General features: G+C 39.2%; 5 protein-coding genes across 6 annotated transcripts; 1 reads left to right on the top strand and 4 right to left on the bottom strand.

Annotated features, from left to right (window-relative positions):
* Window positions 1-15038: 15038 nt before the first annotated feature.
* SPA17 (sperm autoantigenic protein 17) lies at window positions 15039-43863 on the bottom strand. 2 transcript variants are annotated; one of them, XM_036743342.1, is made up of 4 exons: window positions 43698-43863; window positions 40353-40450; window positions 31706-31777; window positions 15039-15352 (listed from the first exon to the last, which is right to left on the bottom strand). In XM_036743342.1, the coding sequence occupies exons 1-4, from the start codon at window positions 43849-43851 to the stop codon at window positions 15215-15217; spliced, it is 462 nt and encodes a 153-aa protein (XP_036599237.1). In that variant the 5' UTR covers window positions 43852-43863; the 3' UTR covers window positions 15039-15214. The 2 variants fall into 2 exon arrangements, with proteins under 2 accessions (XP_036599237.1, XP_036599236.1); XM_036743341.1 differs by having other exon boundaries at window positions 15042-15352; window positions 31694-31777.
* Window positions 43864-45170: 1307 nt separating this feature from the next.
* SIAE (sialic acid acetylesterase) lies at window positions 45171-93033 on the top strand. Its single transcript, XM_036743339.1, has 10 exons — window positions 45171-45460; window positions 49826-49987; window positions 67104-67279; window positions 72193-72331; window positions 73564-73747; window positions 74886-74995; window positions 75078-75211; window positions 89381-89535; window positions 90155-90350; window positions 92228-93033. The coding sequence occupies exons 1-10, from the start codon at window positions 45385-45387 to the stop codon at window positions 92444-92446; spliced, it is 1551 nt and encodes a 516-aa protein (XP_036599234.1). The 5' UTR covers window positions 45171-45384; the 3' UTR covers window positions 92447-93033.
* A 984-nt stretch (window positions 93034-94017) lies between these two features.
* Window positions 94018-100204, bottom strand: TBRG1 (transforming growth factor beta regulator 1). Its single transcript, XM_036743340.1, has 9 exons — window positions 99890-100204; window positions 99030-99100; window positions 97279-97511; window positions 96679-96815; window positions 96263-96409; window positions 95603-95700; window positions 95343-95453; window positions 94942-95084; window positions 94018-94366 (listed from the first exon to the last, which is right to left on the bottom strand). Exons 1-9 carry the CDS (start codon window positions 100037-100039, stop codon window positions 94221-94223), a joined length of 1236 nt encoding a protein of 411 aa, XP_036599235.1. The 5' UTR covers window positions 100040-100204; the 3' UTR covers window positions 94018-94220.
* A 3344-nt stretch (window positions 100205-103548) lies between these two features.
* Window positions 103549-109837, bottom strand: PANX3 (pannexin 3). The gene is made up of 4 exons (XM_036742963.1): window positions 109657-109837; window positions 108426-108568; window positions 106417-106631; window positions 103549-104188 (listed from the first exon to the last, which is right to left on the bottom strand). The coding sequence occupies exons 1-4, from the start codon at window positions 109835-109837 to the stop codon at window positions 103549-103551; spliced, it is 1179 nt and encodes a 392-aa protein (XP_036598858.1).
* Window positions 109838-112645: 2808 nt separating this feature from the next.
* LOC118838636 (olfactory receptor 151) lies at window positions 112646-113575 on the bottom strand. Its single transcript, XM_036745982.1, has one exon. It carries the CDS (start codon window positions 113573-113575, stop codon window positions 112646-112648), a length of 930 nt encoding a protein of 309 aa, XP_036601877.1.
* Window positions 113576-136708: the final 23133 nt, after the last annotated feature.

Here is a 136708-nt window from a genome sequence, read left to right as displayed (position 1 = left end):
TTTCTGCTAAGGGCCTCCTTTATCATATATATATAGAGAGAGAACTGAGTCAAATTTATAAGAATACAAGTTATTCCCCAATTGAGAAATGGTTAAAGGATATGAACAGGCAGTTTTCAGATGAAGAAATTGAAGCTATCTATAGTCATATGAAAAAAATGTTCCAAATCACTATTGATTAGAGGAATGCAAATTAAAACAACTCTAAGGTTCCACCCCACACCTATGAGATTGGCTGATGTGACAGAAAAAGGGAAATGACAAATGTTGGAGGGGATGTGGGGAAATTGGGACACTAATGCAGAGTTAATGGAGGTGTAAATTAGTTCAACAATTCTGGAAAGCAATCTGGAACTATGCCTGGAAGACTATAAAACTGTGCATACCGTTTGACCCAGCAACAGCATTACTAGGTCTGCATCTTAAAGAGATAAAAAGGGAGAAGGACCTATGTACAAAAGTATTTATAGCAGCTCTTTTTGTGGTGGCAAATAATTGGAAATTGAGGGGATGCCCATCAATTGGGGAATGGCTAAACAAGCTATGGTACATAATTGTAATGGACTACTATTGTGCTATAAGAAATGACAAGCAAGATGCTTTCAGAAAAAACCTGGGAAGACTTAAATGAACTGATGCAAAGTGAAGTGAGCAAAATGGGAACAGTAACAGCCATATTATAAGATAATCACCTGTGAATGACTTAACTGTTCTCAGCAACACAGTGATCTAACATAATTCCAAAGGATTCATGACAGAAAATGCTATCGCTTCTAGAGAAAAAACTGATGGAGTCTATGCAGATCAAAGCATACTTATAAAACAAACATCTTTTTCTTTCTTTCTTTTTTTGTCTGTGTTTACTTTTTTGTTGTTGTTGTTCAGTCCTTTCAGTTCATGACTAATATTTTGTGACCACAATTGGGGTTTTCTTGGCAAAGATATTGGAGTGGTTTGCCATTTCTTTCTCTAGCTCGTTTTACAGATAGGGAAATTGAGGCAAAGAGGGTTAAGTGACTTGACTAGGGTCACACAGCTAGTAAATATGTAATACGTGTTTTCTTTTACAACATGATTAATATGGAAACATTTTACATGACTGCATATGCATAACCTATATCAAATTGCTTACCTGCTCAATGAGGGGGGAAAGGAAAGAGAGAAAGAGAGAATTTGGAGTTCAAAAAATAAAAAAACCTAATGTTCAAAATTCCTACATGTAATTGGAAAAAATAAACATTAAAAAAATAAAGTCTATTTAATCATCCCCCAAACAAGCATCATATTTAAACTATCCTCTGGAAGAATGCAGGGATTAGCCCAAGTAGAAGCTGTTATCTCACATTTCTTCCATTATACAAACAGCAGAGCCAAGAGGCATAGGTACAACTAGATGAGTGCAAGGAGGATAGCTGAATGAAGTACACCTCTGAAAGGATTGCAGAGCTGTCCTTATGTCAGTTTCCCTGTGGCCTCATTGTGACTATACTTTGTGTTCAATGCCATGGTCATGCCCTTTCTAAGAGCTCCTTGATGGTAAGGACCATATCTTTTAATTCTTGGCTTTCTCTCCACAATCTGTAGTGTAGTTTTCTTTTTTTTCTTTTTATTTAATTTATTTAATATATTTAGTTTTCAGCATTGATTGTCACAAGAGTTTGAATTACAAATTTTCTCCCCATTTCTACCCTCCTGCCCACTCCAAGATGGTGTATATTCTGGTTGCGCCATTCCCCAGGCAGCCCTCCCCTCTGTCACCCCACTCCCCTCCCATCCCCCTTTACATTCTTCTCTTGTAGGGCAAGATAAATTTCTATGCCCCATTTCCTGTGTATCTTATTTCCTAGTTGCATGCAAAACTTTTTTCTTTGTTGTTGTTTTTAAACGTCTGTTTTTAAAACTTTGAGTTCCAAATTCTCTCCCCTCTTCCCTCCCCGCCCACCCTCCCTAAGAAGTCAAGCAATTCAACATAGGCCACATGTGTATCATTATGTAAAACCCTTCCACTATACTCATGTTGTGAAAGATTAACTGTGTTTTGCTCCATCCTAACCTATCCCCCTTTATTGAATTTTCTCCCTTGACCCTGTCCCTTTTTGAAAGTGTTTTTGATTGCCTCCTCCCCCCATCTTCCCTCCCTTATATCGTCCCCCCTTTTTTATCTTCTCCTTCTTTCCTGTGGGGTAAGATACCCAATTGAGTGTGTATGGTATTCCCTCTTCAGGTCAAATCCGATGAGAGCAAGATTTACTCATTCCTCCTCACATGCCCCCTTTTCCCTTCCTAGAGAACCGCTTTTTCTTGCCACTTTTATGCAAGATAATTTACCCCATTCTATCTCTCCCTTTCTCCCTCTCTCAACATATTCCTCTCTTATCCCTTAATTTGATTTTATTTTTTTAGATATCATCCCTTCATATTCAACTCACCCTGTGCCCTCTGTGTGTGTGTGTGTATACATACATACACACACATATATATACACACACCTACATATATACATATGTAGACACACACATATGTATATATATGTATACACACACACATATGTATATTCCTTTCAGCTACTATGATATTGAGGTCTCATGAATTGTACAGATCATCTTTCCATGTAGGAATGTAAACAAAACAGTTCAACTTTAGTAAGTCCCTTATGATTTCTCTTTCTTGTTTACCTTTTTGTGCTTCTCTTGATTCTTGTGTTTTAAAGTCAAATTTTCTATTCAGCTCTGGTCTTTTCACTGAGAAAGCTTGAAAGTCCTCTATTTTATTGAAAATCCATATTTTGCCTTGGAGCATGATACTCAGTTTTGCTGGGTAGGTGATTCTTGGTTTTAATCCTAGCTCCATTGACCTCCGGAATATTGTATTCCAAGCCCTTCGGTCCCTTAATGTGGAAGCTGCCAGATCCTGTGTTATCCTGATTGTTTTTCCACAATATTCAAATTGTTTCTTTCTGGCTGCTTGCAGTATTTTCTCCTTGACCTGGAAACTCTGGAATTTGGCAACAACGTTCCTAGGAGATTTCTTTTTGGGATCATTTCCAGGAGGCGATCGGTGGATTCTTTCAATTTCTATTTTACCCTACCGATCTAGAATATCAGGGCAGTTCTCCTTGATAATTTCTTGAAAGATGATATCTAGGCTCTTTCTTTGATCATGGCTTTCAGGTAGTCCAATAATTTTTAAATTTTCTCTCCTGGATCTATTTTCCAGGTCAGTGGTTTTTCCAATGAGATATTTCACATTGTCTTCCACTTTTTCATTCCTTTGGTTCTGTATTATAATATCTTGATTTCTCATAAAGTCACTAGCTTCCACTTGCTCCAATCTAATTTTTTAAGGTAGTATTTTCTTCAGTGGTCTTTTGGACCTCCTTTTCCATTTGGGTAATTCTGCCTTTCAAGGCATTCTTCTCCTCATTGGCTTTTTGGAGCTCTTTTGCCATTTGAGTTAGTCTATTTTTTAAAGCGTTGTTTTCTTCAACATTTTTTTCAGTATGTTTTTGGGTCTCCTTTAGCAAGTCATTGATTTGTTTTTCATGGTTTTCTCTCATCCTTCTCATTTCTCTTCCCAATTTTTCCTCTACTTCTCTAACTTGCTTTTCCAAATCATTTTTGAGCTCTTCCATGGGCTGAGACGAGTTCATGTTTTTGTTGGAGGTTTTTGTTGTAGGCTCTATGACTTTGTTGACTTCTTCAGGCTGTATGTTTTGGTCTTCTTTGTCACCAAAGAAAGATTCCAAAGTCTGAGACTGAATCTGAGTGTGTTTTTGTTGCCTGGCCATGTTCCCAGCCAACTTACTTGACCCTTGAGTTTTTCGTCAGAGTATGACTGCTTGTAGAGCAAAGAGTACTTTGTTCCGAGCTTGAGGGGATGCGCTGTTGATTTCAGAGCTATTTCTATACAGCCAGCTCTACCACACCAGCACTCCTCCTTCCTCAAGAACCACCAACCCGGAACTGACGCAAATCTTAAGCAGGCTGTGCACTCCTGCTCTGATCTGCCACTTAATTCCTCCCACCAGGTGGGCCTGCGGCCGGAAGTAACTGCAGCTGTAGTTTTATAGCTGCACCTCCTCCGCTGCCCCTGGGGCAGTGGCCGAACAGCAAACTCTGTCCCCCGCAGCTTTTTCCACTAACCTTCTCTGTTGTCTTTGGTGTTTGTGGGTTAAGAAGTCTGGTAACTGCCACAGCTCACTGATTCAGGGTGCTAGGGCCTGTTCCAGCCTGCTGCTGGTCTGGGTGGTCCTGCCACTGCCCATGCTGAGATCCACTCCCCTCTGCTCTGTGTGTGATAGACCTCATCCAGCGACCATCCAGGCTGTCCTGGGCTAGATCCCTGCTTCCCTCTGCTATTTTGTGGGTTCTGCAGTTCTAGAATTTTTTCAGAGCCATTTTTTATAGTTTTTTGGAGGGACCTGGTGGGGAGCTCATGCAAGTCCCTGCTTTTTAGCTGCCATCTTTGCTCCACCCCCGGAAGTCCTGTAGTATAGTTTTCCCAAGTAGCATAGCAAAGAATTACAGGATATCAGATTTGGATGGAACCTAAGATACAACCTAATCCAACTTGTGTCAGAATAAGGCCCTTCTCTACAATATACTTGACGAATAGTTATTCAGATTTTGCTTGAAGAGCTACATGGAGGTCCCAGTACTTCCAAAGGTAGCCCATTACACCCTTGGCTCTCTGTAACTGTTTTCCCTAACATCGTGCCTATTGTTTTCAATAACAAACCCCAAAATCTGGAATAGTTGTAGAAAGAAAGAAATTTCTTTATCTCCAGCATTCTTAGAGAGTTACCGAGGCCAGGATGACATTTTGGGTTCAAATAATCTCTAGTCACATAAAATTAGATTGAAGCAGACTAATAATTAACAAGTCTTCTAAACAATGTCATAAAGCATTTTCCAGATGTCTAAATCTGTTTCTGAAACTTCCACTTACTGCTCCTAGCCTCTGGGAATAAGCAAACATGTCCACATGTCATTTTCTCCAAAACTTGAAGATTGCTATCATGTTCCTTAGTCTTCCCTTATCCAGGCTAAATATCCCTAGATCCTTTGATAGATCCCTATTTAGCATAATCTCAAGGCCCTTCACCATTAAGGTCACCCTCCTCTAGGCTCTCTTTAGCTTATTGATGTTCTAATATTTTGGTTCCAGAACCAATGTGGTTTGATCAGAGTAGGAGAGGACAATAAATTCATTGGCTTTGGATGCTATCATGCACCTTTTAACACTCCAAGATTGCAATAACTTTTTTGTATTTTACTTAGCTTTGTTGTTGTTCAGTTGATCCAGTTGTGTCTAGCTCCTAATGACCCCATGGACCATACTGTCCATGAGGTTTTCTTGGCAAAGATATGGGAGTGATTTTTCATTTCCTTCTCCAGTGGATTAAAGCAAACAGAGGTTAACTGACTTGCCCAGAGTTATATAACTAACTAGTAAGTGTCCAAGGCCAAATTTGAACTCAGATCTTCCTGACTCCAGGCCTAGCCCTCTATCCACTGGGCCACTTAAAATCCATTAAAAGTCTCAGAACTTTTCCAAATGAACGCTGGCTAGCTAGGTCTTCTTCATCTTGTATTTGTTAAGTTGAAGCTTGTAACTCAGATAGGAGACTTTACATTTGGCCTTATTAAACTTCTTATTAGATTTGTCCCAACAGCCTGTTGAGATCTTTCTTTCATGTCATGAAGATATTGTTTTCATCCCGGTTTTAGCTTCACTTCTTTTTTTAAAAATTTTTTTAAAAAAATTTATTTTTCTAAAACAAATATACAATAAGAAAAGAAAAAGAAACATTATAAACTTAAATACAAAATAAGAAAAGAAAAAACATGTCATGTGCACAGCAGAACACAAGAGAGGATTCAAAACACATAGTAATAAATTTCCATTTCAAGAAAGCCTATGTAATAAATACTGCACATTGTATTCTGAGCTATCTATCTTTTCTTTGCTTCCTTGTGAGTTTTCTTTTGTTCTCTGCTGTGCACTTTTTACTTTCTTCTTTTTTCCACCTTCCTCCTCCCTCCAGGCTCTAATTAAACATGGATATATTTATATATAGATATATACATATACCTACATATATAAAAATATACTTTCCCTAACAAATTCTACTCCTGATCTTTGTTTTATGTTTGTGTGTAACTCTTATTTTCTATCCTTCCTGACTCCTCTACTTCACTTCTGCCTGCTATCTTGCTTTCTTATTACTTGACCTACCCCCACTCCAAGGATCTCTCCCTTATCCTCCCATTCCTATAAATCTAAACCCCCTCCTATACCCCCTCAACCTATTTCTTTACCCTCCCCTCTAGAGATCCCTCCCTTATCCTCTCCCCTCTTCCTATCTCCTTAGTGTTTTATTTTTTTTCTGAATTTAGAAGACTTTTATATTCTTCTAGATATATAAGTACAGTTGCCTCTTGAGCCCATTCCCAGTGAAAGTAGGTTACCAGAACTAACAGGCCTTCTCACCAATCTGATTCCTCTGTGTTAGTTTTTCCTCTTGCATCTCATTTGTGTAAGATAATTACTCTTTTAGCTGTTCCTAAACAGTTTTACTTTTAAAAATCATATTATACTCAAGTCTACCCCAATCTTTCTTATAAACTATTAGCTTCACTTTTTAATGGATTTCCAGGAGTGACTGGAATGATCTAAGTCCCAAAATGGCAGCCAAAACGTCACTCTTTTCTCCATTTATTAAAGTAAAAATGATATTTGCCAATATCAAATCTGTTCTAGCCTTTGGTGCCAGTACATCTCCATGTCAATTTTGGACTGATAATGTTTAAAAACATTTCTTCCATCCTTGTCCTAAATATGTGATGGCAAAAACTTTTAACTTTATTTAAAAAATTATTTTTTTTCCAGTTACAACTAAAAACAATTTTTATCATTAAAAAAGTTTTGAGTTCCAAATTCTCTCTCCTTTTCTTCTCCTCTCATTGAGAAGGCAAGCAATTTGATATAGGTTATACATGTGTAGTCATTTAAAACATATTTCTATACTAGCATGATTGCAAATTTTGAAATGTATGTCATGAGATGAAAAAGGTCAGAAAGCTCTGGCCTAGCATGTTCTCACACACCACTTTTTTGATGAATGTTACTAATTGATGGGTAGTTTGGTCATTAGTATTCAAGAAAAGCATGGAAATGACTATTATTTTAGGTAGAGGAGGGGGAACCTGCTTTGTAATTCCCATATTCAAGATCTAACAACAGCGATTTCAAAATAAGGAAGTATTTTGCATTTATTTGATTTTGTTATTTATTACAGATGTATCAGAGAGCTCTAACAACTCAAATTACTTAAAAGCAAGCCCAGTGTACCCTAGACTTCATATCAGGATATGGATAACAGAAGCCTGGTGTAGTGGATAGAAAGCGGATTCTAGGACTTGCCTGTCACATACTAACTGTGTGACCCTGGGCAAGTCACTTAACTTCTCAGTGCCCAGGAAACTGTAGGACAATTACCTTGAAAGAACAGGTGCCGATCTCCATTGATGGAGGGGGTTTCATATACTAAAGAAATCATATACTAATTGAAACAACAATAACAACCAAAACCAAAACAAAATCCAGCATTCTTGTTTCCCAAACAAGTGAAAAAGCTTACCTATACATACTTATTGCATAAAATTTTATCTCTTGGGGCTTTAATTTCATTATCAATAAAAAAGAAAAGTCAACTAGGCAATTTCCAATGTCCCTTCCAATTCTAAAATTTTGTGGGTATAAGAAACACTTTTTTTTCTTGGCTCATCCAAAATAATGTTTAATAGAGTCTCAGTCTGGCATTCAGTCCTGGGCAACACAATAGGACTTAGCCATATCGTTAGGCTGGTAATATATCTCTGGGAATGAAGGCATACCAGCCTTCCTGACCTTTATTTATCCTTTTCTCTGTCCTTACATGACTCCTTGCCCTTAAACTCTCTCTGGTGCTCTTCAAGCCTTAAGAGACCATCATTTGGAAAATGAGTAGAAGAATGTGGTGGGTGGTACAGTATCTTATCTGTTCTAACTCGAAGTAGAGTTACATGGGTAAAAACTAAAATTGCTCTGAGTTCCATTTTTTTTTTGTCTAAAGACCATAGAGTTATTTATTCACTCTCAAACACATTCATTCTCATGTAAAAAAATTCACACATTGGCATATGGTAGTTCATGTGTTTGATTTATTCTATGATCTACCAATCAGACAATGAATAAATATTTATTACTTGCATACTGTATTCCAGCACTGTGCTGAATAAGAGCTGGGGAGACAAACAAGGGCAAAAACAATCTGACTTCAAGACTTACATTCTAATGAAAAAATTATATACATAAAAAAGTACAATAAAAAGCACAGTGAGTAGAGCACCGGCCCTGGAGTCAGGAGGATCTGAGTTCAAATCTGACCTCAGACACTTGACGCATCTAGTAGCTGTGTGACTTTGGGCAAGTCACTTAACCCCAATTGCCCTGCCAAAAAAAGTACATATAAGATACAGAATAGATAGAAGGTAACCTTAGAGAAGGCACTAGCAACTGGAGAGATGAGCAAAGGCCTTCTGCATAAGGTGACTTTTGAGCTGAATCTTTTAGGAAACCAGGACATTCTAAGAGGTAGAAGTGAGAATGTAGAGCATTTCAAGAATGGGGGACCATCAGGGTAAAGGTGATGGGAGATGGAGTGCTGTGTGAGAGAAACAGCAGGTAGGTCAATATGGCTGGCTCAAAGTCACTGTCAGAACTAGCAGCTCAATGACTATCTGTGTCACTTCAGACTGGCGAGGTCTTTGATCTAAACTTAATCCAGACTCCTAGAAGTTCAGATATTAATATATTAAAAAATAAGTTATTATTGATATCTTTTGTTTCTTACATCCTCATAGTTATCTCCAGTATCCTTCCTCTTCCCACTCCCATATAACAAAGAGTATTTTTTAAGAGGAAAACAAATTATCACAACTTATCAATACATTGAAAAAGTCTGAAAACACGTGCAATGTGTACTACCAGTGGACCTCCCACCTTCAAAAGGGTGGATTGGGGATGTCTTCTCATACCTCTTCATTCTAATCAAGCTTGATCTTTATAATTTGGTTACATTAAAGTTATGAGAGTTGTGATTATTTTTGTCTGTCTTTAATATTGTTTTCTTTTTAAGTTATGATTCCTCCTTTTCTACTGTAAATACTGTAAGGGCTCTAAATGTTCCTTCGGTTACTTAACTTATTCTCTTTTAAGGTGGCCTTATTCACAATTGCTCCTTTCCATCCATCCCTAATTCCCTCCTTCTATTCCCTGGGGGTTTTACTTATTAGCTCCTTTATCTTTCTTGCTTTACTTGGTTATTTAACTCTTCCCCACTTTTATTCATCTTAGCCAAATAGATTCCCTTTTCCTCTCCTTCCCTTCAGCTAGTCCTGTTCATTAGTTTGAGAAATTTCATTCTTTGCACCCCTTTTCAGAGAGGGTTTCTCTCATCTCTCTTTATTATCTATCCTCTTTTTCTGTCTTCTCTAGGCTCTCCTTCTCTGATTGATGATCCCTATAATTATATAGTCTCTTTCTATTCTCTGTATTTCTCGTGTATCAGAACTCTCAAGGTATCAGGCTCTCCCCTCTAAACAGTTTCTGCCACTGCCTTGTTCAACTTGCTCCTCAGATTCCTCTTTTCCATTGTGCCTCACTCCCAGAACAAAGCCATTTCTTGCAGATGACATGGCCCTATGTTAGGAACTCCTTTCCCCACATTCTTGATTATGTAGCCCCACACTATTCTATACCCTTCCCTGGTTACCTTCTTTTCTCTATTTGCCTCAAAATCTCCTTCCTGGGGCCATGCCTTCCCACACTCCAGTTCCAGTTGCTTCAAGGAGTGCTAACTCCCCACCCCCACAACGTAGGACAAGTGGTATTTTTCAAGTACCAAATCCCTCAGACCACACCCAGCACAAGGTCCCTGTCTCCCTTCACAAAACATCTTTCTTCAAGCATAGGAGACTTCTTCAGTGGAACACCTTCCACCTAGGAAGGAGCAAGGCCTCCTTCCTTGCCCAATTCTTTTTAATCCTTCCTCCTTCCTCCTCACCCTCCCTTGCAGACTCTTCTCTTATTAGAACCACAGGAATTACCTTCCCCCCATCATGACTAGCTCTTGATTTAACCCACACATATTACACACTCCCCTCAGTCCTCCTGCTCCCCTCCCTCCTTTCATTTGCCCTCCCATTTTGTAATGTCCCACAAAAACAAAACAAAACAAAACAAAAGAAAGCATTGATTCATGTGTAGACAGGGCATCACCAGGTTCTTTCCATAATGTAGAGCATTATTATTGTAGGCTTGCCTCTTCACTGTTACCGCCACCTGACTTCTGCCTTCATTCCTATCTCTGTGTACATTTAGAAAGAAGTCTTTTACTGGTTTCTCTGCTGTTCTCCTGTTGCTGTTGCTGGCCTTGGCTACTGCATTTGTTCACCTGTCTGGGATGCTTGAGCAGTAATTTCTTCAGATCTGATTTTCATCCTAAGAATGTTTCAAATGCCTCTTTATTACTGAATGAGCCTCTTTTTTCATTGGGGTTAAACTTAAGTTTGCAAGTTAACTGGAGCATCCTGAACTTCATTGCTGTGCAGAACATAGTATTCCATTCCCACCTGTGTTTTCTGGTGGGTACAGAATAGTCTTGTGTTATTTGAGTTTCCTTTCCTTTGTATTTAAAAGTCATTCTCCTGCTCACTGGCAGAACTTGTTTCTGAATTAATTATTACATTTAACCACTATGTGTAAGTTTTTAGGCTTAGATTTTGCAATGACCAATGAACACTTTTCAATTGATATTTCATTTTCTATGTTTGGAAGTTCTGGGCAGTTCTCTATAGAATTTCCTGCATTGTGATGTTAAGTTTTTTTGTCCTGTTGTGTTCTGGGAGACCTACGATCCTTAGATTGTCTCTACACATCCTCTCCTCAAGATCATTGTGTTTTGTTTGGATAGGGTGCATATTTTATTTTAATGTTATTTTTTTGCTTCTCTTCTATATTGTCTTATACTTCTTTGTATTTGCATTCCTAATCTGTTGTCCTCTCTTTGGTTTCTTTAGTGAGACTTCCTATTGTAGAGTCCAGTTTTTCTCCTGCCCATTATTTTTTTCTGTATAGGTCATAAATTCTGTACTTATAATTCTCACATCTCTTTTTACCTATTCAGGAACAACATATTGTGGTTTCATGTCCACCTCATATTCCACAGATTCCTCTGTTTCATCAAGTATTGGATCATTTTCCTTTGTTTTGCAGCATTTATTCATAAGATGCCTAATTTACGAGATCTAGAGGCCATATTTCCTTCTGCTGTTAATGTTTTCCCTATTGATTTGTGTGCTTTTATTCCAGGTCTTTTGAGTTTTTTTCCTGAGATCTTCAGTAATTTCAGTCTTTGCCCCCCCCTTATTTTCCCCTATTGCTCACTTTATGACTCTCCTCTGATAATGGGTTCCTTGGAGGCTGGGTCTCAAAGCATCTCAGTCTCCTCCCACACTGGGCAAGTCATAGTTCATGAATTGGCCCCAGCTGGATGCTGAGTTCTTGCCCTCAGGCTTAGTGGGGTGCTGAATAGCCTTTCCCCCTCCCCCACACAGCCCCACCTTATACACATCATGGTCTATTGCTCCCTCTGTTCCTATTCTCTAGCTTAGCACTGGCAGTTCAAAGATCTTCCATGCTGGCTATAGGATTAATTTCTGTAGTTTGGGTCTCTGAGACTCTGGGAACAGTAGGGGATGAGTTTTAGGATTGGGCTGTATTTTAAGTCCAGACACATGTCCTGCTGGTTCTCCTGAAGGGATCTTTTGTAGCACAGACCTTGGCCCACTGTGACATGGGCTATCTGTCTTGGTCCCAACAACCTTCCTTAGCCTGAAGTGCTGCCATCGCCTCAGCTGTCTGTAGTGGGTGTAGTCTGTAGTGATCTTCTGCAGTCTAGAACTGGGATCTCCATGGCACTGGAGGACGGGAGGACTGGGAGATGGGGTTGGGTTTTTTTTTTTGTGAGCCCAAGCCCATGTGGCTGGTCCTTGAGTTGACTAGTGCAGACTTGATGCTGACAGCCTGGGAGGTGAGGGAGGAGTACTGAGTGAACCCAAGGTAGGTATCAGTTTATGGATTTTTTTTGAACCTTCTTTTGTATTCCAGGTGTCCTAAGTCATGGAGACAACTGAAATTGCTTTATCTATGGGGCATAATTTTTGTTTTGGAGAAATGTGAGAGACTGAAGAAATCAGAGAAAAGTCTACTGTTTCATCTTATTGATCACATGACCTACAAATGAGATACTAGAATATTTTCGTTGCGTATCATCTTTTTATGTAGGATGATGATTGGGGAAACCCTTGATTTGTTGAACTGGGATAACTCCCATGCAGTTGGATCCTCAATCTAACTCTTTGCTGAGGAATATAAACCTTGTCGAGGTGACACAGGGAACTTCTAATATTCCCGCAGTGATTGGGTTTGGGTGGTTTTCATCTAAGATGATTGGTGACTGAGAGTCAGTGAGGATAGACTCTTGTTGAGAAACCTCCCTACTCTGGTCTGTAAGAGCATTAGAGATGCTCTCTTTTGACCCTACTTTCTTGGCATAGGGAGAGGATTTCTTTATCCTTCCTTCCTCCATGCCCAATCTCAGTGGCAATGGTGGCTCATAGCACAAGCACACAGCAGCAGAAATATATTTTCTCAAGCAGATATAAGACTATACCTTGAGTGTTAGGCTGCCGCCTTCTGCCTTTTTGTTTCCTTCACTGAGCACTGGTCAGCAACTACTATTCCTGAGAAATGGATGCTTTCTGCTTTAGCAGTTACCTCGCAAAAGTTTGGAGATTTCGGAGAAGAGGGAGGAGGATTTCCTTAATATTCTGGTTTTTAGAGAAGAAATCCACTAACAGGATCTTCCTGTACGTTAAGGACTAAAGAAAGCTATGCTTTCACTGGCCAAGAAATCTAGATGTTGTTAGGACTGTACAGTTCCAGGGTGAGTACAACATATCTGATAATGGTCCTGAAAAAAAACCTTACTTTCTAGGGGGGAGCATAATAAATAAAATAGGCTCTTTGAGATATTTTATATATTTCTTCTTGTGCCTCTGAATCTTCTGGATCTCAGAATATTTTTGGGGGGTGAAGTAAAGGCTATCTCATACTTGATACCTATGTTATACATTGAGTACCTTTCTAAGAAGGGATCCTGTGAACCCTTTTTGATGAAACCCTAGACGTGAACCATATCTAAGTTATGTTCACAGATTTCTTTAGGTTTAATCTGGATAAGGGGCAGAGCTATAGAGAAAATCTGACCATCCTTAAGAGTTAAGCCCCCCAGAAGTCAACATGGTCTGTATGAGCCCAGAGCCCCTGGTTGGGGGTCCCTGAGTTATTTGGCATTTAAAGGAAATATTTATATCCTACATATCAAATGAGATATTTGTAAAAAGCACTTTGCACAATGCCTAGCATATGGTAGATATTATAATAAATGCTTATTTCCTTTCTCTACCTTACGATCTTATATTGCATTAATAGTAGTTAACATTTATAAAGCACTTTAAGGTTTGCAAAATCCTTACAATTATTTCATTTTATTCTCACAATCATCATGGGAGGGAGATACTATTATTATTCCCATTTCACAGATGAGAAAACTGAGGCTGAGAGCAGTTAAGTGACTTGCCCAGGGTCATACAACTAGCTAGTATCTGGAGCTGGATTTGAACTCAGGTCTTTGACTCCAGGTCCAGCACTCTGTCTGCTGTGCCACCTAGCTGCCTATGAGTAGAACCATAGTGTCCAGACCAAGGAAGGTTAGAGCTCCATTTCACTCTTTTCTGATCTAACCACATGTTCCGCATGTCCCATTTAGGAAGGACGTTGACAAACACCTAGAAGGGGGTGGCCCAGAAAGTGAGAAAACTGGAAACCAGGAGATCTGGGGGAGATGATTTAGTGACACGCGGAAGAGGGATTGATTTGTTCTGCTTAGCTGAAGAACCCAAGCTCTCCCTGGGTGGAGGTTGTAGAAAGGCTGATTTTGGACCGATAGAGGGAAAAATTCTCTGACAGCTAGAGCTACCGACAAATAGAATGGGTGCTGGGGAGGGGTGGAGATGGATATGGGACTGTGTCTGCTGTGTGCCATATGATCTCACCACAACCCTGCAAGGTAGGTGCTGTTAGTATCACTGTTTTACAGTTGACTTGCTTAAGGTCATACCCTGGGTTGGGATTTGAACTTAGGCCTTCCTGACTCTAGGCCCAGCACTCTATCCACTGTGCCACCTTGCTGCCTTTACAGGCAGTGAAAGGGAGAGACAGGGAATTCTCTCACAGGATATCTTCAATGACAGGCTGGATGATCAACTGTCATGACTTGTCAGGTATTGTTTAGAGGGGATTCCTGCTCAGGCAGAGTTTGGTTTAAGTGATATCTGAGGTCCTTTTCATGAATTTGTAAAATCTATATATAAGTAAAGAAAAACTTATAGTCAGTTTTATGGGTGGGTGTTAGTCCTATTCCTCAACACTGGTGTTATGAAAGGTTTCTACTATTTTCTCCTTTAATTGGGTGCTGGCTCAGAGATGTGGAACTATCTTTATAACCAGATGAGTTGGGGACATTTCTGTCAACAAATTCTGGGTCACAAGTCAGGCCACTGACTCTGTGTAGTATTGGAGGTAAATTTAGCCCTTAATGTAATCTTGATGGTCAAATTAATTCTTACTGCTTTGTAGAATAAGATACTTGTGGGACAAACTATATTAATCCCAATCCAAAGTAATCTATTGTGTCTGATTTTTCCTGAGAAATGTTAGATCAGAACCCAGGGATGGTAAATGGTGTCTTTAAATCATGACAGGAAAACCATCTAGTTCTCTACCAGATGTAAAATTCATAAACTCTAGGGTCTCTGGGAGGAGAGATTCAGAATAACTACAAATGAGACTTACAGCCTCAAAAAAATCTTAAATTGGCATGTTTAAAGTGGCATGTTTATTAAACTCATGACAGATTCTCACAACAGCAACAAATGTCATTCTGCTACATCAAATTTCCCTTACTAAAGGAAAAAAAAATGATAACCTCACATAGGGTTGATGGACCCGGGCAATTTTTTCCCCCGGCTACCTATGATAAAAACAGTCACTCCATTCCCTGCTCTTCATTGCTACTACTTTCTTTCATTTTCTTCATTTCCTTTCTTGCCTTATGTCCCCGAAATGCTGCCTGGATTTTAACGGCAGCAGCAGCAACCTCTTCTTCATCAGCATTAGCTTCCTCCTTCATTAAAAGAAGAGAATGCAAAGTGTTATGTTAAACATGGATATAAAAGTTAAAACAACTTGAAAGTGCAACAACTGAAGAACTGTTGCCTCCTGGGGGAATTTTTTATGTTGTTTTGTCATTTATGCACCAAATGGAAAATGCCCAAAGAGCAGGCATTTTCTTTTGTAGCTTTTTAATACATCTTTGTGACAAAAATGAATCATTCCTAAGTATTATGTGCATTTTTTCAAAATAGTTCTGAAGTAACACTTTGTTTCTTGAGCAATAATATATTTGGGGAAATAAGCAATGATAATTGAAGCTTGCTATAAGTTTCCGATAGAAGAGTAAACATTTCATTGATTCATATGCAACAATTGTATTTTTAGGATATGAAGTTCTTAATTTGCTAATCAAAAACATAAAACAACCTTTATTTTAAAAATATATTTATTTTATTTCATTTTTTGTTGCATTTTGAGTTCTGAGTTGTCTCCCTCCCTCCTCCCAACCCCACATTAGAGAAGGTCAACATTTGATAGAGATATATACGTGGAATCATACAAACCTTCATATATAAGTTCTTTCTCTAGAGGTGGATAGCACTTTACTTCATTAAATCCTTTATAGCTGATTTGAATATTCAAATTACTCAGAATAGCTTAGTTATTCACAATTACTCTTTAAACAATACCGTTATTACTGTATACAGTGTTCTCTTGGTTCTGCTTGTTTCACTCTGCATTATTTCATGCAAGTCTTTCAATGTTTTTCTAAAATCAACCTGCTCATCATTTCTTAAAGCACGGTGGTATTCCATCACCATCATATACCACAACTTATTCAGCCATTTCCCAATTGATGGACATCTCTTCAATTTCTAGTTCTTTGCTGTCACAAAAAAGCTGCTTTAAAATATTTTAGAACATATATGTTCTTTTTCTTTTTCCCTGATCATCTTGAGAAAAAAGGCCTAATAGTGGTATTGCTGGGTTCAAGGATATACACAGAACTCTGGAAATAATTTCAGATTGCTCTCCAAAATGGCTGGGTCAGTTTACAGTTGCATCAACAGAGTATCAGAGTCCCAATTTTTCCATATCCCCTCCAATATTTGTTGTTTTCTTTTTCTATCATTATAACCAATCTGACAGGTATGAGATGGTACCTCAAAGTTGTTTTAATTTGCATTTCTCTAATCAATAATGATTTAGAGAATTTTTCATATGGCTATATGTAGCTTTGCTTTCTTTTCCTAAAAAGTGCCTGTTCATATCCTTTGACCATTTATCAATGACTCATTCTTGTAAATTTGATTCAATTCTCTCTATATTTGAGATATGAAACCTTTATCCAACAAGCTATAAAATCTCCCCCACCCCTTTTTGCTTTCCTTCTATCTTGGCCACATTGGTTTTTATTTGTACAAACCTTTTAAATAGTATAATTAAAATTGTCCATTTTACATCCTACCATGTCATCTATCTCTTGTTTATTCACAAATTCTTCTCTAATCCATAAATCTGATAGGTAATATGTTCAAAGCTCTTCTAATTTACTTATATTTCCATTTATATCTAGGTCATGAATCCATTTTGACTGTATCTTGATAAATGGTGTAAGATAGTGGTCTATACCTAGTTTCTGTCAGACTTGCTTTCCAGTTTCCGCAGCAATTTTTCTTATCCCAAAAGCTTAGATCTCTTAAAATATTTTATTTTTTCCCAATTACATATGAAAACAATTTTTTAACATTCTTTTTTTTAAAGTTCCAAATTCTATCTCTCCTTCCCTCCCTTCTCCCCTCCTTGAGATGGTAAGCAATCTGATTGCTATAGACTGTACATGTGCAATCATGTAAGACATATTTCTACATCAATCATTTTGAGGAAGAAAACCTTAACTAAAGAAAAAGAAAGTGAAAAATAGTGTGCTTTAAGTATGTATTCAGATGAATCAGTTCTTTCTCGAGGTGGATAGAATTTTTCACGATGAGTCCTTTGGGATTGTTTTGGATCACTGTATTGCTGAGAATAGCTAAGTCATTCACAATTGTTCACTATACAATGTTGCTGTTACTGTGTACAATATTCTTCTGGTTCTGTTCACTTCACTCTGCATCAGTTCATTTAAGGCTTTCCAGGTTTTTCTTAAAAATCATCCTGTTCATCATTTCTCACAGCACAACAACATTCCATTTCAATCATACACCACAACTTGTTCATCCATTCCCCAATTGATGGATATCCTCCATCCACAGATGCTGTAATTTTTTTTTGTACAAATAGGTCCCTTTTCCATCCAAAAACTTAGATTTTGACATTTATAAAAAATTAGGTCACTGCAATCATTTATCACTTTGTACTGTATGCCTATTCTATTCCACTAATTTACCATTTTATTTCTTAGCCAGTACCAGATAGTTTTGATAATTACTGTCTTTATAATACAGTTTAAGATCTGGTACTGCTACAGCTCCTTCCTTTACATTTTTTCATTAATTCTTTTGTTATTCTTGACCTTTCATCCTTCCAAACAAATTTTATAATTTTTTTAGCTCAATAAAATAATTTTTTTGGCAGTTTAATTGGTATGACACCGAGTAAGTAGATTAGTTTAAGTACAAGTGTCATTTTTATTATATTGACTCAGCCCACCCATGCACAATGGACATTTCTCCAATTATTTAAATCTGATTTTATGTGTATAAAAAGTGTTTTATAATTATGTTCACATAGTTTCTTGGTTTGCCTTGGCAGGTATACTTCTCAGGTATTTTATATTGTCTAAGGTTATTTTAAATGAAATTTTTCTTACTATCTCTTCTTGCAGAGCTTTACTTTTGATATATAGAAATGTTGATGATTTATATAGGCTGACTTTATATCCTGTTTTGCTAAAACTATTGATTGTTTCAACCATTTTTTAGTTGAATCTCTAGGATTTTCAATTACATCATCATATCATCTGCAAAAGAGATAGTTTTATTTCCTCACTGTCCATTCTGATTCCTTTAATTTCTTTTTCTTCTCTTATTGCTATTACTAGCATTTCTAGCATCATACTGAATAATAGTGGTGATAATAGGCATCCTTATTTCACTCCTGATCTTACTAGGAAGGCTTCTAGCTTATCCCCATCATAGATAATGCTTGCTAAAGGGTTTTAGATAGATGTTTCTTATAATTTTAAAGAAAAATCCATTTATACTTATTCTTTCAAGTGTTTTTAATAGGAATAAGTGTTGTATTTTGTCAAAAGCTTTTTCTGCATCTATTGATATAATCATATGATTTTTGTTACTTTTGTTATTGATATAATTAGGTTAATAGATTTCCTTACATTGAACCATTCCTGTATTCCTGGTATAAATCTCACTTGGTCACAATATATAATCTTTATAATATATTATTGTTGTCTCCTAGTTAGTATTTCATTTAGGATTTTGTATCAATATTCATTAGTGAAATTGATCTATAATTTTCTCTGTTTTTGCTCTTCCTGGTTTAGGTATCAGCACCAAATTTGTGCTGTAAAAAGAATTTGGTAGGATTCTTTCCTTGCCTATTATTCCAAATAATTTACTTAATACTGGAATTACTTTATCTTTAAATGTTTGGTAGAATTCACTCAAAAGGCAATGACAAATTTATTGCAGGATGGAAATGTTTTTATTTTTTACATTAAAAGACAGAGCATGAAATTTTTAAAAACATTTTCAGTTATCTCTCCAAAAGTAAGTAAAGCTGGAATTTATTTACTTCTGTTGCTTACTACCTGAAGTCACCAAGCAACTCCTGTTATCTGCCTCTACATTGGGACTTTAGATTGAAGGTGAACCAAAGGGTTCTCCGAGAAAAACTTGTTTAAAAATCAGGAAGCATTTGAAAAGTAAAATTTAATGTTTTCTGTGAAGGCTATGATAAGTTAGGGTAAGAAAGAAGAAATTGACTTAGTCTTTGAGTGATTTGAAAGGAAAGAGAAAAACTTACACTGGAGCCCTTCAGAAAATTACAGTCTCGGGGTGGAGCCAAGATGGCGCCTAGAAAGCCGGGACTTGCCTAAACCTCTCCCCCAGGACCCTCCAAACACCTATAAAAATGGCTCTGAACAAATTCTAGAACAGCAGAACCCAAGAAATAGCAGAGGGAAGCAGGGCTCCAGCCCAGGACAGCCTAGATGGTCACTGGGTAAGGTCTATCACGCATGGAGCTGGGAGTGGAGCAGAACAGAACCCAGTGTGGGCCATGCCTGAACCAACCAGACCAGGAGCTGGGCAGAACAGGCCCTAGCGCCCTGAATCAGTGAGCTGTGGCAGTTACCAGACTTCTCAACCCACAAACACCAAAGACAACAGAGAAGGTTAGTGGGAAAAAACTGTGGGGACAGAGTGAAAGGAGTTTGTGGTTTAGCCACCGCCCCAGGGGGCAGAGGAGGTAGGGCAGCTACAGAACTATAGCTGCAGTTGCTTCTGGCCCCAGGCCCACCTGGTGGGAAGTATTAAGTGGTGGATCTCAGCAGGAGAGCAGGAGTGCAGAGCCTGCTCAGATCTGAGTCCGGTCTGGGTTGGCAGTTCTTGGGGGAGGAGCAGCACTGGTGTGGCAGAGCTTGTTGTGTAGAAAAAGCCCTGAAAACAACAGCACAGCCCCTCAAGTTTGGGACAAAGTACTCTATACTCGACAAGCAGTCATACCCCCATGAAAAACTCAAGGGTCAACTGGTTGGCTGGGAACATGGCCAGGGAGTGAAAACAGACTCAGATTCAGGCTCAGACTTTGGAATCTTTCTTGGTGACAAAGAAGACCAAAACATACAGCCAGAAGAAGTCAACAAAGTCAAAGAGCATACATCAAAAGCCTCCAAGAAAAACATGAACTGGTCTCAGGTCATGGAAGAGCTCAAAAAGGATTTAGAAGAGCAAGTTAGAGAAGTAGAGGAAAAATTGGGAAGAGAAATGAGAGTGATGCAAGAAAATCATGAAAAACAAGTCAATGACTTACTAAAGACACCCAAAAAAAAATACTGAGGAAAATAACACCTTAAAAAATAGACTAACCGAAATGGCAAAAGAGCTCCAAAAAGCCAATGAGGAGAAGAATGCCTTGAAAGGCAGAATTACCCAAATGGAAAAGGAGGTCCAAAAGACCACTGAAGAAAATACTACCTTAAAAAATTAGATTGGAGCAAGTGGAAGCTAGTGACTTTATGAGAAATCAAGATCTTATAAAACAGAACCAAAGGAATGAAAAAGTGGAAGACAATGTGAAATATCTCATTGGAAAAACCACTGACCTGGAAAATAGATCCAGGAGAGAAAATTTAAAAATTATTGGAGTACCTGAAAGCCATGATCAAAGAAAGAGCCTAGATATCATCTTTCAAGAAATTATCAAGGAGAACTGCCCTGATATTCTAGATCGGTAGGGTAAAATAGAAATTGAAAGAATCCACCGATCACCTCCTGGAAAAGATCCTAAAAAGAAAACTGCTAGGAACGTTGTTGCCAAATTCCAGAGTTTCCAGATCAAGGAGAAAATACTGCAAGCAGCCAGAAAGAAACAATTTGAGTATTGTGGAAACATAATAAGGATAATACAAGATCTAGCAGCTTCTACATTAAGGGATTGAAGGGCTTGGAATATGATATTCCAGAGGTCAATGGAGTTAGGATTAAAACCAAGAATCAGCTACCCAGCAAAACTGAGTATCATGCTCCAAGGCAAAATATGGACTTTCAATAAAATAGAGGACTTTCAAGCTCTCTCAGTGAAAATACCAGAGCTGAATAGAAAATTTGACTTTCAAACACAAGAATCAAGAGAAGCATGAAAAGGCAAACAAGAAAGAGAAATCATAAGGGACTTATTAAAGTTGAACTGTTTTGTTTACATTCCTACATGGAAAGATGATGTGTATAATTCATGAGACTTCAGTATTAGGGTAGCTGAAGGGAATATACATATATATACATATACATATACATACATACATATATCTAATATACATATACATACATACATATAGATATATATAGATATATATATATATAGATATATAGACAGAGGGCACAGGGTGAGTTGAATATGAAGGGATGGTATCTAAAAAAAATAAAATCAAATTAAGGGATGAGTGGAATATATTGAAAGAGGGAGAAAGGGAGACATAGAATGGGGTAAATTATTTCACATAAAAGTAGCAAGAAAAAGCAGTTCTGTAGGAAGGAAAGAGGGGGAAGGTGAGGGGAAATGAGTGAATCTTGCTCTCATTGGATTTGACCTGAGGAGGGAATAACATACACACTCAATTGGGTATCTTACCCCATGGGAAAGAAGGAGGAAGGAGATAAAAAAGGGAGGACGATAGAAGGGAGGGCAGATAGGGAGAGGAGGTAATCAAAAGAAAGCACTTTCAAAAAGGGACAGGGTGAAGGAAGAAATTTGAACAAAGGGGGATAGGATAGGAAGGAGCAAAATATAGTCGGTCTTTCACAACATGAGTATTGTGGAAGGGTTCTACATAATAATACACACGTGGCCTATGTTGAATTGCTTAACTTCTTGGGGAGGGTGGATAGGGAGGGAAGAGGGGAGAGAATTTGGAACTCAAAGTTTTAAAAGCACACGTTCAAAAAAAAGTTTTTGTATGCAACTAGGAAATAAGGTATACAGGCAATGGGGCATAAAAATCTATCTTGCCCTACAAGTAAGGGAAAAGGCGATGGGGGGAGTGGGGTGACAGAAGGGAGGGCTGCCTGGGGAATGGAGCAATCAGAATGTGTGCCACCTTGGAGTGGGGGGGAGGGTGGAAATGGGGAGAAAATCTGTAATTCAAACTCTTGTGAAAATCAATGCTGAAAACTAAAAATATTAAATAAATAAAAAATAAAAGAGAAAAAAAAAGAAAAAAAGAGAAAATTACAGTCTCCATCAGACACCATCTTTTTTTTAGTAGTGCAATTCCTGTTAGCTCTAATTACTCAAAATTGTGTTTTTAATAAAATCAGATATGCTAAATCAAGAAATTATTATGCTATAAATCAAAGGATACTTCTAATGCAAGTCATTGTTGACTGCTTGACAATGAGGCAAATTTTATTACAGATCATAAAGGATCATAAAGGATAACAATTTGCTTTACTATCAGAGAGTTAGTGAAATTGATACAGTCATTAGGGAAAGCTATATGCTGTATCAAAGCTATAGCAGTATCTTTAAATGTCAAAGGATTTATATGTGTGCTGTTAAAAGGCACTTGTTTAATTTACATTTAATTGAACCAATGTGAAATGTTCACAATTACATCACAACAGTTGTAATCTCACCATCACTCTTCCTTCTTTTTAAAATTTTACTTTATTATTTAATTTTATTTATTTTTCAGATACATTTCAAATTCCTAACTGTCTGTCTCCCTCCCTCCTTTCTGCCCTTCCTTCCAACCTTGCACTAGAGATCACCATTTGACACACATATATAAATGTGTATGTAAAACTATACTATGCATTCTTCTATTTATCAGTTCTTCCTCTGGAGGTGGATAGCATTGTCCTTCATAGGTCCCATGTAGTTGATTTCAGTATTTATAATGCTCAGAATAAATTGGTCATTTCATAGTAATTCATCAAACTGTTATTGTGATAGAATTCATTTGTAAATCTATCTGATACTTTTTTTCTTAGGAAGCCCATTTATGGCCTGTTCAATTTCTTTTTCTAAAATAGGTTTATTTAGATATTCTATTTCCTCTTCGGTTAATCTGGACAGTTTATATTTCTGTAAGTATTTGTAAGTATTCTTACTTGTTAAATTTATTGACATATAATTTGGGCAAAATAACTCCTAATAATTGCTTTAATTTCATCTTCATTCATCATCATTCACCTTTTTTATTTTTGATACTAGTGATTTAATTTTCTTCTTTTTAAAAATTATATAACCAATGGTTTATCTATTTTGTTGGTTTTTTCATAAAACCAAATCCTAGTTTTATTTATTAATGTAATGGTTTTCTTACATTCAGTTTTATTAATTTCACCTCAGGTTTTCCAGTTTGGTGTTTAATTGGTGATTTTTAATTTGATCTTTTTCTAGTTTTTTTTTTAAATTGCATACCCAAATCATTGATCTGTCTTTCTTTATTCTATTGATGTAAACATTTAGAGATATGCATTCACCTTTCATTACTGCTTTTGCTGCATCCCATAAGTTTTGGTATGTTGTCTCATCATCCTCTCTAATAAAATGATTTATTGTTTCTATGATTTATTATTTGATCCACTCATTCTTTAAGATTAGATGATTTAGTCTACAATTTTTATTTGTGTTTACATGGTCCTTTATTAAATGTAATTTTTGTTGCTTTATAATCTAAAAAGGATGCATTTAGTATTTCTGCTTTAGAGTATAAGATTTTTATGCCTGATCAATTTTTGAAAAGGTGCCATGTACTGCTGAAAAAAGATATATTTCTTTCCATTCCCTTTCATTTCTCTCTAAATATCTGTCATATCTATCTTATCTAGGATTCTACTTATTTCCTTGACTTCTTTCTTATTTATTTTTTAGTTAGACTTATCTGAGATGAGGAGATTGATGCCCCCCACTATTTTGGTTTTTCTATCTATTTCTACCTTTAATTCATTTACCTTTCCTTATGGTATATGGATGCTATAGCATTTAGTGCATGTATATTTAGAATTTATATTGCTTCATTATATATGGTAACTTTTAACATAATGTAGTAGTTTCCCTGCTTATTTCTTTTAGTTAAATCTATTTTAGCTTTAACTTTGTCCAACAATCATGATGGCTACCTGTTTTTTTTTTTACATCAGCTGAAGTGTAGTAAGTTGTACTCAAGCCCTTTATTTTTACTCTATGTGTGCCTCTCATTTTAAAATGTTTCTTGTAAAAAACATATTATCAGGTTCTGCTTTGATTCATTTTGCTATTCATTTCCATTTTATGGTTGAGTTCATCCCATTCACGTTCAAATTTATAATTACTAGTTACCTGTAGTAATTATCCCCCCTCCGTGTGTGTGTCTCTTTCTATCTCTGTCTCTCCCTATCCCCCCACCTCAGAAGTCTAATTTACTTCTGACCACTGCCTTCCTACTCTGTATACCCTTCCAAAAGACCCTTCCTTATCCTATCTACTTGCCCTCCTATTTCTCTGTGAGTTAAGACTTTTATACTCAACCAGATGTATATGCTATTGCATCTTTAACCCACTTCCAATGAAAACAAGGTTCCCATGCTGCCCATCCTTCACCCCATCTTCCTATCCCCTGTAAAAGTTCTTCTGTTCATGCCTCTCTTATATGAGATAATTTGTTCCACTTTATCTCTCCTTATCCGATTTTATTTTTTAGGATCATCTCATCATAATAGACTCAAACTCAAGCCCTCCACCTACGTTATACTCTTTTTAGCTACCCTGGTAATTGAGGTAATTAGGACACTAAGTGGTTAAACTGTGGGAACTTAGTGAACTACACTAACTCCATCTTGTGACTCAATTCTGGAGCTAGCTCAGTTTCCTTTCTATTCAATTACAGGTTTACAATTTCTGTCTTGTGAGAAAACTTTATTCAATTATAGGAATTGGGAGAACACCTTATTGTACTGTTAAAACCTAGCCCTGCATGGCTGGGAAACTGGACCACCTCTATCTGACGCTTAATGACCCTCAACCAAGGACCTAGGTTATGTTGATAAGAAACCCAGTCAAATCCAAAGATCGATGCAAGGAGTTTTCTCACAACTGTACATCTCAAGCAACACATATGTCTTATCTGAAGATGGACTCCATAGTAATTAATCAGTTATTGTTGCCATGTTCCTTTGATTGTTTACAGACACTTTGGAGGAATGTGTGGAAAGCGGGACACTCTTTTTCTGAATTCAGGGAGTTGCACCTGTTTGCTCTTCCCCTCCCAACTTGGAAAGTCCCTAATCTTTCATCCAATTAGAAATCAGATTACCTAATGTTGTATTGTTTCTTTAAATTGATTGTTTTTAATGTATAAAAGTCTTCTTCTCTTGTATGCAGGGTCCAGGCCTAAGCTGAGGAGGTCTGGTCCTGGTTTGTTGAGAAATTGGTATGCACTGCTTGATACAACGACATGCTCAGAAGATCAAACTTTTGTTTCCTCAGTCATTTCATCTTTCACTCACCACAAATGATAACATTCTTAAGAGTTACAAATATGGGGGGGCGGAGCCAAGATGGCGGCTGGTAAGCACGGACTAGAGTGAGCTCCGTACCCGAGTCCCTCCAAAAACCTATAAAAATGGCTCTGAACCAATTCTAGAACGGCAGAACCCACAGAACAGCAGAGGGAAGCAGGGCTCCAGCCCAGGACAGCCCGGATGGTCTCTGGGTGAGCTCTATTCCACACGGAGCTGGGAGCTGGGAGCTGGGAGCTGGGAACGGAGTGGAGCAGAGCCCAGCCTGAGCGGCGTGGACGATCCAGACCGGAAGCCGGGCGGAGGGGGCCCTAGCGCCCTGAATACGTGAGCAGTTACCAGACCCCTCGACCCACAAACACCAAAGACTGCGGAGAAGGTTAGTGGGAAAAGCTGCGGGAGTGGAAGGAGTTCGCGGTTCGGCTTCCAGCCCCGGGGGCAGCGGAGGTGGGGCAGCTACAGCTGTTGTTACTTCCGGCTCCAGGCCCACCTGGTGGGGGGAATTAAGTGGCGGATCACAGCAGGGGTGCACAGCCTGCCGAAGATCTGAGCCCAGTCTGGACTGGGGGTCCTTGGGGAAGGAGGAGTGCGGCTCTGACAGAGCTGGCACCTCCCCCCCAAACGTAGAACATAGAACTCTGTAATCTACAAGCAGTCATACCCCACTGAAAAGCTCAAGGGTCAAGTTAGTTGGTTGGGAATATGGCCAGGACGCGAAAACGCGCCCAGATTCAGTCTCAGACTTTGGATTCTTTCTTTGGTGACAAAGAAGACCAAAACATACAGCCTAAAGAAGACAGCAAAGTCATAGAGCCTACAACCAAAGCCTCCAAGAAAAACATGAACTGGCCCCAGACCATAGAAGAACTCAAAAAGGATTTGGAAAAGCAAGTTAGAGAAGTAGAGGAAAAATTGGGAAGAGAAATAAGAAGGATGCGAGAAAACCATGAAAAACAAGTCAATGACTTGCTAAAGGAGACCCAAAAAAATACTGAAAAATACACTGAAGAAAACAACACCTTACAAAATAGACTAACTCAAATGGCAAAAGAGCTCCAAAAAGCCAATGAGGAGAAGAATTCCTTGAAAGGCAGAATTAGCCAAATGGAAAAGGAGGTCCAAAAGACCACTGAAGAAAATACTACTTTAAAAATTAGATTGGAGCAAGTGGAAGCTAGTGACTTTATGAGAAATCAGGATATTATAAAACAGAACCAGAGGAATGAAAAAATGGAAGACAATGTGAAATATCTCCTTGGAAAAACCACTGACCTGGAAAATAGATCCAGGAGAGATAATTTAAAAATTATTGGACTACCTGAAAGCCATGATCAAAAAAGAGCCTAGATACCATCTTTCAGGAAATTATCAAGGAGAACTGCCCTGATATTCTAGAGCCACAGGGCAAAATAGAAATTGAAAGAATCCATCGATCGCCTCCACAAATAGATCCCAAAAAGAAATCTCCTAGGAATATTGTTGCCAAATTCCAGAGCTCCCAGATCAAGGAGAAAATACTGCAAGCAGCCAGAAAGAAACAATTTGAATATTGTGGAAACCCAATCAGAATAACCCAAGACCTGGCAGCTTCTACATTAAGAGATCGAAGGGCGTGGAATGCGATATTCCGGAGGTCAATGGAGCTAGGATTAAAACCTAGAATCACCTACCCAGCAAAACTGAGTATCATGTTCCAAGGCAAAATATGGACTTTCAATAAAATGGAGGACTTTCAAGCTTTCTCAGTGAAAAGACCAGAACTGAATAGAAAATTTGACTTTCAAACACAAGAATCAAGAGAAGCATGAAAAGGTAATCAAGAAACGGAAATTGCAAGGGACTTACTAAAGTTGAACTGTTTTGTTTACATTCCTACATGGAAAGATGATGAGTATGATTCATGAGACCTCAGTATTAGGGTAGTTGAAGGGAATATGCATATATATATGCATATATATATGTTTATGTATATATATAAGTGAATGTGTATGTATGCATGTATCTATGTGTATATGTATGTATGTGTATGTATGTGTATATATATATATATATGTAAAAGAAAGAGAGCAGACACAGGGTGAGTTGAGGATGAAGGGAAGATAGCTAAAAGAAATAAAATGAAATTAAGGGATGAGACAGTAACTTACTGAGAGAGGGAGATAGGGAGAGATAGAATGGGGTGGATTATCTCCCATAAAGGTGGCAAGAGGAAGCAGTTCTAGGAGAGGAGGGGAGTGGGCAGGTGAGGGGTGAATGAATGAACCTTGCTCTCATCAGATTTGGCCTGAGGGGGAATACCATACATACTCAGTTGGGTATCTTACCCCACAGGAAAGAAGAGGGAGGAAGATAAAAAAAAAATAAAAGGCAGGGGGATGATGGAGTGGAGGGCAGATGGGGGTGGAGGTAATCAAAACAAACACTTTGGAAAGGGGACAGGGTCAAGGAAGAAAATTCAATAAAGCGGGATGGGTTGGGAAGGAGCAAAATGTAGTTAGCCTTTCACAACATGAATATTGTGGAAGGGTTATACATAATAATACATGTGTGGCCTAGGTTGAATTGCTCAACTTCTTAGGGAGGGTGGGTGGGAAGGGAAGAGGGAAGGGAATTTGGAACTCAAAGTTTTAAAATCAGATGTTCAAAAACAAAAAAACTTTTTTTATGTATGCAACTAAAAAATAAGATACACAGGCAATGGGGCGTAGAAATTTATCTTGCCCTACAAGAAAGGAAGGGAAAAGGGGATGAGAGGGGAGGGGGGTGATAGAGGGGAGGGCTGACTGGGGAACAGGGCAACCAGAATATACGCCATCTTGGAGTGGGGGGGGAGGGCAGAAATGGGGAGAAAATTTGTAATTCAAACTCTTGTGAAAATCAATGCTGAAAACCAAATATGTTAAATAAATAAATTGCATTAAAAAAAAAAAAAAAAGGGACTAATGCATGAGTAGCCCAGGATGGTAGACTGGAATTGATTAAAAAGAACTTTAAATGCCAAAAAAAAAAAAAAAAAGAGTTACAAATATAATTTTCCCATATAAGTAAACAGTTTAACCATATCAAATCCCTTATGATTAGTCTTTCATGTTTACCTGCCTATGTTTCTCCTGATTCTTATATCTGTAAGTCAAATTTTCCATTCAGTTCTGGTTTTTCCTCAAGAATGTCTGAACGTCTTGAAATTCATTAAATATCTATTTTTTCCCTTGAAAGACTGCATTCTAATCCGGTCTCAGACACTTGCTAGCTGTGTGACCTTGGGCAAGTCACTTAACTCCAATTGCCTTGCCAAAAAAAAAACCCAAAAACCAAACCAAACCAAACAAAACAAAACAAACTAAAGATTGCATTCAGCTTTGCTGGGTAAGTTATTCTTGGTTGCAAATCCAGCTCCTTTGCTCTTTGGAATATCACATTCCATGCCCTCTGGTCTTTCAATATAGAAGCTGCTAAATCTTGTGTTATCCTGACATTAACTCCGCAATATCTGAATTGTTTCTTTTTAGTTGCTTATGATATTTTCTCCTTGACCTGGGAGTCTGAAACTTAGCTATAGGGGCAGCTAAGTGGTGCAGTTGACAGACCACTGGTCCTGGAGTCAGGAGGACCCAAGTTAAAACTGGCCTCAGATACTTGACACTTACTAGCTATGTGACCCTGGGCAAATCATTTAACATTGAATGCATCCTTCCTTTTCCCCCCACCAATTAAAAAAAAGAAGAAACTTAGCTATAATGTTCCTGTCAGTTTTCATTTTGGGATCTTTTTCAGGTGTTGATGAGTGGATTTTTTCAATTTCTATTTTACCCTCTAGTTCTTAAGACTCTTTTTTGGATTATCACTTTCAGGTAGACGAACAATTCATATATTATCTTTCCTTGATCTGTTTTCTAGGATAGTTATTTTTCCAATGAGGCATTTTATGTTCTGTTTTTTCATTTTGATTTTGTTTTATTATTTCTTGATGTCTTATGAAGTTATTAGCTTCCCCTTGACCAATTCTACTTTTAAAAGAGTTATTTTCTTCAGTAAGTTTTCGGATCTTTTTTTCCCAATTAGTTGACTTTCTTTTCATAATTTTCTTGTATTACTCATTTCTTTTCCCATTTCCCCCCTCTACCTCTCTTATTTAGTTTTAAAAAGTCCTTTTAAATCTCTTACAGGGACTCTTTTTGGGCTTATGTCCATTTTACATTTTTCTTTGAAGCTTTATAAGTAGATGTTTTGACTTCATTGTCTTCTGAGTTTGAACCTTGATCATCTCTATCATATAGTAACTATGTCTGGTCAGGTTCTTTTGTGGATGTACTCATTTTTAATGGCCTATTTCTTGGTTATTAACTTTATGTTAAGGTTAGGCTCTGCTGCTGTGGGATAATATATGAGGCTTTATGTTTTTTGTGCTATTGTATTCAGAGGTCTATCTGAGGGGGTCTTTGATTTTTTTGTTCTTCCAATGTACTTATGACCCAAGGCCAAGTGTGGTCACTGGTTTTCTGGCTCATGCCTTGGACTATGAGTCATCTCAAGTACTCCTCTATTCTCTTGAACACCACCAGGGCCCCCAGCACCACAGCCACCACAAATACTCTCACTCCCCGCAGTCTGGAATGTACCACTGTTCTCCTGCGTCCACAAACCTGAGCTTGCCCCTCTGCCCTGGACCCCAAACCAGAACTTATGCTCTTCTGTGACCAGCAGGGCCCCTGGCCCTTTGCCATGGCACTTACCAGTCACATGGGTCAGTCCTCTTTGTGTAACTGGCCCATCGCCTGCCTTAAGTACTAGGAGAAGGCCTGCAGTTTTGCCTTGATCAGTTGCCTGATCCCCATGCCTGACCCTGACACAATTCGTTGGGCTAAAGTTCCCAAAAGCAAAGGTTACCACCTTGACACAATTGCTCCCAGGGCTTGCTACTTGTTGACATGATAGTATCTGCACTTCTCTTTGGGCTAGATCACTACCCTGTAGGTCAGATCTTTCCTAACTTCTTTTCAAGTTATCTTACACTGGACTACTGCTTTATTCTGACTTTTAATTATTTCTGCCACTCTAAAATCCACTTTGAGGCATTATTTTAAGTTTTTTTTTTGGGTAGAGGATTTGGGAGAGCCAAGTAATTTCCTGCCTTATTGCACACACATCTTCCCACAATCCTTTATTGATGCCCTTTAAAGGGAAACTTTCAAAATCCCTAAAAGGTACTGGCCCACTAGGGGCAAAAAAATTAAGCTGAAGTTAGAAATTAGCAAGATCAAAATTACTTTCAGCTTCAGAAAATATGAGGAAGGAGGGAAGTCAAATCATAGAATCTCCTACTTTGAAGGGAGCTCAGAGGTCATATAAACATATCTGATCAGGAAGTCCTTCTACAATATATTGAACAAGTAGCAATGCAGGTTACATTTGAATAATCATAATTACAAGTTACATTTATTGCTTACAAAAAGCTTAGTCACTACCTCCTCACAAGGCAGACCAGTTCATTCCACTCTTGGATGTCTTTGTTTGAAAGTTTTTCCTCCCTTACCCATCCTCAATCCATCTTCCATACTGATAAGAATACTTTTGCTTTTATAATATAACTATTAACAACCTATGATGATTTTCTATTGCCTATTAAACTGAACTCAAACTCTTAATTACGGCCTTTTAGGCCAGAACTTTCTGTAAATAAAACATGAGTAAAACAGGATAAACATAAGCAAGCATAACATAGGTGTGATTGACAATATCTTAATTACATCATCACTGATGCTTAATAATTTGTAAAAGAAAAGTATTCCTCACAACTATAATAGATAATTTTGTTGTCTTGTTCAATCATTTCAGTCATGTCTAACTCTGTGATCCCATTTGGGGTTTTCTTGGCAAAGATACTAGAGTGGTTTGCCATTTCCTTCTCCAGTTTATTTTGCAGATGAGGAAACTGAGGCAAACAAAGTTAAGTGACTTGCCCAGGATCACACAGCTAGGAAGTCTCTGAGGTTATATCTGAATTTAGGAAGATGAGTCTTCCTGACTCCAGGCTTGGAACTTTATTCACTGCGCCACCTAGCTGCCCATAATAGCTAATATAATACACAGGATTAATGTTGGTAATATACTTGGGTAACAATAATACTGTTTGGGGCAAATCCAGAATGACATTAATAATCACCTACCACAAATGATACCTGTGTTTCCTGCTCTTTCACTGTTTCCTGCGATGGTTCTTTTTCAGGTGCACTTTTTTCAGGTGGTGCCTCCTATAGAAAGCAGAGATCAAGTAGGTAAGATCTCAAGTCAAAATGGCCAAAGTTGCTAAAGAATAAAGATCAAAGAAAAATATAAAATGAGTAAAGTCTAGGAAAGCACATTACCTTGACCACAATAGCAGCTTGTTAGATACTTGTTGAACTAAAATGAACTGAGGCAGAAAAGAATGAGTAGGAATGATAAAAATGTGAAATAGGAATAAATAAGCAACACACACATGATAAATCAGTAAAAATTCTTCAATTTCTCATTTTAGAAGACTGTTGTCTGGTTCCAATGAGGAGCTTCTTTTGTAGTACTGGTCACTAAAATGGTACTTTATATCACATACTGATGGCATTATAATAAATCATGCACAAAACGTGAAGTTCTCAAATCTCAGAGAAATACCAACTGAACACCACTGTGTTCTATAAGTGGTATAAGGTGTGTATACGTACATACATACATACATACATACATACATATATATATATATACATACATATATATATATATATGTAGTCCAACTGATATGGTCGACAAAATTTGTGAGTGACAGCTAAATAAAAGACCTTTCACTATAAAGTAATGAAAGAATTTTCTATACACAGAAAAAATGACTACTGTTACTTTCGGATTCTGGGGGGAGACAACTGCATATAGGAGAAAAGGATCTGAGCTGAAGAAGGAAGAGGAGGATAAGTGAAAGTGATTTGGAGGGCTCTGGAATAGTGAAGGAAATTGGGCATAATTTGACATTCTTGGCAGATTTTAGGAGAGCAGTTTTCAAAGGGTTCAGAGAAAGTATAGGTCCCTTGAACTAAACTTCTAAGGAAAAGTCATCCCAGAAGGAATTGGGATGCTGTTAGGAGTCTGGTGATTCGTGACTCCCTGAGCAGGGAACTGATGCATCTATCTGTCAACATGATGACAACAATCGTCTTCCCAGAAATCATTTCCAAGACTTGCCAGGCCAAATGACTATTTCCCACTTCTGGTGATTCATATAAGCACAAACAATTCTGCCACGAGGAATCCAAAAACCCCTAGCATGAAACTGAAGACCTTGGGGCCAGGGCATATGTTTTAATTAGTGCTGCCAATCAGAGGCAAGGACTTTAAAAGACAGTGACAGATATGGAAAGTGATCAATAAACTGATTAAAAAGATGGCATCTGAGAACAGGATGTGGATTTATGGATTACCAATTTAAAACATAGGAGTGGAAACCTTCTGGTCAGAAATGGAACATAATAAAAAAATGATAAAAATATATTTGCCTGAAGTAGACTGTGGTTTTGGTCCAATGCATGTCTAGGAGTGCTTGTGTGTGCCTTTTCTTTTCATCCTCACTCCTACAGAGCTAGAGACAGCCATTTCTGCCCCGCCATCATTAGTAAAATAGGGTTTGTGTGTAGCACTGGGCTGTTGTGACAACTTAAATTATTACTGCTTATCACAGTCTAAAGGCTTATTGTTATTGCTATTGGATATTCTGTACCTTCCGTATCTTTTTTTTACTACATATATAGGTAAGAGTAATAAGTAAAGGGTTAAAATATTACTGGAGATTAATAAAAATAAAATTATTTCCTTCTCTTTTTGTTGTTGCACAGTTGTAAAATAATTAACCTGGATTATAACAGTGGCAAATCATCAGTTAATAAATGGAGAGAACGTATAGAGTGCTGGATTGGGAGTCAGGAAGACCTGAGTTCAAAGCCTACTTCAGGCACTAATTTAGCTGTGTGGTTCTGGGCAAGTTACTTGACCTCTCTTAGCTCAGTTTGTTCATATGTAAAATGGAGATGATAATAAGCCTCTACTTCACAGGGCTGTTGTGAAGATCAAATGAAATAACATGTAAAAGCACTTTGCAAACTTTAAAGCACAGTAATATAAATGCCAGTGATATTATTATTATTATTATTATTATTATTATTAACTATCTTGCGGTGTTTTATTGGTTGTTGTTGCTATTCTTTTCCTTGGTTTTTACTGAGGAAGACATTAGGTTCTCTTCCTACCTTTCTGACTATGTCTTAGACATTCTATCTCTTGCCTTTGTGCTTTTTACAAAATCTGTCTTTCATGTCTGAAATTTTCTCTCACCTCAATTTAGCCTCTTAGAATCCTAGAATCACTAGTACTCTCTTCTTCAGTGCTCAGCTCACATGCTACTTCCATTACAAGACCTTTCCTGATCTGACTACCAATAGGTGTTAGCGCTTCTCCCAGTCACTTCTGAAATACTTTGTATTTGCTTATCTATGTATATGTAAATCCTCATGTTAGCTTCTTGAGGGTGATTTTGCCATTTATTTCCATTACCTAGCACAATTTCTTGCATATAGTAAGAAGCTAATAAATGCTTGTTGAATTAAATTACATTGTAGCTCTCCAATAGCCTGTGCCTCAGGAAGGTTGCAGGCAAAGTGGACCCCAGAAAAGGATATTATGGTCATGCACTTGGGAGATGGTAGGCAGGTGAGACGCATGGGCTTAGTCTCATGAGTCAGCAGAGGATGTGGGAAAAGGGGAAAATAACTTTCCTCTCTAAGTAGTTCTGAACCACAGGGTTGACTTGTCCTTTTCCTGGTACTGTTGCACTCCCCTGAAATGTTTTTGCCCCAGGTTAAAAATTCTTAGTTACGGCTCTTGTCTGAAGTCTAGCAAATCTAATCATAAGGACCTTAAAAGTTGAGAAAGAAGGGGAAGGTAGAAAACAGCCAAAATATATCCATCAAGCTAGGTCCTTAGAAAGAAGTTACCATGTGTCAAGAAGAATAGTAGTAGAGATACCCAGACATTTATAAGATACAAGTAAGGAGTAATAAAACCCATGGTTCAGATGCCTCTACATCTTTGTACTAGAAAGACCAATGGATTGAGGCAAATATAATTTCATACGCTTAATTGAGATGTGGTGGGATGAGATTCATAAGAATGTGGCTCTGGAAGGGTATATCTTACCTCAAAAGAAACATGATGTGTAAAAGGTGGAGAAGGTGGAACAATATTGCATATTAAGAAGATATACTCAAGTGGGGATATCCAAGAATAGAAGAAAGCATGGCAGAATGCACTTGGGTGAGGAAAGGAAGAAGCCATATTGTTTTCAAGGTATACTACAGATCACTTGAACAGAAAGAGGAAATATATAAGGAGTTCAGAAAACAGATTAAAAGCCTGACATGGAGATATGTACTTAGTGGACTCTAAGATCTCTTTCAGCTCTACATCCATTATGCAGATATCTTCCTGAGCTCTCTCTTTACCAAAAGTAGAGGAGCTTAACATTTCTTAATTTACCTTAATGATCATCCTTCAAATGGGTATAGGAAGCAGTGAAGGGGATTTTTCTATTCTGATTCTGATTCTCAGTAATAAGAAGGAACTAACTGATGGGGTGGAAATGATGGGAATTATGGGCTAAGTGAACGTTCCATGATAGAGTTTATGATGGAGGAGAGAAAAGCTGGGCATAATTTGATGTGCACCATAGATTTAGGGAGAGCAGATTTCAAAGCGTTCAGAAAAAAGATAGGTAGGGTTACAGAGACTAAAACTCCACATTAGAAGTCAGCCCAAGAGAAGTTCTGAAAAAATTCTGAGGATACTAAGAGAAACAATTCCAATAAAAAGGAAAAGGTGAAGATGTTCATAGAATAGAAACCGATGTGGATATAAAAGGAAACTCACCAACTAACTTAAATTTTAAAAAGAAAATGTATCAAAGATGAAGGCAATAGTATGTAACAGAGTATGAATACACAAAAGTGTGGCACAATCATATAAGAGTAGTGTAAAAATGCTAGAGCTCATTGTGAGATGATACTGATAAAGAAAGCTAAAGATATAAACATATCTTTATATAGATAGAAAATGGGATAGGAGAATGATAATAATATATGTTATAGATTTTAGGGAAAAGAGGATGGGATGATAACTTCATATATATGGACACACACACACACACAACCCATACACTTCTGTTTTCTTTGTAAGGACAATATATTCCCAGACAGGAGACAAATAGCTCAAACAAAATACATGTGAGGAAATAGTAAGAGAGCACAGAGCTGCCCTTAATGCCTTAATGAGTTCAAGTCATTTGGCCCAGATGAGCTAAATCTTCAGGCACTGAAAGAACTAGCAAATGTGATTACTGAACCATTCTCATTGACCTTTGAAAGACTGTACGGATAGCATAGAATTAGAAATGGATGGGATGCCTATCAATTGGGGAATGGCTGAACACGTTATGGTATATATATGTGATGGAATACTACTGTGCTGTAAGAAATGATGAAGGGGATAGTTTCAGAAAAACCCAGCAAGACTTATATGAACTGACAGAAAGTGAAGTGGGAGAATAATTTACACAGAAATAGCAATACTGTAAAGAAATTAATTGTGAAAGACTTAGTTAACTGTGATCAATACAATGACCCATCACAATTCCAAAGGACTCATAATGAAAAATGCTAGGTCCAGAGAGAGACCTGATGGATTTAGGTTTTGGAATGATGCATATATTTTTTCTCCTGCTTCCCCCAATCCGCCGGAACATGGCTAATAAAAAAATCTGTTTTATGTGATTTTATATTTGTAAATTGGTTTTGAATTTCATGTCTTCTCAATTCATGAAAGGAGTGGGGGGAAGGAGAGAATTTGGAAACTAAAAAAGAAATAAAATTTAATTAAAAAAAAAAGATTGTGGAGAACAGAAGGGGTATTACAAAACTGGAGAAGGGCAAATGTTCTGATTTTTTTGCGTTTTTGTTTTTTGGCAGGGCAATTGGGGTTAAGTGACTTGCCCAAGGTCACACAGCTAGTACCTGTGTCAAGTGTCTGAGGCCTGATTTGAACTCAGGTCCTCCTGACTCCAGGGCCAGTGCTCTAGTTACTGCACCACCTTGCTGCCCCCTCTGATTTCTTTTAAAAAGAGAAGAGAATATAGTGTACAAACTACAAGCCGGTAGTATTGATTATAATATTCCTGGCAAAATTAGATAATGCATGATTAAAGGGAGGGTTGGTAAATATCTAGAAAAGGAAATGCAGACTACAAAGGGCAAGAATAGGTTCATCAAAACACATGTTGCCAGACAAATCCCACTTCCTTTGTCAGGGCTACTAGGTTAGTTGATAAGAAGAATTCTGTAGATAAAAGTGGCCTAGATTTTAAAAAGGCATTTGACAGAATTTCTCCTGTTATATTTGTGAAAAGCATGGGGAGATATGTGCTAGGAGATGATAAGGCTGCATTCAGAACTGGCTGAATGGTATCATTCAATCAATCAACCAACTGAATCAATAATAATGAACGGGGCTAGATCCAAAGAAACGTCCTCAATGGTTCAATGGAAACCTGTCCCTATAGTTGAGCATCTTAGGTATCTGTCCTTTATTGCTACAGTGGTATTTACTGTTTTAATTTGCATACATTACCAAAGATAGGAGGGATGGTTAACAGAATTGATGACAGCATCTAAAAAGATTGTGACAGGCTAGAACACTGGGCTGAATCTAATGAATGAAATCTAATACAGATAAATGTAAAAATCGTATGAATTAAAAAATCAATTTCAGAATTATAAAACAGGGGAGATATGAGCTGGACAGCAGTTCTTTTGAAGATTTTAATAGACTGAAAGCTTAATATTGGTCAACAGTGTGATATGGCAGCCAAAAAAGGTAATACAAGTTTAGGTTGTATGAAGAAAGATAACAGTGTCTAGGACTAGGTGAGTGCTCTCTCTCCTAAAACTACATCTGGGGTGCTGTGTTCAGTTATGGATACCTTATTTTAGGAAGGACAACTATAAGTTAGTAAGTGTCCAAAATAGGGCTGCCCTGCCTGGTTTCAATTCCACAGAACAAAGGTGCCCCTCCCAAGATAAGCTCATCACTTCTTTTTTTTATATAAATTTATTTTTTATTTTTAGTTTACAACACTCAGTTCCACAAGTTTTTGAGTTCCAAATTTTCTCTCCCTCCCTATCCTCCTCCCTTCCCCCCAAGAACACATGTAATCCTATATAGGTTCTACATATACCTTCACATTGAACTCATTTACATAATAGTCCAGTTGTAAAGAAGAATTATAACCAATGGAATGAATCACGAGAAAGAAGAAATGAAACCAAAAAAGAAGGAAAAAAAAAAGGGAGCAAATAGTTTGCCTCAATCTGCATTCAGACTCCATAATTCTTTCTATGGATGTGCATAGCCTTTTCTATCATGAGTCTTTTGGAGCTGTCTTTGAACCTTGCAGTGATGAGAAGAGCCAAGTCTATCAAAGTTAGTCCTTACAGATACCATGTGTCTGTAATCGTGTATAATGATCTCCTGGTTCTTCTCACCTCACGCAGCATCAGTTCATATATGCCTTTACAGGTTATAATGAAGTCCATCTGCTCCTCATTTCTTATAGCACAATAGTATTCCATTACATTCATATACCACAATTTGTTTAGCCATTCCCCAATTGATAGGCACCCTCTTGATTTCCAATTCTTTGCCACCACAAAAAGAGCTGCTATAAATATTTTTGTACATACTGGTCCCTTTCCGTGTGATCTCTTTGGGAATACAGCTCTAGAAGTGATATTGCTGGGTCAAAGGGTATGCACATTTTTATAGCCCTTTGGGCATGGTTCCAAATTGCTTTCCAGAATGGCTGGATCAGTTCACAACTCCACCAACAATGTAACAATGTTCCAATTTTCCCACATCCTCTCCAGCTCTTATCATTTTCCTATTTTGTCATGTTAGCCAATCTGACAGGAGAGATGTGGTACTTAAGAGTTGCTTTGATTTGCATTTCTCTAGTCACTAGTGATTTAGAAGCTCATCACTTCTAAACTCACTACCATACTTCAAACCCATTGACATCATCTTCCTCAGCCTTCTCTCCCCTCTGGTTGGAGGGCAGAGTAGCAAATTCCTCCCAATGCCTTCCTTTATAGAGGGGGCCAGAAAGTAAACTCAACTCATTCTACTTTGCATCTGCTGAGCTGCATGGTTTCAACTCTAGCGAATAAGATGCCTCTGTGCTGGGTATCCCCTGGTGTGTCTTCCCTTTTCCTGCCCCCTTTCATGTACTGTCTCCCCTAACAGAATGTAAACTCCTTGAGAGCAGGGGCTTCTTTTTACTAATGGTATCCTGCTACGTAGTAGACACTTAATAAATGTTATTGGATTGGAAGTGTCCAAAATAGGGCAAACAGCATGGTCCTGCGCCTTCAGATCTTGCTATATGCTAACTAGTAGAAGAAAATAAAGATATTTAGCCTGGGAAAGGGAAAACCTGGTTGGAGCAAGAGGCATGAAAACTGTATTCAAATATTTTAAAGGCTATTCTGTGAAAAAGTGACTAGAGTGCTTCTGGCTGGCAACAGAGGACAGAACTAGGAGAAATGACAGGGAATTACAGAGAAACACACTGAAGCTTGACAGGAGGAAGAACCTTTTAACAAATAAAATTATTCAAAAGTGTACGGGGAATGGAGTGCCACTCACTATTAATCTTTTTTTTAATTTTTTTTTTCACTATTAATCTTTAAGAAAAGGCTGAGGATCACCTGTCAGGCAGGTTGTGAAAGGGATTCTTATTCAGGTATGGATTGGTCTATATTACCTCTGGGGTTTCTTCCACTTTTGACTTAAGATACTTGGAGGGAGGGATGGAGGGAGAGAATGAGTATTTATTAGGTGCCTATTATATGCCAGGCACTGTGTTGAGCCTTTAAAGATATTATCTCCTTTGGTACTTAAAGCCTTCTTTATAATAACAGAAATATTAAGTCATCACTTGATTTTGAAGCCCATTCAACAGACACTTAATGACTCATTGGCCAATTATAAAAAGGCTTTGTATTCAAATGAGGAAGTAGAGATCCTGAAACTACTTGATAACTATAAAGACTTTAAAACAATCCCCACCATTCCTTTTGGATTTTTGCAGACATTTTCCCAAGCTCATTGAGAAAGCTTTCAAAATGCTGAGCTTAGTTTCTCTTTGTGTTCTAATATTTTGCAGGTGCACTGTGGATAGTGGTGAATGGACCACTCATCTCAGATAGATATACTATACTAAGGATACCAGAGTAGCATGTCTAATCCTTGTACGGCCTAATTAATTTCAAATAGAGAAAAATTTTATTCCATTATCTCAGGCTTTGCATCCCTAATACCAGTCTGTGGTCTCAGAATTGGAGAATTCTAAAGCTGGAAAGGATTCTGCAAATCATCTAAACTTTCCATCTTACAGGCGAGGGAACTGTGGTTCAAAGGAGGCTAAGTAACTTGTTTAAAATCACAAAGCCAGTTATGTTCTTATAAGGGATGGGTGTGTGCAAAATATGGAATAAGCAAGGTACATCCATCACCAGAAGGGAGAAAAAACAATAATGCCTCAGTAGCATCATTTCACATGAACACTTGTTGAAGTTGCCAGAAAAAAATCCATTTAAAATATCTCATTTAATGAGATATCTGTGATGCATTTTGTAATTCTTGAGAGAAACTAGTCACATCTATGTAGACTTAGCCAGGAGAGCAGACAGAACCACTGACCTTCGGTTCAGTAGCACCAGGTTGTACCTTGAAAGCATGGTTGTTGTAGAAGCGGTCATCTACCTTAGCCCCCCATTCTGCTGGATCAAAATTGGTTTCTGGGGAAGAAATTAAGAATTACTGTGGGCGTATCCAGATAAACTCAGAATACAGCAAAAGCAAACTCTTTTGACAGTTATTTTACTGCTAGCCAAAAACACATTGGCATAGGGCCTAGTGCAAGAAGTGGTATCTGTTTACAGTAATAATAATAATAGTTAGCATTATATAGTGCTTTAAGGCTTGCAAAGCACTTTTCTTATGTTACCTCTTTTGACCTGAGACAGGTACTACTATTAACCCCACTTTATAGACAAGCAAAATGAGGTGGAGGGGGATTAAGGTGACTTTTCCACAGTCACATAGTTAGTATCTCAGGCAGGATTTGAATACAAGTCTACCTAAGTACAACAAACACACTGGCTACTAACACCACACCTGGCTACCTTATTGTGCCACCTAATATTGTTATGATGGGGAGATAATAATTTTACACACTGGGGGAAAGATGGTGCAGAAGATAAATGAAAAATGAAAAAGAAAGAAGATCAATACAAAGAAATTGATAATTGGGTTAATGCCTAAAGAGGAAGAAGAGGGATGAAGCCTTCCATATTGCTTCAGCTAAAACTTTTATTTAGAGGGAAAGATCCCTAAGATGGCTCATTGGGGATCTTGGTTTTTAATATTACCATTAAATATCTATTAAGTTTCCATAAATTTCTTCTATATGACAGATAAAAATACGGTCCTATAAACCCTTGAGTAATTTATGTTGCAAATTATGATGTAAAAGTTGCTATTATTACATTGGAAATGTCCATGGGAAGCAGTGTTGACATAGTGGGTGGACAGCTGCTCTCAAAGCCAATAAGAGCTGGATTCAAGTCCTGCCTCTTACACATACTGGCTGTATGACTGACTCTGGGCAAATCACCTACTCCCTCAATAATTCCCAGGGAATTCTCTAAGTATTGTCTACACTGGCAGAGGGAATTTCCTCATAGGACACTTTATACCAATGAAATCACAGGGTCAGTACAAAAGACATGCAAAGAAATGGACGTAAGCATACAATATCCTCTAATAAATAACCTCACAACACATAATAACCCTAAAAATACTTTTTTCCAGAGAGATTAGGAACTCCAATTAGGAGTTCCAGTGTAACGTTGCAAGCAGAAAGTTGCGTATAGGAAGAGATGAAAGTAAGGGAGAAAAAAAAAGGAAGGGGCATAGAAAGAAAGTAGTTTAGATTTTGAATCAGTTAAATCTGTTAGATCAGTCATTTTTGATCATTTGGCTCTCCATTTATTTTATTTAGGAGGTTCTCTTTTATCTGGAAAGGACTTATTTCTTTACTCCATTTTAAAAAATAATTTTTTTTCCAAGTTAGTGGAAAGGGCTAGACAATTTATATTTGGTGGACATGGGCTTTTATTAGTCCACTTAAGCCCTATTCTGATGATAGCATGGTGAGGAGGTGACCCTTGGTTGTGAAATTCCATGTCAGTAAAGCATAAGGCTCCAGTCTAACTAAATTCAAAGAGGCATATCACCACAGTGTGTTGGTCACCAGGTGATGATTTCTTTTCAGTCACAGCAACTCATGAAACAGTCTATTAAGGACTAGAGGGGCTGTGATCTGCATCAGTAGAAGCTGGAAGTATTTAAGTAGTATTAGTTGGAAGACTATTACCTAGAGACCATTAATCTAGGATTCCTTTAATTACTGTGATCTGGAAATAATGCCTCAATATTTGTATAATGGAAGGCTAATGAGTTCTAAAATTACAAAATGAATAAAGTTTTTGCATGGCTTTAACTTACAAAATTAATGTTGTATTAACATAATTAAGTTACTGTTCATAATACTTAACATCTTAGCCCCAAGTCTAGGATTTCTCATGTTTTTTTCTCTAGAGAATATATCAAAGTATTTAAAGGCAGTTAAATCTCTATTAGGCCATGACTTAGTCATAATAATTATATGTTGAAATGATCAGTGATGTACAGAAAAAAATGGGCTGGGCAGAGGCTCCTAACAGTGCTGGGAAAGGGCAATAATTTGAACTGTGTTTCGTGTGGGAGGGATGCTACTTGAATTATACCAGTCTCAGAGAAGGTATTCTCTCTTTCTCTTTAAAATGAAGGAGACTCATTTGAAACATCACCTTACCCCAGTGTTGAAGGAGTGTCACTTAACTGGTGTAGCTTAAAAAGAGATCTTATCTCAGTCAGGATTAGGCTATAACTTTTAGCTCCTACCAATCAGTCTGGGGTGGTGGTGGTTGTGGTGGTGGTGTTTGGTTGTTTTCAGTTATAACCAACTCTTTGTAACCCCATTTCTCAGCAAAGATGCTGGAGTGGTGTGCCATTTCCTCCTACACCTTATTTTACAAATGAGCAACTGAGGCAAAGCTACTTAAGGAACTTGCCCAGTCACAGAGCTATTAAGTGTCTGAGACCACAACTGAACTCAGGAAGACGACTCTTCCTGACTTCAGGCCTAGTCCTCTATCCACTTTGCCATCTAGCTGCCTATTTTGATTACTTGCAGTCTTGGGTACATGACCCTATTAACTTAAATGGGTTATGACTCAGAGTATTCTGAAAGTGAAGTGAAATATGTTTGCTTGCCTTTTTTCTCAACTAGTCACTGGCTGAAAAGGCAAATCCCTGTCTCTGGGCAGGAATAAGGCCTTGAGAACATGAGGGAAGGGGCGGGGGCACAATGGGGAATGAAACAACAAAATAGCTACCATTACAGAGCTGGGCAGTTTCCTTTTCAAAGCAATCATTTTTGGTGTGGGACTGTTCAAAATAACCCCGGGAAAGCACAATTACGCACCATTTAATTTAAACGGTGTAGGATTCTCTTTTAAAGAACACTCCATTTTTAAGTGAGAAATATTTAGATATGTTAGGGAGTTCAAGGAATTTCTTTCATGGAGGTTTTTAGTTATAAACTGTTTGAAAACCGAGGAGCAGAATGAATGTGCTGGAAATCCTATCTTGCTAAGTAAGTCCTTGAAAGGCCAATTATGAAGGACAAAAAGAATAGGTTAGAATTAGTAAAATGGAATACAGTAAAACCCATGTAAGAAATACATTTCTTCTATTGGAAGGGCATCTGCCTAAAAGGAACATATTTTTGACTAGTATATCAAATACCAAAAACTTATATTTGAATGTCACCTGTCAAAAAGACTTATCTATAGGTTTCCTTAAGCAAATTTCACTGGAAATCAAATAATTATTCTTTAGCCTAAAAAAAACACTTTAAAAGGCCCATTTAAAGCTTACTCTCTCTTTTTTCTAGTAGGTTTTCAAAATATGCTGCTGCAAAAGCTGGAATATTGTCCGGCTGCTCCCTCAGAATCTCCCGTGTCAGCCCTTCGAGAAGATTCCCAAATCCTTGTGGAATTCGGTAGTGCGTATTGGAGAATGGAATCGACATCTCTTTGGAAGGAACTGCCTATTGTACACAGAGATTATTAAAGAGCACTGACTTTAACCTCCATTTCCAGACTTCATTTGCACAATTAAAATCCTAAAGTAAATGATTTTTGATGGACAAATCGTTCTCTACTTCAACTTTTCTTGAGCACAACCTCAGGCTCATCTATACCTTCAAAGAGTTGCAGGCTTTCCTTGGATAGTAAGATAATACTGCAAAAGAAGACCCATTTAGTGGGTCAAATCCTTAATTTCTACAACAAATATGTGAATGATTTGATGTAAATCGTTTTTAAACTCTGTATTTTAATTTCTTTGGGTCTACATGGGAAAAATCATACCAGATATAACTTTACTTCCAAGAGATGTTTGTGTTAAGGTAAACCAGTAGTTAGGTTAATTAAACATTATGATTATAGAGTGCCCCTCTTCAGGGAAGATGTAGAGATGGTCTTGTCGGCAAATAAAAACCTTTAGGAAAATTTTGCTCAAGAACTCGTACTAATTTAGAGGCCCTTCATATCAAGGCCCGAGTGATGAAAGAGCCTCAAATCCAATCTTTACCTCATCTATTTCTGCACGGGGGGGTCAAGTCACTCTTTAGATGTGCTAAGCTGCCATTCCTGGGGGTGAAACAAAGTCCTTAAATCTCAGAGGTTTTGGAGTTCTTATGTTTGTTGGCTTTGTCTTGGCCAGTTCTCCTCCTACTTTGCAGCAACAGTTTACAACAGCTTTAAGAGAGGGCGAATCGGGTGCTAGAGGGTGGCGAGACCCACTTAAGGTCTTGGTCTCTTAGGCGGGGTTGGACTGGAGAAGGGCAGTCTTAAGGGGAGGGAGGGTCCGGCTTGGGAGGGCTGCGTCCCTGGGGAATGGGAAAGTAGGGTGTGATGAGGGCCCAAGGGAAAGGGGGTGTGGCAGAGGGAAGTTTGGATCACTTTTGAGAGAGTTGGTCTGGGTGAGATCTCGGGCCAGGCCGGGAGATAGGGTATGGGGGCCAGAGGAGTGAGAGGGACGGCCCCTGGACCTACGAGGGGAGCAGGCGGCGACCCCCTCCGGGGCAGGCTTTCTCGAGGGGCTGGGAGTCGCTACTGGGGAGATTTATTCTCGGCGAGCAGGCCCCTTTGGGCGCCAGGGTGTAAGGAACAGTTACGGGGAGCTTGACGAAAAGGGAGAAGGGGAAAGGGGAAAAAGGCGACCAACAGTCGCGGAGACGGAGTAGACGGGCTACCGTCCTTACCTCTCCTTTCTCCGGCTGCCGGTGCCGATGGTTCCGGTTGTTTCTTCTCGTTGCCGGGTAACCGTTTTCTCCACAGATTCCCTGTCTACGGCGGCCGAACAGACCAAAAAACTTAGGTTCGTCCAACTGGCGGAGCCACCAGCCACTTCATGCACTGAGGTTGAAAGAGGCTGGGGTGGGGCTGGGCCCCCGCCCTCATCTAAGCCCCGCCCCAGCCAGCCTCACTGTCTCCGCCCCGAGCCTCACACTGTCCCCGCCCCAAAGCTCTGAGCACCATATCCTGGGTGCCTAGGAACTATGACGGTGACCTCGGCCTTGCGGGCGCTACTATTGTTGCCGCTGCTCTTAGGGGCCTGCGGGGGCGGCGGAGCAGGTGAGGTGGGGGCCGGGCCGGGGCCTGGCCTTGCTCTTCAGCCTGCTGCGGACTCCAGAGGCTGCTCTCTAGGTCCGGCACTCCCCCGAGGCCAGAAGTGTTCCGAAAGCCCTCCCGCAGCCTTGGCCTGAAGGTGCCTGTGAGGACGAGCCTGGGCAGCCGCTTGGGCCCGGGAGAGGGGCTGGCCATCGCAACATTTTCACTTGAGTTTTTCCTTTTTTTTTTTGATAGTAGTGGACCCCTGACCACTGCATTTCAAGGTTTGGTAGTAAATGGGTAAAGCTTTGTCCCCTCCGTTCATCTGGAGTGATTTTGCAAGGCGTCTGGGGAGATGAAGATTTACTAACAAACACAAGCCTGTCTGTCACAAGCTCAGAGCATCCAGGCACACAACGTGACTTTTGGCCCAGATGCAGATATGCACTAGGGACGAGTCCCCTCCTTTTTATGAGTAGGATGGGTACTGAGTCACATCCATGGACAACCCAACCTCTCTGCTTTGGGAACAGTGCAGAGATGGTGGAAAAAGGGCATTCCCCTAATAAAGGGATTGGTTATAATGACTCTACCCCTCTTGTTTTTCTCATCTCAAATAGCAAACTTAGGCCTCTTGTCTTTTGTCTTCATTTTTCTCTCAGTTATCACTGTCATTACATATTACCTTCTCTTATCTTCTCTCATTTATCTTCCCGTTCTTCCTTAGCACAGTTGAAGACACTTAGCCTGTCTTTCTTTCCGCGGCCAACCCCACAAGAAAAGAAAGAAAAAAAAACTTGTAAAAGTTGATAATACTGTAAATGTTGGGGAGGGCTTTATCAAGTATATGCATTTGACAACAATATAAAAAGCCCTATTGTAAGAATGTTGTCATCATATTTCTGCCCAAGTAATCAAGCATCAATCAACAAACATTAATTAGGTACCTGCTGGGTGCCAGGTACTTCTATACTTGCTGGGGATACAACAAATACTCCATACTATCAGGGAACTTACATTCTCTCAGGGAAGACAACATGTAATATGAGTATAGATAGAATAAATGTATATATATACATATATATGCATAAAATGAAGTTGATAAAGACAAGGCAGTTAGGTAGTTGTGGGGCTCAAGATAAACTTTGTATAGAAGGTGGAGCTTGAGCTATGTCTTAAAGGAAGTGAGACTCTCTGATACAGAGGAGAGTAGAAAGAACATTCTACATATGGGAGACAGCTGGTACAAAGGTGGGGACATGGGAGAGTGAATGTTGTGTGAAGATCCCCTGGGGGGGGATTTGGCATTCCTGGACTAACAAGGACAAACAGTCCTGTCACCAACTGTGCATGGGAAAAAAGTGCTTGTTATCTCTTAACCTCATGTGAGATATATGTGTCAAGGATGATGTCAACTTTCTAGGTTAACTGATTATTACAAAGAGCAAAGAAGTCAGCTTGGCTAGATCTTAGAGTCTGAGAAGGAAAGTAATACATAATCTAGAAAGAGGTTGGGGCCAGGTTTTGAAGGGCTTTAAAAGTTAAACCTAGAAGTTTATATTTTATCCTTGATGCAATAGGGAATCACTGGAGTTGATTAAATAGGGGAGAGACATGGTCAGATACGCATTTTACGAAAATGGTTTTGGCAGATGTGTAGAGGATGGATTGGAGTAAGGAGGGATTTAAGACAGACCAATTAATTAGAAGGTCATTACCATAGCATAGGCAAAAAAGTGATGAAGGTCCGAACTAGAGTGGTGACTATGTGAGTAGAGAGAAGGAGAGATGGATTCTCCAGACATGGGGAGGTTGAAATGTCAAGATTTGGTAACTGGCTGTATATGTGGGATGAGAAACAGTGAGGAATCAAAGATAACTCCCAGGTTATCTATGTTATGGTGGTACTTTCAACAGAAAGCAGGGAAAGTTTGATAGAGGAGTAGGTTTGGGGAGAAGCAATAAGTTTTATTTTGGGTATGTTGAGTGTGAAGTGTCCTGGAGGCATCCATTTTAAAATGTCTAATAGACTGTGTGCAGGATTCAGACTCTGGGGAGACACAGGCTGGATATATAGATCTGTGATTCATTTGCATAGAGGTAACAAGAGCCCTATTATGTTGCAAGGTCAGAGGCAATGTGGTGTAATGGATAGAAGGCCAGCTTTGAAGTTCGTTAGGGCATCCTGGGTTCAAGCTCTTCCTCTGACACCAGTTACGAGAACCCTGGGCAAGTCAACTTTTTTCTTTTTTGATAGGGGGAGTCAGGGCAATTGGGGTTAAGTGACTTGCCCAAGGTCACACAGCTAGTGTGTCAAGTGTTTGAGGTTGGATTTGAATTCAGGTCCTCCTGACTCCAGGGCTGGTGCTCTACTTACTGTGCCACCTAGCTGCTCCATAACTAACTTTTTAGTACATCTGGTAATTCTGGATTCTAGGGTGCTGAACAGTCTGGAAAAAAATGTGCAAGGCACTGTGGGATACAAAGGAAGAAAGGCTAGGAATACAAAGAGAAGTTAAAAAAAAAGAAATAACTACGGTAATGTTCAACCAGGTGCCTTTGTCATTGTCAATTTTAGAATCTGAGCTTGAGGACAAGGAATGTTGTCTTCTTTATTTACCTTGGGATATAAAGAGTGTGGTGCCCTTGAGAAAGCAGTGAACTGGAGAAAGTCCTATGACCTGGGTTTCTTTCTTTACCATGTCTTATGGGGTTTGTGACCTCAGGCAAGTCACCTGACTTTTCTGGGCATTTGTCCTTTGTGAAATGTAGATAATCTTTAAAGTTCCCCCTTGCTCTGTGAATTTTATGATTCTCAGATCTATTCCAGAGTTGCACACGATGGTGCTCAAAAAAGTTTGTTGATGATGGATTGAGTTGGAAAGCTCTCCTCTGCCACTCTGTTACAATTTGCTCCCTTTTCTTTGCTGAGGTCCTTCTTTGGGCTTATACACAGCAAGTCTTCTTTTGCATTTCATCTCCCCCAAATTCACTCCTTTTCCCCCCACCTAACTCCTCTGCTCCTGGTTATCATTTCTGTTCAGTATGAAGCACCTACCCAAGACAAGGCCCTCCTACACATATGCCTTACTTTTGGCAAACTGCCTATATGGTTATGCAATCACTGGGATGTTGTAACCCTGTAGGACTAGGTTGGTTCATTATAAATAGGAGAGGTCTTAATGATTGGACTCTTGCTCAGAGTGACTGTCCACTGAGAGTATGTGGGTGACTGCTTTGACTGTGATGCCCTGATAGGTATCATGTAAGGAACTTTGCAAGATTATTTGTAGCTTCTAGAAAGGAAAATTCCCATTAATTGTGATCTCTTCTCCTGTCTATCATTTGTCTTTAGATTACAAAATATCAATCTCTTTATTCTCGCTTAATGATTAGAATGTGACTTAACAATGTACTATTTTTAGCTACATTTTGATGGACATATTACTGAGACAATTTAGATAATAAACTTGTTATTAATAAAACACTTCAATACAGGCTCAGTGTTAAAAATTAGGAACTGTCTTGTTAAAGTAAGTTTTTGTTCCATCTTGTTACTGAATCTCTACGACAGAATTTACATTTTTCAACTGCACTCCTTTTTGTCCTTTTGCCAATACTTTTTCTCTTCTGGCTTCATTTTTGTCATAGTATCTCTATATTTACCATTAAGATAATAAGAGCACCTATATACTTCAGGATAGTCTCTCTGGCAGACATCTATAAATGCTTAGGAGCAATCACTTCAGGACCCCCAGCATGTCAGGAAGTCATAGTGAATTGTTTGTGGAAACTCAGCATTGGTAGAAGGAAGAGCAAACATAGAAAAGAGAAGAACCAGAAGAAAGGAACAAACTGGATAAATGTATACTTCTTTAGTTTGTTAATTCAATAGATATTTATTAAACTTAGAAATTTTGCTTGGTGCTGTGAAGGATTAAAACGAGCTTCCAATTTAGACTCAGTCACTGGGGGTGTCAGAAACCTTAGATAGTGTAGGAGAGATTAGGAGAAGGCAGTGATTCACTTATAAATTCTCATTTGTAAGTATGTAACAGGAGACTGTTAGTGGTAGGCAAAAGAGAGGCAACCTTTCAGAATTGAACCATAGAGAGTAAGGGGGTAAGCAAGATATAAACTGTATGAAATGAAGTGAGGAAGATGCCTGGATGGCAGTGGGCTCTTGAGAATTCAACATTGCTCATCTGCACTTGATTTATAATGTTGACATGTATTCCAGTTAGGCTATTTACTTGTTAGGAGGAATAAGTATGAGACTGTGGGATTAAATATACTGTTGCCATTAGAGGCCTTATATATAAAGACTCTGTGTTGTTTGTCTGCTTATTCAGGTTGTAATATTTCTGATGGAACTATTCTTCCTCCTAGGTGTTAATTTTCATTTTGCTTCCTACATTGGTGATCACATGGTGTTGCAGAAAGAACCAGCTGGAGCTGTGGTCTGGGGTTATGGTAAAGTTGGGGGCATTGTGGTAGTGACTCTGCACCAAGCTCAGGAAACCATCATGAAGAAGATAACTTATGTGAAAGGTAAGGCAACCCCTATTTAATTCAGCATCTGTCCTCTTGTGCCATCTGCTGGATTACCTGAAAATGAATGCTTGAGCTCCATTGCAAGTTGGGCTTTTTGTAGGAACTGGTAGGTGCCAAAGATAGTGCTGGAATTTGTGCTAGAATTTTCCTCAAGGAGCATATACAAATAGAATACACAAGTAGGTTTATGAAGGAAGGGTCAGAAAACTAGAACATAAAGAAACTCACATTAGGTGCTTGGTCAGGTGATCAATTGGGGAGATCATATTGTTAGTGATGCACATGAGGTGGGACAGATGGGGAGGCTGTACCAAGTGACACAGGTTAGATTATGTGGGAATATGGTAGGCCTTAATGCTTGAATGGAGTAGACGTCCTCGGGAGATCATGAGTTTCCTGTCACTGGGGGTGTTAAAGCAGAAGGTGGATAACCATTATGGAGGAGTGTTGTAGAGGACATTCAGCTATTTGATAGACTAGATCAGGAGCTTAAATTGACTCCATGTACGCCGAAGATGTCTGTGAATAGATTTCAAGGAGTCTATAAACTTGAATGAGAAAAAAAATCACATCGTTATTTTCAGTAACCTTTGGTTTTCTATGTATTTTATTTTATGCTTTTAAAAACATTATTCTGAGAGTCTTTAGGCATTACCAGGCTGCCAGAGGACACAAAAAAGTGGAAGAAAACTTGGACTAGATCAACGGTCCTCGAGTGGTCAGTGAACTCATGAGAGTCCCTGAGAACTTTTCAGGGGATCTGTGAGGTTAAAACTATTTTTTTGTAACACTACTAAGGCATTTTAATTTTCAAAACAGTCAATGTTGATAGATATAACCCCCAAAACAAAAGCTCTTCAGAGGGTTCTAATTAATTTTAAGAGTATAAAAGGGTCCTGAGACCAAAAAGTTTGGGAACCTCTCATCTAGGTGAACCCTCCAGTGCTTAGGACTTCATGGTGCTTTGAATATTTAAATGGCATGAAATATAAAATTTTGGAGGTCTGAAAAAAAGAGGATTAGTTATTGTTGATTTAGGACTCTGGTATCTAACTTCAGTAATAGTAACTTATACTTACATAGTGCTTTAAGGTTGCAAAGTGCTTTACATAAATTATCTCATCTGATACAAACACCTCATGAGGTGAGGGCTAGTATTATTCCCATCATATAGAGGTGGAAGCTAAGGTGTAGAAAAATTAATTGACGCCTCTAGGCTACCAGGTGTTAGAAGAAATGTTACTCCTTATATCTGCTGACTCTCCACATCTTTTTTAGTAAATCAAATGCTGAAAGACATGGTATTGTAGTAGATAGTGGGCTGTTTTTAGAGTCAGGATGGCCTAGATTCAAGTTCTGCTTCTGACTTATAGTTGTGAGACCATGGGCAAGTCACCTTACATTTTAGTGCCCCAGGCAACTCTTTAAGGCTATAATAGTTTTTCTTTCTAAACTGTCTGCTTATTTTTTTCCAGTTTACTCCTTTCCATCCTTGTATGCATGGTCAAGGAAAACAGATTCCTACATTGGCCATGTCCATCAATAGACATCTCATTCTAAACTCTCAGTTAATTATTTCTTTGTTATGAGGTGGGTAGCATGCTTCATTAGTGGATCTCTGGAATTGAACCTCTTGTTGATCATTACAATGATCAGAGTTCTTCAGTTTTTGAAGTTGTTTCTCTTTACAGTGTTATTATGTAAATTGTTCTTCTGACTGCTCACTTTACTCTGCCTCAAATTATACAAATTTTCTTAGGTTTCTCTGAAATTGTCTTATTTGTTGTTTCTTAGGAGGCAGCTAAGGGGCTCAGTGGATAGAGCAGTGGGCCTGGAATCAGGAAGATCTGAATTCAAATTTGGCCTCAGATACTTACTAGCTGTGTGACCCTAGGCAAGTCACTTAACCCTGTTTGCCTCAGTTTCCTCATCTGTAAAATGAGCTGGAGAGGGAAATGGTAAACCACTCTAGTGTCTTTACCAAGAAATCCCCAAATGGGGTTACTAAGAGTCAGAACTGAAGTGACTGAACTGGACAACAATAGTATAAATAGTATTCCAGTATATTCATATACCATAATTGATTTGGCTATTCCTCAATTCATGGGCACCCTCTTATTTTCTAGTTCTTTGCCACTACAAAAAAAGCTACTGTAGATATTTCTACACATATGGGTCCTTTTCAAACTCTTTCTTTGATCTCTTTGGGTAATGGGCCTAGTAGTAGTATTGTTGGACTAAAGGATATGTACAATTTAATAACTTTTGTGGCACAGTTCCAAATTGCTTTCTGGGATGGCAATATCACTTCAAAGCTTCATCGTCGTAAGATTATAATAAGTTACAAAGGAATTTCCCATTTGTGTTAGTGGAAGGAGTTTCTATGCCAGGATATTCCCTATATTGATAAAATGACAGGTTTGCACAAAATCAAAAGCAGTCCAAACCCAGGTTCAACCTCTTCTCTAGTTTCTTGATTACACAGATATCGTTTAATGCATTGCTCTATGGGGAGGGCTTGTCTTATTGAGAATCAATTCTTAATCATATTGGGATGCAATGAATGACTAACAGGATACAGGTATATACTATATAATGTTGCCTTGAGCAATGCCATTTCAAAATAATGTCATTAATACATTTATAATCAAACCTCAAATGTACCATGCAGGGTCATGACAATAACTCATTTAGAGAGTATGTTTAGAGCTTTGGAGTTATGAAGCACTTTATATACTCTGTCACATTTGATCTTCACAACAACTCTATGATGTACTTAACGTAAGTATTTTGTAATCCTGAATTTATAGATGAGGAAACTGAGGCTCAGAGGGGTTAGATGACTTGGCCAAATTTACACAGTTAGATGAGTGGCAGAGCCAGGAATTGAACCCAGGTGTTTAGATTCCAAGACTAGTGTCCTTTTCTTTATATCCTGCTGCCTAGTATGCACTTAATAAATGTCAATTTAAAAACAAGGTACAAGGGGTAGTATTTTAAATACAAGAAATGAGTGAATATAAAACTGGATTCTCTTAATGATTATCATCATCATGAATAAGTGTAGTATTCTATGACTGTGCTAAGTTCTGGCATAGTTTGTTTATTGGTTCATTATAAATCTAGGTAAAATACTATACCACATTATAAACTCAAATTTTAAAACAATCCTATATTTTTCTGTTTGAGAGGTTTTTTGCCTTTTATTATATTTTTTCAGATTTTGCATGCATAATGGAGGGGAAATGTGGGATGAGGTGGCAAAAACAAAAGAAATGAGGCATGCATCAGAAAAGAGGTGCTTCTTCCCTCCTCCTTTATATGCATAATAAGTGAAGGTTGGTTGAATTGAATTACACATTTCACTTCTAGCTCCCTTGGCTTCAGTTAGGACTGGTGGTACCCAGGAGCAGGAGCCACTTCCTCCTAATGGGAAACAAGTGACTTAAAGGTTCCTGATGACATTCTCAAGGAGAGATGTCATCAAGAGATGACATTCTGAAGGAGAATGGCTGTTTTTATTAGCTCTTCCACCTCTCCTTTGTAGGAGAGGGAGTACAAGGAAAGAGGCATTGTTTACTTAGTCTTATAAAAATGCTTTAATATGTATCTGTTCCACTCCTTACACAAAGCAAAATAATTAAGGTACTATTTGGGCCAAAGGAACTAGAAATGTTTTCATGGAGTCATGGAGAAGCAAAGGAGATGCCTATTAAAGCAGAAGATGCCACAGGGACTTTTGAAGGGTTAAGAGGCTAACCTCTCTAGTCTAAGTTCTATTCTTTTGGTTAAATTTTGAGACATCCAGTTAGCTTTACTTTGCCTTACTTTTAATACTGCATTAACACTCATTGAGCATGTATGCTTGTGTATATGTGTGTAAGACATAGACTATAAATGGGACTGTGATCATTAGAAACCATATAGTGGCTATTCACGTTTTAGATTTAGCAGAGGGAAAAGAGAAAAGAAGAAGGAATGGTGATAAAATGTTCATCTGAAAAGATATGGTCCATGCAATACAGAAGTCAGTAATATAGAATATTGAGCAGTTGGTTCTGGACAAATTGTATCTGAAAATAGGCCAGGATGGGTCTCATAGACTACTTTTTTGATTTTCATTGGATATATGATTTCATCTATGTCAGTACTCTTTAACTCAAGCATATCCCATCCCATTTATGCCTTTTCTTCTGGTGCAATTCTTTTCCATGTCCTACCATAGATCTTCCATGGAGGGATTCATCTGTTGTGCCATATGGAGCTATCGATACAACACACCTGCTACCCATCTATTATTCTTTAATTCTTTACATTAATCTTCAAAAAGATTATATTTTATTTTTTACAATCAACGAAAGTTTTACTCTCCCACCCCAGTCCCTGTATTGGTAATTAAGGTGGGACTGTTTTCTCTTTTAGAAATGCTAAAGTAATCAAATGCCTTTGATTAAGCCTTACTAGGTGCAAAGCCCCAGGCCCACACCCTTTTGCTAACTAGGTGCTAAGCCCTAGGCTCACACCCTTTTGCTGAGTAGGTGTGAATCCTTCAGGCCCTGAACAGGGTACAAAAACCCAAAGGTTAGCATTTTGTCCCCAGCTCTCACTTATTGGAAGAGTATTGGTATGGAGACTCTGGGTAGCCACTAAGGAGCCCCCTGGCTTTGAAGAAACCCAGATGTTTGGTTTGGGGGCTGTTAGTCACTGGAATAGTGGTGTGGGACTCAGGGCAAGCTGTTGTAACTGGCCCCTGGCTTTGATAACACAGACCCATTGGTTCTTTGGTAACTATGAATTGTGATTTAGTCTGTTCATATTATATATGTTTATAATTTGTTTGTATTTGCTCTGAAGTTCAGGTTGCTGACTTTTCTTCTTGAGCTAAGTGAATGATATTTGTATGTTGGATTAAAGTGAGATTGTTAACCCCTTACAGTTGTTTTCCTTAGTAAATCAGATCAAAGAACCTGTCCTGGCAGCTCTTGTTGCTGGTCTTGTTGGGTCTTACACCCCCATAGCAGCTGCTAGCCAAATTGTTGCTACAGTCTCCCAGGCCAAACTGAAAACTAAAGAAAAACAAACTCCATCACAAACATATAGTCAATCAAAACAAATTTCTACATTGTTATATCAGTAAGGCAAAATTCATGACCTCAGAGAGGACCATAGGCATGCCTGAATGGTTTGGAATCATGAACTGTAAGGAATTCTCTAGGTAGAAGGCAGAAGAAGTATAACATTTATTTAGATTCCAAAGGATCAAATTCAAGGACCAATGCCCCCAATTTGATATTGTGGCAATAATATTCCAAAACCAATAAGCTCACCTCACTGTAGTAACTAGGAGATTATAACAAAATATTATAGTAGGAAACCAAGCCATGCTTGTGTTTCCCCTGGATGTTAGGGCCCTCATATAAGAAGATCACTAATTGTGAGAAACATGGTTTTGGGGATCACTGGACTTCCTAGGCAGGGCCAAAGTCCTGAGGAAGAACCCTATGATAATCCTTAGGGAAGGCTGTACAGACCACAGGACTCCCAGAGGAAGACCAAGTGGTAGCCATCCCTTAATCTGTGGGGATCACAGGACACCCCAAGACAAGATCCAGGAGTAAGCCTGGCGAGCTTCCGCTGCCTGTTGCTTTCCTTCACTTGACCTTAGGAAAATCCATGTGATTTGCCCATTATCACCCAAAGAACTCAAGACCAGAGTGAGCAGAGGAAGGCATTTTATTACGCTTCTTGAGAGAGCGGGTGTAGTGCTCACGGGAACACTCACACTGATACAGCTGCAGGAGCAGGGATAACCATTCCCTCCACTCCTGCTAGAGTCATGGTTAGTTTACAGTCTTTGTTTTTTTACATAGTTTTCCTAGGTTATATAGTTTATATAAATAGGATAAGGATACAGAAGCAAAAGTGAAGTTAATTAGATTTTCCTTGTCTTAGTTTAGGATTAAACTATATTCTTTTACTTCCCCTACTTTCCCTCTTTAACATATGCAAATTATGCGAATCAGTAGGCCTGGATTCTTGACCAAGACCAGACCCTATATAAGCTTGAACAGGTTCAAGTGGGTTTGGCCTCTCTAATTCCCTAGACTGCCTTCTCAAAAAGTATGCACATGCGTACAAGCCTCTGACCTCTCACCTGACTGACCTTGAGGCCTGGTCTCTGCTAAAGCTGGGGTGGGGGATGGCAGGCAAGCACACCTTTAGTTCTGTGGAAACAAAACTCCTCCTCCCATTTCTTACACTCATGAATCCTAACTGTCCACTCAGCACTCTCTCTTTCAGCGCTGCTGCCTCCAAGTTCCTTGATATCTGCAACTCCCTCTTGTGTTCAGCACTCTCTGCTCTTCACACTCTGGATGCTGGCCCTCTGCTTCTGAATCCTGCTGCTCTGCACTTCACTGCTTCCAGCTCTGTTGTGCCAGTTCCACTCTCAGTCCTTAGTCCTCAGTTTCTGCTCCACTCTAAGTTCTGTTCTCTCTTTTTATACAGTCCTAGATGTCATCTGATTGACTAGAATGTCATGTGATTGACTAGAACTCAGGCACAGACCTTTGGCTGTGCTCTTAGCAACTCTGCTTAGGGCCCTGAGGGCTTCACACCTGTCTCAAACTAGCAAACTAGTTTGCTAACTAGCCTGGGGCCTCACTTTTAGTTAATGAAAAGGTGTGGGTCTATCTCTAATCAGACCTCCCTTTGTTGGCCCCACCTGAAGCCCCACCTGAAGCCTATTCAATGGAAAGATCTTTCACTTACTGGTTGGCTTTACAATTGTCCATGTTTTAAAAAAAATTCATTCTGCGTTCTAAATCCTTCACCTTTCCATCAAGAGATGGGTAGCATGCTTTATGATAAGTCTTCTGGAGTCATGGTTGGTTATTACACTAATAAGAGTTCTTCTTCTGAAGTTATTTGCTGTTTCCACAATCCCTCTAGCAGCTTCTGTGGGGATATAAGATCCACCCATAGCCAGCACCCAGAAAGCTGCCAACAGCACAGGTTCTTTTGATCTGCTTAACTAAGGAAAGCAAGGTGAAGGGGTTGACTAGCTTACTTTAATTCAGCACACAAATATCATTCACTTAGTTCAGGGGAAGAGACCAGCACACTGAACTTCAGAGAAAATTACAAACAAATTACAAACATCAACAGACAGACCAAATACAGATTCATAGTTACTAACATCTAAGTTCAGCCCAGGAGCTCAGAACAAGGGCTGGCCCAGAGTCACTCGCCACCACTGCTGTAGGTAGGAGCTCGAAGGAAGAGGAAGCCAACCCCTGGTTTTATATCTTTTTTAAGCGTCAGGGGTGAGTCACACATGTGACTCACCCACATGACCTAGAATCGTCACAAAGAGGTGACTTAAACCCATGTGGTCTAAAAGCCTCTGCTGTCCCAGACATGTAAACTAGGCCCTCCCTGGAGTTAGCCCCACCTTAGTTGCCAATCCACACCCATATAGGTTTTACACCTAATAGGGGTTTGGGCCTGGGGCTTAGCACTTAGTAAGACTCAATGAAATACACTGGATTACTCAAAGCAAACAAAAGCCAAACTCTTCAAGGGCACTTGTTGAACTAAGTGCTAAGGAGCCCATTTTGCTTACCAACACATTTGCTTTTATCATATTACTGTCATTGTATAAATTGTTCTTCTGGTTCTGTCCACTTCACTGTACATCAGTTCATATGAATCTTACCAGGTTTCTCTGAAACCATTCCCTTTATCATTTCTTACAGCACAATAGTTTTCTGTCACATTTATATAACATAATTTGTTCATCCATTCCCAATTTTTGTTTTGCTTAGGACTAATCTCTCTCCTAACCTATCCTTCCTCTAATTATCCTTCTCTTTCTATGTTGAAGGAAATGTTATTTCAGAATCCAATTGTGTTTATATGTATTCTTCCTTCCTTTAATCAGTTCAGATGAAAATGAGGTTGAATTGTCAGCTGCTTTCCCCACTTCCTCCTCCTAGTTTGTACACCCTAATTATGTGAGATAATTTCCCCCAACCTTCCTTTCCTTACCTCTCTTCCTCAGTATATTCTTTCTTTCCCTTCTCTTTCTATTCTTCTCTTAAGATCTTCAAAATATAACAGAACCTAGGCCTTGTGTAATTAGACTCCTTCTATGACCTCTGATAATGATAGGACTCAGAGGGACACATGTATCATCTTCTCATATTTGAATGTAAGCAGTTTATCCTTTGGTTCCTTATCATTGTTCATTCATGTTTACATTTTTTTTCTCTTCACTCCTGTGTTTGAACTTCAGAGTTTCTACACAACTTTGGTCTTTTTGACAGGATACTTGGAAGTCCTCTATTTCTAAAGGTTAATTTTTCCCTTTATAGCATTATACTCAATGTTGCTTCGTAAGTTTTTCTTGGCTATAAGTCCATATCCTTTGCCTTCTGTAATATTGTATTCCAAGGTTTTTCTTCCTGTATAGTGCAGGTGTTAAATTGTGTATGATCCTGACTGTGAGACTCTGTGGTACTTAAATTCTTTCTTTCTGGTTGCTTGTACTATTTTTTCTTCAACCTGGAAGCTTTGGATTTTGGCTATGATGTTCCTAGGAGTTTTCATTTGGAGGTTTATTTTAGGACTGGTGGATCCTTTATATTTTCACTTTGTCCTCTGATTCTAAGTAAGAGACCTGAGCAATTAAAAAAAAAAGATTTCTTGAAATGTGATGTGTAGGCTCTTTTTATGGTCGTGGCATTCAGATTGTCCAGTAATTCTTAATTTTTCCCCCACAATCTATTTTCCAGGTCAGTAGTTTTTTTGTGTGAGACACTTTAACTTTTCTTCTGTATTTTAAATCTTTTGACTTTGTTTTAATACCTCTTGTTGTCTTATGGTGTCATTGGCTTCTCTTTGGTTCTGTCTAATTTTCAGGGAGTTTGTGGTTTGGGCCAAGTTTTGTACCTGTTCTGCCAAACTGTTAGTTAATTCCTTTTCCAATTTTTTTCTTCTATACTTCTCATTTCTTTGCCATTTTTTTATTTTAGCATTCTCACTACATTATAAAAACATTTCTATCTCTTACAAAAAATACAAAACAACCCTTGCTTCATTTCTTCCAGTTCTAGTTGTTTGTGCCCCAGCTGTGTTTTGATCTAAGACATTTCTTGTTTATGTTTTGGATTTATTCTCTTTTTCTGCATTTGTGTCTTGAGTAGCCCTGCCACCATAATAACTCTTTTTAATGGGATTCTTTTATTTGTTTACCTAGTCTTGCAGACTACTTCCTGGCATGGGACTAGATGTTTGTATTGGGCTCTGCCACACTTCTGGAGAGTAGGTATGGGTTGGTCTTGTTGCTGCTTTCTTGGGTGTTGAGTTTTGTGTTATTCCAGAATCTCAGGAATAAGCTGGGGTTCTTCAGGCTTTCAGTACTCTCAGAGTGGTCTGATCTAGGGCAAAGTCTGATTGCTACCCTACCTGGTAAAATCCCTGCAAATCCATGACCTGGGTTTTGGTCAGAACAACTAGAGACTGCTGTTGGACTCAGTCCCTATCAGCCAGCTAGGAATTTATTCTGGTTCAACGTGACAGAACTGCAGGCTCCTCTTTAGTCTTGGATTCCTGCCCCAATTATTCTCTGTAGGCTGGACTAGATACTGGAACTGAGATATTACTCTGCTCTGGGAATTTGAGCCTAACCACTCCTACTTGTTTCTGAGCTTCTTTCTTTTTTCAGTACACTATGAGGGCTCTCATACACAGGACATCCCCCTTATACTCAGTTTCCCTTCTTATTCTGCCCTAGATCTGTACTCATATAATAGGTGAAAATGCTGCCAGTTGGAACGTTTCTCAATCATGGTGTCACAGTATGGGTCTGAGACCTCCTTTCATTCTGCTACATACTCTCCCCTGGGCCTTGGAGTGTTTCATGCTTGGTGTGCTCCAGCTCCAACCCCATTCCCAGTTCAAAAGACCTCTCTGTCTGTCTCTCTCCATCCAACCAGGGTTGGACGAAGGATTCATAGTGACTTTTTCTGTATTAATCCATCAGGCTTGGGCTGGTGCATTTTCTAGATTTGTATGGAGGAGTTTTGTGTATGGGAGCTCAGCTGCATTGCTTCTTGCTACTCCACCACCCTATTATCCTATACTCTTATTACATGACTTACTTGGAGGCTACAAACTATTTATGCCCACCATACATATCTTCATTTCCTTTTGGGTGATTCTTTTGGAATTTTGATTCTTTGGTGATTGTGGTGTTCCATACTTTACAGCCATTTAGTATAACTGGAAGACTCTTGCTATAAAAAATGATGGATTTCTTTCAGGGAGAAGCTTAGGGTCGTTGAAAGTGTCTTATAGTTTCCAAAATGCTAGCCAGCCCAAATTCCTATTTCTATTCAATTCTGGGCCCAGTTCATTATCCACCTGTAGGATCTGTCCATGATATTTAATGAAACAGTTCTATCCATCTATACATATTGTATGGATAATAGGCAATTATCATCTACTTGGATTTTCCTATGTGAAATGTTAGGCTAATTTCCTTTGAGTGATGTAAAACTCAGGAGGTTCAGTAGTATTCCAGGGCTTGATGGGAGCAGCACAAAGTGATCAACAAATTGGACAATCTGGAGGATCTGCTGTCTCTAGGGAACTTCTCATTCTTTTAAACTCTGATGAAAATCCTTCATGATGGTGGCAAAGACCATTGGTGAACATGTGCCCTTTGTGATGGTGATAATCCAAGGATCATTTTATCAGAGTTACCTCTCTTGTTTTCAAGGAATTTTGTATGATCTTAATATATATGCATGCGAGACACTTTGTTAGAGAACCTTCATAGCAAAATTTTGTATTACAGTCAAATGCCTTAAAGTCAACAGAGAACACAGTGATATTTTGTTTACCTTTCAAATAATTGCGTGACTTTAAATAAGATATGGGCTGCTAGATAGTATTTTTTGCAAAAGTTTGCTTGTTTCCTTCTTATATTCTCTTCAATATTTACATAGACATTCTAATAAAGTTTTTGTATAGTTGAGAAAGTAGGCATATAGGTCAGTGTTTATTTATGTCCTCTTGATTACCTTTTTTAAAAGCAGGAACACTATGATTTTTCCCCCATGTATTTGGTTTCTTTATTTCCCTGTTTCAAATACTTTGAGACTGCTGTGTATACTTGGTCTGGTCAGGCTGCTCTTCCTGCACTGTTTTTCCTTAGTTCTCATATTTTCATGGAGGACATCAGGAATTGAGACATTGAGTCCAAATGTGGGAGTTTACTGTTATTGATGAAGTAAATGAATCATCACAGAAATAAATATTGATATTTTCCTGGACTCTAGTCGTTAATCTCAGCTAGGTGGTACGGTGGATAGAATAATGGACCTGAAATCAGGAAGACCTGGGTTCAAATCCTGCTATAGACATTAGCTGTGTGACCCCTGGGCAAGTCATTTAACTTTTCTTTGTTTCAATTCTTCTTTAGTAAAAATGGGGGGAAGGGAGTGGATAACAATAGCATCCTGGGGCTGTTGTGAGGATAAAATGAGATAACATTTGTAAAACAGTTTGTATACCTTAAAGCACTATTATATAAATACTGACTATTATTAATTGCCAGCTGTCTATAGTATATTTGAACTGGATGTCCCTTCTGAAACTCAGCATGTGCAAAACCAGAACTTATTGTTTTTCCTCCCAGACAGATCCTTCTTCTGAATTTCCCTGTCACTCTCAAGGGTATCACCATCTTTATAATCTCCTAGGTTTGCAACCTCAGTGTCATTCTTAGCTCTTCATCGCATATATCCAATTATTTGTCAAGTCTTGTTTCTATTTCCACATTATTGCTCCTGTACATCACCTCATTTTCATTTACAGAACCACCACTTTAGTTGAGGTCCTTATTATCTTTTGCTTGTCCTTTTGCAGTAGCCGCCTTATTAATCTCTTCCAGCTTCAAGGCTCACCATTTTAATTTCTTCTCAACATAGTTGCCAAAGTGGTTTTCCTCAAGTTTAGGTCTTAACATGTCATCTCTCTACTCAGTAAATTCCAGTGGCTATCACTGCTATAGGGTCAGATATGAACTCCAAACTTTGGCATTTAAAGCTCTTCACAATGTGGCTCCAACCTAACTTTCCAGCCTTATTACACACACTTAACTGTACAGTCCTACTGGCCTCCTGGCAATGGTCTACTCACACAAAGCCCAATATTTCATCTCTGTGCCTTTGCACTGGCTGTTCTCCATGCCTAGAATATTCTCCTTCCTTTTCATCTATTGGAATCCCTGGTTTCCTTTTAGACTCAGCTGCTACTTTCTGCCTAATGCCTTTCCTCTTCTTCCCAGCTGCTAGTGTTCCCCTTTATTTATTTTTTTTGTTCTGTATATATCTATATATGTGCATGTGATAGATTGTAAGCTTCTGGAGGGCAAACTATTTTACCTTTGTCTTTATATCTGTAAAGTTTAGCACAGTGCCGGGCACATAATAGGAGCTTAATAAAAAATTTCTGGCCACCTCCCTGCTATACTATTTTCACTTCTCTCCACTTGGGCTATCATCATCTAGCCTTTTCTCATTAGAAATTTGGGATCGGTGCCTGGAACCATTCTCGGTATTGACAGGCTAGCTTTGGTTTTATATTGCCTGAATCTAGACCTCCATGGCACTTCCTGGACATCTCCAGCTCATGCTATCTCTGCTCTTCTCTACTTGGACCATAATTTCTACTCCCTTCCTACAAGAAAATTGGACTCTGCCCTTCGGACACAACCCTTTCCCCTTTCTAGTTCCCTTTTATGTGTTGTTTTCCTCCATTAGAACGTAACCTTTTTGAGTACTGGGACTATCTTGCTTGCTCACATTTATGTACTCAGCACTTACCACAGGACCTGGCACACAGTAAACACTTAATGCTCTCTTGCTTTATCTATCTAATAAATGCTTGTTGATTTATTCATAGATGTTTTCCATTTCTCATCTATTTGTTATCCTTCCAGTTTTATCTTTAACCGCTCTTGGGGTGATCTGGCTTAATTAGGCTTTACACCAAGCTTCCTGCTAACATTTTATTCTCTACTGCTTCTTGTTTTATGAGTTGGTACTGCTCATATTTTCCACCATCCTCCATAGTAAGGTTTTGTAAATGAGTCTCTTAGACATAAGTGGTGAAATCGGAGGAGTAGGGTATATATAATCATAAAAGTGGTGTTTTTGAGCATGAGCATGTCTGCCTCAATGCAGCTCCTTGTAGGATACAAATGGACTCTCTTTCTTTGACTTCTTCAAATGAAAGAAGCATAAAGACACCTTCAAATGATTGGGGTATTAAGAGCTGTCATATGTTACAATGAATAAACAGAAGAATCTTTCTGGAATCTAGAGTGGAAGAATCTTTCCAGCTGTTTTTTAAACTTCTCTTTTACTAAGGCTATCTATTTAAGATTACAGTAGAAATTGCACATTTGTATTAGTTAGTGATGCTGAATTTTAGCATTGGAGCTTTTGACATACGTTTTTAGAGTTCATGTCACTAAACCAATTTGCATCTGAGAAAATGCCAAAGTATAGCAGGGGTGGGGGGAGGGAGAATGAAGTAGAAGACAGGGTTTTTCAATATCCAAGCTGACATGGAAGTAGAAAAGGGGACCGTTGCAGAGAATGTCCCTTTATTCTTCTTCTTTGATATCTGAGAGTTCTATTGTAAATGTGGCACCATGAGCCTAAAATGATAATAATACACATCTCATATGAATGGGAAAAAAGAAAAACAAGAAAATGTCATAGGACTAGTTTTTTAAAGACATCTTCCCACTTAATCTTCTGTATTCGTTTTTTTTCTTCAGTTGATAATAAGGACGAGTAATTAGGGGAAATGTAAATGGGAATGGAAGTTTAAATTTATGCCACTGGTTAAAATGTGAATAGTATATTACTCTTAGATGTGTCCAATATTCGAAGTGTAAAAGCCTTATTCTATTTCTGTCACACTTCTCAGCACACTCAGGGCTAAAGTATCATCCCGGTTGTTACTTGGTTTTCCCTGTTACTTAGTTATCTTGGTAGGAGGTAGATTATTTGAGGAAGTGGTAATTTCAAAATAATAATAGCTAGCACTTTAAGGTTTGTAAAGTGCTTTACAAATATCTAATTTTATCCTCATAACAACATTGGGAGGTAGTTGCTATTATCCCCATTTTACAGATGAAGAAACTGAAGTAGAAAGAGGTTAAATGACTTGCCCAGGGTCAAACAGCTAGTCAGTGACTAAGGCAGGATTTGAACTCAGGTGTTTTTGACAACAGGTTTAGCACTCTAGTCACTTCACCACCTAGCTGCCTTTTTAGATAGGAGGAAGGGGACTTGAGAAGAGTGTGAAGATGAAAATAGAAGATGGGTAATCAGTCCTGTTTTGTGTTTTGGACAGATTGGAAGTATTCCTTGAGAGGTAGTAGTTAAGTTTAGAGTCTGGTCTAAATACAGTCCAGCTCTGTTTAGATTGCTCAGGCCCTGGAGATATCCACAGCCTCAGACATGTGATGAGGTGGTTTCGCTTTTTTTGCCCAAATATATTAATTTTCCTAACTGTTCCTTTTCCCATTGCTGTGTTAGAGAGCAATTTAGAAGATGTGGTGAATAGACAACTTACTTAGGAGTGACCATATCTTGTAACCAGTTGCTGCTTGGGTCAGGAATATATTTCTCCAGGAGGCCTCATCAGCGAAAGCATCCTGGAAAAACCTTGGGAAAGACTCTAGTCAGGACAGATTGAATGTCTGCCTGCTCAGAAGTGTAAGCCATACGGAGCACATAGCACCTGTGCCACACAGTCTGTACTGACTGCCCACTGTTTCCAAAACAGTGATTTTTGTACTTTAGGTGCATTGCACATTTAGTATGCTAATGTCTGATTATTTTGACAATAAAAAGAACAGCAGACAGTTAACTCTGGAATTTCCAAGCCCCTGTGGCCTGGGGCTATGCTATCTAGGTCTTTGAGTTATCCTCTTTAAAAGGGAAACAACACCCAACTGTTTGTTTCTACCTCAGATTTGGCAAGATGCCTCCAGTGCAGTGGGGAAATCCCTTTTGTCTCAGGCCTTCACTGGACCTAGATCATGCTATCTTTTTAGTAACCTGCTTAGGAGAACAAATGGCATAGAACTTTGGTACAATACTTTTTACATGTATGTCCCTTTTAATAATTTTGTCTCTCTCATTACCTTGAAATTTCATTTTATTAAATGAGCATGCAATAATTGGATTTTTTCCTTCTCTATTTTGCCAAGAGAATTTGCTTTGAAGTTGTCGTTTCTCATTTTTCCCCTTTGTTTTCCCTTCATCTTCCCATGTTGCCACCTTATTTTCCATTATTTGGTGCTCCCAGATTCTATTTTATCACTTATTATAGAAGTACTTTATTGAAATTGCTGAGGATGTTAGAGGGTGCATTCCAAAGAATAAGTTGATAATTTCTGGATGAGGGACTTAGAAAGGTTTTCTTTTATTTATTGTATCCTAAGACCACCGTCCTATAAGTCAGAAACTCCATAGAAAAACTTGAGCAGACGTCTAAATCTGGTTAATGTTCAGTTGATTGTAAGTAGGCTATCCAGGTAAGTTTAAATATTTCTTTCTACTTCTCTGTTTTCCTATTTATTTGTCCATCTATGTTTCAACAGTCTGGCTAGCAGCTGTTGTGGGGATAAAAAACCAATACAAGCCCAATAACAAGCATGCTACCAGCACATTGCAAAAGCCCAGGTTCTTTTGATCTGCTTTAGTAAGGAAAGCAATGCTAAGGGGTTGACAAGTTTACTTTAATTCAAACATACAAATACCATTCACTTAGTTCAGGGGAAAAAGCCAGCACCCTGAACTTCGGAACAAATACAAACAAATTACAAACATCGACGACAGACCCAATACAATTCATAGTTACCAACACCCAGGTTCAGCCTGGGAGCTCATAACAAGGGCTGGCCCAGAGTCACGCGTGCCACTATGGCTGTGGGTAAGAGCTCCGAAAAATAGAAAGCCAACCCCTGGTTTTATATCTTTTTCAGGGTCAAGGGTGAGTCACACATGCGACTCACCCACGTGACCTAGAATCGTCACAAAGGCAACTTAAACCCATGTGGTCCAAAAGCCTCTGATGTCCCAAACATGTCACTCAAATTCATGTGTAAACTAATCCCTCCCCTGAGGCAAGGAGGACACCAAGGACTGCCAAATCTAATCAAGGAAACAAAGGCCAAACTCTTCAAGGGCACTTGGTTGAACTGAGTGCTAAGAGCCCATTTTGTTTACCAACACAATCTGTCAGAGGAATAGGAAAGGAAAAGAGAGAAGAGAACCTATTCTAATATTTCTCATTGTTAGCATACTGGCTGGACTAGAATCTTGATTTTTACTTTTAAAAAAAAAACTCCCCAAACTATTTTACTAGTTTTGGTAGGATAGTATAGTGTAAAACATGTACCTATACACAGTGAATTGGTCATTGTACCTGAGGTCTGGGTTTGTTTCTCTTATTTTCTAGATATCTCTTAGCCTCAGTTGGTTCATCTACAGAATGGGGAGAGTAATATGTTTCTGGCTTAACTCACAAGGGTAGCTATGAGGATCAAATGAGAGAATAGATATGAAAGCAATCTGTAACCTGTAAAGCTCTAAAAATGTAGGATATTATTTAACTTGTATTTTTGTTATCTATCACTTTGGGTTGTGGGTTGGCCTAATTCACAGATCTTGTTGTAGGCTTAGGTCTTGGTCTTGGACTCCTAGTTTTTCATGGACTATTTGACAGTGCTGCTGAGAGGGAGGGGTAAGTAAGTACAGAGCAGAGATATTTTCATTTGTTAATTTTGTGCCTGATTTTTTTTATTCCTTAGGATAGGTGGGCAGAACCTCTGATGTTCCCCTTATTCCCATCTGCTGGCCAAAATGTGGACAACTCAAGTACTCTATTTTCAGGTTTCAGCTAAATAGTATCTAGAGACTTGGGAATAACACATGAGTTCCTGAAGCCTATGGTTGAATTTTAGTTCTGTTTTAATTAATCTGAGATTGATTAGGTCCTTGGGGCCTTGATAATGTTTCAGAACAGTCTGAGACCTGGATTGTGGTACTGGATCCTATGAAGCCTGGTGGGCCTTACAACATGACGGCAGAACAAATCATCAAGAAAGAGAGATACACTCAGACAGTACATGATGTCTTGTTTGGAGATGTTTGGCTATGCAGTGGGCAAAGTAACATGGAGATGACAGTTTCCCAGGTAACTTACAAATACATATCAATGTCATACAAATCCTTGGTATTTACTTTATTCCCATTGGGCAAAAGATAACCAGCAGAAGGTCAAGGCTGGAGAGTGTCACTGGGTAGAGGAGGATTTGGAGACAAAATGAGCCTTTTTTTCCTCTCCTGTGCTGTGTTGGAAGATTTGGTGAGGGCCTAGTAATGGAAATAAGAACACTTAAATTCTGTTTTATTGCTAAACCACTGACTCATCTTTTGATGTTGACATTCAGAAGTTGAGATTCAGATGCAAATTAAAGATGGTCTTTGAAACAACTCACTGATGGGCATTTTTTGAAATGTAGAGGCTCTTTGTATCAAGAGGTCCTATATGTCAGTGGTCACTTGGTCACTTTTTTCCTCAATTTTTCATATCCTAATTTTTCCTTGTCACTTTCTGCTGTTTTTCCTCATTTCAGGCTTGACCTTTTAGATTTCGATGTTAATTTTGAATTTATTCTTCTTCATCTCTATTTTATTCTATGAGCCCTAATTACTTCTTAAAGCTACTCTGAAGAAGAGCATGAAAGCAGTCTGAATTTTGGAAGAAAATTGTAGATTAATCCATAGCTATATACAGAGACTCAAAGAGGAAAAAGCATAAGAGCATGTTGGCATAGTAGTAATATAGCAAAGCACTCTTAATTTGCTAGTAACAGAGAATAAGTCCTGTCTAGCCTAGTGGGCCTGAGGGAGCATTTCTTATAGATAGTAAATACTGTTGAAAAAGCAAGAGCCTCAAACCTTTTGGTAATAATAATAATAGTTAGCACTTAAATAGAGCTTTAAGGTTTGCAAATTGTTTTACAATTTTTATTCTAGGACAGGAATCAATTCTGGTAATTCTGAAGTGCTAGTGTTCTGTTGTTCTTAGCCCTCAGTTTCCAGCAAAGGAAGCCAATCTAGAACAAAAGGGAGGTAGCACCTTTTGGCTAGAGTGACTCAGTGCTTTTGCTGTCCAGGTTTATATTAATCCCTTCTTTTAGGCAGCTGACTTAAAATTTTAAAGGGAAATTTTATGTAGCTTTATTTTAATGAGTAATGGTTCCTGCATCACAACAACTCCTTAGACGTATTGGAAAATTTTAAACGAAAAAGAGAATATAGACAAAAGTTTACCAAAATATTGTACATTGTAGATTGTCGTTTAGGCTAAGTAGTACAAGCTATATTGTTTGGCACATTTGAAACTGGGTTAGCCTAACCAACCTTTTCAGAGTATGTTTAGAGGTTGGCTTGGTATCAGGGAGTACATTCTGAATAAGTCCTTTTGGATTACATTTGGCATGTTTGAGCACTTGATTGGCATTCATTTATTTTGTAAAGTAGGAAGGAATTAATGTGCTTCCTCTATTGATAATCATCTTCCCCAGCTTCAATCTTTCCACTGTGATGTTTTGTTTTGTTTTGGCTGCTTTCTCTATCTCCCTGCCTCTCTTTTGTCTCTATATTCAGAAAGTCATCATAAGCCATCATTTTTCTTTTATAAAATCTTCAAAACTGCATCCTTTCTTTTCAACAAACACTTGTCTTGCCTATTGCAGTCTCTCTAGTTCAATTAGCCACTTCTTGTTTGTGATAGTAATGCCACGAAATCATCTTGAGACTTAAAATTCATTTCTTTTCAATCTTATCATTAGGTTCCCATATTAAATTCATACTTCTTGACTTAATCGCTTTATGAAGTCATAGGCACTTTCTTATCTGATTTATTTCTTTTTATTCTCTATTACTTCCCACTTTACTTTTCTCAGGTTTGGATTCCTTTAAGTAGCTAGAAGCAAAAATGGCAGTTATACTTAGTGTTAGAAAACATAGTTTTGTTCAGAAGTGGAATTACTGCTAACTCATTAAGGAAAATAGTACTTTGCTTAATGCTTTAATTGCAGCTCGCTGTTTGTACAGAATGGCATGAACTAGATCTGCTTTTATCTATACAGTCATATTCTTAATAGCAGTCTATGCCAAGGGGATCCCATTTTGAACCAGACTAGATTCCCATCAATAAGGGAGACACAGACATTTCCTGCCTTTATTTTTTTCTGATTCTGCTTTTCAGTTTGGCTGAGTCTGAAGCCTCTCTCTGCATGGCATGGAAATAAGACTTAGCTCTGGGGGTTAATTTTTAACTTTTGTTTAACCTGTTCTCATGTAAAGTGAGCAACATTCTAGGTGGTGACAGACCTGAAAACCAGGTTTATAATTTGTTCTCCTTGTTCCTTAACAATCTCTGGAGCTTTTTTTCTTCTTTGGAAGCAGCAGAGAATCGAGAAGATTCTCAGCTCCTCCTTCCACCACACCCCCAGACAGTCCTATGAGGTAGGATTTCTGCTATTACCTACCACCCTTTACATTCAAATGAAGAAAATGGCAGATTGTAGCTCATCTTGTTGTTAGGGTGAGGTGGAATTTTTATATTTGGTGTTATTTATAACACTGAGTGAGAAATGTATAAATGGAAACATGTTTAAATGTCCATCTGTTGTCTCCTAAGTCAGAGAGGGTCTTAGGAGTTGAATCTTCCCAGTTAAGTTCAGAAAAAAAAAAAGATGTCTATTTCCATTGTTAGTCCTGAAAATCTCTTTGATAGCTATCTCAGCAATTTCCGTATCTTCATTTTACAGATTTGAGGCTTAGAGGGAAGGGCCGATGATATTAAGTTATTGTTAAAAAGAGAATCTAGGAATGATCTAGTTATGTACACTTGAACCATTCTTGCTAATGCCACAATAGGAAGTAAGATAATTTATAGTTTTAAATGCCATTGACCAAACATAAAGCTTCATCTATAACTCATCTTCACCCTCATCTCTCTCTCTCTTTCTCTCTCTCTCTCTCTTTCTCTCTCTCTCTCTCTCTCACCCTGAACTCCCCACACAGACCCCATGCCTAGATTCTCCATGGAAATCGATTCTTGATGTTTCCTCATTAATTCAAGAATGTGGTATAAAGGTTACAAAATGAACACAGGAGAGCAGCTGCTTTGATGGTGAACAGGGTCCCATCCCTAGAGATATACTGGTGCTTTCTTCCTGCAGCAGTGGCGTTAATGACTTCAAATACTTTGGTATTCATTTACATCCTCATTTAAATACTTGGTAGAAAAATAATTACACTGAGGTGTTTGATGAGATGAAATCTGATCTCAGCAGATGGAGTAGGCTTCCTCTTTCATCAGCAGGGAAACCAAGTGTCATTTAAATGAAAATCTTCCTGAAATCTCTTTATTCCCAAGTTTGCTGCCAATATCCCTGAGGAAATGCTTCCATCAAATGGGCCCAGTAATGCTGAGATGGGATACCAAATCCTGGAGTGATTGTCATTGCGTGCAGTAAGAAATACCTTATCTTTGTTAACACTTTCCTTTCTGTGGAGTTTGAATTTTGGCATGAATATAGACACAAAGATAAACTTTCCAGATTGTGTCTTTGGATCTGGTGCCATGTGCTGGCTGCAGTGAAGGAGAACACTAACTTCCCTGACTATGTGGCTCTGCATACCCCCTTGTGCTGACAAGTGGCTTAAACGACAAGTAATATGCTCTCTTATCTTGCCTCCCCAAGCTGACATCTCGTTTCAATGTAGCACCCAAGTTCCCAGTCACTGCGGAAGCTAGTGTGGGCGGTAGAGAAGAGGGGAGAAATAAGAGAGACCTTATTCAGTGTTTCCATGGAAGCAGCATAAGATCCTTAGTGCTTTTTGTAGAGGACTAAATTTTCAGGGAGGTGATTTTCACAGGTACTTGCAACTGAAAAAACAGTCTCCCTGCCAGAAGAAGCTTCGAGTGCCTTCTTTATCCTGTTCTTACTATCTAATGTTTATTACCAGGCAAGCTCCTGAATAGGCAGATCTGGATTTCTTGTGGGATGCTTTCTCCTTTCCACATGCAGTTACTGTCTGTGTACCAATGAGGCCAGATGCAGCTCAGGGACCCTGTACAATCCAGGGCTCCTCCTAGCAGCCCTGGGAACAGTGTGGGTAGAGGCTTCCATTGTGGCTTCAGTAGCCATTTCATTTGTATCTGGTTGTTCTGTAGGCTATGGTAGGCTTGGTGGCAAGTCAGAAGGCAATTCAGAGGGCAACCCATTTTGATGAAATACTCTGTGGGGGCGCCCTGGCTGCTCTATTGTTTCTGGTGTGCTGTGGGCAAGAGGGCCAGCTGTACTCTCTCTGTGGTGGGCGGGAGGGAAGGAGGAAGGGCCAGCTGCACCCTCTCAGTGGCTGCTAGCCAATGGAAAACGTCCCAGCCTTCAGTACACACCAAAGCAGCAACCTTACCTCAGCTGGATTCCCTCATCCCTGAGGCGAATGATAAACATGTTTTCTAACACATCTTTTAGTCCTTTGTTTTTGGAGAAGCTGGGAGAATTCTGAGGGGGTTGGGTGGAAGTGGAGAAGTGGGTAGGAAAAGCTTATGAAGAAGCCATGTATATGGGATAATTTTTTCCTGAAATTCAAAACAATTCAGGTCTCAGTACAACAAACATTTATTAAGTGCCTGTGATGTTCAATGCTCTGTGTCAAGGTGCAGGAGAACAGCATTTAGATGAGTTCTTAGAGGAAAAATTTCTATTAAGTTATAAATAAATAAATAAATATGAATATGAATAAATTATCTAGGAAAGCATATGCATTTTAATCTAAAATATCCCTCAGCCACCCATGTCTTGCTACCTTCGATATTGATAATGTTTTATATATTAGCTTGTACAGTTAGAACATGTAGTCCTTTCAGGTGGGACTTTTTGTAGTCTTACTTTTATGGTATTTTGCCCTGAACTCTGCATCCTCTTCACTTCCCAAATTAGCTTTTGCAATTTGGCAAGATAGTAAGAATGTATTTTAGTTACCAATCAGACTAATATAAGATTCATACCTGTTCATGCCTAGATTTTTAATGCTTCTGAGGAGGAGGGGAAGGCCTTTGCTTATCCATTTATCCGCATCCTTACAGTTGCTCTTGTCAAGGCAAAGGAGGAGTTGGAGGACCTTACTTTACTTGATTTGCCCTGGTCTCTGCCTACTCCAAGTAAGTAACTTCTGAGAGTATCTCTGTCTCTTCTACATTGATCTGATACCAGGAGAAGTATTTTGTTTCTATGATATGCTTTACCCTCACTGATCCCAGGCATGGTCTTCGTTCACTATTCCACGGTATGGCAGTAACCTAAAGCTGAGGCAAAACTAGGAGACTTCCAAATATCAAAACATTATGGTGATAGCTTTTCTTTGTAATATGGATAAGTATGTTGCATGGAATTGGCATTTGAAGCATTGGATTGTGTTCCTTGTACAAATAATCTCATTGAAATTCTAAATCTCTTCTCCATATGCACTTCAGCTATCTTTTCTCTAAAAAGGGGAAATAATTTTTGGAAATAATTTTTAAAAACAGACCACACTTACTTCCCCAGCTGGTCTCCCTCTTACCTATGGTCTACTAAAATTAGAGAGGTAGTAGAACCAAATGGAAGTGAATGCAGGTGGCAGAGAGGGATAAAAGAAGTATGGGAGTGGTCAGTAAACGGGCCTTTGGCTTCTTTATCTCTCTAATATTGCAGCGGGGCTAAAAACTTTAAGAAAACTTATGGCTATAGTGCTTTAGATCCTTGGATGAGTGATTATTTTCAAGACTGAATTAAGGGGATGGGGCAGGAGGGAGAGAGAGAATTTGGAATGCAAAACTAAAAAATGAATGTTAAAATTTTTAAAAAATGAAATCGGGAAGCATTTAACAAAATAAATAGAAATATATTAAAGAAAACATTAACATTTAACAATGTTCTAGATGGCAATCCTTATATCCCCTTTGTAAGAACATATGTTAGAGATGTTAAATGGAATCAATTATTAATGCTTAATGTTTTCCACTTAGAATCCAGTGAACTGAATTAAAATGTCAGTGGGATTTTAGCTCTAAAAACTCTTAAGATTCTATGATACATTTTTCTATTTCTTAAATACTACTCTTTGGGAAAGCTCAAAAGAGGAAATCATATTACTTGTTGACAAGGACAAGAAACACGAATAACAACTTATGGGTGAAGATTTTTGGAGGCAGACTGAATGTCTATTACCTATTCCTCAAACATCTTATTTTTGAGCAGTTCTCGAAAGGACTTGAAAGGGTGATTAAACTTTTATCTCATCGTCTCCTCTGTATGACTCCTCCACCTCTTACCCAGAATTCTCATAGTTGGTGAGGTTTGTATCCACCCCCATTTTCTCTGATTGTTTTCCTTTGGCTATTTCTCTGGACAGAAAACCTGGGCCATGGGAATTTTACCTATTACTCAGCAGTATGCTGGCTGTTTGGGCGCTATCTGTATGACACTCTGAAGTATCCCATTGGGCTGGTCTCCTCCAGCTGGGGTGGAACACCTATAGAAGCCTGGTCATCTTGGCGTTCATTGCAAGCCTGTGGAGTCCCAAAGGAAGAGGAACAGTAAGAAATCAGGCTCAAATGTAAAATCATCTGATTGGTTTTAAAAAACCCTTTTATAATCTGACTCCTTCCTGCCCTTCCAGTGAGTTGTCTTATACTTGACTCCACTTCGCTCTGAGATCCATTACATTAATCTTTTTGCTATACCTTGAACAGGACACTATATCTCCTTAATCATTCCCCATGTATAGAATGTTTTCCTTCCTCACTTCTGTTTCCTAGCTTTTTTTCTAAGACTTAGATCTACAAGATCTTCTACAAGAGCTCTTAACCTTCTCCTCCCCCAGCTAGTGCTTTCCCTCTGAAATTACCTTCCATTTACGTTATATATTTACATAGTTGTTTGCATGTTGTCTTCCATATTAAAATGTGAGCCCCCTATGGCAGAGATGGTGTTTTTGCCTTTCTTTGTATCCCTAGAGCTTAGCACAGTGCCTAGCATATGTAAGCACTTAATAAATACTTGTTGACTTGGCTTGAAAGCATCCAGAATACTGACCCCCAAGAAGTTTCAAAGATCTGGGAGAGAATATACCCTATAGTCACATAAGGAAGAAGATCATAGTTTTCCTTAGGAAGTCAGTCAACAAGGCTAAATATGTATATATAAGGTAATTTTGTTTTTATTAGGCACTTGGGATATTTATTAAGAACTGACATGGCCTTTGCTGTTAATGAGTTTAGGGTCTGTTGGGAGAATCAACAGAAATATGTATAAATACAAAAGTACACTGAGGGGACAGGTGTTGGTAGGTATTGGAAATGGATCAGAAGATTTGGGAAGACTGGAAGTGAGATGGACCTTGGTTTCCTACGTCTGTGGTGACCCAGAGCAAGATGTCGTGTTAACTAGACTCAATTCATCACATTTTATGATGATTATAATTGCTTCCATAAGTTATGTGATATGGTCTAATATTTTAAAAAACTTTTTAGGGTTCTGAGAAAAAATATATATATAGGATAGAGATTTTTCATTTTCCTTTTACATGAAAGTGTGGCTCAATTTCCCTTTGTATTAGAAGTCCCTGGGAGAGCTAATACCTTTTTTTAGTAGGAAATAGTACCTAAATGAAAATTGGAGAGGCTCTCATCCTAAGCAATGACTGGTGATCCCATTGTATCTTATTTATTTCAGGATTCCTTTCCCCAGTCTATATAATGGCCCCACTGACCACTCTATACTTTGGAATTCAATGATCCATCCACTACTCAATATGACATTAAAAGGAGTGGTATGGTACCAGGGTAAGTATGTAGGCTACTGTTAATTATCAACTCTCTTCTTACTGGATTGTCCCTCATTCCTTACATTTATTATTGTTTTCAGGAGAGAATAATGCAAACTATAACACTGATCTGTACAACTGCACCTTTCCTGCGCTCATTGAAGACTGGCGCCAGGCTTTCCACTATGGCTCTCAAGGGCAGACACAGCGACTTTTCCCTTTTGGATTTGTGCAAGTATGTGATAAGAAGGAGAGAAAAGGATTTTACAGTGATGCCTATGCGGTGATGCATCATACTGATCTGTCTCTTAGAGCTCAATAGACCATTTTTCTTTTGTCCTTCTAATCAGCTGGTATAGGAAACAATGCTCAAGGCTTGGTTTCCCCCAATTCACACATGGGGAAATTGAGTTATAGATTTAAAGTTGGGAGTGATCTTACAATTCATATAATACAACCTTCCACCTGTTATGAGACTTTTCTCTGTAACATGCTTGACAAATGGCTATCTATGTCTCTGCTCGAACACTTCCTGTGGCAAAGAAGTTTTCCATTTCAGTTTTGGAGACAGGAATGGTTTTGTCCAACGTTTATGTTCTTTCCTTTTCTGTTTGTCTGTATTCTAGAATTATAGGTAATAGAGATAGGGAGAGACCTCTGATTTTATTGATATAAGGAACACCTGGATAAGGAAACCTACCAATGCAGGCTGGCAGCCTTTTTGCAACTTTTAGTATTAATAGGTTGTCTAGAGTACCAACAGGTGTGTCCAGGACCACACAGCCAACATGTGTTAGGAATAGGACTTGAACCAAATCTTTTGGTTTCAATGAGCAAATATTTATTTTCTTTCCCTCTCACTCCTCACCCACATTGGGGGGTGAAGGAAGGGCAGAACAAACCAAATCCTTGTAACAAATATGCATAATAAAACAAAACAAATTCCCAGATTGGCCATATGCAGAAATATGTATCTTTGTTTCTTGTATCCATCACCTCTCTGTCAGGAAGTGGGTAGCATGAAACTGAAGTCATTAAGGAAAAAGGGGTCCCTGGAATCATGATTGGTCACTACATTGATCAAAATACTTTGTTATATTTTTAAGTATTTTTTTAAATTTAGGATTTTATTTTTCCCTAGTTACATCTGAGATCAAAATTCTTAAGTCTTTCAAAGTTGTTTGCCTTTACAGTGTTGTTCCCTCCATTGATATTGTGTAAATTGTTTTCCTGGTTCTGCTCACTACACAGTCTGTATCTGTTGCATGCAAATTTTCTTGGCTCTAAGGCTATGCCATGCTGCAGTTAGAAGAAATATATTCTCTTTGTCTGGAATCTTTCCTCTGATTAGCTAAAAGTACCTTCACATTTATGATAATAATTGCCCTCATAGGATTTTTTTTAATTAAAAAGATGATTCTTGAAAACCATATAAATGGGAATTCTTAAAATGATGAAATTTATTTATTTACTTTCTTTTCTCTCCTTACTGCTTCCGCTGGTGGTGGTGTGTGTGTGCGTGTGTGTGCGTGTGTGCGTGTGCATGTGTGTGCATTCATGTGTGCGCACATATTCATTACCTTTTTAGATAGCATGTTTCATCATAACTTCTCTGGAATTATGGTTTGTCACTGTTGATCAGAGTTTCTAAGTATTTCAGAGTTGTTTGTCTTTATAATATTGCTGTTATTATATAAATTGTTCTCTTGGTTTTGCTCACTTCATTCGGCATCAGTTCCTCTGAAACCATCCCCTTCATCTCTTACAGTTGAAAAGAGTTGTTTTTCAGTCATGTCCGACTCTTCATGACCCCATTTTGGGTTTTCTTGGCAGTTATACTGGAGCAGTTTGCCATTCCCTTCTCCAGCTCATTTTACAGATGAGGAACTGAGGCAAACAAGGTTAAGTGACTTGCCCAGGGTCACACAGCTAATAAGTGTCTGCGGCTGGATTTGAACTTGTGAAGAGGAGTCTTTATAACTCCAAGCCTGGCACTCTATCCACTGTGCCACTTAGCTGCCATTACTCACATTGCAGTAGTATTCTATCACATTCAATATACTGTCATGTGTTCAAGCAACTAGGTTGTGCAATGTGGAGCACTGAGGCTGAACTCAGGAAGACCTGAGTTCAGATCTGGCCTCAGACACGTATTGGCTGTATGATCCTAAGAAAGTCACTTAACTTCTCTCTGCCTCACTTTTCCTAGCTGCAAAATGGGGACAATAATAGCACCTACTTCCCGGGATTGTTATGAGGATCACATGAGATAATATTTGTAAAGCGCTTAGCATAGTGCCTGGTACGTAGGAGGCACTTAATAAATGCTTGCTCACTTCATTTCATTTCCCTAGTTGATGGACACTCCTTAGCTTCCAATTCTTTGCCACCACAAAAAGAGCTGCTATAAATATCTTGCACATTTTCCTCTTCTTTAAATCCCTTTGCTATATAGACTTAGTAGCAGTGTCACTGGGTCAAAAGGTAATTTAACAACTTTTTTAGACATAGTTCCACATTGCTTTCCAAAATCGTGAGCTGTGACTAGTTCACAGCTTCACCAACAGTGCACTGATGTACCTGTTTACCCACAGCCTCTTCAGCTTTTGTTATCTTCCTTTTTTGTCAGCTTTGCCAGTCTGATGGATGTGAGATGACACATCAGAGTTGATTTAATTTGAATTTCTCTAATTAGTGATTTAGAGCATTTTTTCATCTGGCTGCTGACAGTTTGGATTTCTTCCTCTGAAAACTGCCTATTCGTATCTTTTTGACCATTTATCATTTGGGGAATGACACTTATTTCTTAGAAATTGGAATCAGTTCCCTGTACATCTTAGAAATAAGGCAGGTAAACTTGCTGCAACCCCCCCCCCCCAATTTCCTGCTTTTCTGGTTTTAGTTGCATTTGTTTTGATTGTGTACAAACTTTTTAGTTTTAGGTAATGAACATGGTCCATTTCACTTCTGTGACCTTCTCTGTCTATTTTTTGGTCAGAGCTCTTCCCCTTTCCATAAATCTGAGAATTACTTCCATGTTACTGTAATTTATAATGTTATTCTTTATGTTTAAATTATGTACCTGTTTGGAACTTGTCTTGGTACACTGTGTTAAATGTTCTATATGTAGTTTCTGTTAGACTGCTTTCATGTTTTCTCAATAGTTTTTGTCAAACAGTTTGGATCTCTGGATTTATCAAACACTAGATACTGAGCTTATTTGCTTCTGGACTTTGTGTACCTACCTAATCTATTCCAACTGATGAACCTCTCTACTTCTTACCTGGTGCCAAATTGTTTTGATGGTATGGCTTTATAGTATAGTTTGAGATGTAATACTTGTAGGGTCTTTTCCTTTGCATTGTTTATTTTTATAATCACATTTCAGAAATGTTGTGTTGAAAATGGTGACAATAAACCAAAATGACCCTATCTCTTATATACCTACATTAGCTATCCCCATTTTTCTTAATAAAGGTTTCCTTTTTCCTTACTACTTCACTTCCACTGATCACCTGTACCTATTTCACTCAAATCCTTATCTTTTTAAGTAGCCTATATATATATGTGTGTATGTATATACATACATAAGACCTTTAACAAGAAGACACTTGATTGCTAGATATTTCCAGTTTTTCCCAAGAAAGTTCTTGCTTTTGTTTATCCCATAGTTAGTGTTCCTTGATATTCTAATTTTCACTTTGTTCACTTCTATTTGATTAAGTTGTTTTTCCTCCCTTGTAAAACATATACACTTTGAGCAGCAGCTTCTAAAATAGGATAAATAACTAGATTACTTCTTTTTCCTCATGTTTTCCCAGCTTTATTTAAAATTTTTTTCCCATTACAAATTTGTATGGTCATGTAAAATTAATTCCTACATTAGCCATATCCAATAAAAATACAGAAAAAGAAAGAGAATGTGTCACTCTGCAATATGAGTCCATCAGATCTATCTGGAGGTGGCTAGTGTGTTTTATCTTCAGTCCTTTGGAATTATGTCTGGTCATTGTATTGATCAGAGTTGCTTAAAATTTATTATCTTATTGTGTACATTGTTAAGCTAGTTCGGTTCACTTCATTTTGCATAGGTTCAAATAAGTCTTCTGATGTTTTTCTGAAACCATCCCCTTCAAAATTTCTTAAAGCACAGTAGTAGTCTATCACATTCATATATTCAGCCAGAAATTCCCCAATTGATGGGCATTCCCTAAGTTTATAATTCTGTGACACTATTAAAAGAGCTGCTATAAATATTTTATACATGTAAGTCCTTTCCCTCTTTAGGGATATAGACTTAGTAGCAGTATTGCTGGGTCAAAGGGTATGTATAGTTTAATAGCTTTTTAGGCATAGCTCCAAATTGCTTTCCAGAATGGCTGGACTACTTCACAGCTCCACTAACAGTGCATTAATGTACCTGTTTTTCCACAGCCTTTCCAGGAGTTGTAATTTTTCTTTTTTGTCATCTTTGCCAATCTGTTGGGTACAGAGTGGTACCTCAGAGTTTGTTTTAATTTGTATTTTTCTAATTATTAGTGATCTAGAGCATTTTTTCCATCTGGCTATTAATAGCTTAAATTTCTCTGAAAGCTACTTATTTGTATCCTTGACTTTTTATTTGGGGAATGGCTCCTTTTCTTATAAATTTGACTCACTTCCCTATATATCGTAGAAATGAGACTTTTCTCAGATAAACTTGCTACAAAGATTATTTTCTTATCCTAATTTTAGCTGCATGGTCTTTGTGTAAAAACTTTTACATTTTATTTAATCAAAATGATCCATCTTACTGCCATTAAACCTCCCTATCTTTTGTTTGCTCATGATCTGACAGGTAATTTTTTCCATGCTCCCCCAATGTGCTTGTGATATCAACCTATTTGTCTAAATCATGTACCCATTTTGAGCTTATGTTGGTAGATGGTGTGAGATATTGGTCTACTTTGATCTAGTTTCTCTTAGATTGCTTTCTAGTTTTTCCAGTCTTTGTTGAATAGTGAGTTCTTGAGCCCCAATACCTGGGACCTTTGGGTTTTTCTAATACCACATTACTGTGCCCATTTGCTTCTGTATGTTGTATACCTAATCTATTCCATTTTTTCTATCTTTCTATTTCTTACCTGGTACCAAATTGTTTTGATGATTACAGCTTTGTAGCATAGTTTGAGATCTGTTACTTCTACGACCGGATCTCAGATTCCCATTTTTTCTCCCCTTAATATCCTTTCTTTGATATTCTTGATCTTTTGTTCCTCCAGGTGAATTTTATTATTACTTTTCTAGCTCTATAAGGTAAGTCTTTGGTAGTTTGTTTAGTATGGCATCAATAAGTAAATTAAGTGGTATTGTCATTTTTTATTATATTGACTTACCCTACATGAACAATTAATATTTCTCCAGTTGTTTAGATGTATATTTATAAGAAGAATGTTTTGTAATTGTGTTCATGTAGTTCCTGTATGTGTCTTGGCAGGTAGACTCCCAAGTTTTTTATATTATCTATAGTTATTTTAAATGGAATTTTAATTTCCTGCTGGGTTTTATTGGTGATATAAAGAAATGCAGATGATTTGTGTGGGCTTATTATATATCCTGCAATTTTCTGAAGTTGTTAGTTGTTTTGATTAGTTTTTTAAGTCTATCTAGAGTTCTCTAAGTAAATCATTGTATCATCTGCTAAAAGTGATAGTTTTGTTTCCTTTTTGTTTATGCCTATTCTTTCAGTTTCTTTTTTTGGGGGGTCTTATTCCTATAGATAGCATTTCTAGTACAATACCATATTGAACTGTAATCATAATAGACATCCTTCCCTCACCCTTGATCTTATTGGAAAGGCTTCTAGTTTATCTTCATTACAGATAGTATTTGCTCTCGATTTTAGATAGATACTACTTATCATTTTAAGGGAAGCTCCACTTCTATGCTTTCTAACATTTTTTAACAGGAATGGGTGTTGTATTTTGCCAAAAGCTGTTTTCTGCATATATCTCAGCTTTACTTTATACATGCAGTGTTTCTTTATGGTTTTTTTTCCTCCTGTTTTCAGCACTCAATTTCCTGTGTAACTTAAATATCTTATTTAGTAATACATAAGGTTATGCATCTGAGGGTTGTTGATTATCTACTTGGGATAAAACATGTAGGACACTTAAATTACCTTCCTATCTATAGTGTGAATAACATTTGACATAGTGGGACTCCTTTGACTCTAATCTGAAAGATGAGACTAGGGAGCTTGTAGCTGCCTTGGGAAGTCTGTTTTGGGCCTGGATCATCTCCCTTGCCAGAGGACTCCTGCTTGGTTTGATTTCTAATCTACTCGAGGGGATTGTTTTTGGGTAGTCTCAATTTTATTGAACATATTTTCCCTCTGAAAGAATTGCAGGATCACTAGGACCATGGATGAAATTTTCTAGTTCTTCTCCAAGGTCAGTTTTATATCTCAGGTCTTAATTGTTTAATAATTTGAGAATCTAGCCTGGGTATACTTAATACCCTGCAGTGTCCATTTTTTGTTTGCTGGAATGTTCTTGAGCTCACTGAGGACATCTGATTGTTATACAAGCTTTTTTCATCACCTCCTTTTTATAGCCTTTTTCCAAGTTCAGATCCTTTTTATTTTCAGGGAATCTGAAACCTCCCACCTCAGTTTCAAATGGGCCAGATGGAACCTGAACACTTTCCCTCACTTTCTTCTCTGCCTTTGTCAAAGTTAAAACAGAAATATCAATCAAAAAAAGTTTGATGTTCATTCTACCTAGTCATTGTTGGCTGGGAAATACGCATATCAACTGTCTTACAACCTTATTAATCTTATTATTCTATAAAGAGAAGGAAAAGAACCTCAACAGAGAAACCCATGCATCCAGTTGGTGGTAACCAGACATAACATGTATAAAAAGACTGGAATTAATGTCTGAATTAGACTTTATTCCAATGGATCCCACAGTGTTATTTTTTCTCACCATCTTCCAATCTCTTTTGTTCTATTTCACAGAATCCTTTTTTTGGAGAATCATTTTTTTATAGCTCCTCTTTCTACTTAAATTTCCTGTATGTTCTTTTTCCATTCCTTCCTTACATTCATTTTGACTTGGACCACAGTTCTGTTCACAGTTTTGAAAGTACTAATCAAACTCTTGTCACTAGTTGTGGATGTTGTGGTTAGACTTAGTTTGTTGTTGCTGTTGAATTTCAGTTATGTCTGACTCTCTGTGACCTCACTTGGAGATTTCTTGGCGAAGATACTGGAGTAGTTTGCCATCTTCTTCTGCAGCTTATTTTACAGATAGAAGAAACTGAGGCAAATAGGGTTAAGTGACTTGTCCAGGATCACACAGCTAGTAAGTGTATGAGCCCAGATCCGAACTCACAAAGAAAAATCTTCCTGACCTCAGGCCCAGTACTCTATCCACTGCACCACCTGGCTGTCTAAGACTTGGTTTACTTATGTACTTCTCTTTTAAATAATATATATGTACATTGAGATTTGACTCCCTGGCACCTGAATCAGGCAGGGTAACAGCATAACTGGATATCATGCCAATAAGTAATCATTGTTATAGTCTTTTGGAAAGAACATTGACCTGAGAGTTTAGGATACATAGTTGCTAGTCCTGGCTCCTCCATGATAGTTAGGGGTCCTTGGATAAGTCACTTAACCTTTTTATACTTCATTTGAATACTTAATATAATCTGAATATTATTGTACCATTACTGTGCAGTGAACAGGGGATACAGAAAAGTAACTAATGTTAGGGAGTTTGTATTTTATTTAGGGATATACAAAATGACCTTAAAAGATAAGTAATAGTACAATAGTAGCATATAAATGCAAATGAATGTTACAGGCAATAATTGATATAGAAGTTCAGAAGAAGGGAGGGCTTTTTAGGGTAGTCAAGGTTAGGGAATGTTTCATGGAGGACTGGATTTGAATTAGACTTTAGATAAATGGAGAGAAGGTATAAAATTGGTTTTCTATTCCAGACTGGGAAAACAAAATGGACAAAAGTGTGGAAATAGAAATGAATAAGGCATGTTTTGGGTACAAGGGAATAAACAAGTTTGGCTTGAAAATGAAGGGAGTATCAAGAGGGGCTGGAAAGGCAGAGGTCAAATTGTTGATGGCCTTGAATGTCAGGTTAAAAAATTTTTCACTTTGTCTTATAATCAATACAAAGTCAGAGGTTTTTCATCAGGGTGATAGGATAGAAGCAGTTTTTAAGGAAAATCAAGCTGGGCGTATTATGCAGGACAATTTAGAATCGGGATGGGGAAGATTATAGATTTAGAGCTAGAAGGGACCTTAGAGATATAGTCCACCCACCTCATTTTACAAATGAGGAAACATGCTCAGAGACTTCAAGGGACTTGCAGGGTAGATCTTACATAAGTAGTAAGTGGCAGAGCTAGGATTTGCACTCAAGACCTTGGATTCCAGATTTAGTAAGTATTCTTTCTACTATAGACAATTCTTGCTTTTACATAAGTGGAGTGTTCTGCAGACCTCTACATAAAGAGATTTTTACATAATGCTAATTTGCCCACTGATGGGGAGTCAGGAAGAAAGACACATGGGGGGGGGTGGGGGAGCAAAGGTCTCCTCTCTCAGCCCTGGAGATCTCAAGCCAAGCCCCCGATCTGCTGGTTGTGGTGGTGTCTCCACATGTCGATACTTCTGCCTTCACTTAGATTTTTTTTTTAGGCTTTTTTATTTTAGTGGTGGTGGGGAGATCTTAGAGTGGTGAGCTGAGGGGCAGGAGAGAGAGAGAGACAGAGAGACAGAGAGACAGAGAGAGAGAGACTGAGAGAGACAGAGACAGAGAGACAGAGACGGACAGAGAGACGGAGAGACAGAGACAGAGAGACGGAGAGACAGAGACAGAGAACGTATAGTATTGTATGCTAAAGTTAACATAAGTGGTTTTTTTTTTTTGGAATGTGGGTTTCTTTCAGAATTCTTTATGTAAAGTTGAATTTGTGTAATGCCAATTTGGTAAAGCAAGAGCTGTCTGTACACTACAGTGCTGATCTAGGGTATTAGTGAGGGTAGCACTAAAGTGGCTGAGCAGTTGCTCATCTGTAAAATGAGTCATATTAGGTAGCAAGATTTCTTCTAGTATTAAAATCCCATCATTCTATGTTCCATATTCTGGAATATCATGTAAATATTTTTGATCCTTTAGATTCTGCATAGGGATCTTCCTTCCCACTGGATGGCTGTGCTATCATCTTTCCATATATTAGTCCTCTTTTCTGCAATAAATCTGTGACAGGGCAGGAAAGACCTGAAACAAAACCAGTTCCTGGTTTTACTTTATGACTGACTTGTTTGTGCTTGGCTGTCCCTGTTGCTTCTTATTTTTGATCTTTTGGAACTATCACTGTTGCATTCTTACCTTTCTCTTTAATAATTCGCTTCCTGCAATTGCATCCACATTTCAGTTTTCACCCTCACATGAAGCCAACTTGGCTCTTATAGAATTCTTAAGATTTAGGGAAGTTTCAGGGTATAATCTTTAGGAAATCCCATACCTTTGGGAATTGGGGAGGCTTTTATACAGACAAAATATAGTTATTTATGTAGGTTCTCCCAAATGTGGCCATTTGTACACTTTGATGAACTTTTGTTATGGAAAACAATATCTCAACTGATCTTTATAGTATGGGCAGGACCTTTAATGTCTAGGCTTGAGAAAATGTCCTTTTGGCTCCAGAAGCAGAGGTGCTAGTGCCTCCCTGTGGCCAGACTATAGTAGTGTAATCAAGGTAGATTATGGAGAATCAAGGGTAGGAATTCATTGCATCTCTTGTTTTCTGCAAGTAAAATTGTTTGATAACTTATTTGGCTAGGGCCAAATGACCAGCAGGAATAATTATAGTCTAGGTGTGTGTGGGTGACAGTAGGAAACATTTCCTCAGTCTTAGGTCACTTACTCCAGGCTTGACCTGAAGCAGTGAAGATCAGTGTTTGTCCCAATTAGTTTAGAGGGTGAAAAGGCCTGAGAATGCTGCTCTTATCCCTACTGTGGCTTATGGAATAGTTAAGACGTAGAACTTGAATTCTTGCTGTGAATTTCCAATCCAGCGAGTACAGTCCTGTGACCATCATCACTCATAGGACCTTCAGACTTGGATTTCCTGGTTTTCAGGTTACTTTTATAGCTTTTCAGTAGTGGAGAAAAAAACAAAAGCAAACAACTCAATACTGATATATCATGGTTTAACCATGCTTCCTGATAGCATCCATGCTGACTTGTGATTTAGTTAATTTCTGTAAGAAAGTTGGGATCATCTCTATTCCCATATAATATAAAGAGATCCTCGGTGGTTTTCTAGGGACTCTCAATTTTCTTCCTGACTGAGGGTGAGGCAGACAATTCTGATTTGCCTCATGTTTGCAGGGATGGTTTCAGGTGATTACTGGGCAGACTAAGAGAAGAGAGGTGAGTGGATTACTCTGTACTTTCCTTTTATGATATAATTTTGTGGATAGGTAGATAAAGGCAGAAATGTAATTGAGGCAGTGTGGTCAGATGTTGGGAAATGCAGGTTCATTTCCTGATTATGACTATGACCAAATACTGATTAGAACATTATGCCTAATGAATCAGGGAGATTGTGTAATGGGGTTGAAACAGATATACTAATGTTGTAATATAAGTATAAAATAAAATTTTACTAACAAGATGGGGCTGGACGGGAGGAATAAAGTGATGGAAGCACTAAAGAGTACACACAGGATACAAAGAAAGGTAAAACGCAGTTTCTGCTTTCAAGGAGTTCAGAGTCTGTTGGGGAAGACAACATGAAAACAACTACGTAGAGACAAGATATACACAGGATAAGTTGGAGTTAAGGCACTAGCATAAGGGGGGATCAGGAAAGGCTTCTTTAGAGATTGGGATGAAGTAAGCCAAGGAAATCAGGAGGCAGAAATGAAGGGGTAAGAGTATTTCAGACATAGGGGACAGCCAATGAAAATGTCCAGAGTCTGGAGATGGAGTGTCTTGTTCAAGGAACTACAGGGAGGCCAGTCACTGGAATGGAGAGTAGGGGAATAAGGCGTAAGAAGACTGGAAAGGTAGAAGGAGACCAGGTTCTAAACAGAAAATTTTGTATTTTATCTTAGAGGTGACAGGGAGCCCTGGATTTTATTGTGTGTGTGTGTATGTGTGAGACACATGGTTAAACCTGCACTTTAGAAGTATTAATTTGGCAGTGGAGTAGAGGAAGGGACTGAAGTAGGAAGACACTTGAAGCAGGGGGACCAACCAACAGGCTATTGCAATAGTCCAGGTGTGAGAGCTTACATGAGGGTATTGGCATTGTCAGATGAGAGAAAGGGGTATATATGAGAGAGAAAATCAACAGGATTTGGCAACAGATTGGATATAGATGGGGGTGAGTAAGGAGTCCAGGATGACAACTAGCTTGTAAGCCTGAGTGAATGGGAGATGGGGGTGCCCTTAACAATAATACGGAAGTTAGGAAGAGAGAGGGGTTTTTTGGGGAAAGACAATGAATTTAGTTGTGGGCATGTTGAGTTTAAGATATCTACAGGACATCCAGTTTGAGATACCTAAAAAGCAGCTGGGGAAGAGTCTGGAAGTCAGGAGACAGGTTATATGGCTGGGATAGTAGATCTGAGAATCATTGGCATAGAGATGATAATTGAAGAAGGGAAAGAAAGTATTGCAAGAGAGTGACTAGTATGAGTAAAGTCAAAGAGCTGGAAATGAGGTGGGATGGAGGAACAGATTATATGAAATGATTAAATTGAGGAAATGTGAGGTTGGGGTGTTTGAGAGTATATCAACATGAATATTTAAATCCTCTAGTATGAGGGCTAGAATTGAGGAGAAAAAGATTGTGAGTCTAGCACTGAACTCATTGAGAAAAGAAAGGGGGCAGTGTGCTGAAGGTCAATTTAACAGCTACCAACATTTTGATTGGGCAGTAGATATGGCTTGAATGAACTTCAGAGAAGAGGTTACTGATAGTTAAGAGGGAGAACTTGGAAGTAGCAATGGGGAACAAGAAATATTCCAACTTTCCCACCTGAAAGTGCAACCAGTGTTGGAATGCAGGAGGCCAGGGAGGCTGTATCATCAAGACAGAGCCAGGTCTCAGTGACAGTCAGAAGGTGGAATGGGAAAGGAAAAGATTTAAGATGAAAACAAAAACTTAAGTATGGGACATATATTCCAGAGAGCAGGGCAGAGTGTGAGTGTGTGTATGTGTAAATAGTTGGATTAAAGGAACTGGGAGTAAGGTATTGGGCAATGGGGGACAGAAAATGGGGTTTGAATGATGCCAATAAGAGGGTTTACAAGAGTATGACTGTGGAATTTGCTAATTCAATCGGCTTTTCATTGTCCAAAGGGGTTTGGCCTTAGGATGGAGTCCTTCCAGGGCTTCAGGAAATTCAGGTGAGCAGACTAGTGCTGGGAGATGAAGGAATGGCATTAGTCCCCTTCTCCTAAGGCAGGAGGACCGGGCTGAAGACTTGTTAGAATGGTCTTTCTCATCTTCCTTAGAGGGGAGAGGTTTGGTGCTTGATGGAATGGCATTTCTCCTCTTCCTATGGGAGGTAGATCTGCCAGGATGTAACAGCATTTTCTCCACTCATTCCAAAGTCAAAGCTGGTGCTCAATGGACACAGATAAACACAGTAATTTTTGAGAGGGAAAAGCATTAACTGGAGGGATTAAAAAAACTTTGTGGAGTTGACTCCTGAGATGAGAGCCACTTCTTCCATTGGACCTTTCTGATCACTCCAGTTGGTAATGCTCTCTCTTCTTACTCCATTCTTCCCAACCCTAATGAGCACCCTCTATTCCATAATAGCTTTTTATTCACTTATCTGTGTACATGTTACAAACTCCTTGTGTATGAATATAAACACACACATATCTATCTCACAGCATGTCACATATATAGCTTACCTAGATTTTAGCAGAGTATTTGATAAATTATATCTTCCTATTCTTGTGGGAAAGATAGCTAGAAGCAACTAGATGACAGTACAATTTAGATGGAATCAGAATTCCAGTTTAAAATCTAGATTTAAAGCGTAATTGTTAGAATATAAACTCCCTGAGGACAGGGACTATTTCATTTTTGCTTTTGTATCTCCAGTACTTGGCACAATGTCTGACACATAGTAGACATCTAATAAATGCTTGTATAGATTGATTGGCTCAGAGACAACTTAGCAGGTCTCCAGTGTGTCTCAGGGATCTTTGCTTGGCCCTGTTCTGTTTAATGTTTGGATAAAAGCATAGATGACATGCTTGTCAAATTTGCAAATCAAATTTGTATCCTGGGTGCCTTCTGCGTCAGAACTAGGATCCAAAAATGTCTTGACAGGCTTAGAGCATTGGTCTGAATCTAATAAGATAAAATTCAGTAGGCATAAATGTTAAATCTTACATTTGTATTGAAAAGTAAAATTCACAATTACAAGATGGGAAAGCCATAGTTAGAAAAAAATCTGGGGTTTTAGTACACTGTAAACTCAAGATAAGACAGCAGGGTGATAGGTATCCAAAAGGGCTTTGGACATTGAAAAGTCCTATCTTTCAGGAATAAGGAGGTGATAAGAGTTCCTCTATAATGTTCTTTGGTTAGGCCACATTTTAAGTATTATGTTTAGGTCTGGGTGCCATAGTTTGATGACTGAGAGCATCCAGAGGGTAACCAGGATGGAGACAGGCTTTGAGTCCAGCCCATGTAAAGATCAGTTGAAGGAACTAAGAGTGTTTAGCATGGAGAAGATAAAACAATTAAAGAAATTTTGTTTTAAAATACTTGAAGGGCTGTCATATATGAAAGAGGGATTTATATTTGGTCTCTTTGGCTTGAGAGAGCAGAACTAGGAACAGTAAATGGGTATAAGGTATATAGAGGCAATTTTAGGCTTAAGATTCATCTTAATTAGTAGAGCTATGCAAAAATGAGACTACCTTGGTAGTTGATAGGTATACTATCTGGGGAAATCTTCAAAACAGGCTAGATGATTACATCAGGTATGTTATATTGGGCATTCTTGGGCAGGTGGAGGAGAGGTATGAGATTGACTAAGATAGCCCCCCAAACCCTTCCAACTCTAAAATTCTTTGATCCTGTGATTCTTCTATGATGTCTTTCTTGTCCTCTCTATCTGAAATGACCTCTGCTTTTTTGAAACTCATAGCACTGTCTGTACCTTTCATTGGGTGTTCAATCATATGGAAGGAACCATATCTCTTATACTTTTCATTCTCCAAAATACCTAACTCAGTGATAACTGTTGAATGATATGTCACACAGGAAAGAGTCCTTCTAGTGAGTGGGGAAAAGATCATCAGTCTGGGAATCCTAGGATGTTACTCTGAACAATGTTTTTCTTCTTTAGTTATCTACAACTATGTCTAAGCACGAGGATTATGGATTCCCAAAAATCCGTTGGCACCAAACAGCTGATCTTGGCTATGTCCCCAATGTGAGGATGCCCAATACCTTCATGGCTGTGGCAATGGACCTCTGTGACAGAGATTCTCCTTTTGGAAGGTGCAAGTTTTGGATTTGGCTTGAACAATGCGTGAGCATTTTGTTTTGAGCCATGGCCACCAGCGATCATTTTGAGGAGAAAAGAGTAATGGGCCCAGGGCTGTTTAGGAAAAGAGGATGTTGTGGGGGAAGTGGGAAACTGTAATGTAATGAGTCAGAAACCAGAAAGCTTTAGGTCAAGGGTGGGGAACACCTAGGAGAGCAGCTGACCTAGATGAATTTCTTTGTTGAAACTAGGACCCTCTTGCTACTTTGATACCTGACCTGAAATGCACCTCTCCAAGGAGCATCTTCGTGAGAGGGAGTTTGAGGCCTCTCTGAGGTTTATGAAGAAATCTTTCTATCACCTCCTCAGTTCAGTGCCATCCACCAGTTTAAAGGGAAAGGGCACTGTAACAGCAATTTAGATTTGAAGATTATTATTGACTTGCTGATACAGGTACCAAGCCATACCTTTTGGATACTGCTCACCATAATTGGGTTTAACAGTCTTGAGCTATAGATGACTGCCCAATAGATCCAACCAACTATGTCCTGTTTGGAAAATGCTGTAGGTGTTTATTTTTTTAGCTGATTGAACTCTTTAAACCCATATTCCTTTCCATGTTCTTTCCTGTAGCATTCATCCTAGAGATAAACAGACTGTGGCCTACAGATTGCATTTGGGGGCCCGTGCTGTAGCTTATGGAGAGAAGATGCTTCCTTTTCAGGGTCCGCTGCCTGAAAACATAGAACTCTTAGCTGACGAGGAGCTTCTCAAACTTGAATACCACCAGAAAATCCAGGTGCAGAAGACAGATGATAAGATCTTTGAGGTGAGGCACAGTAAAACAAATGGAGATTTGACAGACTCGCCAAGGGTCCCTACGTTCAGAGCCTTATATATTTAATTGTAACATTTCTGTGGATCAGGACTATTACCAAGAGTGAAACGTACAACATATGTAACAAATATTAGCATTGAGCATGTAAGCAAATTGAAAACAAATCTTATAGGAGGAGAAATGATAGAAAATGGGGCCATATTTAAACAGTAGTCACACTTTCTCTGGGATACTATAATGAGGTTTGCTACCTTTATAGGTCATATACCTAAAGGCACTCCTGACTTTGGAATGTTAACCTTGTGCTTTGACTCTGATGATGTTTAAAATTTCATTGGTGATTATTTTGTGTTAACCAGGTCCTCTTTTAAAATGCAAATGTCCTTGTGTGGGTTAAGCTTTGACAGTTAGCTAGTCATATACTTCAGTATAGAATTAGTAATAGCATTTACCGTTGGAGGAAATAGACACCCAGAGATGAAGTGATTTGTCTAAGGCCATACAATGAATAGCAATTAGGATTTTAACCTAGGTGTTCAGAGTCTAAATCCATTTTTCTCTGAACTACAGAATGTTTTTTTTTCAGTTTGTTTTTTTCATAACTAGCCTAGGTAATATGGAGGCTTTGATGAAGGAAGTGTTAATTATGGCATATAGGGTACTCTTCGGAGGAGGTAATAGTGAAGATGAATATGTTAGATTTGGAATCAGAGGCTCTGGGTTCAAATTCCAACTCTACAATTTATTGTTCAATCTTGAACCAATCACTTAACTTCTCTGGGCTTCAGTTTCCTCAGCTGCAAAATGAGAGGTTTGGACTATAAGACCTCTGAGGTTCTTTTTTCCCTATGAGCCTACAGAGAGGGAAGCACTAGAACACTGGGGAAAAGGTGGAGGATGCCAAATGCAAACTCTGTCAACACAGAAATTTTGTTTGTCCACCTCTGGAGCCACAATCACCATTCCTGTTTGTCCCAGCTGCTCATATCTGGCTTTCATCTACCTAGATAGCCTCACCTGTGTTTAGGATGTCCCCCAGCCCTCTTTGAGGGCAGACTATCACTTTTGTCCTTGTATCCTGAGTGCCTAGCACAGTGCCTGCAACATAGCAGGTGTTTAATAATTCTCGGTGATAAGACTGCAATTTGTGAAGGCTACTTTTGACTTACGTATGATATCCAGGTGGTGTTTGTTCATCTTAGATCCTCACATTTACTAGGAACCACAGGTTTTGGTCAAGACTGATTTTTAGCTTATTATATGTCATTACTATTAGTCTCCTTATTTGGGGACGTAAATCTAATACCTAAAGAAGGTTCCTTATTTCCCAGTTCTTTCTTCCTCATCCCGTTTTTAGCTCCTTAAGAAGCAACCAGAGACTGCAATTGTTTGCTGTCATTAGAAGCTATCCTTAAATTATTTTTCTGTGATATATGTACTTTTTTCCTTCTTGGTTGATTTATATAGCAGGGTCACTTCTGAAATTACATTCTTAGCACCTGCCTGAGGTTCCTGAGGCCTTGAATATGAAAGCTTTGCTAGACATTACCCATTGGGGCTAGCTAGTTAATAGTGGTGGCCTACGCTCCAGGTCTTTATTTTTGGATGAATGAAAAGCACTGACTATATGCCAAGTACTGTGCAATGCACTAGGGATAGAGTATTCTAGTTGTTTTAACTATACAGACTTATTTCTCTTCTTGCTTCCTATTCCTTGTTATTATAAGAAATGTACTCTTGACCAGGAGTCACTCTTCTCTCTTCTGTTATTATTGGGTGGACAACTAGCCCTAGTCCTTGGTGGTTTCTTGAAACCTATCTGACCTGACCAAATCTCATTAATCTGACTGGTTCTGTTCTTGTTTCAGATCTCATGCTGCAATGACCATCAGTGTAGGTGGATTCCAGTCCCTATGGGCAACTCCTCCTCCCAGACTCTAGCCCTGAAAGTTGATTCCTGTCATGGCACTGTGACTGCTCTCCGCTATGCCTGGACTACGTGGCCATGTGAATACAAACAGTGTCCCATTTACAATCCTAGCAGTGCCCTGCCAGCCCCACCATTCATCACAGTCATTCCAAGTTAAGAATCCTGGTTATGCAAAATTTGGGGAGAAGGAATGAAAAAGAATAACTGATTTGGGCTGAGATTTCATTCTAATTTAGCTTTGATTAGATGCTGGATGAAATGCTCAGGTCTTAAATTCCAGTCTGGTTTTCTATAAACAATTATGGGTGGAACCTTTAAGAAGCTAGCCAAAGCAGCAGCTAGGTGGCACAGTGGATTGAGCACCAACCTTGTTTCAGGAGGACCCAAGTTAAACTCCAGCCTCAGACACTTACTAGCTGTGTGATCCTGATTGCCTTAAAAAAAAAAAACACAGCCAGAACTGAGCAGATTTAATATTTTCAATAGAAAAGTATCACTACCATTGATGTTTTCTCATGAAAGTTCCTCACATTCACATTGTGAGAAATAGTTTGGGAGGCACTGTTCTAAATTTAAATTTTAAATGCTGTAGGAAAGCCCAGTATTTAAGAAAAACTGCTTTAAAGAAAACATTTAAAGTGAAATTATTACCTATTTTATCTGTCTCTAAACTTTGGTTTTTGTATATTATGTTTCTAAAGTAAGGTGATGAGAAGCAATATAAAAATAAAGTTGTTTTGATTATTTTAGGGTTTTTTTCTCATAACTGCCTGCTTTATTAGGAATCTATGCTTTAATATCAATTGATGTGGTACTCTCAAGATTTATAAAATACTTTCCTCATAACCCTTGTACCATCCCTATTTTATAGACAAAAAATTTGTGAGGCTGCCCATTGTCACATAGCTAGCAAGTCAGGTGGAACTGAACCCAGTATCCAAATATAATGCTCTTTCTACCACCCTGTTCAAACCATAGATTAGCTACTTCTTATGTTACTAGTTAACTTAAAACCTTATTAAGCCAAGCCAGGTTTTATCAAGTCCTATTTAAAGCTGTCTGATGAACGATAGAATAATATATTGATTCCTAACCTCTATTTTTAGCAGAAATTATACTACTGAAATAGGAAAAGTATCCCATCTTATTTGGTGGTGTTCAGAATAAACAGGGTGTGTGGAATACATAGGGATCAATGGCTGTTGGCTATCAGGACTGTTAAGAGGGTAGATCTATAGGACTGCTATAAGAAGTCTGGATTAGGCAGTGGATGCTTGAGACTAGCTAGCTCATGGAGCAAGACCAAGGAAACTATTCTTGTCAGTAACTAGTGATGAAGAGAATGGTGGTTAGAGCTAGGATAGACGTGATCTAAGCCCAGACTTTAGGACTGTCTCTAGGGAAGTGGCAGAAAAGATAAGAAAAATGACTGTACATCATGTGCCAGACTTCTCTAGCCTCTATGTGTACAAGGCTCTTGCTTTCAATGAAGTCTTACTATAAAAATAAAGCAGCAATTTGGCCTAAAGGAAGGATTCAGATCAACATGTAGAAAACTAGATGATAAGATGTTAGCTTTGCTAAATCAGAATCATTATCTTTTTCTGTAACAGGAGCTTTAGCAAAATGAATTACATGAAAGAGAGGAATTCACTTTAGCCTTAGGCAGAAACAGCAACAACAGCAAAGTGAGATCCTGATTACAATGTTTTGAAAACAAAGCAGGAATGACAAGAAAATTTTATTACAAAAGATAAAAACAGCCAAAGTCTTTACCAGGGAAAATCATTGCCAAGAGATCTTCTAAGATGCAATGATACAGGATATCAATGCTTCCATCTTCGTGGCTGGGTTCTGCTACTTTCATATGTTCTAAGTTTTATCTTAACAATTTCACCATGATAAGCCTGGTGTAGTCTTTGTTGCCTTGTTCAGTCTGAGGACTGGGCTGGGCTGCACTGGGATGGAGACTTAATGTGCTGCAGGTGAGTGGCTGGCAGGGGCTCATGTGTCAGGAACATGGGCTGATAGGATGACACAAATGATGCAGGCTGGAGCCCTGGGAGATCCAGAGATCCTAGAAAAACAATATAAATCCTACTGCTAACCTGGGAATGCCAGGTCACAATTCTAATAATATAGGTAAAATAGGCTTTTGCAATTAACTCTTACATCCTTTATTTTTTTGTCAGCACTGTCTTCCCAGTGTAGTATGGAAGGCTGTTTTTTATACAGGAAGAAGCTAAAGGCCCAAGATGTGAAAGGATGCTTAAGGTCACAGTGAATTACATACAACAGTGTTACATCAGAGCTCCTTAGATAAGGGCTCTAATGTAGATGATGCTGTTTGACCAGGCTCAATTATGTAGGGAACATGATGTCCTCCATTTGTGGGGAGACAATCCAAAAAGGCAGAACCAGAACCAATCCCTAAATATCTTTGGCTTGTTCATGTAGGACTGAGATGCTAATTCTAGCAACTGTGCTGGAAAGTCACTCAAAGCAGTAAATTCTATAGCTTAAGACTTGATTCTATTTCTAGTTCATACCATACAAGGCCTTGGCTTATATGATGCCAAACTATGGGCAGAGGGATAGTGTGGCTGAAAGTCAGATAATTTCAACAAGAAAAGCAAGAGTGAGGGAAGTTACCTGGTAGAATGGGATCACTATGATCTTCTTCAAAAGCTTGTCTCTGAAAGGCCTCAAAGCTCACAGTTGCATCATTGTCTGGCAGCTCCTGGGGGATCTGACCATCCCCAGGTTTACACACATCAAACTTCACCCACTGGTAACTGTAGGATCAGAGGGAGAATTCCTGTGAGCAATACAATCTGTTCCCCTAACCATTTTATTATATATTTGGGTACTATGTTTTTGCGAACATCCTTCAATATCCAGATCCTTACCCTTCAATGTATCTAGGTTCTTCCTACCCACTATATTACCTATTATAGATAGAAGAAAAAGACTGGCATATTTAGAGAGGCCTAGTTGAGCCTAGATTCTCTGGTCAATTGACCACCTGGGAAAGCAGATGTGGCCACACTCACTTGATACACTTCCGAGCTCCTGGACAACTCTGGATCAGGTTGTGGATGGTTGGATGAGAAAACCCAAAGAAATCAGCTCCAGATGGAAGCACATTGGGAAGCAGTTTCCCCCTAAATAGCAAGGGGAAAAATTGGAATTTCCTACTCAGGAGGACAAAGATCCAAGAGACAGGAAATAAGACCTCAGTCCAAAGCTGAGAGCAAAGAAAAATGCCTCACTGTACCAATGTTTTATTTTGCCCACCAGTGGGGTAACTTACCGAGCTGCACCGATAGTCTTGAGTAGTTCAGCATGACAGGCATTTGCAGAAGAGCCCACAATGGCATTCTCAGGGTCATCCTCAGGCACAATCTCAAACTGAGAAAGACGATGGAGGAGGAGTTCAGGCAGATATTCCCAAAGAGGGCAAAAATACAAATCATGCTACTCTTATAAATATAATTACCTACTGTGGAATCTGGAGCTACTCTGCCTCACAACGGACACTGAGTAAGAATGCTTCTCTCAGAGGAGAGCAATAGGACAAGATGAGAACCCAGATATACCTAGGAAAGCTCAGCTGGTTTGTGGGCCATTAATTTATCTAGACTGGTCAGGAAGGCTGGTATATTCCCAGCACTCTTCTTCAGCAAAGTTCAGAAACTCTTAGACCCTCCACTTTCATTCAATCTCATAGTTGTAACTCAAGTAAAAACTGGCCAATGAAGTTTAAGAGTTTAAAACCTGAGGACAGGAAATACTGATGATTGGGAAATTGGACAATATCATATCTATACTTTCGGTCCAAGTAGGTCAAAGTATTCCTGACCCTACGTGGCCCTGAGCTTCTTAAATTGGTAGGCCATAACTTGAGCACTGTAATAGCAGTACACTCATTGTAGCTACAGGACCTACACATATATTCCTAGAAGAGTAGTACCTGGGGCTGCATACCACCATCCTTGATTTGACAGGTGTACAAACACTTCTGGTCCGGGCACTTCATGCTGGCATACACTCGGGTACTGCAGAAACCCACAGGGTAGATAGCGCCCTCATCATGGAAGCCAGGTCGATCAGTGATGATCTACAGTGAAAAGGATCCCCCCCAAGCCCCAGAAGGTTTTTGGTCACAACTCGGGGCCACATGGAGCTGACAAATAGTGACTCATATCCCTGGAGTGTGTATATAGCAGAAAACTGACCTGGTCTCCTAGGGACTAGTTTTCTAGGAATGGTATGGACTGGCAAGGGGTTACTTGCTAATGGAAACAGACCAGAAATTCTCACTGACATTTACTCCCATTCCCAAATTTAGCTGATCACCCTTCTCTACCCACCACTGGTCTCACTCACCTCCCCTAGGCTATAAACTGTTAGACCCCCTAGTCCGATGGGAAACACAGGCCGTCCTGAGGGATCCAGGGCAATGGGCTGAACCAGCTTGCGAGCACCTCCCTCCATTTTCTTTTTCTTGGATGCTTTCTTCAGAACTGAAACGCAAACCTGGGGTCACCCACTTTAGGCCCCTTGTACTGAGGAAAGGGGCAGAATTTACATATGGAAGCTACAGATAAGTGTTCTGGCTTTATTTATTGCTTGGGCACTGGGGATTTCTCCTCAGGCCCTTAGTTAGTGTTCTTATTAATTCACCCACCTTGTCATAACCAATTAACCTTTTGTACCCAAGAGTATTCCCTCTCTAAAAACTTCAATTTCATTATCTAAAATTTTCAAAACCAGGAGAGCTTTCCTAAACGTGACCTATTCTCTAAGGATTTTACTTCTCTATTCAAAACAGATGGGAGCCCAACTTTTTTTCTTCATCTAATCTGAATTTCTTCCCACCAGTTCTAAGGTGTTTTGGTGGCAATATGTAGACACTAGTCACAGTGCTGGGTTATCTGCTATGGATGTGTGTGAACACTGATAGACAGATGTCTTTAGGCAAAGTACCTTCCATTTTGTTGTTTTCTTTTCCTTTTTCTTTTTTTTCCTTCTTGGGTTTCTTCCCAAATGGTTCTTCGACCACAGAGCTAGATACAGGAACAGGTCCGGCTCCTTGAATGGGACCCACGGAAGTGGCCACACCATAACTCAACGGCAGGTTAGAACTGTGGGTGGTTGCTACAGTCTGGGTCTCCCCTTCAGTCAGAGTCTGCAGCTGGAGTAGTTTTTTCAGGAGGTACCTTATATGGTGAAGAAGGGGCAAAACAAAAAAAAAATACAAGGCATAGTGTATACTTTATTTTGTCAAAATTACATTTGAACTTTAGGCCCTAGAGAATACCAGAATAGGCCCTAGAGAATACCAGAATTGTGTACAACTATGTTAACATTATATAGTAGAATGAGCATTGCCTCTGCAGTCAGAAGATCTGGATTCAAATCCCAGCTCTGCTTTTAACTAACTATGGGACTCAGGTAAGATATTACCTCTCTGAATAGTTTCTTCATCGTTAATAAAAGAATAGTATTTGAACTACCAACCTCAAACGGTTTTCGGGTAAATGCTTTGTAAACCTTAAAACACTGTATGAGTTATTAGTATTATACTGGGTAGGTGGGTGGGGGAAAGGGAAGGAGACTAATACTAGAGATAAGGTACAGCCCCACTGAAGATCCAAAAAATTTAAACGAGTCAGCAATAGGTGATGAGCCCCTCTCCCCTGTGTCCCTAGGATCCCTTCAGATGTGTTAATTCTTGAGGGCCAGGGACCATATCTTTGTACTTCCCACAATGTAGAGATATACATGTTACGAGCACTCAACAAGGTAGCTACGTGGCCCAGTGGACAGAGCACTGGGCTTGGAATCAGGAAGACCTGAGTTTAAATCTGGTCTCAGACACTTACTAGCTGTGTGACCCTGGGCAAGTCACTTAACCATTAGCCTAGTTTCTCCTCTGTAAAATGAGCTGGAGACGCAAATGATAAACTATTCTAGTATCTTTGCCAAGAAAACCCCAAATAGGGTCACGAACAGCCAGACAAGAATGAACAACAACAGGTACTCAATCAATATTTGTTACATGAATGCTATGGTCTCTTTAGGCTTCAGCTTCCTAGTCAGAGGATACTTCCTTATATTCCCTACCCAATAAACTAGTGGCTCCCAATTATCTCTAGGATCAAATACAGAGCCCTGTGTTTGGCTTTTAAAGTCTTTTACAACTACGCTCCTTTCTTTTAGTTTACTTTACTTTGTATGATTCAGTGATGCTGGCCTCCTTGTGTTCTTCACATATGACAATCCATCTCTTGATTCTGTGCCTTTTCACTAGCTGTTCTCAATGTCTGAAATTGTCTCTCTCCTCTTCTGTTTCTTGGTTTCCCTGGTTTTAATCAAGATTCAACTAAAACCTGACCTTCTGCAGGAGGCCTTTTCTACTGCTCCTCCCTTGCCCCCCCCCACCCCACCTTGAGCAACATGTATCTTGCAGGTACAACTTCTGCATGTTGTGTCTAGCATTAGAATGTGATCCTCTTAAGAGCAGAATCTATGTTCTTTGTACCCCAGAGTTTAGCACAGTTTTGGCACATAGCGCTTGATAAATGCTTGTTGAACACTGACTCACTATTCAAGAAAGCCTTAAGTGCCTAAGGTCTCTGCCATGTACTGAAGTTCCAGAGAAGAAAAAAATCTTAAATCATTCTCTACAGCTCACTAAAAATGTGATTCGCAACCATGAAATGTAGCTGACTCACCTTCTTTCTTCTTTTGCTTTGATAAACTTTTCCTCAAGTCGGGCAATTTCATCACAAATAGCTGCATTTTCCTTTAGGAAAAATTTTGAAGAGCATCATCAATTATACAGGATCAGAAATAAAAAGTATAGGCCAGGAAGTTAAGAAATCTAGTTAAAGGTATGTGATGTTATTTAAGTTTTCATGGCTGGGGCATCTACTGAAGCCTAAGGAGAAAACAGCAGAACGAGGGTCCCTACTGGGTGACAGACAAGTAAGAGTTCTACCATGAGATCTTTAGAAGGTATTGGCAGCAGGGTATCTGCTCAAATCTTTATTATGAGAGCCAGAATAATGTAACTAAAGGTTAAGTCTGTTTCATGAGGATCTGCCATTTCCTACATTCCTCCAGGTGCAGTGACTTTTTGGAGTGTAGCAGACCTCAAATAACAAAGCATTTCACGAACCCACAAGGGTACTCCAGCTGCTCCCAGGCCTTAGGAAGAACACTTAAAGAAACAACAAAACAAAACTCAACACTTTACATTTAAAAAGTCCATTTCCATATCTCTTTCTCGAACTTCTACGGAAAAAAGTTTGGAACCCTCCATGCTTTTGGTAGGATGAAAAAAGAGGTGGGACACATAATTTCATAGATAGTAAGTGACCAGATTTTCACTCCCCACGATAAATAAAATACCGTGACCTGCCAAATGCTCCAGCTTTTGGAAAAGAGTTGAGACTTTTGCACGGGAAGCAGGTTCTTAAGAGAAAACTCAGAGGTTCATCTTTGGGACAAGCATTTGAGCAAGGAGCTTTATTCTGGGAGGTGGGGCGACTGGGCCTGGCGGGGACTGGAAGCCGTGGGCAGGAGGACTCACAAACACGGTGGCCTTGGCTGCCTTCCGCAGCCGGAGGTACTTCAGCCGGTACTTCTCGTTCTGACTCTTCTTTGGGGGCTTTTTCATCCTGGGCTTGCTCGCTTGCAGCGGGGACAGAGGAGAGGAGGCGAAGCCGCCCAGGAGGCTCATGACCCGGCCCGGCCGCCGGGGCTCCAGGAAGCGCGCTCTGGAGGCCCCCCCTGGGCTCGCGGCATCGGCTCCTGCTCCCGAGAGGAAGAGGAGAGAACGGCTCGCCGGTTCTGAGTTCAGAGAGGCCGCGAGGGGCCGGCGACAGCTGCCCAAGCCCGCTATACGGTGCCGGCGCAGCGCTTCCGGGTCCCACAGTCACCGGAAGGGACTAGGGCTTAGAGGAAATGACGTTTTCTGCCCGGAATGCATGCGCCCCCTGGCGGCTGAGGCCCGCGAAACAGGCCCGGAGACCTTGGAGGGGACTGTTGGCGGAGGCATGTCAGATCTGCGGTTGCACGGCGGTGGATGGGCACCGAAGCCCTTCTTCAGAGGCATACACCTGCAGATGGGAAGGCAGGGAGGTCCCATACCCCAGGATGCGTTAGCGGTTGTGTCGCGACCCAGGAGGGGCAGCCCTTCCCTCGCACACCCCATCTCCCCGCCTCCTGCCCCCTCCCCCCACAGATTTCCGTCTAGACGCTGGGCTTGTGCGCTGTGTCCCACGTGTCCTGTTGCCGGTCTATCCTCCCCCGCCCTTTTAGGGTCAAATATCAGGGACCAAAGATCGAAGTCTCGTATCTCTCCGGACACAGAAGGGGGTCCCCACAGTCTTAGGGTGGTTCAGCTGCCATTTTTAGTATTCAGAGCTTTCGAATAGTTCAAATCTATTTGGACATAAAGCTGGGGAAAGTGCCTGGAATGGGATTTCATCAGTCAAAATAAGATATGATAGTCACAAAACACTCCAGTGTCCCTGGGATTAATGAGAAAAAGCTGCTGTGAGCCCGAGGTTAGCTCTAGAACTTTATTGGGCCATGAAAAACACAAAAGCAAGGGGAAGTGGGGTGTGGAGGTAGAAGAACGCGCCGCAGTTCCATGCATCTTGCTGTACCCAACTAGCTTATGTATTGTATGATACAGAATCAGATGGACAGAGCTGGAAAACATCCTTCCGTGAGAAAGCTGAGGCCTGGGAGTGATGTCCTGGCTTGAATAAAGTTAAGTAGCACCACTGTGATTTCATAAACCTGATTACTCTGTAGGGGTTATTATCAGCTATGTGAAAAACCCCAAACCAAAACCCACACACTGAGGGAACACTGCGAAGAACTGCTGTGGAGTGATTGAGCAAAACTAGGAGACCAGTTTTAGAATAGGACCTAATGATAAATCAGAAGTCCTAGAGAATGAAGATGAAATAAGACATTCACTTCCTGATAGAGAGGTAATCTAGACTTGACTAATGTGGGAATTTGTTTAGTTCAACCCTGAAACTGTGTATTGAGAGCTTGATTTTTCTTTTCTTTTTAAACTTGCTTTATAGGTGGAGGGATGATAATGGGAGGGATAGATCAATTTAAAACATGCTTATTAATTTTTAAGATGAAAGTAGCAAACTTAAAAAACAGTTAATAACACTGCCTATTTTATAGTAATTAGTCATTTGATGATATGTTGTTATTCAGTCAGGTCTCACTGTCTGTGACCCCATTTGGGGTTTACTTGGCAAAGATACTGGACTGATTTGCTATTTCCCTCTCCAGCTCATTTTACAGATGAGGAAACTGAGGCAAAGAGAGTTAAGTGACTTGCCCAGGGTCATACAGCTAATGCGTGTCTAAGGCTGAATTTGAACTTGGATCCTCCTGACTTCAGGTTGGGCCCTCTATCCACTGTGCCACCTAGCTGCCCATTTAATGATATAGAGCTGTAGAATCAGCAGCCTGTAAATGGTGGTAGAAAGTTTTCAATTTTTGTTTAACTTTTTTTTTTTTTATCAGCTGCCTGATTTATTTTAGGCCTAGCATTCTTTCAGGTTCCTAGACCAGTAGACTCTACGCTTATTTGCATGGCTCCTCCTTGAATCCATATATAGATGTGGCCTTTGATAAGAACTTCCAGGCTGCTCTGAACTAATGAATCTCAGCAGTCTCCATATAGGAAAGTTTAGAATCTGGGTCTGACTCTTCCTCCTGAGGCAGTGTTTGAAGGATCCTCCCGTCCTTGGGTGGAAAAGCAATGGATTATAAGCCAATTTGATGAATTTGAGGTAAAGTTCTAGGAATTGAATGTATCACTTTCTTCTGATTCCAGAAATTTTATTGCTGGTTTTGAATTGCACATATAACAATTTTCTGCAGAAACCTGAAAAGTGTATGTATAGCTGTAAAGAGGAATTTATGATACAAAGGTCAATGATTTCTTGCCATCTCCTCTGCCTTCTCATCCACAGCAAAAAGGAATTTATCTCTAGAAATTTAGATTTCAATGAAGATTGGGTTAAGCCTAATATTAGAGAACAATGTGGAAGATTTAGAGGAGGTCACATGGAATCCCTGCTATTGGGGGAGGCTGAGCCAGGTTGATCTCTTGAAGTATGGAGTTTTGAGCTGTAGTAGGGCTAACCCTGATCTTCCAGGGGCAGAGGGCCATTGGGCTGCCTAAGCGTGAGCAAATCAGCCCAGACTGGAAAAACAGACCAGGTTAAAGCTTCCATGCCAATTAGCAGTGGGACTGAGTAGTGATGGGCCACTGTACTGCTAGCCTGGGTGAGATAGAGAGACCTAGTCTCTAAAAAAGAAAAGTTTCTGAGAAGGAACTCACTACCATCAATTTATCATTCTGATTAGTAGTGATTGTTTTGTTATTAAGGTCTTTGCAGCATATGGTTATATGGACTCATTTGCAATGAGATATGTTGAATTCTTCATGGTTCTGGCCCTTGGTGTTGTAAATCTTTAGTTGAGATCATGAAAAATTCTTTGTAATTCTTAAAACATACATGTATCCGTTTAAATGATGATGATGATGATAAGGAGGAGATGATACATTTTGAAACCTAAAGAACATGACAGGAGCTATATAACTAGCCTTTTTTTCAAAATTGTTCATTTTGGTCCAGGTTTTGCCTGCTTCAACTACTAAAGCAGCTTTGGAGACAGATTGGGCTCTGTTTACAGGTTCCCTTCACCACCATCTACTTTTCAAAACATGATGGACTAATTCCAATGTTGGCAGGAATTTTTGAGGATCTTGAGTCACTACTGTAAAAGTCACTATCTACTGGCTAAATGTCCATTTAATCTCTGGCATGTTAGAATCTTGCATCTGGATAAGAGCCATGGAACAAAAACAGTGAGCAGTACATATACTCACAAATAGTTCCATGACCCTTCTTTCTTGCTACATCAGTTGGACCTTTATCCTTAGCTTCTTGTTTATTAAGATCCAGAACACTGTGATTCGAGCCACATCTTTTTCTAATGCCTAATGGTATGGTTTCACCTAGGAAATTGAATCTTTTGGGTTGTGTAGGACTTGTTCCCTAAAGGTACTTCCTAGGCAATTCTAAAGCATGCCATATGTGCATTTGTATGTGTTCAGGGGATTCTCTGACTGTTCATTAGCAATGACAGCAGGTGAGGGGAATTGTAATTTTTCGTCAGAATCCTTACCCTGCATATCTGTGGTTATGGGTGATCATCATATACCTTGGGTGTGAGATGTTTAGGTTTTGAGGGCTCTAAGCCAGCCAACAAGGTCATGAAGTCTACCACTGTGTCAATATGGTGCTTCTGAGTGGTTGTGTCTTTCAATACACACAAAACACTCAGCCAGCTGAAGGAGATGAGCTCAGAGATGTTGGCACGGAGGAAAAGCAGGATCACATTGAGGTCATTGATGGGACAACCCAGCATTTTTCTACTGAGTAGATCAAAAGCTGGTAGCATCTCATAGACAGACAGTAGTCGCTTGTCCCACTGACACAGTCGTGTCAGGTTGTACATTATCACTGGTACCAAGATCAGGTACACTGCTGCACTGGAGAAGCTGATCATCTGGAAGATGGAAAGAGAGGTCAGCCTGCATGTAATCAGATCTGGGACATGAATCTCATCCCGTAGCAGCCCCATTTTGATAGAACAGCTGAACTCCTCTTGGAAGAAGATATTCAGGTGGAAGTATCCGAGGTACAGGCAGGTGATTGAGATGAAGAGGAGCAAGAGGGAATTCCTTAGGAGGTAGGTAGCCACCAGGACATGTGAACGCTGCTTACAGGCAAGGTACCTCTCTAGCAGGGGGAACTCAAAATACCGCTCTTTCCGAGCCCTTGGGGGAAAGAGAGAAAAATGGAAAAAATGCAGAATTAGCCAGAATGTTCAGGGGTTGGCTTTGGAAAGCTTCTTAAATCCCCACCCTATGAAAGCCAAACGGCAATAGTAACAGAATGGGAATTTGGAAAGGGTCATTGCACTTAGTAATGTGTTCTTAGAGCTAGAGTTGTTATTTTGACCCTTTTTTCAAACTTCTCTATTTCTGTCAAGGTCATCATTTTTACTGTTACCCAGGTTTACAACTTTTCCCTCTTACTCTCTGTCACTCTGTGTATCCAGTCAGTCACCAGGTCGTGATTCTACTTGTGTGACATCTCTCACATCCATCCTATTCTCTCTCCTCCTCCTCCTCTCTATCCTAGTTCAGGCCCTTATCAGCTCTCATCTAGACTATGTCTCCATGCCTTTGTTGTCCCTCGTGCCTGGAATGCACTCCCTCTCCTCCATCTTTTATAATCCCTAATTTCCTTCAGAGTTTACCTCAAGTACCACTTTTTGCATGAGGCCTGTCTTGATCCCCCCCAGTTTCTCATGCGTCTCTCACCCAAATTATTTTGTATTTATCTATATGCTTAGACTATACATATATAAATACATACATATATACATAATGCATAAACACATATGCACACACATATATATATATATATGTCTTTCCCCAATAGCATGTGGGCTCCCCAGCTTCTAGCACAGTGCCTGCATGTAGTAGGTACTTAACAAATGCTTGTTGATTGATTACGGTTTGCAGTGTTCCTCCTGACAACCCTGTAGTAGACGATGTATTATTATCCCCATTTTATAGATTAGAAAACTGGGCTCAGATTATGTGATTTACCTAAGGTCTACTATCTACTCTCTATAATTTTAGTATTTTTCTTTTTGTATTATGGTGCTTCACAGGATTTTTTGGGATTTCAGCTTTCTGAGAACATTAAAAATACAACTTTGCTCCCAAGTACCTGGTATAGTGAATTGAACCCTATAAATGATATATCTACCTGTGTTTCTATCTATGTATCTATCTATCTATCTATCTACACACACAAATGTATTAGTGGAATGGCTGATTTTCTTGATCGGGTGGGCTGTATCTAAAAAATAGTAAGATCCTTAGGCAGGAACAAAGTTCATTGGAGTGAACACTGGACAGGAAATCGATAGGACAGCAATATATGGTTTTAGTCCTATATACTTAATGTGATAAAAAAATTAGTATATTCAATCCATTTTTTCCATTCATGCATCAAATATTGTCATCCATCCAGGTCTTCAGTTTACAAGAAAAATGAGATATATTTTCCTCAAAGAGCTTATAGTTGAGTTGGGGAAACAAATTCCACAATGAGGGATGATAGTTGGATAGTGCTCCCCTGGTACCCTGGCAATGTCAGGAGAAAGCAGAGAGGGCCTCCATCATGGGCATGTTGAGTGGACAGTCTGAGGTAAACTTATGGAGAACATGGATGAGAATTGTATGCGATAGGTAGTCATAGATGGTTGCAGTCTACATCATTGAATCTATGAGATCACAGGTCCATGGAGTTTTTGACTGTATAATCGCTGCCAAAATGATTATTAAAGATAGTAAGTGCTACGGGAGTTAAAAAAAAGAGAGCTCAATGTGAACTGGGAAAATAAGGAAAGGTTTTGTGGAGAAGATGGGATCTAAGCTGGGCCCTGAAGAGTGGGTAGGATTTGGATAGGTATAGAGTAGCCATGTGCCTTTATGCAGGAGATACCGCATAAACAAGGTTTTGGAAGTGGAAATGAACATGGCCTGTCCAGGGAACTGAAGAAACTGTTTGGGTAACATGGGAAATGAGATTGGAAGGTAGAGAAGTGCTAGATTATAGCTGACCTCGAAAGGCATTCTGATAGATTGGGATTTTGTTCTATAGGCAGTGGGAAGCTAGCAAAAGTTTTTGGTCAGGGGAGTGAGATGGTGAAAGCAATAATTTGAGGAGATTAATGTTTTCAATATGTTGATCTATAAAATGGGAATACAGTCTTTGTTTTTCCCCTTTATATGTCTTAATGATATGAGGTGTTAAGAAATTTGAACTCCTGGACAAGAAGTACAGTAGAGAATGATGTGATTTTAATTGCATGGAAGTCAAACTTCCTCCGGCCCCTTCTCCCATTCTCATTGGAACTTAGGCTTTTCAGGAGAGAACAGATAAGAATAATACATAGGTTACAGGGTCTGAAGGACAACAAACTCACTTCTCCAGCTCATCCCAGAAAACATCAGAGTCAGAGCTCTTTTGACGGATCTTCAGCATATGCTGCACTAGCCGTATGGAGCGATTATAAGACTTGTCCAATTCACTGATGATGAACAGGAGGTCAGAGCTGAGAGATGGAGCAGCCACATAATTCCATAGCAGAGTTGGTAGGTACATGAGCACAGCCAGAGCCAAGAGGGAATAGGGAAGAACCTGTAGGATGGGAGTCAAACTTCAGTGAGTGTTGGGGAGAAACTCTGAAGTTCTGAAAGTGTCATGAGGTGTGGGGCTTTTTAGAGAAAGAAGCATTGAAGGGATGGATTTTTTCTCTTCTGCCTCTTCCTATATCAAGGGTAGAAATGGAAGAATAAATTATGAGCCAGCGCAGGCCCAAGATTGATGCTATCTCTTAGTGTGGTCAAGGTCAGTGACTCTTGACAGGATCAGGGGAATCCCCTGATCACCAACTATGCTGATAATTTTCAAGAATGGACAATTCCACCATCAGGGAAAGGAGAGTAAAAGAAATTTCCATGGGGCAGCTAGGTGGCTGCCCAGGAGTCAGGAGGACCTGAGTTCAAATGAGGCCTCAGACACTTAATACACTTACTAGCTATGTGACCTTGGGCAAGCCACTTAACCCCAATTGCCCTGCCTTCCCCCCTCCAAAAAAAAAAAGAAATTTCCACAAAGAGAAGTAGGTACTGGAGTTTTGAAGATTTGGTAGGATAATGCTAGGAAAACAGGAGTCAGCATCTCAATCTCCCTCTTCCCCTTTCTTTGATCTCAGTGTCCCCAGTTCTTCATGTCATCAAACATTAAGATTCTACTCATTTTTCAAAGCCCAACTTAAGCTCTCCATATTATAGAATCATAGGGTCACAGACTCTGTTGTTGGAAGTCTTCTACCAGAACAAAAATCCTTTCCACAACACTTCCTTTTATGAAACTTTTCCTGATTATTCCAACCTACAGTGTTCTCTCCATTTTCTGTATTGCCATCTTGCTTCTTGCTCATACCACACAATCTAGCATTCAACAACATATGGCCTTTGATTCATCTCTGGGTATTTCATGTGTGTGTCTTGTTTCCCCAACTAGATTTTTAGTGCTCATGTGTCCCTTATGGCACTTAATCAGTGATGGGTACATAGTAGACACTTGGTAATTCAATTAACTTGAATTGTTGATTCACAGCTTCTGAATGTGTTGAAGGGGAATGGCTAGATCTCAAACTCCTTTTGGAGGAGAGTTTGAAAAAATAGAAGAGAAACCTGTCTTTACTGCAGCTGAATTAAGGGAGAAGTTTTTTTTAGATAAGAAAAGAGGCACATTTTTTTTTCAGTAATGCTGCTTCATGAGGCAAGAGAGGGTTTGAACCAGTGGGCTGGAGTCCTCTCTAACTAGCTTGCTAGAGCCCATTGTAAAAATTTTTCTTTGTCCCTTTTACATCTCAGAAACTGTAGCTACAAATCAGGGTTTGATTTATTGCTTTGTTGATTATCTAGGTTTAAGAAAATATTAATAATGAAGAATAAGCTTAAAAGTAGATGTGCATGCAATTTTTTCCCCTTAGAGAGCCTGGTTGTTAAACATTTTCTAGTGCTTGTGTTGCTCTATAAACACTACTTGAGTGGAGCAGGAGTGTAGTAAAAGGCTCAGGGAATGAAGTCTTCACCTGACTGTAGGTCCAGTGACTGTAGCACATTAATAATAATAATAATAAACAATAATCATAATTGGCATTTATGTAGCACTTTAAGATGTACAAAGTGCTTTACATCCATTATCTCATTTGAGCTTTACTAAATCCTTGGCTAGAATCCCACAGATTCCTATTCTGGCTAAGAGGTACCTTTAATATAGTCCCTGGTTTTGTATGGATGTCAGTGCTATGACATTTTGGGGGCCTCATAAACTCATAAACACAGGATGTTAAGCATAGCCTTTTCCACCTCTACACCTAACAAGTGGACTAGGTCATGATTATTCCTGGACTTGCTGTACCTTGTGGGTCCAGAGGGATTTTGTCTTATAGTTTCCAGCAGCATCCCATTCATGATGTACCAGGGAGTCCCAACAGGAACTGTCAACATAGCCAGCCTGCCTGATGGTGAAATTACTGGGAGAAAAGCAACTGATCCGAGAACCTGTAACAGAAACAGCATTGAAGTAGCATTAAACTACACAGTGAAAGCCTTGGAAATGATATTCTCTGGGAACCACCCCTCAATCATCTTATTACTCCTATTCTTACCTTCCCATTTTCCTTCAATTTAGCTCAATAAACATTCATTTTAAAAAACATTTTTTCAAATAACAAAAATCTATTTTTTCTCCCTAACTCCTCTTCCTTCACTTTGAAACAAAAGAAGAGAAAGCCTTTGTAACAAATATACATAGTCAAGTAAAACAAATTCCCTCATCAGTCATGTCCCCAAAATATGTCGCATTCTGCACCACTCTGTAAGAGATGGATAGCATACTTCACGATCAGTCTTTCAGGATCATGGCTGGTTATTGCATTGATCAGAGTTCTTAATTTTTTCAAAGTTTGTCTTAATGATCAACAAGCATTTATTAAGCACCTACAATGTACCTCTTAGAAGAGATTGTCACACTATGGAATGCCTAGAATTCTGACTCCAAATTGGAGAGGCAAGGTAGTCATGTGGTGGCAAAAGATCCTAATTTTGTGTTTTACCATAATTTCCTGAAGCACAAATGCTTCTATTTTGTCAGTGGAGAAATTGAGACAAAGTGAAGTCGGATACCCCTTTTAGATTCACTAGAGGGGAGCTAGGTGGCACAGTGGAGAGTGTCAGACTTGAGTACGAAGACCTCAGTTGAATTCCTGCCTCAGACACTTACTAGCTGTGTGATCCATTTAACTTCTCTTAGTCTCAGTTTCCTCACCTGTAAAATGGGGATAATGATACTTCACAGGATTGTTATGAGAAAGATCAGATAACATATGCAAAGAGCTCTGCTAAGTCTTAAAGCCCTATATCAAAGCTTGCTATTACTGTACCGTAGAAAGGTGTCGGGACCAGGAATAGAATTCAGGCATCCCAAGCCTTAGCTGTTTGATGTTTTTTGTTAATAGGGGAAAACAAACCAGGTAGGGTAGGGAAATGGCATTGGTGGTGGGGAGGGGAGGGGAGAGGTGCAGGTTTCCCGCAGAGAGAAGGAAATATTTTCCCCTTTCCTATAGCTTTGAGAAGAAATAGCAGCTTACCGGGGGAGAACTCTTGAGCAAATGCCAAGGACATCAGCAACAGGGGGAAGCCCACAGTCACAAACTTGATGATGCGATCGATGGGCAGCTCCAGGCGCAGCCCCTTGAGGTGCCGGCCTTTTCGGTCAGGCAGCAGGGCATCTGAGAGCATGTACTCTGCGGCGGTGTGTGCGAGGGACATGATGCTCTTGAATGGGGGACCTGCAGAGCCGTTGGGAGGGAAACCCAGGGGTACTGAGTAGCAGAAGGCAGCTTCAGGCTGCTGGGCTCTGAGCTGAGCGAGGCAGCAGCCCAGGAATGAACTGTGCCATGAGCAAGGGACTGTTCCGTAAATAACTGGCCAGGACCCAGGGTACTAGCCCAGTACCCAGTTAATTATAGGGAGGCTTGGGGCTTGGGTGTGCCTCTGAGAATGGAGGGTCAGAACAGAATAATAATCTTGTCCCTCTGTGGCTGTCCAGAGCCTGGGTGGGACTTCATGGCTTTATGCAGGCCTCTCATTAATGAGCTATTTTCTGCAGGGCTGCTGGGGGTGGGGAGGGGAGGTATGGGTGATAAAGAGCTATAGGGCCAGTCCCCATCCCCTATATAATTGGTGTGGAATTTGGATGGCATTTGCTTAAATGTGTTGACCACCCTCATTTTGTGGTTTAGGGTGGAGATGGAGCGCCTAGGATCAGCTAGAGTTGGGTATTCCATGTCACTAGCCTGCTTTAATCCAGATATAACTTAAGCTTTGCACGTTTGCTTCCTCCCCTAAGCCAATCATGCTGCATTTGACATTAAAACTATCCTTCCTTTGACTTTTCTGTTGCATCTTTAATTTCTTACTTCAATATTTCAAAAATCTATGATTTTTTTCACTGTGATATAGATTGAAACTCTCCCAAGACTCGATAAACAGTCTTTGAAAGTTATTATGACTGAAAAATTCACAGTCCTATCCACTGTCAACATGGTAATGAGCCTCTATGAACATAGCTGGCCAGTCCTCAGATGATAGTACAAAGGAATGATGGAATGAATGTAACTGAAGGAAGTAGGGAGCTAGAAAATTTTGAGTGGGAATGAGAAAGGAAAAAAACAGGTGTAATTTGAGAGAAAAGACAGGCAGGGAGAAGAATGATTGAGTACTTCTTTTCTAGTTAAGCCAAGTCAATAAACATTTATTAATATTATTATGTGCCGGACACTGTGTTAAATGCTGGGGATATCAAAGTAAGGCCAAAAACTGCCCCCTAAAATCTAATGAAATACCCCAATCCCAAACATTCATTGCTATCAAGGAGTTCTAAGTCTAATGGAGGAGACAACATGCAAACAATTTTGTACAAACAAAATGTATACAGGATAAACTGGAGACAATCTTAAAGGGTTGACACTAGTATTAGGAAGGACGAGGAAAGGCTTTCTATAGAGGGTGGGACTTTAGGTGAGACTTGACAGAAGTGAGAGAAGCCAGAAGTCAGAGGGGAAGAGGGTGGAGAGTTCCACATAAGGGGGGGACTTTTTTCTAAAGCCCAATTCTAAAAGATTTTTAATTCATTACATTATATTTACGATCTTTTTGTTGCATAGTTTTTAATAGTTGTGTCCAACCGATCTACATATATTCATTATAGGATCCTGGATAGTGCAAAATTATTCTAAGATTAGAAAAATAGTACGAATTGTACATAAGCCTGATTCAAACAGAATAGGGATGAAATGTGGGTTTGGAATGGGAATAGAAGAGGGGGTGGTGGTAGAGTTTTCACTTTAATAGCTTTGGAAAATATGTTGTTGAGGACCTGGAGACCAAAAAGGGAAAATTGGGCAGCATGCTATTTTTGGTTGATATGCCATATTTCATGGCTAGAGTTCATGACCAAAAGTCACACAAATTTTGTTTCCTAAACTAAGGTCTTCTCTTCTACATCTTCCCCTCCTTCCACTTCTTTTCTTCCTTTTCTTTTTTCATTAGTTTCTTTTTCCACTTCATTTTCATTTTTTTGTGATTTTTAAAGATTTATTGTTGTTGTTTAGTTGTTTTTCAGTTCTGATTCTTTGTGACCTCCTTTGGGGTTTTCATGGCAGAGTTACCATTGGCAGTGATTTGCCATTTCCTTCTCCAGCTCATTTTACAGATGAGGAAACTGAGGCAGACGGGGTTAAATGACTTGTCCAGGGTCAGACAGGTAGTAAGTGTCTGAGTCTTCCTGACTTTAGGCCTAGTACTCTATCCAATGTGCCACCTCTCTGCTGATTTTTAAGATAGTTCACTTCAAAAACTACATAGGAAAACATGGAGTGCCCTTAACCCAAACAAAAACTTCCCTCACATTCTGATGTTCTCTACCTTTCTACAATCTGCCTGTTCTCTCTGGGTAGCAATTGGGATGGTGACAGGTTTTCTTCCATCATCTTGACTACATAGAAAGAATGGATGGCAGAGGTTCAATCCCTCAGGTGGATTTGGTTCCATTTATCTTCTGCAATAAATTTAAGCAGGCTTTGTCTTTTTCCTGGGCTCTGCTCAGGGTCTTCTTTCTTACAGGATTCTAACATGAAACTTGGAGATTCATTATCCTCTGCACTTTTAGGAATGTGTTTTTTTTCCTCCCCAAGTGTGGAGGGAAAAGAATTCTCTTTTATACTGCATTTTAGATTCTCTTCCAAATTCCAAGTTATGAAGAGATCTGGGGAAAAATCACAGTTGGCAGTTTATGTGACTGTTTACTTTAGTGCTTTGCTATGCTTATCTGAGAGATATGTGTGGAAATGACCAGGTGAGCCCTTATGTTATGCTTCTGGGGGGGGTGGGGATATATAAGTGATATGTTTATAGTCTCTTGGATGAATTTGAGGTTACAGAAGAAAAATAGTCATGGGGAGAGCTGCTCATTCTTCATCCCCATAATTTAAATCTTCTAAGGTCTCCCTTGCTTTCACTTAGAACATGTTCTTTAATCCATAGGTTGAAGAATAGGGGATAATAATGATACTTGCATCAGGACATATTTTTCCTCAAGGTTTTCTGCAAGGCAGCTTTTACCTCTTTGTTCCTCAGGCTATAGATTAGGGGATTTAGCATAGGGATCACTGTGGTGTAAAATACAGAAGCTACATTCTCTTGGGCCAGGGAGCTGGCCGTTGAAGGTTTTAAATACATGAATGCAGTAGACCCATAAAATAGACCAACAGCTGCAATGTGGGAGCTGCAGGTGCTGAAGGCTTTGGACCTGCCTTCAGTGGAGCGGATGCGGAGGATGCTGGAGAGGATGAAAGCATAAGAAACAAGGACTGTTAAGCTGGTTGCTATGATGTTAAATCCAGCCAAAAAGAAAATCACCATCTCAATATCATAGGTGCTGGAGCAGGAAAGTTTCATGAGGGGGAGGATATCACAGAAGTAATGACTGATGAGGAATTTACAATAAGACAATTTCAACATAAGGACTGTCTCTATTGTTGAACCAATGAATCCCATTATATACACCGCAGCTACCAGTAGGGAGCAGATATGATGGGACATGGTGACCTTATAGAGCAGTGGGCTACAGATGGCTACATAACGATCATATGCCATCACTGTCAGCATGTAACACTCAGCAATAACAAATACAAGGAAAAAATAGAGCTGAGTCATGCACCCTGGATAAGAGATTGTGTTTTTCTCCAATACAAAATTTCCTAGCATCTTGGGAGTAATAACAGAAGAGTAGCAGAGGTCAACAAATGACAAATTGCTGAGGAAATAGTACATGGGGGTATGAAGGTTGAAGTTCAGCCCAATGAGTGTGATCATGCCCAGGTTTCCCACCACAGTGATCACGTAGATCCCAAGGAACAGAAAGAAAAGAGGGAGTTGGAATTCTGGACGATCTGTTAATCCTGCAAGGATAAACTCAGTCACTGTCGAGTGATTTTCTGCTGACATTTTCTTCCAAGTAAGGATGGAGAATCTGGGGAATGGAGAGAACCACATTAAGGGATGCTTCTGTTTAGACCCAGCTGAGGGTGGGATAGAGTTGGAAGTTTATAACCCAGGATTTTATTGTACCCATTAGATCTGTCTCCACTTCTTTGCAAGAAACATCTATTTGACTTTATAAAATCTCATGTTCTGTCAATGCCCTTACAAAAGACTTGTTCTGTAGAAAATTTCTTCCAGGTGTTCTGTGCCTGTCTTTTCTCTCTCAGTATTTTATCTCCTCATTGTTTCATCCCTGCATCTCCCTGACTCACTCATTGGCAGAGTCTTTTTTCACAGACAATTTTGGGATATGTTGGAAAAGAAGTATCCCGCTTAGTTCAAGAGATTTCATTTGAAGCAGGCACCTGCAGCCCAGGGGAAAATAGCTAACATTTGTGTCACATATTAGAGTCTACAAAATGCTTTACAGATACTGTCTCATTTTATTTTCACAGCAGCTCTAGAAAGTTACTATTATTCCCTTTTTACAGATGGGGAAACTGAAGCAGACAGTGACTTGCCTATGGTCACATAGCTTGTAAGTATTTAAGGGTGGGACTCAGATCTTCTTGATCCCAGGTCCAACTGTCTATCCACTGCATCACCTAGCTGCTGCCCTCCTTACCTCTGTGGCTTAATTTCCTGTAATTGGAAGGCAGATAGTGGCTGGGTCTGTGTGAAGACAAATATGATTTGAGATGGCATGAAGTGCTGTATTAGAAACAATTTGGCATAATAGAGGGCTAGCCTAGATTCAAATCCTGCCTCTGACAGATCCTAGCTCTGTGACTATGGTCAAACTCATTTACTCTCTCAGTGTCTTAGGCATCTTTCTAAAATAGAAGTCACAGGGGCAGCTAGGTAGTGCCCTGGAGTCAGGAGGACCTGTTTCAACAATCTGGCTAGCAGCTGTTGTGGGGGTGAAAGACCAACACAAGCCCAAGAACAAGAATGCTACCAGCATGCTGCAAAAGCACAGGTTCTTTTGATCTGCTTTAGTAAGGAAAGCAATGTTAAGGGGTTGACAAGCTTACTTTAATTCAGCATACAAATATCATTCACAGTTCAGGGGAAAAGACCAGCACCCTGAACTTCAGAGCAAAATACAAATAAAGTACAAACATGGACAGACAGACCTTGTCTGATTCAAATCCGATACGTAGTTACCAGAGTTTAACAAAGTCCCAACATCTGGGTTACAAGCTGGAGGGATCTTAGCTATAGCTGCCCGGAGTCTCCGCATTAGCACCACCACAAATGAGAGCCCATGCAAATGGCTCTGTCTTCTTTTCTTAAAGCATTTCAGAAGTCATCGAACGTCATCTGAATGACCAGAACTTAGGGTCCTATGATTGGCTCTGGAGTTAGCACCTCCCCTTAGTTAGCCCCACCTTGGGCCCTGCCTTGGTTACCAATCCGCACCCACATAGGTTTTATACCTAACAGGGGTTTGGGCCTAGGGCTTAGCACCTAGTAAGACTCAATGAAATACACTGAATTACTCAAAGGAAACAAAAGCCAAACTCTTCAAGGGCACTTGGGTGAACTGAGTGCTAAGAGCCATTTTGCTTACCAACACAGGACCCGAGTTCAAATCCGGCCTCAGACACTTGACACACTTACTAGCTGTGTGACCTTGGACAAGTCACTTAACCCCAATTGCCGTGCCTTCCCCCCTCCAAAAAAAAACAAAAAAAAATGTAAAATAGAAGTCACAGAGGATTTCATATGTTTCACTGCTGGAGGATGTTTCCACTGAGAGTTTTCTACATAGATGAATATGGAAGTCTAGACCTTTATCCTTCTACTCTTCCCCCCCTCCCCCCCGCCAAGTGATATATGTATACATGTTTGTATACATATCTACATATGTAGATTTAGTTAGATATTTCTCACTACTCTATGTGAGTAACTGAACAAGTTATAAATTCAGTTACTAAATCCCGTTTTAAATCTTACCATCCGTAAATATATTTATGAGAGATGGTTTTTTTGTTTTGTATTTTAGCATTTTTTATATGTCTAGGAAATAAATACCTGTTCTATACCTGATATTGTACATTGAATACCTTTCTACTCCCACTTTTAGGGAAAATCCAAACATAAGCCTAAGCCTAAGCTTTAAATAATTTGTCCCTGGAGTTATGGGGTAAGAATTCAATGAGCCAGAGAGTGTGGGAAAAGGGAGCCCTCTAACCAATCCTCCCTTCCTCCCTGCCCTTAGCCTCCACCCATTAGAGCCTAGAAAAGCGAGATTCAGTCCAGAGGACCTACATGCTTGATCAGAAGGGCCCCTTAATAGAAAATGGACTGGGCACAGTAGCTCTCCCTCATGGGCCCAGCAGTGCTTCCTTAAAGTTATATGTGTACATGTTATCTCTACTGCCCAGACTTCATGCTCTTGTCTTTAAATTTTGTCATCTTATCCCTTGTGCCTAGCACATAGTGCTTAAATAAATGCTTATTGCTTATTACTTTCTATCATTCCTTTGGGCCTAGAAGCCCAAAGCCTGCTATAGACCCCCAGCCTTCTCCTGGTGGGTCCAGTACTAGTTAAACCACTGCTGTCTTCAGCTACCCTGGACTTTTTCATAGACTGAATCTGGTTCATTTCCACCAGTGCTTGTCTAGCCCTTAGAGAAAGGGGGGATCAGGAGAGAGGAGCAGTGGGTTCCTTGGATGACTCTCAATCCTGTCCTTGGCACTGGCACTGGCACTGGCCTTAGGCAACTATTCTTCTGCTTCTGTCTCTATCTTTATCACTACTGCCTCTTGATAGTGAAGAGCTTGAAACAAAGTTGATGCCCACTGATTGGGAGAACAACTAACCAAACTGTGGTACATGAATGCAGTGTGCTGTGCTGTAAGAAATGATGATTATTAAGAATGTGGAGTAGCATGGGAAGACTTACATGTATTGATGCAGAGTGAAGTAAAAAGAACCAGGAAAATAATGTACACAAGAACTACAACAATGTAAATGTAAAGAGCAAAAAAATTATAAATGAATGCTTAATAATTTTAATGACCAAAAAATTTGGCTTAGAAAAAGGAATGAGAAAATTCACCTCTTTTCCCTTCTTTGCAGATATAAGGGGTTCTGGGTAGGGAATATTGCATATACTTTCAGACTCTGCTAATGTTGGTTTTATGATATTTTTCCCTTTTTTGCTTTTATTCTCTTTTATAAAGGATGGCCTTCTGGGTAGAGGCATAGGGGAGGGATATATTTGCAATGGTAGAAATGTAAAACCAAAAGATACCAACATATCTTTTAAAAAAGCTAATTCCCTAAAGTGGTTATTTGATAGAATTAAGTCCTATTTTGATGAATGATGATTTGCATACTTGTTTGTGACCTAAAATTTTCCCAGTGTGCTGAATGCATATTTTAGTTATGTTTACTTAATAAAAATACATGCCTCTTTTCAAATAAAGATTTGTGAGAGTGTGAGTTGTTGGGTACAATCTGCCAAGATGCAGTATGCCAAATCTAAAAGACTTGAAATTTAAGAGACTCACGCAATATGTATAAAGGAAGCATTTGTCCATGAGAAGAATCTTGCTAATTAATCCAGCCAAATGCAACACTAGTTTTAGAATATTGCATGTTCTAATGAACTCTATATTCCAGCCAAATTAGTCTACTCGGTGTCCCCCATATATTCCATTCCAGCTTCCTTTTCCATGTTTTTTGCAGGCTGTTCCCCATGTCTGGAATGCTCTCCTTCTTCAGCTCTGCTTCTAGGAATCCCCGTCTCATTCTAGGGGTCTTTTCTAATTCCTCCAGTTGTTACAGCTTCTTTCTCCCCCCAGAAACTTTGATTTTATTTTGTCTGTCTTGCATTTACTTATAGAGGATGCATGTTGTACCCTCCCAGTAAAATACAATGTTCTTCAGGGCAAGGACTGTCCTACTATTGTTTCTGTATCCTTGATGTCTGGTGCTGTGCATGGCTCATAGTAGATGCTTAATAAATACTTGTTGATTAGTTGACTCAATATAAATTCATTTTGAAACCTTACAGAGGAGCATGGTGATGGATTAGGGGATGCCTTGCTGCATATGATAGAAGCAGAAGAGAGAAAAACAAGTTTAGAGAAAGCTTGGCAAGAGGCCTAATTAAGCCAGACTCTCCCAAGAACATTTAAGGATGGCACTGGAAAGAAGAAAAGAAACAGATGATAAATAGAAAATATCTGTCAGTTACTATGATAAACTACTCCATCTACCAATGACAGGTGAACCGCTATGTTTGGACTCTAACATCATGGTCCTCGTTGTGCTGCATTAGGAAGTAGACATAGCGTTAAAGACAACAAGGATGGGAAGAACAACTGAATTAGACTAAGTGTACATCTAGGAAGTTCATGCTGAGGTGACAGTTTTGAGGATATTAATACATTTCAAAGAGGGGAGGATGGGAAATAATTTGGAAAAAAATCATGCATGCCATTACTTTCTAAAAGGGCAGTTGAGAAAATATCTGTAATTACCTACCATATGTCTACTTTCCCATCTCTAAAAAATATTTGTAGGAATAATCTCTAAGTATAATACAATTTAAAAATCATTAACTGTATAGTTAAGTTCAGGGGGGCCTGAACAATTTGGGAATGAAGAGATCACTTAGCTTGGAGATTCACACAAGGTGTCACCAAGAAAGTGGCATTTGAGCTTGGCCTTGAAGGAAGAAAAGGATGTTGTTGTGCATATGGAGGTGGAAATGAGAGAAAGTCTGTTGCAGGCAGGTGCAAGATGAGGCGGGAGATGAGATCTGGGAAGAGCACATAGATCATTTTGCAAAATATGTCTAGAAAGATAGGCTAGGGGGGGCAGCTAGGTGGCACACTGAGTAGAGCACCAGCCCTGGAGTCAGGAGGACCCGAGTTCAAATCCGGTCTCAGACACTTGACACACTAGCTGTGTGACCTTGGGCAAGTCACTTAACCCCAATTGTCCTGCCTTCCCCCTTCCAAAAAAAAATTAAAAAAAAAGATAGGCCTGAATTAGGTTGTAGAAGACTTTGAATGTCAGGCTAGTTTGTATTTGATCTGATAGATAAAAGGACACCCCTGAAAGTTCTAGAGTAGGAGAGTGACCTGGTCCAATCTGTTTGTGTTTTATAAGACTGTTTTAACAGTGACGAAAAGGGATGAAGTGAACAGGAAAGAGACTGGAGGCAGAGACCAGGTGGGAACAACAGTACAAGTAGTAATGAGGACAGGTAGTGAGGTTCTGAATCAGGGGAGATAACAGTGAAAGTAGAGACAGGTTCAGACCCTACTATATGGAAACAAGAGAGGATGCAAGAGACATAATGGAGGCGGAATTGGCATTTGACAACCAATTGCATGCGTCGGTGAAAGAGAATGAAGAATCTTTGTTTTGCCTGGGTTCAAACCTGAAACTCCAACTCAACATCTGCCTTATCTGTTCCAACCCATTTTGAGAAATCTACTTGCGTCTCTAATTTGCAACACTAAGAGCATGGTGTGTGTATGTATAATGTAGATATAGAAGAGTAGCCTTAGTTACTGAAATATCCAAATATGCTCATGTCCAAGAGAGGGAGAAGGTTTGCAGTCCAGAATTGCCATTTCCATTAAAAAAAGCCCTTTTTCTGCATTGATAGGATCTATATGGTTTTCAGGGGAGTGGAACTTTAATTCTGGAAGATTTTTTAGCTGAGAGTAAGAACTGTGTTGGTTTCTATTCCCAGTGCCTAGCATAATATTGTATAGTGTTTTCCCTTGAACTGTATTCAAATTAGCTGCTTAGATTTCATGCTTAGCACTCTCTTTGGACTTGAGGTCCCAATACCTTAGTGAAACAATATTTTCCTCTTTTGGGGACATATATTTTCCAATTGAAACAGAGGATGGGAAATGGGAACTAGGGATTATGCAGTGATATTGAACTGAAAGGTGAACCCTGAAAGCCACAGGAAACATAATTTCATCCTTAGTGGTCTTTTGGCAATTAGTATCAGTAGTTCCTGCAAAATTTTGTTGGGCCCTGAAATCCATATACATGTAATAAGATTTTAAAGAAAAGTTTCCTGTGTCACATAAAAATGCTGTCATGGGTATGGGCAGGCTATTGTCTTCTATGTATCAGTGCTAAATAACTGTTTGCTTTACTAAAGATTGTTCCACTAAAATCTTACTTACTGTGGTGCTACTTCTTGGTGTAGAGGTGACCCCAAGATATTGAAAGTTCTGCCAGCACAAGGAGTTTTGGCAGATCCCATAAAGCTAGAGTAGTTTTGAGAATGAGGTAGTATTAAACTGTGCTTGTGTCTGTCATCTGACGATAAGCAGAGAGGTTAATCACTATAAGGTAGATGTCACAACCCCTTAAAGATCATCAACTAAGGAATGGAGAGGTTGGGATCTGTGTTGAGTGATGCCTGATCCAATAACATCTGGAATCTTTTATTGAGTAAGAATAACCATGCTAAAGAACAAAAGCAATTAGTAGCAGGCATCTTAGCCCAAGGAAGGAAACCCAGTTCCAGCTGAGCAGGCAGGACCTAGGTTGTGGCCATGGCAGCAGGCAAAAGGCAAGGGTGAGGGGTCAGTGAATTGAGAGAATTCTGGGGTTTTAGGAGTCAAGGTAGATTTACTGCTTGAAAGTCAGAGTAAATTAGAAGAGTGGTTTAGTCTTAGGAAAGATGAAAACCTGGAGAATCTAATGAAACCTGATAGTTTCTTGGGACTAAAGGAGCTTAGGGAAAGCAGCTGGGTGGAACTAGAAATAATATAGACTAAATGTAAGGTTGTGAAAGGAAGGACCTAGCTTGGCAACTGCATAGTCCTGCTATGTAGCCTATGGGCTTTCTATGACAAAACCAAAACCCCGAAACTTTCTGTTTATGAAACTCAAGTTCTTTTAAAATGTACTTTTAAGGCAGTTGAGGCAGATAGATGGCATAGTGGTTAGATTGTTAGACTTGGAGTCAGGACAACTTTATCAATTCCTGCCTCTAATTTTCAATTTTTATAGTTTTTGTTTCCCAGCTATATGACTTTAGGCAAGTAACTTAACGTATCTTTGCCCCAGTTTTCTCTACTATAAAATGGGGATAACAATAGCAAATACCTTGCAGGGCTGTTGTGAGGATCAAATGAGATAACATTTGTATAAAAATTGCTTAGCATAGTACCTGGCTCAGTAGACACTGTATGGAAATGGTTTTCCTCTTCTTTTTCCCTTTCCCCTTAATAGAAAGTTCTTTATATCAGAGGTTGGGCTATAAAAATTAGAAAAGACCTACAGTAATAAAGGACCCTGAAATACGTAGATCATAGTAATTGGTTTACCAGGAGACTGATCATATGTAGGAGGAAGCTAGAGGACTTCTCTTCAAATTTAAGAAGCAAATGCCATTACAGGCTCTGTTTATGTGGGCCAGAAGTATTTTGCAATGATGTGATTTTTCGTTTTCTTTCTGCTTTCCCATTTTGTGAGAGGAAGATGGGAAAGAACATAAAGCATGAAAGAACAGAGTCTTATGACTGATAAGTTATAAGCAGCAATCAATCCGGTTGCTTCAATCATTGTGATGATCAAATGGCAAATGGAAGCTACCCATGAGGACATTTGACAGCACTCCTGACTAGAGATCCTGGACTTCTGGGCAAACGTGTCCTATTTAAGTCTGGTGCTGAAAACAGGGCTATGTTAAGTAGTAATTCAGAAGAGTGAGAAGCTAGAGTATGTGTAAGTGTTTACATTGCATGGTATAATGGAAAGTCATTAGTTTTAATAATATTAGCTAGCACTTATATAACACTTTGAGGTTTGCAAAGTACTTTGCAAATATTATCTCTTTGATCCACACAACTCTGTGAGGTAGGTGCTATTATTATCCTGTTTTACAAATGGGGAAACTAAGGTTGAGAGAGGTTAAATACTTGACCAAAGTCACACAGGTAGAAAGTGTCTGAGGCAGGATTTGAACTCAGGTCTTCCTTACTCCAAGGCCAGTTCTCCATCAGCTGTACCACGTCCCTGCTTTAGGTGACAAGAACTGCCAGAAAAACTTGAAAGCAGTTTGGCAGGAAACAGGTTTAGATCAACATCTTACCTCATATGCTACAATAAATTTCAAGTGGTTATGTGTCCCAAATATAAAATGTCACATTGTGAAAAGTGAGAGGAGAATAGAAGGAGGCCTCTTGTATAACCTATGGCCAGGGTAAGATTTTTTAATTCACAAGGTTTAAAAAATAATTTTTGAGGGCAGTGGGGTACAGACCTGTGATTTCTTTGGTGGTGATCATAATACAGTTTTAACTACATAAAATTAAAAATCTTTTCCATGAACAAAATCAGTTCACCTAGGATTAGAAAGGAAACTCTCAAAAGAGAAAAAAAATCCTTGCACCAAATGTCTCTGATAAGGATCCAATATGCTAGATATATAGGGAATTAACGAATATGAGAGGCAGTACTGCCAGTGGATAGAGAACTACTCTCAGAATCAGGAAGACTTGACTTTAAGTTCCTCTTATGACATATACTAATTATGTGACCCTGGGAAGTAACTTCTTGGTTTCCCATTCAACCCTCTAAGTTGCAGAGCAAATGCTGATCTGCAGTGGTAGAAGAATTTTCCTCACTGGGGAGTTCCCAATGCCAAGGAAATCATAATTCCAGTCCCCAAATCCCCACAACTGTATGACCAAGAGCCATTCTCCAAAAGATAAGTGGTCAAAGAATAGGAACAAGAAAATTGTTCTTTTTAAAAAAACTGAAAGCTATGAAAGAATATCCCAAAGAATGAATAAGAGAAATATAAATTAAAACAACTCTAAAGCTTCATCTCACATTTAGCAAATTGCCAAATATGAACAAAGAAGAAACTAGTCAACATTAAAGGAGTTGTAGCTAAGGTAAGCAAACTAATACACTGTTAGTGGAGCTGTGAATTGGTCCAGCCATTCTGGAGAATAACTTGGAATTATGTGATAAAAGTCACTAAACTCTTCACATACCTTGATCCCACTACTGGGCCTATTCCCTAAGGAAGTCAAAGACAGAAGGAGAGGTTCCATATATATGAAAATGTTAATTATCATACTTTTGTAATAGCAAAAACAAACACCTGGAAAAAAGTAAAAGGAGAAGTGAAGATGGGAGAGGAATGGAGGTAAGGGAAGGGAATTAAGGGCAGAAAAGGGGAAGGTAGAGTAAATGAGAAGAGAAAAAAATGTAGAAATAGATGGAGGCTGAGAAAAGTCACTTCATATATTCCATTACCATCAATTCAAGGTACTTGAAGAAAGATAGCAAGACCTTTCAACTGCTCTGAACCTTCTTGTCTACTATATGTTTACCATTAATGTTGTTTGGGGGAAGCTTTGTGGGACAAAGGCCTAACTTTTATATCCAAATAGAAGAAGTAAATAACAATTCAATAAAATTGGGTTAGTATAGCAAGAACATATTATATCAAGTGTCAATGATCTTACCTTGGACTTGCACCAGTAATATTAGCCAAGCTTCGGACGGTTAGGACTGAACTGTTGGCAATGCAGTAATCAGGATTAGATGGAGAAAAAAAATCTTATATTTCTTTCTTAAAATTAGGGAAAGGGAAGACAGTATAGAAGGAAGAAAAAGCATGTAATTAAATTTTGCATATCTAGGCCTGTATAGTACAAAAACAGGACTGGTGGAGTATATTTTCCTTTCTGTTACCAATGCTGCTTGAAACTAGAATTAAATATACACTGAAGAAAGATGGAATTTAGACATTTTTTCCCACTCAGGCCTAGGAATTTTAGGGATCCCTTGGTTCCTATGTTGAATACTTATTTTTATCTAGTTCTTTCTGTTCGGAGGAATCAGATACCCAGGGCCATCGAGAAAAATAGATTCCTGAGATTAGGGTTTTGACCTACGTGTAAGTATCTTTGCTCTTATATTACTGAGCTCTGTATCTGAATAGAAATCCACGGATAGAAGTTCTCCTGGGAGCCCATCACCCCAGAGACTAGGTTCCTTAAGGGAAAAGCAATTAGAGTTTGCATTTATAGCCTGTACTGTGAAGTTCCTGCTAAGTCTTCAGATCGTTAACATTCCTTTTCAGAGCTCTGAGCCTTATTTCTGATCATTCTTGGCTTCGGTATTGAGATAAATATTTACCTTTATAAGCACTGTCACTATCATCATTACAGTAATATCAAAATTACCATTGTTATCAAGATAATTTTCATCCAACCAGTATTCCATGTAATCACATTTTTTTAGGCAATTGAGGTTAAGTGACTTGTCCAGGGTCACATAGCTAGTAAGTGTCTAAGGGCAGATTTGAACTCAGGTCCTCCAAATGCCAGGGCCAGTGCTCTATCAACTGCACTATCTAGCTGCCCCCAGAATCATCTTTTCAAGGAGTCAGCCTGATAGTAGCGGATCCATACCTGGCCACAGAATCTGGAAGGCCATGGTTCAAGTTCCATCTCTGACACATACTGACAATGTGATCCCACACAAATCACTTAACCTCTTAATGCCTCAGGCAACTCCCTAAGACTATAGGGTGCAGAAACTGGGCTAATTCCTATTAACAGAGTGCATTTCCTCACTGGGAATCTCCTACATGGATGGATTGAGTCCAAAAAAAAAGTATTCTGTTACTCAGAATTTAGACTCAAACTTTTGATTCTAGCAAATATGCAAATCAGAGACAATTTCAAAGTAACTTGAAGTGTCAGTGACTTTCTGCTTCCTTCTTCATTGTTCCTTTAACTCCCATGATTCCCTGCCATAAGATGTGAATTGAAACCTCAAAGTTGTTCCAGTTTACAATTTTAATTCTTATTGGTGTTTTGAAGCAATTTTTCCCAAGATTTTTAATAGTTTACCTTCATCTTTGGAAGCTATTTCTTATAACTTTTGACTACTTATCCATTAAATAATAGCTTTTGATCTTATATATTCGTGTAAATTCCTGGTGCATGTTAGATATCGTACCCTTTTCTGAGATAATTATGCAAAGATTTTTCCTTCTTATCATAGTTGCATTGATTTTGTTTTGTTCAAAAGATTTTCAGTTTCATGTCATTAAAATTACCTATTTTTTTGTGAACTTTTCTATTATTTGCTTGGTTAAGTGACTTATTACTATTATTATTATCATTATTAGTATAGCAGTGATAGTTATGAAGCGTAGCCTTTCTAGATGACAGACAAGAAGACAAGAAACTCTCTCAGAGACATATTTCAGTAGTAATACAATGCAACCCTAACTTTTTGGACTGTGTTTCTTTTTTGCTTTCCCTCTTTTTCTACTCCAGATCTGTTCCCCTTTCCTCAGTGGCACAAGATTCTGGAAGAAATAGTTTTCCATTTGTTGCGAAAGATTAAGAATGATTTTGTTGCATAGGTTTCCATGATGGTTTTTATTAGTGTGGTTGAGTTAAATCTTTTATTATTTGACTTCTGGTGACTGATCCATCCTGTGAATAGAGTTGGATGAGGGTTTTGATTGGGACTGTATTTTGTTTCTTTCTACATCATGACTGAGTATAGTGTGGGCATTACCTAGGGTAAAGAAAAAGACCACTGTAACATGATGATTGGTAGAAGGAAGTGGGTATATTTAGCCTGGAGAAGACAAAGGTAGAAATCATAATAAATATTCTCAAGTACTTGAAGGGCTATCATATGGAAAAGGACCTGTTCTTCTTGGCTTCCAAGACAGAACAAGTAATGCAATGTGGGTGATAGGTTCAGGGAAACAGAGTTTGGCTAAAAATAAGGAAAAATTTACCAACAATTAGAGCTATACATAATGGAATGAGCTACTTTGGAGGGTACTGGGTTTTCACTCACTGAAGTTCTTAAGACATAAAGCTGGATAACCACTTGCTGCATATGTTATTGAAAAGATTCCTCTTCATGTATGGGCTGGATGAATTTTTAGGTCTCTTCCAACTCTGAGATTCTGCAACTCATATTTTTTCCCCAAATAATACCTTCTTCCCAAACTTTCCTATTCCTGTAGAGGGTACCATCATATTTTCAGTTGTGCAGATTACCTCTTGCCTATACTGTCTCAATAGCCTTCTAAATTGTTCTCCTTGCATGAAGCCTCTCCCATTCCAACCTATCCTTTATTCAGGTGCCATGAAGAATAGATCTGACCATATCCTTCTCTTACTTGATGAACTCCAGACGTTCCCTAGTATCTCCAGGATCAAAAATAAAATGTCTGGCATTTAAATCCCTTTACAACTTGGTTCCTTTCTAACTTTTGAGTATTTTTTAAAACTTTATTCCTCTTCATATAGTAGTTACATTGGCCCATTCTGTTCCTCATATGTGACATTCCATCTACCAACTTGATGCATTTGCACTAGGTCCTTCACATTCCTGGGACCCTGCCCCTCTTCACCTTTGTTTCTTGGTTTTCTTGTCCTTAAAGGTTTGGTTCAAGTCCCACTTTCTGAAAGAGGCCTTTCCCCATCCTTCCTCATTCCCCTGAGATTACTTTCCATTTATCCTATATATAACTTTCATGTACGTAGTTATTTGCATGTTGCCATGTTCCCCATTGCATTGTGAACTCCTTGAGGTCAGGCACTGTGGTTTTCCTTCCTTTATATTCTCAGAGCTTAGGAAAATGATTGGTACATAGTAAGTGCTTAATAAATGTTTGTTGATTGATAGGCCAATGGATTTGAACATATACAATGCACATACTTACAATGATAATTATTATAAGAGGTACAAAGAAGAACAGAACATAAGCCTTGCCTTCAAAGTTCTTGCAGTCTAGTGGAAAGAGATAAGACATAAATAACTACAATACAAGGTAGAATGTGCAAGTTCAATAGAAGAGATACTGAGTTCAGTGGTCAGCAATCAATGACATCATCAGCAAGGTGATTATCTGTCATCATCCTCATTACTACCATTATCATTATTATAGCCAAGATTATTATCAAGGAATTTAATTATTTTTTTTCTGAGGTTAGAAAGGGAAAAATGATTCTTGTTGATATAACTGAGGCCAGGAAGGGTGATTTACAATGTGATATTAATTTTCTTAAACATTACTGAGTCTGTGACTATGCCCATTAACATGGCTATTCCTTCTATTGCTGCAAATTGCAACCTTTCCTCATTCTGTGGAGTTCTAATATACATTCTCCCATAAAACTTCAACAGAAGATTTACCTAACATGCTGGAGAACTTTTTGTAGATCTTTTCACATTAAATAATATCAGTTCAGTACCTATACTATATATCTCTAGCAATGTCACTAGCCCACCTTCTTTTCCAAGTATTTTCTGGATGATATTCCTTAAATTACTTTGTTTATAGTTCATCATTGGTTATATACCGCAGCCACTTGTGCCCATCATGTGTCTCTATGTTACCTTTTGGTCACCTACAACTTTGATTTTTCAGAGATTGTGGCATTCAACCATCCAAAATGACTTGAGAACAAAAGGCAATAAACAACAAAAACAATGATTCAGAGAATATTTTTCTTATTTTTTTTCTTCCAGGGAACAACTTAAAATCATTAAAAGAATGGCAAAATTTGCCAAATGAAATTCAGCCTACTCTCTTCCTTCTTTTTGATTCTTGTCCCAGTTCATTGTCCATCTGTGATGCTCATCCAAGACATATGCACTGATGGGCTAACTTAATGGACTGCTCATTCCCCCATATGTTATAGTCTGGATAATAGCCACTTTTGGCTATTCAGTTTTTTCTCATATCAGGTTGATTTCTTTTGGACAATCATGGAAGTCATTGAAGAGGCCTTGTAAAGCTCTAAAATGTGATATTATACACAAATAGTATCATCAGGAGGATCTAGCCATCTATAAGGAATCACTGTTCCATTTACATTCTTTGAAAGACACTCTTGTAAAGCCAATCACGGCAGCACACTTGAGGACTGCTGCTGTGAATGATTTTAAGGGTCTAATCGCATAGTATAATGAACTCTCTATTCAGAACTAAACATTGTTCAGGGAACTAAAGCATAGCATTTACAACAACATAACATAATAACTTATTACTAAGGTGGCCACACAGTCTTAATAAACATATAATTCAGTATATCTTATAGCATTTCTCAGAATATCCACAGCAGCATATATCATCGCATTCAGTAGCATTTGCCAAAATACTTGTTTACACAAGCAGGGGGTCCCAGGCCAGGTCTTCCCTAACACAACATATCATCCCTAAGGGGTAGCAAAAAATACAAACACCATTCACCCCTAGGTCACAGCAAGTTACAATCTCCTTAGTCAATACAGAGTGTCCTAGTAAAGTCCTCTTTTATCTTGACTGGAGGCCCCAGTAGCAGGGGATTATAAGTGAACACTACTGTGATTGGCATTTTAATGAGGGATTGAGCCATTTAGGGGGATTAGAAAAACCTTCTTCTAGAAGGTAGGATTTTGTCTGATATTTGAAGGAAGCAAGAAAATCTAGGAGGTGGAGACAAGGAGGGAGAGACTAAAGATAATTGCAGCTTTTTTAATCAACATTCATTGCAAAAGATTGAAGGGCAGAGAAATTCTGTGAAAATTGGTAAGACTTTTTAAATTAAATCAGCATATACTTTAATACTGAGTGACTTTAATACAAGGGTGGGCATAGGGAGGGATGGTAACAATATACTGGAAAATATGGTTCAGGAGAAAGAAACAAGAAAGGCCAAAGGCATGTAGACTGTATAAAAGTGTTACACCTATATATCATAAATATTTTATTCAAGTAGGGAGTTAGAAGAGGTGCTGGAGATGGTGAAAATGAAATTTATTATAACAACACTGAAAATGAAATTATATTCTGAATACTGGAAATGATTGGTTGGAGCTACTTCTGAATTAGATGTTTGTTTATAGTCAGATTATTGACTTGTTAGCTCTAGAGCTAGAGGGAACCTCATTCCCTAGACAGGTGAGGAATTTAAGGCTCACAGGGATTAAGTGACTTTTCTAATGTTATGTACATAGTAAGTAAAAATCTGGGATTTAAACTCAAGTACTCTGACTCCCAGACCATCACTCCCACACTGTACCATTGTGCTTCTAAAATGTTATAATTCTACTTCACTTGCTCGTAAGGCCTGTGTGTGTGAGCATACACTTGTATGCTCTGTTCTGTTTGGGTGGAGTGAAGCAGAAGTCTAGGTCTCAGTTGAAAGCCTTACATTTGGGATTCAGCTACATACCATAGTTACTGTAATGAGCCCAACTACTATTCTTAATCCCTTGTGTATATGATACACTACTGGGGACCAATAATTCATCAGTGTTTTCATCACTTAAAGTGGGCCCGTAAGACAGGCTTTCCTTTCGACTTGGGGAAAAGGAAGTCCTTGTTGATTAATTAAAAGTTATGCTTTCTATAGTAGCCTTAGAGGGCTCTTCAAGTGATGATGCAAGAGCCAAGAAAAGTTTCTCTGTGTTTATGTCACTTCCAATTCTGCTGCCATAGGGATTTCATTTTCAGAAGAGTTGAACCAGCATCTCGTTGAAGTCCTGTTAATCCTTTTAATGAGTGCTAACTCAAATGTAAAAAGAGAAAATTCTGCAGAGAGAAAAACTATGCCCAGTGAGAAGTTGCAGGAATATAGCTTTTAGATCAATATAATGAAGGACTTTTTAGCAATTAGAGCTGACCAAAAATGTAATGGGCTGCTTTGTAAGATAAGTTTTCTGTCACCTAATTTTTTTTTAGGAGGTTGGTTAGCCATTTTGTGAGGGATTCTTGAACCAGGAAAGGTGAAAAGTCCGTTTTCTTTGTTCATCTGTAACTATCTCCTTAGTTCAGGTCCTCTTCACCTCTCTTCTTAATTATTACAGTACTCTCCTAGTTGATCTTCTTGCCGCAAGTCTCTCTCCACTCCAGTCTACCTTCAACACTGCTGCTAAAGTGATTTTCTTTAAGTTCAGATTGGACCATGTTACTCCTCTATTTAATGAACACAAGGCTTTTCTATTGCCTGCAGAAAAAATTTTTGTCTTTAGTTTTTAAAACCTTAAATAATCGGGCCTTCACCTATTTTTGCAGCCCCATTGTGCGTTACTCTCCCCCCCTGCTCTCTGTGATCAGGCCAAACTAGCCTTATCTCTGTACCTGACACACGATACAGTATTCTATCTTACATCTCTGTTTCTTTGCACTTGCCATCCTCAATGCTTGGAAGGTATTTCTTCCTCCTATCTTCTTCACAGACTCCACCTTTTCCTTCAAGATACAGCTCACCACCTTCTATATATAGCCTGATCCCCCCAACTGCTAGTGCCCTCTTACTCAAGCTACTTTATATTTAACTACTTTGTATTTAGTTGTATTTGTTAACTTGATGTTGATGCTATATATATATTTATGTATATTTGTTGTCTCCTTCTTTAGAATGTATGTTTCTGTGAGTAGGGTTTGTCTCATTCTTTTTAAATGTGTTTATGTGTTTAAATGTGTATATATATATATATATAAAACATTTTATTATATATTATTACATATGTTATATCCCCTGAGCATAGCACTCATTTTAAAATTTATTCAGCTACCTGAGAAAATGGTTCAAATTAAATATAACTCTTGGAACTTACGGAACGCAGAAGTATATTGGACACTTCAGAGGAACTAGTTTCAAATTCCAACTCTATTACTCCCTGTGTGATATTGGACAAGTCATTTAACCTCTCTGGCCTCAGCTACCTCTTTTGTAAAATGAGGGGGATGGACTCAGATGACCTCTAATGTCCGTTTCAGGTCCAGATCTGTAAAGCTTTGTAAATTGAAGGGGACCTCATTGGGGCCCTCTAGGTCAACTAGACCATCTTCCTTCCTAGTATAGGAATCCCTTCCATCACATCACTAAGTGCTTATTTATGCTGTCCTTGAAAACTTTCATTGATGAGTGTGTGTGTGTGTGTGTGTGTGTGTGTGTGTGTGTGTCTGTGAGAGAGAGAGACAGAGACAGAGATTGAGGAGAGGGACTTGGGAGGAGAGACGGGGGCAAGAAGAGAGAGAGAGAGAGAGAGAGAGAGAGAGAGAGAGAGAGAGAGAGGGCAGAGAGAGAGAGAGGGCAGAGAGCAGAGACTCATACACAGAGACAGAGAAACAGAGTCAGAGACAGACAGACAAACACACACACAGAGACAGAGAAATAGAGATTGGGTGGAGTGGGAATCTATCTCCAAAGGCAATTATTTTACTTTTAGATTGCCACCTGTGAGGAGTCTGAGCTGCCTGAATGGGGACTCAGTCAGGTGGGTAACTCAGCTTGACATCTCTCCTTCTCCTCTCCACAGGGAGGTAAATTTTGATGGCTGGAAGCTCCCCAGTTAATTTGGAGTTTACTGGCTAGATTCCTTCCTTCCTTCCTTCCTTCCTTCCTTCCTTCCTTCCTTCCTTCCTTCCTTCCTTCCTTCCTTCCTTCCTTCCTTCCTTCCTTCCTTCCTTCTTCCTTCTTTCCTTCCTTCCTTCCTTCCTCCCTCCCTCTCTCTCTCCTTCCCTTCCTTCCTTCGTTCCTTCGTTCCTTCGTTCCTTCCTTCCTTCCTTCCTTCTTCCTTCCTTCCTTCCTTCCTTCCTTCTTTCCTTCCTCTCTGAAACTGATAGATTGGACTACAATAGGTACCCGCCTGAGCTCCACTTAATGACTGTAATTTGGGCCCTCCTGGCTCACAGTGAATGTCAATCGGAACTGTTTCTCTTTAGACTAGCAATCCTGAGGCTCTTCCCCTCCCAGTGTGATTTTTTTTCTCTTTTTTCTCATTAAAGGGGCCAGACCTTGATTCACTTCTTGAAGAGGCCTCTTCACTGAATGGGCTTTACCTAATTCAAAGTGAGAACCTGAAAAGGCCTTAGCCTGAAAGGGCCCTGAGTCTCCCATTGCATCCTGGGCCAACTCCAGTTATCCTGATGAATATCAGGCCACTGGAACCAGATGGCTTTGGAGGAGAAAGTGAGGCTGGTGACCTTGCACAGCCCTCTGTCACTCAAATCGAAGTCAGCTGCAAGTCATGTCATCATTTTCCTGATGTCATGGTCCTCTTCGAAAATGCAGGATGAATACAAGCTCAAATTGTTAGAAAATCACCTATTTGGAGTTGTAATCAAACCTTTTCCTTTCTCATTCCTTCCATCTTCTTGTACTCACTGAGAACTAGCTCCTTTATGATGATACGGTCTTCTTGCCCTTGCTTTCCAGCCCTGGCTTCATTTTCACTCATATCCCCCTACTCATTGGTTGGAGAATTGGAATATTTCTTGCTCCCTGTTTCCACTTCTAGCCTCTCCTTTTACTGCTATCACTCAGTAACCTATCCTCTTTAGAGTTTTACTCAATGCCACCCAATTACCACCCAGTCAAGATTCTGGTAGCTCTATCTACTGGCTTCCAGGACACTCTCCCACTTTCCTCAATGTTTTTAGTGCCTGGACCACAGTCCATTCTTCCAAACTCCTGCCCTTGTACTAGGAGACTTCAGTCTACATCCTGATAGTCCCTTAAATACTCTTACCTACTAATTCTTCAACTTACTCATTTCACATGACTTACTCTTCCACTAATTCAGCCACAAACAGAAACGATCATACTCTTGATCTTGCCATTACCTATAAGTGTTCCAATTCCATGTACATGAACTCTGAAATTCCCTTATCTGATCACAGTCTGTCATTCCATCTCTTCCTCTGCCTTGCAGCCTCACACCTTGTACTTCATCCTTAACCTGCCTTCCAAACCCTACACTCCTCAGTTCTTCCCCAGATTGTTATCCCTGCACTGACTACACGCTCCTCCCTTCCCCATCTTGACCCCTGGGTGAACCAGTTCAATTCCACACTGTCCTCTTCTCTAAATTTCCTTGCCCCTTTATCCTTCCTATTGCTGATCTCATCTATCAAGCTTCAGCATTGACTATTCCTACCACCTACTGCCTTCACGTCTACACACAGTGAAGCTGAAAGAAGCCAAGGAAAATCATGAAAGGATACTGACTGGGTCTACTACAAATTTATGTTAAATAGCCTCAACTGGGTCCTCATTGTGGCAAGGCAATACTTTTATACCTCTCTAATTGATCCACTGCAGCATCTTATCCAAACCTTTTCAACCATCCTCACATTTCCCATGGTTTCCTTCCCCTCACCTCTCAGGTGAGAATGTTTCCTCATATTTTGCTAAAAAAAACTGAGGCTATTCCAAGAGCCCCCTCTTCTCTCCTCCTCATCTCATATCACTTATTCTGATTCCACAATCTGCCCCCAAAGATAGACTTTTAGAGGCAATCCATGTTACTCTAGCTTTTGCCCCAGGATAGGCTGCCACTTGAGTAGAATTCCTGAGGCACTCTACAGTCTGTTTCAAGGCAGGAGACCAAAAGATACCACTACCTTTTGTCCCCCAAAGACCATCTTCAAGAAGCAACACTGGGGAGTCTAGTGCTTTCTCCAGGGTAAGAAGGTGGGAAGTCATGGGACTTCAGGCTATGCTCACACTTGCTGTGGAGATGAAGGATAATTGACTCAAGGATACTCTAGATGAGGCAAATCATTGACACTCTCCCTCTTTCCTTCTTAACTTACCAGGTAGTTTCCCCATCTAAACTACTTGTTACATTTTCTTACATGGATAAAATAATGGGATTGGATAGTACAGATGGGAAATAAGGGAGAGTATTGTATGGTTCCACAATGTGTGTGTTTTTTTCCTACTTGAATCTACTTAGAGATTTCTCTAGGTATCCAGTCACTCCTACTTGACAGTTCTGTCTTCTGCAATATACATACTGGGGTTGAAAAGATTTATGAAATGATGGTACTAATGTCATTGTGTAAAAGAATGCACATCTGTCGTAGTGGAATTACCATAAACTATCAGTAGCTACTGAAAGCATGGTTTTAAGGAGGATATCTCCAAGGTCAGAAAAATTGTTAGTAGAAAAAATTTGCGAAATTGTAACAATATTTGTGATAGGCCTAGAAATAGATTTAATTTATGAGCTTTTTCTTAGGGAAATTTACTTTAAACTGAAAAAATGAATGGTATTTTGTCATTGCTGGTTTCTGTGATGAGGCAGATGAGGGGAGCAAAGAGATAAAGGTAGAAGTAGGGAGTTGGGACATTCTGTGCTCAGCTTAATAAACAGAAGTTTACCCAATCTCATTTGAAAACACTTTTGTATGTGGACTTTACTTTTATTTTCAGTAAAAGTTATGTTAGCTGAAAAAACTACCACAGCCACAAACTATTACTAAGCCACAAACTATAGAGCCGTGTGTGGTTCTGGTAACATAAGACCATTCCCTCAGAAGCAATGACTCTGAACAGTACACATAGATTATTGAGACCCATCAAATAGACTGTGTTTTACAGGGAAGGTGGAGAACAAGACAACCCTATTCTGAGCCAGTAATAGAAATATTTATTCTTGGATAGGGTACATGGAAATCATAGAGCAGAAGAAAGAGTTGACTATGTGAAGGAATCCCGTTTTCTGTTTGTGTAAATTGTATGTTTTTATGATGGTATTTTGAGATAAGCGGAGAGGACATGTGTGTGATATAGTAAACCTTTCAGTGTTTCCTTTGCGAGGGGAAATTAAGCTGAATGATTTAAACAGTCTTGGTACATCTTTACAAATGTGGCAGGATCTTGGTAGCCTGAAGTTATGATTCTATAGGCCAATGGGAGGAGCCAGAATGGTTGTCAATTTTGAAAGGGAAAAGAAGCCTGAGATTTATGTCAAACACCTGGTTAGTGAAAGGATGTACCAGGTTTGCTACAAGAGTAATATGATGTGGTCTTGTCATGTACAGGCCAGATGTTAGATGAGAGGATGGGGATTTTTTGAGGGGAAATTCTGGTCATGGCTGGGTTTGGGTACTTTAGGATAAAGTTCCTAAACTTTGGAATTAGGTAATTCATCTTCTGTTCAGGGTTATTTTGCTTTACTTTTCTGAAGTTTAAGCAATGATTTAAAAAAAATCCAACCATGGTCTCGTTTCACTAGTACATAAAGGAAAAAGAAAGGGGGTGCTCATCCAATCTAGGGCATGCATAAGATAGGCTGGTGGTAGTGGTACAAAGATAGAGAAATGGCCCTCTCACAGTGGCTTTGAGGTTCTTCCAAGTAAAGGACAAATATGCAATAGAAATCTTGTAGCAAGAAGAAATGGACAGGAAGTTCCCTCATTTGGTTTTGAGTCTAGTCAGTTTTGTTTCTTGTCTGCTGTACCACTTGCACCAAAGATAAGTTATAGCAAGGGCTATGTTCTTTAGGTCCTACCATCCTGCCATGTATATTCACCCTTCATAATAGGCATACTTGATAGCCTCATGGAGTGGAATGACCAGATAGACTGAGCTTACAACCAGGGTAGGTATAACTCATCTGCTGGCTTTGGTAGTGCTTGACCTTCTGTGAATGGACATACACTGTTCCCCTAGCCAGTGCAGATTGGCAGAGGCACTCCTTTGGCAGCTGTGCCTGAAAGTTACTTATTACCTTTAGCTGAAGTACCTTACATGGCCTTTACTGCTATAGCAACCTGGAAACCAACCTCATCCAACCTCATCTCACTGCAGTCTCCACTACATATGCTACCTTCCTTCATAACTAATTTACTACAGGCATGCCATGGAGATATTGCAGGTTTGATTCCAGACCACATTAATAAAGTGCCTATTTCAATAAAATGAGTCATACAAATTTCTTTTTGATTCTCAGTCCATATAAAAGTTACTACAATACTGAAGTCTATTAAATGTGCAGTAGTATCATGTCTAAGAACAATCTATATATCTTAATTTAAAATTCTTTATTGCTAAAAAATGTTAACCATCATTTGAGCCTTTAGTGAGTCATAATCTTTTTGCTGGAGGAAGGTCTTGCTGTTGATAGCTGCTGATAGATCAGCATGTTAGTTGCTAAAGATTGTGGTGGCTGTGGCAATTTCTTAAAATAAGGCAGCAATGAAATTTGCCTTATTGGTTGACCCTTCCTTTCACTTGAACACTTAAAGGTCATTGTAGAGTTATTAATTGGCCTGATTTCAATATTGTTGTGTCTCAGGGAATAGGGAGGCTTGAGGAGAGGGAAAGTGATGGGGAATGGCTGATGGGTTTGGCAGAACACACAAAACATTTATCAATTAAGTTCACCATCTTATGCGGGCACAGTTTGTGGCACCCAAAAACAATTATGAGAGTAATATCAAAGATCACTGGTCACAGATCACTATAACGGATATAATAGTGAAAAAGTTTGAAATATTGTGAGAATTACAAAATGTGACACAGAGACACAATGTGAGCACATGCTGTTGGGAAAATGTTGCCAATAGACTTGCTCAAAGCAGGATTGCCACAAACCTTCAATTTGTGAAAAAAAAACCCCAATGCAACATCTGAGAAGTTCAATTAAGTGAAGTGTAATAAAATAAGGTATATTTGTATTTGTTCCCTGAATGTACTATGCACTGTCCCACTTGCTTGCCCCCTTCCACTGTTCGCTGTGTCTACTTACCCTTCCTGCCTTCTGTATCCAGTTGAAATACAACCCATCCTTTAAAGTCCAAATGTTGGTAGTGAAATGCTACTTTGTTTGTGAAGTCTTCCCAATTGCATTTTAAGAACCACCATTATAATGGGCTTATAAAGAGGTGTGAGACTTTCTGAACTATAATTGCTAGGAGCCTATTTGTGAGGTCACTGCAGATTCTGTTTGGATGGAGTGTATTTACGTTGTGTCTAGCTGAACACCTGCAATGGATTTCTCTGTGTGGGATGAGACACAGCTTGTGGGAGTGGGGAGGGTGTAGCAGAGGCAGAGACAGAAAGAGGGAGACAGAAAACAATAGCAGCAGGATCCTGAACCTTGATGATGCCAGTGAGAGATACATGAGCTTATGATCAAATGCTTGGCCCTGGGTTTTTTAATCATGTCCCCTCCCAAACCCAGAAAGCCAATACTGCTGCTTTGGACATCAACCTAACACTTGGGCAGGAATGACTTGATGTGTGTTATTCCCACTGCATTGCAGAGACAGAGTGGTTATCAGGAGCCAAGACTCTCTGGAGGAGAAATATGAGAAA

Source organism: Trichosurus vulpecula, chromosome 2 (assembly GCF_011100635.1).
Source record: "Trichosurus vulpecula isolate mTriVul1 chromosome 2, mTriVul1.pri, whole genome shotgun sequence".
Taxonomy (NCBI): domain Eukaryota; kingdom Metazoa; phylum Chordata; class Mammalia; order Diprotodontia; family Phalangeridae; genus Trichosurus; species Trichosurus vulpecula.
Note: the sequence above shows the minus strand (reverse complement) of the source record. Positions and strands in the feature narration are given on the sequence as shown.

What these genes read in the sequence shown, in the direction of transcription:
- SPA17 (XM_036743341.1), bottom strand. Translation starts at nt 43,851, where the DNA reads ATGTCGATTCCATTCTCCAATACGCACTACCGAATTCCACAAGGATTT. An exon ending in CCTACTAGAAAAAAGAGAGA is followed by an intron (nt 40,451 to 43,697) that starts GTAAGCTTTAAA and finishes TTTCTTCCCCAG; the next exon opens with AAACCAATTTTGATCCAGCA. An exon ending in AAACACAGGTATCATTTGTG is followed by an intron (nt 15,353 to 31,693) that starts GTAGGTGATTAT and finishes CTTTTAATGAAG; the next exon opens with GAGGAAGCTAATGCTGATGA.
- TBRG1 (XM_036743340.1), bottom strand. Translation starts at nt 100,039, where the DNA reads ATGAGCCTCCTGGGCGGCTTCGCCTCCTCTCCTCTGTCCCCGCTGCAA. An exon ending in ATGGTGGTATGCAGCCCCAG is followed by an intron (nt 95,701 to 96,262) that starts GTACTACTCTTC and finishes CGTCTTTCTCAG; the next exon opens with TTTGAGATTGTGCCTGAGGA. An exon ending in GGAGCTCGGAAGTGTATCAA is followed by an intron (nt 95,085 to 95,342) that starts GTGAGTGTGGCC and finishes CTGATCCTACAG; the next exon opens with TTACCAGTGGGTGAAGTTTG.
- PANX3 (XM_036742963.1), bottom strand. Translation starts at nt 109,837, where the DNA reads ATGTCCCTCGCACACACCGCCGCAGAGTACATGCTCTCAGATGCCCTG. An exon ending in TGCTCAAGAGTTCTCCCCCG is followed by an intron (nt 108,569 to 109,656) that starts GTAAGCTGCTAT and finishes TTTCTGTTACAG; the next exon opens with GTTCTCGGATCAGTTGCTTT. An exon ending in AATCCCTCTGGACCCACAAG is followed by an intron (nt 106,632 to 108,425) that starts GTACAGCAAGTC and finishes CCCATCCTACAG; the next exon opens with GTTCTTCCCTATTCCCTCTT.
- LOC118838636 (XM_036745982.1), bottom strand. Translation starts at nt 113,575, where the DNA reads ATGTCAGCAGAAAATCACTCGACAGTGACTGAGTTTATCCTTGCAGGA.
- SIAE (XM_036743339.1), top strand. Translation starts at nt 45,385, where the DNA reads ATGACGGTGACCTCGGCCTTGCGGGCGCTACTATTGTTGCCGCTGCTC. An exon ending in GTCCCAAAGGAAGAGGAACA is followed by an intron (nt 73,748 to 74,885) that starts GTAAGAAATCAG and finishes TATTTATTTCAG; the next exon opens with GATTCCTTTCCCCAGTCTAT. An exon ending in CAGATGATAAGATCTTTGAG is followed by an intron (nt 90,351 to 92,227) that starts GTGAGGCACAGT and finishes TTCTTGTTTCAG; the next exon opens with ATCTCATGCTGCAATGACCA.